This window comes from Vanessa atalanta, chromosome Z (genome assembly GCF_905147765.1).
Source record: "Vanessa atalanta chromosome Z, ilVanAtal1.2, whole genome shotgun sequence".
Classification (NCBI taxonomy): Eukaryota; Metazoa; Arthropoda; class Insecta; order Lepidoptera; family Nymphalidae; genus Vanessa; species Vanessa atalanta.
In genome coordinates, this window is record NC_061902.1 from 9788951 (window position 1) to 9910547 (window position 121597).

Consider the following 121597-nt stretch of genomic DNA (forward strand, 5'->3'; position numbering starts at 1 on the left):
GATTGATATTTCGGCACTTTTTTAAATACGTATATATAAAATGAAATTTGTTTTTTATTTTAATATAGGTATATTTTTATTATTTTACACTATATTTCATTTCTAACGATATCAAAATGTATGCACTGCTCGAGTTTGAAATCACCAAGAATATTTCAAAAATATTTATGGTACTGATACGCGCCCTAACTGTAAAATGCATGTATTATAAATGACACATATAAAAAGTATGATACTAAATAAACCAAGAACTTATTTAGGTAATATGATAATTAGGAAATGATGGCATTAAATGCATTTATGTTATGATTATTACAGGGTCCCAAACGGAGCCTCGTTGATTGACATCACAGGCATCAATAACGGTTCTGATGATGGTCCATTTCAAGACGGAAGATTCTGCGTGCTAATAACTATTCAAATAATTAGGTATGTTGTTTTCTTATTTATTTTGTGTCATTAATATTTTGGTATGTTCTCTTAAATATAAACTCATATAAAAATAGTATTCATTTAGATTTTAAAATTGCTTCGAAAGATTTAATTAATATGAGGAATAAAATGAACATCGAATCGATTTTTTATATCTTGGTTGGTGTTAAGATTAAAACAGTACTATAATCGGTTTCAATTGATTACAAATAAAGTTATCGCTTATTAAATTACATTAACCACGCGCTGATTTATTTCTCTTACTTGACGCCTGTCACTTGTTTTTATATATCATTATTGTTTTTAAAACAAAAAATGTGTTTTAAATTTATTATTTTTTGTTTCAGGTCAACAAATGGCCGTAAAGAGTTTTTTCATAATTTATCGTTAACTTCGACAATAGCAGATACATATTATTATAATGTAAGCTAAGGGTTTTAAATACTTTTAATAGATTCTATACTCCGAATAATTTAAAAACTTTATAAGCAATTTCTTCAAATATAGACCTAATATTATATTCATTCTAATATTAGCTTATGTAAGTCTTAAAGTGGTAAAACACTAAATGGTAACGGTCATAATATCAGTAGATTTGCTAAGATGAATAAGATATCTTTGTGTATATAAAAATAGAAGAAGTCTCATGATTTAATTAAAAAAAATGTATTTGAAATTTGGTATTACTTAAATCTGGTTTGTGTGCTTTCGCGAAATAACCCAATTTTAATAGATCGCTATTAAAATTATTTTATAAATAAAATAATTATAATTTTTTTGATAACATTAAGACTTGATTTGATATTGATTCATGAGGTTTCTTCTAGAGATATCTTAATATTATAAGTTTTTGCTTAGAGGTTTGATCTATGCAAGTTATAATATTATAATTATCTATCTTAAGATATAATAGATAGACAGATAGAAATTTTACTAGGATAATGTTTTAATAATGTTGTAAGATTATGATTTTCACTTATACACTCACTGCCTTTGTTTAATGAGTTACATTTTCCGTTATAAAATTAAACAAAAAATATATAAAATCTTTCTTTCATTATATATTATAATATTGGTATAACATAGTTACACTGTAAATTTGATATTAATGTACTGTAGCCATGTTAAATTCTATTAAATTTTGATATAATATTTAACAAGATACAATTACAATACAATCGTAAAAAAATGCTTGAAAATGATAGGATTTATTAAAAGAACATGTCATGATTTTAAAAACGTAAATGCCATTCTAACTTTATATTTTTCACTAAGCCGTAGTATTATTGAATATGCTTCACCTGCATGGAATCCAACTTATAAAATTCACATTAATCGCCTTGAAAGAATTCAAAAAGGATTTACAAAGTTTTTGGCATATAAAGATAGAAGCTGTCCATATCGCGCAGACTATATAATACACGACTGAAACACTTCAAACTTGCCACATTGGAGAAACGTAGGTGCAATCATGACTTAATGTTTCTGCATAAATTAATCCATGGTTCAATAGACTCGCAAAAATTACTTTCACAAATCTATATAAATGTCCCAAGAACGATTCCGCGTCACCCAATACAAAACACCTTCGCTATTCCTAGATTCCGTACAAATGTAGGAAAGTTTTCGCCTATTATCCGATATATGAGTCGTTACAATAATATCACTTCTCATGAGATTGATATATTTAGCCATAACAGCAATAGTTTTAAGAAAAAATTAGACTGTTTGCTCAATTTGTGTCAAGATTTTGTATTTTTTTAGTTTTTGCTTTTGTTTCTTTTAATTTGGAGTAATTTATTATTGTTTTGGTTTCCTTTTTGTTACTTCATATCTTTCATATTTTTGTTGTTATTTTAAAGATTTATTAATGTAAGAGTGTAATGTTTTGTTATTATTTTGTTATTTGATGTGTAAAATGTAAACGCCTGTAGTGGTGTATCACACCGTACAAGAATATATTTCTTACTTTTTCTTAAATATTTTGTGGATATGCCGATGGTGTTTCGAAAATTAATAAATAAATAAATAAATATATTTACAAAAATCATTTATAAGGTATTGCCAAGTGATTAAGCAAGTTAAACTCGTTTTTTACATTTTATGTCAATCCGTCTATTTGCAATTATTCGATTGGGAATAATAACAGCCTTTAAATACCCTTCTGTTAGGCTGAGGCCTGTCCATTTCGGAAAGCTTGGATCATTCCACCACGCCGCTCCAATGCGGGGTTGTGGATGTACATGTGAAAGAATTCCATTGGAATTACACAGATGCGGATTACCTTAAGATGTTTTCCTTCACCTCCAAGCACGAAACGAATTTTAACGCAAATTAAACACATGAAAATTAGATCAATCTCGGCTTCGGCTGGAAGTTTATGCCAAAATGATTAGCACTAACAATTATTCACGTGAAATCTGTTTCACATTATAACTAGTTCCTTATAAAAAAGTTATATTCGTTTAAAATACATGTTATGTATTTTAACATGTCACTGTCGCCGTTCAAGTTGAGAGTATATCACTTGTTTTGTTTGACGGATAGAAGAGTAGAAATATGCATCGTAGGAAACGTTAATTATATTCGTAAGGGGTTAGATTAGTGAAAGGTTAGAAATTGACAAAATGGAATGGTTTCATAATTATGTAAATTGCTAAGGCGATGTAACACTGATTGTAGCTAAGACTTTAATATTTTTTCGTAAGGACGCGTTTCAGAAGATTGTAAATAGATGTAAGTCTATGGGCAAGGTCTTAATTATACGGTATAGATTAAGAATATAAAAACTCATTAGTTATTATACTGTGGGAGACTCTTTGGGAAAAAAATATGTCATAACAAAAGTAGTTGTAAATATATATATAATTATATTATTATATTGCTATTAAGGATAGATCTATATTGTTATATCAGAACTTGCAAGCTTGCGAGATTTTTTTTTTAATCATAATTACAAAGTTATAATTTAATTTATTGTTATGTATTAAATTATTCATGTTAATCGATTTTTATTTATGGTTGAAACGAAATTAATTTTGATTATATTCTCTTGTAAATTATCCTTTTATCTGTAATTATTATTATACATTTAGTTATAAAAAATATTATTAATTTTCAGTCATATTTTTAAGTGAACTAATTCAACATAATTGTCTAACATTTATAATTAACATCGTAGCAATGATGTCAAAAAAACAAAAGTAGTTATTAATATAATATTTCTACGGTATAAGGTTAAATTTTTATTGAGGTGGTGTTTGTTAGTTTATTATTTAAATGTAGGTATCGTCTTATGTATTATTTGGACCGTGCTAAGAAGAAGTGCACCAACTTACACTTGAAGAGTTTCTAACATTTAAAAAAAGAAAACTAAAGTAATGTTATTAATAAAAAAAGTAATGAAATCTCTTTAACATAACATAATAGCTATATACATACATAATTTATCAGGATTACCTTCACAACGAAAGTGGTTATTTTAAATGTTAACAATTTTTATTGGTCCTTTTGATTTAATCTGGTTGGTACATTATTCAATGAAGTTATAGTTTATGCTATAATTTTGTAATACGACTTTAATATTCAGAATTACGATTCAACTTAGAATTGTTATAATTTCAAAATCATTTTTTACATTGTGTTTTTTAATATTTATACAAATAAACTTTATCAAGTGGTTAAATTATGAAAAAATCCAACGTACAACATAAGAAAGGTCGAGTACATTCTATAAATCCAATTATTGACTAGAATATTCACAACATAACAATTACGTCTCTCTATTTTGGTATGGGTATGGAGAAATGGGCCTGTTTCGACCACCCTCCAACCAACCTCCCTTGGATGCTGCCTACCTGATGCACCTACGCAAAACCAATAAAATCAATATACTGTAGTCAGCAATATATAAAGTCATAACATAACATTTTTTTCATTGCAACTGCTAATTTATAAAATTTATGAATACACTCTCATTGAATATAATGTTCGTAACATGTTCATAACAGGAATACTTCCTAAAAAGTAATACTAGAGTACATGTTATAAAATTGAAAATTCAATAATCTTTAAATATCTATATTTTTTAAATGTCACGTAAATAAATTAAATTTCTCAATTGTATTATTTGTAATAATAATAAAAATGACAATTTATAATGCAACGAATATTATTTATTAATTATTGTTTTATTTTATTTTTATATTAAACTAACAAGGTAACCGCATTTGATAACTAATCGAAGTAGGTAAATTGTCATATATAGTATGTAACGTAGTTACGTCAAATTATTTATATTCGTACAAACCAGTTCGGTATGTGTACCGTATGGAAATTATCATTATGGTGGTATATATTTATTAAAATAACTAGCGATCTAATAAAAGTTCTGGCCAGACTTCAAATGTTCAGATGTGCTACGTCCTTATACTCAACATTTTTAAGTACAATCTATTATAAGTAGTTATTGTATTTCTACCAGACTTTCCTTTTTAAATTAGATTAATAATGTAAATCATTTCATTTATGTTATATTAGTAAGTATGAGAATTTTAATTTTAGAATCAATATTATAGAATCGATATATTATGTATTTAGTTTAGTCGCATTCAATAAATGTATCAGTTTCGCAATATGAATTTTATTTATTAAATATTCCAAACTTAATTTGGTTAATTTCAAACCAATATCCACATTTACATTTCAAGAACATTGGTAATCCTTATCTTGTGTGTTCGTATCTAAAGTAGAAAGTATTGAGCAAATATTTTACGAACTACTTTAACGCCGGCACCATTCGCCATCTAAAAACCTATTTCATAAAAAATATTCGAGTTATTATGATATACTTATATCATTATAACTCGAATATTACCAATCTTATTTTTCTGCACATAATAATACGCGCAGTGCTGTATATTTATTGTTATGTATGTATATATATGTTGGTGACTCTTTTTAATTTTTTATTGAATTAAAATTAAAATAAAATATATGGTTGAACAGATAGAATTGACGAGCGCTTTGCTCTCGAACACAATTGTCCCAATAGAAATTCGATAAATACATTTAATCTAAAAGAGATACGATATTATTCTAAAGCTCAAATAAACATAATAAGGAAATGAATCATGATGCGCTTAGGTTGCACTAAAAAAAAATTTTTTACCTAAAAATAAATTTTTATTAAATATAATGTACATGGTACAACTAATCAAATATCAACGATTAAAGAATTAAACATATTTATTTCTAAATATATTTAGGCATATTTGTCAACTGCATTGTTGGATTCCAATAATATAGTTGTATTAATGCATGGAGACAGCTTGTCTCTGAACAAAAATAATCTAATTAAGGATATAAAATTATTATGTGAAATTCAAAATCAAAAGAAATGCAAATTTATAATTAGTACATTGACAGATGCACAGAATTTACATATTTATGACTTAAATGTATCTTTATACAATTTGACCCGACATTGTAGCAATGATTTTATGTTATTTGACATTAATAAATTCATATATAGATTTAAGTTGACAGAGGGTACTATGTACCTACCAATAAAATCGAGAAGACAAATTGGTAACCTAATTGCTCACAATATCAATAATTATTTTATGCCTAATGTTACCAAGGATCATATGCATAATAAAAATAACAATTTAATTTATATTAACACTGATAAAAGTAATTTAAATTGAATTTTAAGACAAAAGAGGTAGTCTCTGGCTCAAGTATTATTAATACTAATATTAATTTATCTAATAGTAATTTAACCTTGGATAAATTCCTTAATCTTAAAATTAGAAATAATCAAAACAATAATAATAGTAAACTTGTAAACCTGGTGCACCAAAACATTCAAGGAATGACAGGAAAAGATTTAGAAATTGAGTTATTCATAAACAGTAATGCCATTGATATTTTATGTATAACAGAACATTGGCTTGTAAATTATCAGTTTATGTTTAACTTCAGTGGTCACCAGATGGCTAGTATGTTCAATAGAAAAAAAGCTATACGTGGTGGCTCATTAATACTTATTAACAAAAATATAAAATTTAAAGAACGTAAGGATGTTGTGAGCCTTTCTATTGAGCAGACTATTGAAATAGCCTGTGCAGAGCTTGAGCATGTCATTGTTGTATGCGTATACAGACCTCCTAGCGGGTTATATGAAGCATTTGAGAAAATATTGGAAAGTGCATTATTGAAATTATCTGGATCAAGTAAATATATTTTTATTTGTGGTGACTTCAACATAAATTTATTAGAAAACTGTAGCATAAGTATTAGATTCAGATCATTATTATATTCATATAACCTCATTAACTTATTCTTAGAGCCAACTAGAATCACTGAATCCACTGGAACATGTATTGACAACATATTTACCAACTGTGTACCTAATCATAAATGTATTATAAATATGTTAAGTTCTGGTCATTGTGGACAGTTGGCTTCATTTAATTCGCAAATAAATAATAATGCTAAGGATTTAAAACAGACATTTGTTCCAATCAATTTGTATCGAATTGAGAAGTTCAGAAGTAATATCATGGCAAAGCTCTCATATTTACAATTAAATGATAATTCTAATGAGCTTTATAACAATTTTTTTAAATTAATTAAAACAGAATTTAATGCCATATTTACTTCCAAGACAGTCTATTCTAGGAATTTTCTTAAATTTAATGATTGGGCGACTGTCGGAATTCACAAGAGTAGGCAGAGGTTGTATGAACTTTATAGTGAAAGATCATACAACCGGTCTTTTTCATTTATCAGTTATGTTAGTGCCTACTCTAAACTATTCAAACGTGTATGTCATACAGCTAAATCATTGCATATAAAAAAAAAAATTATTGAGGCACCTGATAAAATTAAAATGACATGGAAAATTATTAATTGTGAAACTGGAAGAGTCAAAAATAACATCTCCGACTTTAGCTTATCTATTGACAACAATTTATTTTCCTCAGATCGGGATGTTGCAACTGTTTTTGAAAATTTTTTTGCTGACATTCCATTTTCGACAACTATCTCATTAAATTCCTCTCCTACCGTTGCTGAATCATTATTAAAAAACCATGTGGAAGAATGTAATATTAGCTTTAAATTTAATACAGTAAGTGTAAGTGATGTAATAAGTTCCTTCAGATCACTAGATATTAAGAAAACGGCCGATCTGTGGGGGATCTCTGTCAAGGTAGTCAATTCAATAATTGATGTAATCGCACCCTACCTTGTCACTATATTTAATAAATGTGTCCTTAGTGGCGTGTTTCCTGACCTCATGAAACATAGTAGAGTATTACCAATATTTAAATCAGGTAGTACATCAGACCCCAACAACTATAGGCCCATCTCTGTACTACCAACTCTTAGCAAGATCTTTGAAAAGTTATTACTAAATCAAATGCTAGTACATTTTAACAATAACAAGTTGCTACACAAGAAACAATTTGGATTTACAAGGGGTCGCTCGACAACTGACGCTGGTGTTGAGCTCGTTAAAAATATTTACAGGGCCTGGGAGGAGTCACAGGATGCCTTAGGGATATTTTGTGATTTATCTAAGGCCTTTGATTGTGTGCAACACGAAACTTTGGTCAGGAAGCTACGTCATTATGGAATTAGGGACACTGCACTCAGTCTTCTGATTTCGTATCTGAGCAATCGCATTCAGAGGGTTGATGTAAATGGAAAGAGATCTCCCGGGTCTCCAGTTACTGTGGGGGTCCCTCAAGGATCAATTCTTGGACCATTTCTCTTCCTTGTTTATATAAATGACCTGCCACATCTCCTAGGTGATAAACTCGAGATAGTATTGTTTGCTGATGATACTTCTTTAATTTTTAAAATAAAAAGACGTCTTTCGATATATGACGATGTGAACAATACTCTCTCTGAAATAGTAAATTGGTTTAGTGTTAATAATTTAAACTCAAACTCAAACTCAAATTCCTTTATTCAATATAGAAGTATTACACTTTCTTATTGATTGTCAAGTTAAACACTACCACCGGTTCGGAAAAGAAAACACCCTGACCTGAGAAGAACCGGCGAAAGAAACTCAGCGGGACTTTTTTTTTTTTTTTACGTCAAATTAATTATATACATAATTATATATGAGTAGAAACAGCCAGGAGGCGATCGTTTCATTCCCAAGGTGTGCTATCAAACATAAACTCACTAATTGTATAGTAACCTTTCGCACACAAGCGTTCCTTAACAATTTTTTTAAATTTCGCAACAGAAGCATTTTGAACGCTTTCTGGGATCCTGTTGTAGAAGCGTATACATTGCCCCACAAAAGAGTTACTGACTCTATGCAGTCGAGTAACAGGAGTAACAAGATTGTGTTTGTTCCTTGTACCAACGTTATGAGAATCACATTTTCTCATAAAAACATTAATATTTTTCCGTACATACAAAACATTACAGAATATATATTGAGAAGCAACAGTCAATATCTTAATTTCTTTAAATTTATACCTCAAAGATTCCTTGGCTCCCAGGTTATAGATTGCAAATTTAATGTTAAATAGTAAAAAGACTAAATGTATTAAATTCACTACTCCCAATGTAAGATGTGTCAAAACGAGTGTACGTTTAAACGGGGAAGCATTAGATGTTTTAGAATCAACAGAGTTCCTTGGTATGACAATAGACTCTAAGCTCCAATGGGGCCCCCATATAAATAAATTGGCGAATAGACTTAGCTCTGCAGCCTATGCGGTAAAAAAAATTAGACTTTTGACTGATGTGGATACGGCACGCCTTGTGTACTTCAGTTATTTCCATAGTATAATGTCGTATGGCATCCTACTCTGGGGTAATGCAGCTGACATTAATACTATTTTTGTACTGCAGAAGAGGGCTATTCGTGCAATTTATAACCTGGTCCCAAAAGATTCGTTAAAAGGTAAATTTAAAGAAATTAAAATAATGACTGTCGCTTCTCAATTTGTTTTTGATAATGTTATGTATGTACGCAAAAACATAAATGATTTTCCCAGAAATTGTGACGTACATTCTATTAACACTAGGAACAAGAATAAACTTGTTACTCCAAGTACCCGATTACACAGGGTTAGTAACTCTTTTTTGGGGCAATGTATACGTTTTTACAACAGGATCCCAGAAAACGTTCAAAATTATTCAATTATAAAATTCAAAAGAGTCGTTAAAGAGCGTTTGTGTGCTAAAGGATATTACAACACTAATGACTTTTTAGTTGACTGCACACCTTGGGAATGAAATGATCGCCTCCAGGCTGTTTCAAACAACTAAAATATACTTATCATTGTACCTACATGGAAAATGGTTAAAAAAAATAAAAAAAATATATCCCGCTGAGTTTCTTTCGCCGGTTCTTCTCAGGTCCGAGGTGCTAAATTCCGAACCGGTGGTAGATTTTTGACAATCAATAAGCAAGTGCAAACACTTCTATATTGAATAAAGATTTTTGACTTTGACTTTGACTTTGACTTTGTAGCATTTAACTCGATCATTGTACCGACTGGCATAAGGCAGTTTTCCATTAAGAATAACGAGCAAGAAACTCAAAGATTGCAACTTTTGTTAATATTTCTCTGTTGATTCCTTAGTATCACGTGCTTCGACATTTAAGCTATTTGTGAAACATTTAGCTGTTCTGAGTGCCTGCACTGGGATCACTAATGGTTCAAAAATCAGTGCTTTCTCAATTGGAAATAATTAATTGGTTTTATTAGAATAATATTAATTATCAAGTTCACTTCAAATTTGTAAGAACTCAGATGCTATGGGATAGGGGTCCTTATCCCTTCAAAAATTCCATCCTCTCAAGCATCAGATAACAACCGTTGTAGTACAACGAATTCTAGAATGTTACGATTTATTATTTAAAAAAAATTTACAGATTTTTTCCGTGGCAAAAATCAAATTTAAGTTGCAAATATAATATCCTCGTGTCCTTTTTTGCAATTATCCATAGTTTTATTAAAGGATATTTAATAAAACTATGAATCATTGGTGAATATTATTAATAATGCTTAATTTATCCAAAAGATCATAGAGTTAAGCTGTTACCAAAATATTTGCTGCCGTGAAAATATTATATTTAAATGTAATGAGTTGTAACTTTAAACATATTACTAGACGCTAGAATAGTTACAATTATTCAAATACGATTTAGATATCTGTTTTTAAATTTTTTCTTACTAAATAAATCAATGCGTTACAGTTAAAAGGAAATTTGGTATAGTTTTATTATTAAACTTCTCCTAGACGAATCTGTTAATTAATTGAACACGAAGATGTATTTCTTGTTCTCAGTCCGATGTGACGAATGCTGAGATCGAAGGCAAGGGCAAGTACCTAATAATGCCAATTCACTAACCTCGAGCTGCTAACGTCTATTTAACCTAACCAGGTACCAGCAAACCAGTCAATAGCTGTTAATAGCTACACGCGTTCTAACCACTGAGCTGAGGTGGCCCAGTGGTTAGAACGCGTGCATCTTAACCGATGATTTCGGGTTCAAACCCAGGCAGGCACCACTGAAATTTCATGTGCTTAATTTGTGTTTATAATTCATCTCGTGCTCGGCGGTGAAGGAAAACATCGTGAGGAAACCTGCATGTGTCTAATTTCAACGCAATTCTGCCACATGTGTATTCCGCCAACCCGCATTGGAGCAGCGTGGTGGAATATGCTCCAAACCTTTTCCTCAAAGGAGAGGAGGCCTTTATCCCAGCAGTGGGACATTTACGGGCTGCTAATGCATACTTATATTAGACCTCCTGAAAAATTTAGGTCCACCAAAGCTATGTAACGGTACCAGATTAAAAGTGATCAATTTGCAACGCAACAGAAGCAGAGATTTTAACAGGGTGTGGCGCAGGTGATTTTATGTTTATACCCCGGTTCCTCCTCATTCCAAAAAACTTTTCGTTTACTTTTAAGCGAGTCCAGTTTTATGGTGTATGCTTTTATCTCCGATGGCACTACGTGTAATATCTTGTAATGTACATAACGCAGTTAGATAAATATATCATATTTTTTTAATATTCCAAGATTAAATTATAAATTTTAAAGTTCGGTTGATTGTTGTTTAATTTTTATTAAATTTAATATATAGCATTGTTGGGCGAATTATTAAAGCCAATTTTTTTAGCCGTTTCGGATTTTATTATCAACAGACAAACAGAACATTTTTTTCATATAAACAAATAGTAAATGCATAAGTGCAATTCAGACATGCGCACACTTATCGGATTCTAGCTATCTGCTATGCCCGGGTAAAATCTAGGCATTGGAGCTCCTGCATCGGTGCTTTGATAACGTATATTTCACAATTATTGTGTCTGTTTGTTTTTAATTAGTATTAAAAGTTCTGACTCGTGAAAATGTTGTTATACTGTGATCCTGAGAACGGCTCGGAAACCGTATGTTTTGATTATATTTATTTATGTTTTTATTTCATAGATATCGGAATTAAATATTATTACAATAATTAATGTAATGTAATAATAAATTTATAAATATGAAGCGCTGCGAATAATTTCATGCTAGCCTATTTCATAAGATATTCAGATATAAGTTGCACATCATTGATGCGAATTTTTTATATATTTTTTTTATTTTGCTCATATATAAGGAAATAAAAAGGCTGCTAAGGTAGCTGAGCTAAACTTTTTAAGATATGTTATTGATTTCGTCCCACCTTTCCTTACCCCGAGGAAGGCGTGTCCGCGCAGTTTGAGGTAAGGGAAGGGGGAAAGCTCGCAGCTGCGCACTGAGCTGAAAATATTTTGTTCTCTCATTCCAATTGATTGATTTTATGCTTGACCTACGTTAACTGTAACTTGTCAGATTTGAAAGGTAAGGAAGTAAAAAACGACAAATTTTGTTATAGCCACCATATAATTACCACAAAACAATGAGCGACGAAAGTAAGCAGGAGGTCAGCATGCAACCAGATTCTAGCAGCGAGTCGACATCTGAAGACGAATCGGCTCCAACAGCTGACGCTTTACCCCAATATTATTATGGTAAGATAATATACTGGTACATTGACAAAATTTTCATCAACTATATTTCGATGAAAATGAACCACTATACTTATACTTTAAATGAATTATATTATTACTCAGATAAAGCCATTGCGGAGTCACTAGCGGAGAACATGTATAATCTAGCCGTGGAGTCGGACCAAGATGATGACTACGATGATTGTATGTAACTAACGCAAAAAAATATTACTATATTAATTCGTTCCTAACAATGTTGTAATTAAATTTAACTTTTACAGTGGATCCATCGTCCTCTTCTCGCCCACCACCGCAGCCGTTTGTTTTTAATAACTACGCAGAAGACGATTCTGAAGAATCTGATATCGATAACAAGATAAGCAAAATTGCGGGCTTGGAACATCTGGTATAGAACATTTGTAATTTATCGAGGCTATTTATAATTTAAATATGTTCAATTGTAATTTGAATACTTATTTAAAAAATAATCAACAGGTTGTGAACAGTCCTCTTTGGTACGCGCATGTAAAGCCGCACTTGACTAAACTGGAACGATTGCAGTTGTGGAACAACACTCCTTGGGTGAGGTTTCATTTACTAGCTAAATATAAATTTATAAAATAAATTTGCATCGATAAAATATATTATTAACAAATGTTTTTTTTTTTGCAGAAAGAAAAATTTTATTGGGATGACTCCGATGACGCTGATGATGATTACGTTGAACCTGCTCCTCCGCTATTTAAGTACTACATCGCATTCATTTAAAAAAAATGTATTTGAGCTATTTTTTGTTAATAGATATCATATAATTTTGGATTGTTTATAAGCCCTTTCAAGTGTAACTAATTGGAAGTAGGGCAATGCGAAATTAGAGTTTTATATACATATATGTGTAGATTATGTATTCTACGAAAAATAATATGGATTATACGTTTTTTTCAAATTAATTTCAAATCTTCTTAACATTATATCACGAGTATGGTATTTATGTTATACAAAAATGCCAAAAAAAATTCAGTTTTTATGTATATAAATATGTATAATTATATATTCGTAAAATCTTTGTGTTTATATAAATGGAAGAAGTCTCATATTCACATAAAGATCATCGGCGGCACTACAATAATGAAGAGCTAAATATTCATTTTATTTGAAGTTTAATATTAAAAATTAAACGATAAAAATATTAAGATGATTTTGCAAAATATTTTTAAATGATAAAAATTAATTTTAAAATCAGTAACCCTCGTAGTATTCAGCTGATTTCTGAAGTATGAGGTTTCTTCTAGAGATATCTCACAATATTAGTTTTTATCTTGTAACTCTGATTTGCAAGCATTTTACTATGTTCGGGTAAATCGTAGTCATGAAATTGTTTTATAGAAATAAGAAAAAGATAAAATATGCTCTCAAGAATATAAGGAATTTAATTCGGGAGATCAAATATTACAAATGTTTGCGTAGCGTATATATATGGAGCAACATAAGGAAATTAATATATTAAATATAAAATATAAAGATGGTACTGTGTAAATAAGAAATATATATAATCGTAAGGAATGAACTGCAATCATATAACTACACTATCTTTTAATTTTATATAAAACAAATATCGTTTAGATACCTTCCGCCTAAAACGTTTTTCTCTTATCTTTATTATATAATATGTGTATCGCACAATGGAACGAATATATATGACTTTCCAAACATTCCAGTCTGAAGAGCATAAACTAAGAGGCGGCATTAGAGAATTTCTGTCTCGTCTCGAATATTTTATGTGTAGCTTAGAAATAAATATACCGTGTTTATTTACTTCTCTCGTAGAATCATAAAGTTAATCAAACTATTATTAAGTAGTTTTAGAATAATGAAATGTATCTATGGACATCAATTATATTGGACTTCTAATAAAAATCATTTAAATTCTTGTTTTTTATTTTATGTGTATCGGAAAGGATAACAATTCGAAGAAGGAATAAATATAATCAAATCTTTTATATTTTTTTTACGTTTTCCATGCAATTCGATATTAGCCATATGCACACACACAAACTTTTCTTTATAATATATGGCACTCAAGTTATTCTTTTCGAATGTGTCTTCTTCTAAAAATTTGCCATTTACGTTAAAGTAAATCAAGTCCCATTACGAATATGTTATAGTTTCGTTAGTAAAAAAGGAAGACTTAACATCTTAGCGCCACGTGGGTGGGATAGTAATAATTATGTTTATACCATAGTTAGACAGCGGGATACTTATAGTTATACAATAGTTCGTTAGATATCTCCCCGGGCCAGAATATACCAAGTATCCATCAAAGACATCGAGTTTACGAGGATTTGGATTCTCTATGGCTTTTTCTTTCCTTCAGATGAGTTTTATTCGACGTGTCAGTTTTCGTGACAGCCATACAGGTCTTAGTTGCACAAAGGTAGCCTTGGCCTTCCCTTTTCTGCTACTTCTTTTTGCAGGTCAATCATCTATAATTGCAAATCTGCATATTTGTGTCTCGGGGCTTAGGAAAGTAGAACTATTTTATGCTCCATCACATGCCATTGTTGAAACGATATATTGCCACGGAAATGTGCGCTATTTGTTTTGACCAATGAGCGCGCATGATGCTACAGATGGTCGGCAGATATCAATCTATCAGCCGATTCTTTTTTTCTATAGATATAATTTTATATATTGTAAAAACAATTATAATTGATTTTACATAATTTAAGTGATATTTTTTTGAAATGTAAGTTGCTTTCCATGTCATTTTAGAAAACTTTACGCAATTGCTAAGCCTACATCGCTACAATAAATGAACCTTATAATTTGGTTGTAAAAAAAATATATTCGTATTTTTTTGCTTTTACTCCCTTTTCTCTTTCCATTTAAAGGAAAATGCCCATTTTTGGTGTAGTGTACACAGATCTATAATAACATATTAATTAGTATTAGATTTATATATATTATCTGTGTATTTATGCATCTGTCACCTCGAGTGACACACATCGCGAAAGCGCGGGAAAATATAAAAATGGGCGCGCGTTGGAGACGGTGTGTGTGCACAGCGAGCTGATGTTTTAATATACCTAATATTTATTTAATCTAATTCATAAATGGACCTTACATGTGAATATTACACTTGGTATTGGTTTTTCTCGTGCTCGTGAATAAAATAATACCATAGTTATGTTATTTATTTTTCAACAGGTCTGGCCATCGGGGGTGTATATCGACGGACTTTTAGTTTGAGATAAAAAATATCCTAATATTGATTGAATAAATCTCAGGACAATTACAATACGTCACATTAAGTATTTCAATTAGTTCCAAATTAGACAGACATAATAATCAATTTCCATCAATAATGTACATAATATTCATAAATTGTAACATATACTCATTGTATAATATGTTATAATTATATAATACAGGAAAAATGAAAGAAAATATGTTAAATCGAAATTTGTTTAAATCAGTCATTTACACTTTAATTAAAAGCATCTATTGACTCTCCTATTTTCATCTCATTGAAATTCTGAAGTTTAAAACCTTATGATAGAAATTGAGTAGCTTTTGCTATAACTATAAGTATAAATAATACTATTTACACCTGTACACAATTATTTTAAAGGTACTCGTCTCATCACCACCATTTATAAAAAAAATATGGGTTTCCATATTGATTACGTTATGTATAGAACTGTTGGCAGTGTGTCTATACGACTGCCCACGGTTTACTTGGAGTGCCTTCAATACCGTCTCGTCTAGGCAATCTTAGGATTGTTATTAGAAATGTTTCCAGTCTTCGCTCACTTCACATTATTGAACGAAATATATAATTATTTAACGTTCCTAATTATATTGGATATTATTCTTCTTTTATATTTTAGAATATAACTCGGTTAACATGTATTATATTATCTACCATATCCGTTTTTTTTTAAGATAAAAGAACGAGCATGTTTTAACTAAAGATAGGTGTAAAAACTATCAATGTACTTACTTAAAAAATCTCACATTAAAACATCTTATGACTTTTAATTATTATGTCAAATGACAACATGAAATTGCACATTTTTGCTTTGTAGGTCTTTTTGTAAGTATTATGCGTCGTAAATATAACTTACGATTATATGTGATGTTTCATATTAAAGTCATATCCTTCTACATCAAAAGCTGAATCTAGGCTTAAGAAAACTATTAAGTTTTTCTCATTTTGAACTAATTCTAGCAGTTATGTTTTTAAACACGCTTTTTTTTGGCGAAAGGAAATTTCAGACAGCCATAGCAATGTGTGTCTCTTGGAGGTGGGTCTATATCTCCTGATCTTCGTGGGTGATTCTGTGCATGCAATAATAGAGAGAAATGCAAGAAATAAACTCATTTATACACCAGAACAATGATACACTTTAGTCAGATGTTGTAAAGTTAACCTACCCTATTATAATATTATTATCGCTATAATTTTGAAGATGAAAGAACAATGCAATTGATTACTCAAAAAACATTTTCATCTCGAAGGAGAAAACAGAAAAATTTAGAGCAAAGTTATTATATCCCTATAACTGCGGTTAAATATAACGATTTATTAAATCTTTGTCATTTTTTATTTATAGTATTAAGTTACGAGGCTGAATAATTGTTATGTTATAAAATGTCTAAAGGTTGATTAGTGCGATGCATTTCATAAAGCTTATTTAAAAAATATGTTTATTTTTTCATAGCGTATGTACGACTCCTAATTTAAGTTATATAAAAAATCAGTACACGGTATAAGTTCTGTTTTTGATTAGTATAGGTCTTAACAAATAGATACGACCTTGTGAAAACAAGTATAAAGTTTGTCCATTTTTACTAAAATATGAACTTTTAATTCATTGCAGAAGCCTCTTCGTATTCTCACTTACAACCATAATTGTATTCCAAAATCAATCACAGACTATATTTGGCGGCTGAGTAATACAAAGATGAAAGTTAAAAAACTCTCCTGAAAAATCACAAAGGGTCTAGCAGACTTTTTACAAGGAAATTGCAATGACGTCTTTGGATGTAGTTTAACTTTTTAAATATTACTTCTTCAATCAAATTACTTGTACTCGAGATTTTAGATCTCTGCTTTCACTCATGGGAGTAACAGTAACCCAAACGTTTGCTTTTTTTTTCAGAAACTATGACGAATATTGAAATGAATCCAACGTGAAAAAATATACATCAATCAGCTCTATATTTAGCATTTTTATATATATTTTTGATTAATTTTTAGAAGTGTACGAAACAATATTTATTATTAGAGGGTGGGTTTTTATATGAACTATATACACCAACCAAAAAAATATTATATATTTATCAACAACATATTATAAAAACAAAAGTTTGCTTTTGGTCGAACACAATTTGAAAAAATATGGACAATAAATATGTCCAAAGACGTCAGTGCAATTTCCTTATAGTAAGTCTACTAGACACTTTAATCTTACGACCTAATGGATCGGATGGTGTCGTTATGGTTTTACTTTTGACAATTTCAAGCGGAATACTAATTATTCAGATCATGTTTAGTTCCTAAGATAACTTCAGAAACTGGGCGCTGATATAAAAATAAAATTTGCTTTAATATATTGGTTATATAATACAACCTTAAAAACAACTTAGGATTTGATACAACATAGGGCGCGGTTCCATACTTAAATGTGCATTGTCCTTTGTCATGTGTGCAATGTCAATTTAACTTCAAGTATTGCTACAGTTGTAGAAAATGAAAGCGTACAACAAACAACTATAGAGGTACAAGATTAAACTCAAAGCTTGTCGCAGAACACGAGCGTGAAATAACAGAATTTAATATGAAACCTTGACTATAATAATTATAAAATTTTTAATTAGCAGATAGCAGAACATATCACGAGTGAGATACGAACTGAATTCTTACAGAATCGCATTGTTAAGTGAATTATTAAAGCTAAACTTTTTAAAGCCGTTTCGGATTTGTTTGAATTAATGTACACATCAATACGTTTAATAATTATATATTGTTTTGGTACTAGAAACAGACACTTCAAAGTGATTAATTTGAATAGGTTAATAACATTTTTATAATCTGTATATTTATTTCATGTAAACAAAACATAAATACGTAAGTGCAATTCAGACATGCGCACTTATAGGAATCTAGCTATCTGCTGGGCCCGGGTAAAATCTAGGCATTGGAGCTCCTGCATCGGGGTTCTGATGACGTATATTTTACATCTATCGTGTCTGTTTGTTTTTAGATTCATGATATAAAAAAGTTTTAACCCGTGAAGATATTACTGAATTGTGATCCGGAGACCGGCTCAGGTACCGTATGTTTTTGTATATATAAGATTATATGGCTTATGACTGGATTAAATATTATTACCTATAATTAATTCAATACTTTAATAAATTTATAAATATGAACCGCTGCGAATAATTTGATGCTAGCTCTTATAGTTAGATATAAGTTGCATATCATTGATGCGAATTTTTTATATATTTTTATTATTTAGCTCATGCATAAGGAAATAAAAAAGGCTTCTAAGGTAGCTACACTTTTTACGAAATGTTATTGATTTCGTCCCACCTTTCCTACCCCGAGGGAGGCGTGTCCGCGCAGTTTGAGATAAGGGAAGGGGGAACCTCGCAGCTGCGCTGAAAATATTTTCTTCTCTCATTCCAATTGATTTATTTTATGCTTGACCTACGTTAACTGTAACTTATCAGATTTTAACAGGTAAGGAAGTAAAAAGCGACAAATTTGTTATAGTACCACAAAACAATGAGCGACGAAAATAAGCAGGAGGTCATACAACCAGATTCAAGCAGCGAGTCGGCATCTGAAGACGAGTCGGCTCCAACAGCTGACGCTTTACCCCAATATCACTATGGTAAGATAATATACTAGTACATCGACCACATTTTCATCAACTATATTTGGAAGATTCTATTAAACTTGAAATGAATTATATTATTACACAGATAAAGCCATTGCGGAGTCACTAGCAGAGAACATGTATAATCTAGCCGTGGAGTCGGACCAAGATGATGACGACGAGGATTGTATGTAACTAACGCAAAAAAATATTACTATACTAATTCGTTCCTAACAATGTCGTAATTAAATTTAACATTTACAGTGAATCCATCGCCCTCATCACGACCACCAAAACAGCCTTTTGTATTTGATAACTACGCAGAAGACGATTTTGAAGAATTTGATATCGATACTAAGATAAGCAAAATTGCAGGCTTGGAACACTTGGTATAGTATTTCCTTTGAAATATGTCGAGGCTATTTGTAATTTAAATATGTTGAATACTTATTTACAAAATAATCAACAGGTTGTAAACAGTCCTCTTTGGTACGCGCGTGTAAAGCCATACTTGACTGTGCCGGAACGAGAAATATTGTGGAACAGGACTCCTTGGGTGAGGTTTTATTAACTATCTAAATTAAAATTTATAAAATAAATTGACTTCGGTAAAATATATTTGCATTTTTTGTTTGTGCAGAAAGAAAAAATGTATTGGGATTGGGATGACTCCGAAGACTCTGATGCTGATTACGATGATGTTCCTCCTCCAATATTTAAGGACCAGTACTATATCGCATTTATTTAAAAGTTTTTGTTGTAGCTAATTTTGTTACGTAAAATTATGATTTTACTTCTTAATATACTATGGTATCTTGTAATTAAGTTTTAACATATTTTATAAACCCTTAAGTATTAACAGCTTGCAAGTAGGGTGATGCGAAATCGGAGTGTTATATATATTTAGATTTTACCTTCTAAGCAACATAGTATATGTTCTATTTCATATTATATATCACGTTTATAAAACGATGTAGTTCACATCGCACTTATTTAAATTTATATAAGCTATTTTCTATTAATGGATATCATATTATTTTGGATTGTTTATAAGCCCTTTCAAGTATATCTGTATCGGTTGCAAGTAGGGTAATGCAAAGTTGGAGTGTTATATACATTATATATGTGTAGATTATGTATTCTACGAAAAATAATATAGATTGTATTGTTTTTAAATTATTTATAAATCTTCTTAATATGATATCATGAGTATATACTCATGATATCATACAGTAATATAAAAGAATTTGTCATACAAACGTGCCCGAAAATTTTCAGTATTCATCTAATAAAAATATGCATAATTATATATTGGGCTTACGAAACCAGATACACAGTAATGATGGAATATATATATGAGTAGAGTATTCGGTAAGCAAGAGATGTCTTTGTGTTTATATAAATGGAAGAAGTCTCATATTCGCATAAAGATCATCGGCGGCACTACAATAATGAAGAGTTTAATATTCATTTTATTTAAAGTTTTATATTAAAATTTTAAAGGATAAAAATATAAATGTGATTTTGCAAAATATTTTTTATTGATAAAAATTCATTTTGAAATCAGTAAGCCTCGTAGTTGAATATTGACAGTGTCAGCTGATTTCATAATGAAGTATGAGATTTCTTCTAGAGATATCTCACAATATTAGTTTTTAGCTTGTTACTTTGATTTGCAAGCATTTTACTATGTTCGGGTAAATCGTAGTCATGAAATTGTTTTATAGAAATAAGAAAAAGATACTATGCTCTCAAGAATATAAGGAAGTGAATTCGGGAGATCAAATATTACAAATGTTTGCGTAGCGTATATATATAGAGCAACATAAGGAAATTAATATATTAAATATAAAATATAAAGATGGTACTGTGTAAATAAGAAATATATATAATCGTAAGGAATGAACTGCATTTATATAACTACACTATCTTTTAATTTTATATAAAACAAATATCGTTTACATATCTTCCGCCTAAAACGTTTTTCTATCTCTTATACTTACTTATCTATATTATATAATATGTGTATTGCACAATAGAACGAATATAAATAACCTTCAATAGAAATATTCAATATTGTAAACATCACGTGCTACTTCCTAAGCATTCCTGTCTGAAGAGCATAAACTAAAAGGCAGCATTAAAGAATTTCTGTCTCGTCTCGAATGTTTTATGTGTAGCTTAGAAATAGACAAAAATAAAGTTAATCAACATCTTATTATGTACGTAGTTTTAGAATACTGTAATGTACTTCATTACAGTTATAAGGATATCAATTATATTGGACTTCTAATAAAAAATTATTAAACTCTTGTTCTTTATTGAAATAAATATTGTGTATCGAATTCTAGGATAATAAATCTAATAATGAATAAAGATAGCCAAACCTGAGATATACGTTAGGACCGGATCTACCATAGGGCTTTTTGGGCTTCAGCCCAAGGCCCCGTGTATCAAGGCAAGGGTCTACCCAGGTCTACCAGCTAAGTCAAGTCAAAGTCAAAATTAGACGATAGTGCGAAAGAATTACCTAATTTTATTCAATTAAACAGATCGTATGGTTTGCAGCCCTGTGAATCCTGCAATTAATCAAACCCATTTATTTCAAGTGCACATTCAGGTGTGTCTTAGGTGTAGTATTATATTAGCCCAGGGCCCCCTAAGCTCACGGTCCGGCCCTGATCTACGTATTGCACTTGATTGTTTAATAGATCAGCTATGCACTACGAACACTTCTCGATGAATATTTATTGATAATGCTACACTAATCTACTTAACTACTTATATCTTCTTTTATCTTCATTTTATTTTTAATATTCTAAACGTTATTAAATATCATCTATTTATTTAATCTCTCGACCAATGATATTGCTACAATTCGATGGAATCGATTATACCGACCTATCAGATCTTAGTTGGCGTTTGAGTTAATTTTATTTAATGTGTCTTATTGTCAAAATATGGCATTTACATGAAAGTAAATCAAGTCAGTACCTTCACGAATGTATCAATTTTAGTAAAAAAGTAAAAGTAGTACATGAGATATTTCAAGCCAGATTATTCCGAGTCGAATACACGGTATATTCTGGCCTGGAATCGACTTTGGATTCACGAGGAGTTGGATTCTCCATGGCTTTGGTTATTCTTCAAATGTTTTTATTAAAGTAAATTGCACAATGAAGCATTTTTAAATCGTCATATTTAAACACTACCACCGTTTCGACAGTAGCCTCCAACAAGAAGAAACGGTAAGATACTCGTATTGTTGCTGTTTTCAAATAAACAGATATACAAAGCTATTATTGTCAATTAGAGTTCAAGCAGTCCCGTGATGGAACGCGAGCTTAAATCCAGGCTTTTTTTCTAAAAAGTATTTTTAATGAATAATAAGCTTTATTGATTAACTTAGTCTTAATAAACTTATCAAATTTGTTGAATGGTAAATTGATTATATTTTCCGAAATCTCATTATATATGCATATACCATCCCCAAAAAACGTTCTCTGTACCGTATGAAAACGGAAAGTAGGGGTTACAAGTTTATTGTCATTTCTTGTATAAATAGTATGCATCAGCATTTATGGTATAGTTTATATAATTTTTGTGAAGCACCCGTTTATACACATATTTCTTTCAATTTTTCGCGTAATGATGTCCTAGAACTAATATTGTAAATAGTTCGGATAGCTCTTATCTGCAAAATAAATACTATTTCCATATCTGCTGCTTTACACCATAACAACGTTCCATATGACATATTATGACTGAAAAATACTAAAATAAATTAGTTTAGCAGTACTTGTCTGTAAGTTTTCGAATTATTTTGATTGAATAAATGGAACTACTTAGTTTCCCTGCTAGAGCACGCAAATGGATACCTCACTGAAGCTTAGAGTCAAGAGTAATCTCTAGAAAGACCCTCGACTCAACAAACTCAAGTCTTTCATTATTGAAAATAACCGCAGAAGAATTTAACTTGACATTTGGCAGGGAAAATAAAATACATTTAATATTTTTTGCATTTTGAACTAAATTATTTATGTCAAACCAACCAAGAAACTGTGGCAGAGTACTCCTTACAAAGTCAGTTGTTCATCTTTCTGTCAAGATTAAAAACAAGGGATTTATCCTCTGCAAACAGTTTAATGTGACAAGTCTTATTAAAAAAATAAGGTAAGTCATTTACATATATTAAAAACAGCAGAGGTCCTAAAATGGAACCCTGTGGTACCATTTGTGCCTGAGCGCGATTTATTTTGCACCGTTAATAGCAACCTTCAAAACTCATTCCTGAAGGTAGGAGGAAATTAATTTTAATGCAGAACCCTTGATTCCATAATAATTAAGTTTTTCTAGAAGAATATCATATGCCTAACCCAATCGAAAGCTTTGATAAGTTACCAAAAACTCCAATAGCATTTTGTGACCTCTCCCACTCATCTTAAAAGTGCTCAATAAATGCTACACCCCCATCAATAGTCGAGAATACAATAGCTTGGTCAAGTTAAAGTATGACAACAATTTATTAAGCATGATTGTTTCCGGCAAAATAGAGATTGGTCTATAGTTGGTTGGGTCATTTTTATCACCGGATTTAAATAATGTTAATTTGAAGTCCAAAGGAACTTGGCTACTTTTTTTTGCAGGTCATTCATCTTTACTTTCTCAGGCCTTAGAGGTACATGCAAAGTAGAAGTATTGTATGCTCCATCGCATGTCATTATTAAAACGATATGTTTACATAACATATTATGAAAAAAAATAGAACATGTTAATAGAAGTAGGTATTAAAGATTCGCAATAACAATCGTTAGTAAATACTTGAATGCTTAGGGTATTTTTAAGCTTCTCATACGCTGTGTTTTATGGGCGTTTGTACACCATGCTTTGATTTAATTCACTAGTGGTCAAGACACTCATTATTTATTAAAATTATGAAATACAAGCACTGTTATACGTAAAATATTTTAATTTCTCATTTTCATGGTATGTGTCATTTGATAATGATATAATGTACGTTTAAATTATTGACTAATAAATATATCAACCAGTATCTGTTAAAAAAATTCCCGTTTCTTGTCCGAAAGAACATTTTTTTTGGTCATGATGATATGTCGATCATTGATGATTACGAAGAAGGTTTTGTTAATTATAAAACTAAAAGTGGATTCACACGAATGTTACAAAAATAGTTAGTTACATAGAAATGAAATAAACAACAAGGGTTTACTTTATTTTTATTAGAAATCCTTTGATGTTCTTTTATCTTTAATGTGATACATTTCAAAGTTCTAAATCTACTTAATATTATTTGGATTGTCTTTGAGATTTGACTAGAGATGTAAATAAACATGTTATGTCAATTTCTAAGCTACACATAAAACATTCGACTTACTACAACGACATTTATCAAACGAGACAGAAATTCTTAAATGCCGCCATTTTGTTGATGCTCTTTAGACTGGAATGTTTGACGTTTCAAAGTGCGCCATGTTTACAATATTGATTTCTACTATAAAACGCCATATGTATTAATTAGTTCCATTGTGCGGTACACAAAACATATAATATAGTTAAGAATGAGAGTTAGAAAAACGTTTTAGGCGGAAGATATCTAAACGATATTTGGTAATTTAAAATTAAAAAAAAAAAACGCATCAAAAATCTAAATTTTTAACATAGGTATATACTATTTATAAAACGGTTTATTAATATAGATAAGAATAAAATGTATAAATGTATAGATAGCGAAATTATATAATTATATTTGATTTCTTACGATTATATATATTTCTTATTTACAGACTACTTTGATAATATCATTTCGGATCATCCTCATATTTTAACGATTAATTATATTAATTTACTTAAGTTGATCGATATATTTTTCACCTTCCAAATTCGATTGCGTATATTCATGGGAGCATAATATATTTTTCTTACCACTATAAGAATGAATATAATATAACCATCAATACACTACGATATACCAATGCGAACATAATGATTTGCCTGCAAATCAAAATTATAAGCTAAAAACTCATATAATGAGATATCTCTAGAAGAAACCTCATATTTCATTGTGAAATCATCTGGCATTGTCACTATTTAACTACGAGGATTGATGATATTGATTTTACAATAACCTGTTATCGAGAACTTTTTTTTTAAATACGTCAATATTCTCGCTCCTTTAATTTCTAATATAAAATAATATAATAAATAAAATCAAGGCTTAACTGTTCATTATTGAAGTGCCACCGATGATTTTTATGTGAATATCAGATTTCTTCTATTATATATTCACAGAGACATCTCTCCCTTACCAAAAACTCTACTCATATTTTATTACCATCAATACTGTGTTTATCTGGTTTAATATTCCAGTATTTTTAATTTTATATATATATATATATATTCCATACTTGAAACATTAGACTTATTCTGATAAATACCATTGACACGTTTCATAAACGTGATATATAATATGAAATAGAACATATACTATGTTGCTTAGAAGGTAAAATCTAAATATATATAACACTCCAATTTCGCATCACCCTACTTGCAAGCTGTTAATACTTAAGGGTTTATAAAATATGTTAAAACTTAATTACAAGATACCATAGTATCTTAAAAAGTAAAATCATAATTTTACGTAACAAAATTAGCTACAACATAAACTTTTAAATAAATGCGATATAAAACTGGTCCTTAAATAGCGGAGGAGCAGCTTCGTCATCAGCATCATCAGCATCAGCATCAGCATCGTCGGAGTCATCCCAATAAAATTTTTCTTTCTGCAGAAAAAAAACATGGGTAAATAATATATATTATCGAAGCCAATTCATTATATAATTTTTTATTTAGATAGTAAATTAAAACTCACCCAAGGAGTCCTGTTCCACAACTTCTCTCGTTCCGGTACAGTCAAGTGTGGCTTTACATGCGCGTACCAAAGAGGACTGTTCACGACCTGTAATTTTTTTAATTAAATATAGCAACGTGTCAAAAAACAATATTTTTATAAATAGCTAGATAAATGCAAAACTATACCAAGTGTTCCAAGCCCGCAATTTTGCTTATCTTATGGTCGATATCAGATTCATCGAAATCATCTTCTGGATAGTCATTTAACATAAACGGCTGTCGTGGTGGTCGAGAAGAGGGCGATGGGATCACTGTAAAAGTTATTTTATTTAATAACGTAAAATGAATAAATTAATATACTAATAATAATGCGTCAGTTACATACAATCCTCGTAGTCGTCATCTTGGTCCGACTCCACGGCTAGATTATACATGTTCTCCGCTAGTGACTCCGCAATGGCTTTATCTGTGTTAAAAACATTTAATAGATGTTTAAATAAATATAATCTTTCAAAATACGTTACTAAAATGGTATTACCATAATAATATTTGCTGAGAGTGTCAGCTGGTGGAGCCGATTCGTCTTCAGACGACGACTCGCTGCTCGAATCTGGTTGCATGCTGACCTCCTGTTTACTTTCGTCGCTCATTGTTTTGCGACTCTACAACAAAATTTATTAGGTACTATTTATTTTCTCAACAGGTCAATCTGTTAAGTGAAATTAAACGTTCATACGAGCATAAAATCAATCAATTCAGAACAACAAATATTTCAATAGTAATGCGCAGCTGCAAACCTTCCCCCCTTCCCTTATCACAGAACTGGGTGGAAATTTCCAGGCGTCCTTTGTTATCCTCTCTCCACCCTCCTCGGGTCGAGGAAAGGAGGGACAAAATCAATATCCTCTATTTAAAATGTATATAGCTAAGCATACATAAGTAACTGAATTACGTATTTAGAAAAAAAATATCAGTAAGAATAAAACATTGGTCATTCACATGATCTGTCATAAAAAATATAAGAATTCGCTTAAATGTCATGAAACCTTATATATACAAAATACGCTAGCGCCAAGTTATTCGCAACATAAAATAATCATAAATTAAATCTGTACTGTATAATATATATTTATACTTTTATAATATACGCATTAAAAAAAAAAAAATCTTACCGTTTCCGAGTCAGTCTCCAGATCACAATATAGTAACATTTTCACGAATTAAAACTTCTTTATAGAATGAATTTACTGTCACCCACAATTAAAAGTGTAATACGTCAACACAGCCCCAATGCAGGACCTACAATGCCTGGTTTTTACCGGGTCATAAGTTTGCGCATGTCTGAATTGCACCTACGTATATTTTTATGAAATATTGATTTGTTGTAGTCCATCACAAATTAACATAGATTATAATATAATAATTTTAACTGTTAATTAATAAATGGTAGAGGAAACATGAAATATTATTTAACTTTTTTTTTTCTAAGTAGTAACCGCTCATTTGTCGAATTTCCACTGGAATATATTATAAGACCTTGATTAGAAAGATAGGAGAAATGAAGCTCAACTGGACTTTACCTTATCATTATTAAAATAAAATCAAAATACAAATTACAAAAAAGACTCTTAGATTTTAAACTTTGACAAAATGTCATTTGTCTTTTATTGATTTTGTATTTTAAATTATGTAACTGGATTTATTCATTGCATTTTGACATTAACTATTTCCCTGTTTTATTTAAATATTGAGAGGTAATATAATAATTTAAAAGAGGTATTACTATTATTTTACTTTTAATATTGAATAATTAAAAATATAATAATGTAAAAATCATTTGACTTAAAAATATATTTGTCGGAGATTGGAAAGCGGAACGTCAAATCCTAATCGATTTGGGCGTATTCGGATACGGTGGTGGGCAACACTGGGGATTGACAGCGAACGGTTGTCAAGGATTGATGTGAATATAAGCGCACGTATGGCCAACCTACATCCGACTCCGCCGGGTTTCCGACAAAAATATGATGGACGAAGAACTGAGAGAAGAAGATCATTTCTATTTTATTTTGTTTCTATTTTTTAAAGATATATAACACAATATTCCCACGAGTATTACATTCTTAAAACAAATATGTTTTGGTCAGAAATCAAAAACATCCTCTTTTAATTTCAGTTATTACAAACATGCACGCACCTTTTGCTAACGGAACTGACCAGTTAACAGTCTCAGTGGTATCAGAGTGGTTTTATGCATTCCACTCGGATCTTAAGTTCACCTTCATGTTACACAATGGAGGAGATGACATTTTTAAAATATATCTTTCTTGCGTTCTTAAGACAACACGCAAAACGACAATCAAATACATTTATAACCTTATCCACAGAACACTTTTTTTAAATTATTTTATAAGGTCCTAAAACAATATCGGAGACACTAGGGGGTCAAGTCGGTTTAGTGCCACTCGCCAGTTTGTGGAACCTATAGCTCAGCGAGCTCTTTGTTTCTCTCAAAACTCACCCCCGATGCTAGTATTAACGCGACGTCCTATAAGAACTCACCTTGAGGGAAAGTCTTAGCACCCTGATGGTGTCAAAGTCGATCCTGTCCCAAAGGTATCTCGACCGCTAACACGAGCAACAACAAACCGTCCCTAACTCATTAAATAAAATAAATAATACACACCTGCTCATTGGCCCGGAAGCTTTGGACAAGATTTCACAAATGAACATATCTGCAAACTGGATCAAACTGAAAACTAAAGAAACTGATTAGAATGTCCATTCTAGAATTTACAAAGACGGAGTAACCTTTGCGTAAATAAGACATGTATGGCAGTAAATAATGACACGTCGAAGAATACTGAAAATATTCGGGTGCAAAGTGTATATTTTTTTGTTATACGGGTGTAGCACGTAAAGAGTTAGCAAAGCGACCTCTCAGGTTTCAGCGAATACAAGTAAACTTAGATGAATCCTAGGTATTCCGGTCTGGACCGGTACTCTGGACTGAGAAGATAACTAAAGAACAGTAATTAGCAACGAAACACCAATCTAACTACAAATTAGGCCTCAAAGAATGCAGTACTGTACTGGTTCTGGTGTACTAGTTTCTTAAGTGGGTTGTTGTTGTTGAAAATTGTTGGTACTCTTGCGCCAACTAAGAAGTATTAAGTAAGTTACATATATATTAAATAAAAAACAAGGGCTTATTTGATTTTTATTTGAAGTCCAATATTGATGTCCTTATCACTATAATGTTATACATTTTAATTTTCTAAAACTACTTATTATAAATTAGGAAATAAATAAACATGGTATGTCTAACTCTAAGCAACACATAAGACATTCAATGTACTACAACGTCGTGTACCTAACGAGACAGAAGAGAACCGCTTAGCTGTTAAAGAGAAGTAGCGCATCATGTATACAATATTGAATGCTAGTATTGAAGTTCATATATATTCGTTCCATTGTGCGATACACATATTATATAATATACCTCAGAATGACAAATCCAACGTTTTAGATGGAAGAATTCTGAATAATATGAGAAAAGTTAAATTTAAAGAACGAACCAACAATAATATTAAACAGTAAGGAAAAACGAACAAAGTAAATTGTTTGAAATAAATTATAATAAAATTAAGAGATACAGAAAGTATATCATTATATTTTATTTTTTACGATTATACATATTTACAAACTACCTTGATTTCAGGTCATCCCCATATTTTTATAATAATAATATAAATTTACTTATGCTGCTTGTTATCTATATATTATGTAATCTTCCGAATTCGATTCCGCATGTTTGTGGGACAATATAGTATTTTTCTTATTTCTATAAAACAATTTCGTGACTACGATTTACCCGAACATAATAAAATGCTTGCAAATCAAAGTTATAAGCTAAAAACTCATATTATGAGATGTCTCTAGAAGAAACCTCATACTTCAGTGTAAAATCAGCTGGCACTGTCAATGTTCAAAAACGAATCTCTTATTTTAGAAACATATAATTTGCTACCAAGAAAAAAATTACTCAAAATAACATCAATATATTAGTATCTAACCGTTCATTTCTAATGTCAGATTTGAAATAACATAATAAATAAAATGAATGTTTATCTCTTCATTATTGTAGTGCCGCCGATGATTTTAATGTTAATACCAGATTTCTTCTATTATATATTCACAGAGACATCTCTCCCTTACCAAAAACTCTACTCATATATTATTACCATCATTACTGTGTTTATCTGGGTTTCCACGTCCAGTATTTATATCTTATTATATATATATTTTTTTATATATAAATAATATCAGATTTATCTGATAAGTTTCATTGACACGTTTCATATAATTTTATAATATTTACCAATCGAAAAATAAATAACACTCCAATTTCGCAACGCCCTCCTTACAAGTTGCTAAACTTAAGAGGATATAAAGATTGTTGAAACGAAAATACAAAATACTTTAAATTGAAAGAAAAACTTGATTATAACGCTTTAAATAACTGCGATATAGTACTGATCCTTAAAAAGCGGAGGAGCAGCTTCATCATCAGCGTCAGCGTCGTCGGAGTCATCCCAATAAAATTTTACTGCCTGCAAAGACCAAGTAAACATATTAATAATATATTTCATCAAAGCCCGTTACAGTAATGATATCCTTTTTTTTTTAATTAATTATTAATAGTAAATAAAACCTCACCCAAGGAGTTCTGTTCCACAATTCCTCTCGTTCTAGTTCAGTCAAGTGTGGCTTTACATGCGCGTACCAAAGAGGGCTGTTCACGACCTGTTGATTTTTTTTTTAATTAGTATTCATGATATTTCAACTATAAATAATCTCGTTAAATTACAAATGAAAAACTATACCAAGTGTTCCAACCCCGCAATTTTGCTTATCTTGTTATAGATATCTGATTCTTCGGAATCATCTTCGGAATAGCATTCAAACACAAACGGCTGTTTTGGTGGCCGAGAAGAGGGCGATGGATTCACTGTAAAAGTTAAATTTACTTATAATATTGTTAGGAATAAATTAATATAGAAATTAATATTTTTTGCGTTAATTACATACAATCATCGTAGTCGTCATCTTCGTCCGACTCCACTGATAGATTATACATGTTCTCCGCAAGTGACTCCGCAATGGCTTTATCTGCGTTAAAAATATTTAATAAATTGTTCGTTATCAAGAAAAAAAAATAATGCGCTCAAATAAAATCAATATATTAGTATCTACCCGTTCATAGTTATCATTCAAAGAACGTAAATAAAATAAAATTACCATAATAATATTGAGTGTCATCTGGTGGAGCCGATTCGTCTTCAGACGACGACTCGCTGCTCGAATCCGGTTGCATGCTGACCTCCTGTTTACTTTCGTCACTCGTCGTTTTGCGGTTCTACAATAACATTTATTACATTTTATTTTCTGAACAGGTCAAATACGTCATCAATACGTAGGTCAAGCATAAAATCAATCAACTCGGATTTCGTTGTCAAAATGGACGACAATAAATTAATATTAGTGCGCAGCTACATAAGTACCCCCCATCTCTTATCATGAAACTGCGCAGACTCGTCCGTGTGTCCTTTGCTAACCTCTCCCCGCTCTTAATTTATTGATCTACTTTCCTCACGCCCACGGAGTGGGGCAAGTAGTCAAAACTTATTTTTTTATGAATTATTTTTATTTTTATATATATCTTAACTTGGTTTTCGTAGGTATGAAATGTTTAATGATAATACATATGACGCACGCATTTTAAATATTTTTTATTAAAAAAAAATATATAACATTCGCATAAATGAAATTCAACCTTAGATCTATTTCATGAAATATACTGGCGCCAAGTTATTCGCAAATATAAATATTTACCAATGTATTATTATTTTTTTACATAAATGAGATTTATAATAGCAAGACAATTTACATAAAACAAATAAAAAAATACAAAAATATACATACTGTTCCCGAGCCGGTCTCTTGATCACAATATAATAACATTTTCACGATTCAAAACTTTATAACACCACGAATCTAAAAAATCAGACACAACAAATGTGGAATATACGTCATCTGAGCCCCGATGCAGGAGCTACAATGCCTAGATTTTACCCGGGCCCAACAAGCTGCTAGAATCCAATACATTGCGCATGTCTGAATTGCACTTACGTCTATTTATACGACTTTTTTATATTTTCATACATAAAATTACACTCATTTACATAATAAATCATAAACATAAATAAAGCTACTTCAATATAATATAATAAAAATAATATTTAGATTTTATTAGGTAATAGATTTTCATCACGGCTTCACACGGCTCGAATAATGGTGTACATATAAACTTTCTCATCTTAATAAATATAAATATATTGGCCCAACTAAAGGAGGTATAAGCTTCCGACATCTTGAACAATCGTTGTTATCTTTCATCCAATTTATCATACTCTTTATAAATTATACACATAGATCTAATGAATCACTTTGTCTTTTGTTTAAAATCGTAAGAAAAAAATATTGTGATGTAATTTTTATGTTTATCACATTCAGCCAGATAGGCAGATAGATATATTTGGGGTACTTTATTTCATTATTTTATTTTATTTTTTTCAAGTGTTATGGTACCATTTTTTGGTTTGGTTTTCCGGTTTAACGTAAAATATTAATCGCGTTTTTAATATACAAGCTAATAAAGGAAACAAATTTAACCCAACGTTCCACAGAATTTTGCTGATAATCGACACCTGAGCAATATTTGGGTATTAACATTGACAATTCCAAATGATCCGAACTCTAACCGATTGGCTTCATTTAATTCTATAAAAAATGTTGTAATGCATTTGCTGATATGCGATTTATAGTATGCGTTAACCTTTGTTATTCATTCACACTCATTTCTTACAATTATCATGAGCAGATGGAGGAAGGAAGATTCATATAACCTCAAGCTAAAGCTCAATGAAGTCATTTAACATGATGCTCATATACTGTAATGACTGACAGCTTTGATTAAGCAACGATTTGGCTGGCGTAAGAATTTTCGCGTCCGTCTCCAAATCAGGCACTTCTGTTGAGGGGAATTGCATTTTAAAACTTAACTAACTAGCCTGTAAAATAAAAAGATTTATATGTGCAACTTATTATGTATATTATGTTACATAAAAAAAAATATTTTCATAATTTTAACTTTTTAATAATTATCTAAAACGTCACAAAAGTGTAAAATCCCTTGAATCCGTGCCATTAACCCATTTTCTACTTTCCATATGTTGGTGTTGGTAACTCAGTACTTCTAACTGGCATTTTTTTTTATTTTGTAATGAAATAAATTACATTTATTTTAAGGATTCAGTGAAATTATTATTCTAATTAGTTTTTTTTAAACTAATATTTTCGTTGGTTTTGCATCATTTCAATAAAATACCTGTCATCCACTATTATAAAAGTTAGTATTTGTATGTAAATTGTTGGAGTTTTTATTATGACATTTATTTTGCCTTATAAGGCTTCTATTTCATTAAATAAATTTTCCCTAATTATTTATTTTATTTAAATATGGATATTATAATTCCTATTGATTTAGGGTATTTTTGGTAGTGATACTGGTCACACTCTCTAAACCTTTCAAAGTTTCAAGAACTTTCGAATTTCATTCTTTTTGCATTTTTATATCATCGGCTTAGCACCGAATCCAAACATCAAATTCGTATACTATAATGTAATGAATATATCGGTGATCTTACTTAATAGTTGAGTTTCTCAATTTGTGATTGATTAGTGCTTTAATAGCATATATCTTTCCAGAATAGAATAATAATGGAGTTTTGAAGTTTGATAAAAGTTTTTACAACATGTTTCTACTCACCTTAAAATATTGTAAGTCTTTAATTTGTGATCAATTGCCTTAGTTTGCAATACAGAAAATCGAAGCCATATTTTATTTGTGATTTACAGTAATTTTTGGCCCATTGGAATGATTCTCCGCAGTTGAAATCGTCATTTAAAGTAAGCAGGACTTTCCCGATAATGGTATTTACTTAATTATTGAATCCTATACAGGTTTCGCATTGCAGTAGGTTTTTTTATGCGCAACACATGTATTAGTAATTTTAAGCTGAAATATTAAGTGTGGACGGCTGCAGTTTCCTGTTTGAGTGTGTCCAGATACCTGCGGGTGCTACTCCAAGGATGGTATGCCTGTTCCCTTTAATATTAGGATTATCCACGTGTAACTGAGAATTTGGTGATGTACTCTTATATTTTTATAGTTTACACCGGCCTGGCGAACGATGTTCTAAATTTTTTAATTTAAAATGATTTATCGTCAGTGATGCCGAAATATTTTATTTAAATAAGATAAATTATTCTAATTTATAGAACATTGGTTTTTCAAACGTTCTTCTATCCCAAGTGACCTACGCTGAGTAAAGCTAGCATCATTTTTAAGTTATAGAATAACTCAAAAACTGTAACTAAATTTAGAAACTATAATATTAATTTAAACTCCGCCTCGGCCGACAAATGTTGAGAAGAACTTCAACAATACAACTATGCTGTATTTCTTTGTAACTAAAGTGCTTTAATTTAATTAAGTGTACCAAAATAGCGTATTGCTGTATCGAGATAGAATATTTAAAAAAATATATTTTCTTTTTTACTCCCGTACATCGACTCAGATGTTATTATGTTAGTAACGTATGTATGAAATAAACAACAAGAGTTTCTTTAATTTTATTAGATGTCCAATATTTAGTAAACTATAATATAATTAGGTCAATACATTTCAATGTTCTAAAACTACTTTATATCAAATTTATGAACTTTGTAATTCTACGAAAGAGGTAAACAAACATGGTCTGAATATTCTATCTAAGCTACATATAAAACATTCCACGTACTACATCGTCCTTTACCTAACGATACAGAAAATCTCTCCTGCCTCCATTTACCTGATGATCTTCGGTTTGGAATGTTCAAGATGTAGTGTGCCATGTTTACAATATTGAATACTGCTGTTAAAGGTCATTAATATTCGTTCCATTGTGCGATACACAAAATATATAATATACCTCAGAATGAGAGATACAACGTTTTATTCGGAAGGTTTCTGAATAATATGAGGAAATTTAAATAAAGAAATAACCATCAACAAAGAATATATTAAATAATAAAGAAAAATTAAGAGATACAGAAAGTAGTAGAGTAAAGTATATAATTATATTATATTTCTTACAATTATATATATTATTTATACACTAGGTGATATTATAATTTCTAATCATTTTCATATTTTGGCGATTAATTAGTTTAATATGTTGCTCGTTTTATATACGCTACGCATACAGTTGCTATATTTAATCATCCGAATTCGGTTTCGTATAGTCTTGGGAGCGTAATAAGTATTTCTTACCACTGTAACGAATACATAATACTCACCCGTGAATACAATCAACACTACGATTTACCTGAACATAATAAATTGCTTACAGATTAAAATCATAAACTAAAAATTCATACTGTGAGATATCTCTAAAAGAACCCTCGTACTTCGTTGTAAATCAGCGCGCACTGTCAATCACTTATTTTCAATCACTTACTTAGTATTTAATTACGAATCTCGTATATTATAAAAAAAAATACCATCAAAAAAAAAAAAAATAACATCAACATATTATTCTCTCCCCGTTCATTTCTAATGTCAAATTTAAATTAAAAAAAATAAAATGAAGGTTAAGCACTTCATTATTGTAGTGCCGCCGATGATTTTTATGTAAATATCTGACTTCTTCTATTATATATCCACAAAGACATCTCTCGCTTACCCAAAATTCTACTCATATTATGACCATCATTACTGTATTAATCTGGTTTTATATTCCAATATACGTTTATTTATTATCTTATATATTTTCCATACATGAAACATTCGAGTTATTCTGACAAGTTCCATTGAAACGTTTCATTATTTCATTACGATCATCAACAGTGTAAATTTATCATTCTCTATATTTTTAGTGTTAATTAAAAATTTTAATTAATGTATTACAATTATTTTGAGCTGTGAACGTGCAAGAGTCGTAATTCAATTGATGTCTAGATGTACTTATCTACCCACTATTTCGACAAACAATTGTTTTGATAATTCTCATTGACACGTTTCATAAACGTAATACAATATTAAAAATATTTCAAATTCATTTTGGGAAAATAGATTTTTTTTAGAAGACAAAATCTTAACATATATTTTATACATTGCGATTTCGCATCGTCCTTATTTTAAGCTCAACAATACTCGAATATAATAAAATAATATGATTTTAAAATTAAACAATATTAGCTAAACAATTTTTTTTAAAAAAGGCCGACAGAATCCTCGTCCTTAAATAACGGATGATCTGACATCGGACTATTGTCATCGGAGTCATCCCAAAACCATTTCAAAACCTGCAAAAACAAAGCAAAGATGCGATATATTATCGAATCTAATTTTAAAAAACATATCATTTCATTGAATTATATTTTAATGCCAAACAAAACCTCACCCAAGGAGTTTTTTTCCACAAATCTTCTCTTTCTCGTTCTGTCAAGAAATGTCTTATTTGTGCGTACCAAAGTGGATTATCTACGACCTGCAAATTTTTATAAAGCATTTAAAAATATTTAAGTAACAAATAGCCTCAATAATAATGGTCCTGATAAACGAAAAACAATACCAAGTTGTCATTGTTTTCAACCCCTATTTCTTGTATAATAACATTGTTTTCGGATTCAGAATCTTCGGAATCATCTTCTGTATCGTCACTTGAATCAAACGGCTGTGGGGATGTCTGACAAGAGTCTGATAGGCTACTGGATATTGCTGTAAAGATAATTTAATTCATTTACAAAATTATTGAGAATTCATTAATTTAATATATTATTTTTTGTGTTGGTGACATACATTCATCGTCGTCGTCATCTGGATCCGAATCCACAGATAGATTGTTCATATTTTCCCCAATGTCGTTATCTGTGTTAATTGCACAAAAATATTAATATTTTTTGAATAATAAATTATTTGAATTTTTATATGAAAATCATATTACAATAATAATATCGCATTATAGCGTCAGCTATTTGAGTCGATTCGTCATCTGACGACAACTCGCTGCCCGAATCCGGTTGCATGCTGACCTCCTGTATACTTTCGTCACTCATTGTTTTGCGGATCTACAACAAAACGTATCTATGTTTATTATTCAGGTAATGGCGGAATATTTTGCTATTATTGCGTTGTTGCATCCCTTCCCTTATCACAAAACTGCGCGGACATCTCCATATCCGCGCTTCCTTTGTTAACCTTTCCCCCGCTCCTACGGGTTGGAAAAAGGATCAATAACTTCTGTTAAAAATATTAACCTTAGCGACTAATTTTCATTTACTTGAAAAAAAAATGCATAAAAAACAGTGCGCATACAAAAATATTAAAAATATATTCGCGTAAATGAAATGTAACCTTATATTTATTTTCTGAAATACACTTGCGCAGCGGTAAATATATATTTTTTTTCGCTTCCAAATATTATTAAATTCAGACATCATATACCTTATAAATACTTACAGTCTCTTTCCTAGCTGGTTACTCGAACGGTTATTTCAACACTTCAACAAGTTAAAACTTCCTTATAAAGATGACTAAAAATCAGATTTAATTCATGTGGAATAAACGAAATAAAAGTTTCCATTTAGCAGCTACAATACCAAGATTTTACCCGGGCCGGGTACCGGCCGGTACTGCCGGGCACAGCCAGATTCAGATAAGTTTGCGCATGTCTGAATTGCACCTACGTGTAATCAATACCGTCGAGCCTGAAACGGTGTACTGCATCACAACAACGCAACTTTTTCTTTAAATTCTAATAGCCATTTTAAACCTAAACAATATTTTTTTATAACTGTTCTTGTTGAAAATTAACAGATTTTGAATTCTTTTTTTTTCGTTCGTATTTCACTCATGGTTTGTTTTAATTCATTTACTTTATACAATATCTAAAATAAGTTATAATCAAAATTTAGATATTTTAATTCACAGTAGAAAATTGTATATATATTTTTTTAAAACTAAAGGACATCGATTTTTTGTCTATATGCATGCATATGTAAAGAAAAATAATCTGTACACACTGATGTCATATTGTCAAAATCACTGAATTATGAAGTATAAGTGGCAACCGTCACATTAAAGGAAGGAAAAAAATATAAAGCTTCTAACATAACTTACACAATTATTTTTTTTCAATATTACTACACTGATGCACATTATTGAAATAAAAAATATTTAAATTATCACAAAACTCGATTATTTATTTTTTCTCATAATATTGTAATTAATATTATTGTTTCTTGATTGTTTTTGTCTGGCGTCTATAGTCTCCTCTGGCTATTAAGTTGGTAAACTTGTGCAATGTGTTGCTATGGATAGTTTCTAAAAATCCTTTGTATAAAATTAGGAAATTGTGATTGACAAAGAAATATTTGGTACTAGTGGCAGAATTATATGAAGCTTCATATAAAATACCTATTTACTTCTGTACCAATGCTCTTATACCTTGTTTACATAAACATATTATTATAACTATATAATTATTTTTTGGTAATAAATAAAAACGAGTATGGATTGGTCAAAGCTTTTATTTAAAATATGAATGATCTAAATGGACATCATTAGAAGAGAACAAATAATCAGTACTGGTATCAGATTCAGTATCCGAGCCATCGTTTACTTGTATAATATTTCATCGTCTACGTATTCATCTGTTTGGTAAAATTTATCTTTAATATGATGAACATGTTTACATTGTTTTGCCATTCCTCAGTACCAATTGATTGGAAAACTGCATCGGTCAGATTTACTGTATTTTCTGCTAATTTTTCAAGATGTGGAAGCAGCAATTTCACCTTCTTTAGTAATGGTGCTGATGGTTTTCTCAGACACACCTGAAATTTAAAAAGCCTTAGTTAATAAACCTACAATATTTAATTTACACTTATACATAATTTTTACCATTAATTTAACGATTTCACTTGTACGCACTTAAAAAATACTTTTACTACATATACTGTATGCCGTGGATGGAAAATGAATATTACAATGACTCATATTAGTACAAATCTATTCATTTGCAAAAATTTTAATTTTATGTAATAATCATTAATCTTAATCGTAATCAGTAATCTTATAACATTTAACTACTTTAGTGAAATGTTATAATTTAAGATTATTAGAGAATGATTTTTCAATATACGGGAATTGTTTAATAGCAGGTAACATTATTTTACATACCTGTCATTGCAGCTACCCGCTTAAAACGGAATTACAGGGCCTTTACTAGCTTTTCCTTTTCACAAAATTAACGCACATCTAGCACGATCTTTCTTCCCCTACTCTGAATTCTATTTGGCATGATTGAATGTAATTAATCTCAGAATTTTTCAATATAACTCTAAAGAATTAGACAGTCAGTAATGCCAACCTAACGCGCAGCCTGTTTGATAGATGTCAGAGGCAAAATAACTGTGAACGGACTGTAGTTGATCTCTGAATACTCTGTATACGTCAAGAATTAAAGAGATGACACATATCATTAATCGGATTAATGTTTTGAAGTGTTTAATGAAGATGAGTAGTAACTTTAATACAACGGTAGAAACACGTGATAATTAATTCAATCAAGATCAATTTAATTGATTAATTAAAGGTACCGAACACATAAATAAAATAAAAACAATAACAATTATAATTTAGTTTATTTATCATAATGTATTTCGTTATATTATATTGATCAAAAGGGGAGAAAATTAATTTCAGAAATTATTTCATATTTTAATATTAGATAATGGAAGAGATCGATAAGGTTGCCAAAATTGTACGCCTCTTTTATTTATGCTAGATTCCATGTTGTATTTATTAATTTCTCTGTGTGGTGTACAATAAAGTTTAAAAGTAAAGTAAAGTAGATAATCCGGAAACTTAAACAATTAAAAAATATATGATCAATTGAAACTTCATCTTTCATTTCATAATTTACAAATGGTTATCATTAGTTTTGCTAATTGAACTGAATAATCTCTAAAACGAAGCCGGCATTTTGTAGACGTGTACTTATTAGTAAATAAGTATACTTTGGCCCTACTATTCCATGCATTGGATACCTACGTTAGCATAAATATTCACAAACAAAACCAACAACCGAGAAATTAAAATTGTCAAAACGTTTTGTTTCATTATTGATTTCGTTATAAAGCATAGTAAATCAAAGGAAACAAACCTATTATCGTGTTGATACTTTATTTGTATTTATAATAATTGATTACTCTATTTCATAATATAAGAAAATTAAAAATAAATAGAAGTAAGACAAGTTTTGAGCATGACATTGTGTCGTAGTTCTAGTAAAACGAAACGTTCAAAAACTATTAGATAGGTTTGAGGGATAAAGTAATCTGTCATTGGTTAATACTCTTTCTGTGACCGTATATCGGTATCACTATCACTGTCTGCATCATAATCTATTATTATCAATAGAATTAATTCCATATCATTTTGATCACTGCACTACAATATTCCATAATTAATGGAAATTACTTTATTTTAGAAAAACTAACGCTATCGGCTTGTTTTGACAGATAAGCGAATGACGTTACTAGAGATAGTTGCGTTTATCCGAGATACTTGAAACTGTGTTTGAAATGCTTGTAAGCACGATTTGTGTGAGCGTTCCTATCTCTAGTAAGCTATCCGTCCTCCCGATGACAGATGGCTAGTTTTGATAGAAAATGTTAGCCTTTGATAGGTTATTGAAAGGAGAGTAAGGGAAAAAAACATCAGATTTGGCTATCTTTAATTCCTGAAATCAGGGATAGATAAGTTATGAAAAACGACCGTCAGATGGGTTATATTATCCAAGATAGTGTAAAGCACACTTTGTTCTATTAGAAATGTTTGCAATGTCGTTGGAATTGTAATATAATACAATGTTATCGGCATATTATACCATATACACTATTGATTGATTTATCAAGATTTCTTGTATTATAATATCCTATTTGACAGCTGTCGCTCTACTGAGAATATTTTAAGAATGCTTCAAATCGTTTTAACTTAAGTTATTTAAATCAATGTTATATTTTTCCGTTAAATATAAGCGACATCATCGGTAGTATTATATTTTTATTCCTTAAATTCGAAAACAAATTCAGGGAATTTTACTAGTTTTGTTCGATTTATAGCCGTTTTACGTCTTTTATTTATACAATTCACATAAACACACTATTATTATTGATATTTCTATCCATAATAATGTCCCCCATTTTTCCTTATCGATTTTAAATTATAATATCTAAAAATATGTACGTCATCTCCGAGCGGAATCGGCCTTTTTCCGCCATAAGCCTCCCCCCCCCCCCCCTTCTGCTATTTCCTTCTGAACTAAGAGGGTCTGATAGAAGGAGGTTACGGCCCTCTACGTCAGTTCCCTGCATAGCATAGAATCTGAAAAAGATCGAAGGGAGATGTACAGGAACTGCTTCTCCAAGCTCCACAAGGGGAACGCCTTAACCTAATGCTGGGCCGCAATGGTGCCACACCGTTTCCAAAACAACCGTGATTGGTAATGACCAACCAGGTAATGACCTGCGTACGTCGGAAGGGTGACTCGTCGCTTTCGTCTCATCCAGGCTTTGGAGGACGGCGGTAGGTTATATCTGGTTTTTACAGCGTTTTACATTTATATTGGTGGTGATAACCACTTACCATCAGGTGGCCAGATTGTATTAAAATATGAGTAACTTTAAATTAATGAAGGATAAATATACTAGGATAATCTGTAGTGAGGTAATTATGACGCAATAAGTTGACACCAATTAAATTCCTTTATTTTTATACTCATCATAGAACAAAACTTAATACTACTACTATATTACTAAATAATACATATTTAAATTTTTGCAGAACATAACAATTATAAGCTTAAGATTGTGAGCGTATCTTTTCAAGGAAAACCTGTTGCTTAGTTTTTTAATGAGGCAGAAATAACGACGGATATAAATACAATTATTATAGGAATAAGTATATAAAATGTTTTACAATTTCCATATTAACAAAATACATAACCAAACGTTTTCTTTTCAAATTTTTTATACAAAAGATAGATGTTTAAAAATAGTAGGTACTTAAAATTAGTTTGTCGAAAATTACAATATCAGAAGTTATAAAATAAATTAGTAAAAACAGACTTTTATACTTTTATAAAAACATATATTTTTTTCTTTCGTTATTTTTGTATTTCAAACGTTTTTTTTTATATCTTAAAAATATAAAATAAATATATCTGAAATATAAATTAGTTTCTTAGGATTAGCAAGGGTTTTGTTGTTATGCAAATTATATTCAATTAATTTATTAAGTCAAGTTACGTTAATTTCCTATGAGCCTACTATATCAGAATTCATATTAATCTCTGAAACTCATCATTATATTGTGGTAGATGATGATCAAATTTATTTGATAATCTTTACATTTTGAATGGTTATTTGAAGATTATAGGATTGGGTGTACCTCAATGCCTTTAGAAATATATGGCTCGACTAAGAACAATACCTGAAAAATAAGATGCTTAACTTGATAGTTTAAGAAGAGCAGATAATCCACGTTAGTGATCATCTCTGGTTATAGACATCGATATTTCTACTACGAGAACCCTTTAATAGGTAGAATTATTTGATATAATTTGAGTATAATTTAATAGACACAGATGAGTAAAATATTCGCTTTTAAATGCGTCAGCTTAACCAGTAGAATTGGAATCGTCTGGATGTTCATGGATGTGATACTCCAAATCCCAAATCAAATCATTGCTCTGTAAATAGATAAATTATTTTTTAAATAAATTATTATGTAAAGTGTTCACTTATTTCTTTAAAATACATACCTCTGCCACAAATGACACATATTTATATATGTCCAGATCAAAGACGGGCTTCGGCTTTTTCATGATAGGAGGCTTATTGGTGATCTATAAAATGCACAATATGTTAGTTAAAACCTAAATTATTATAACTATAAAAATGCAATTGTAAAAAAAGTGCTTAAAACATACAAGGTCATCCAAAACGGTCATCAAATCTTTGTAGTCGTCGTCATCGATCGGTTGGCCTTCGGCTTCTTCGTTTATCTCAAACGTAATCGTGGGAGATGGCGGTGAAGGCGGTGTCACTGTGAGATTTATTGGTGTGTTATAATCGAAAAACATTATTCCAATCAAGTAAAATATGTAAAAAATATAGAAATTTTTTAAATTGTTTATGTTCATACAATTAATTTCCTCCTCGGACTCCTCCATCTCCACATCCATTTCTTGCAATGCGTCCATTTGCCTGTCTGTAAGCAATTCATAAATAAAAAGTAATTATAAAAGTAATATTATTCATGTGTTTTATTTTTGTAATATAAAAATATTTACTGTAGTAGGCTTTCAGGTACTTGGTAGCATTCTTCACTTCTTGTTCGGTGAACTAAAAAATAAAATAAAATGTGTTTTAAAATTCTTATATATATTTTATAAATATACTTAGGATGTTAAAGTATTTTGTAATTTTTTTTAAGACTTACACTTCCGCTTTTGCCTTTCGATGTCCCCTCGTTATCGTCCGAATATTGGGGCTCGCCCAGAACGATCTTATATTTCGTCTGATATACGAGATGCATCGTTATCGATTTCTTCGTTGTTTTTAAACTAAAAAATATTTTATATTATATTATAATCCTAGAAAGCATTTTTGTATTTCCCATTTTATAGAAATCAATAACTTGTGATGATAGTTGGGAGGAGGCAAGCCAGCCGTTGTATCGGAAATGCGCGGACACCTCCTCACCCACTCAATGCATTCGGGTGGAGGGGGTGGGGTGAGAGGTAAGAGGTGGGGGGGATATCGGATATTATATTGATTAAATGGATATTGAATAAAAAATTCGTCAAATTGTGCATAAATAATGATATTGTCATAGAATACAATATAAACAATATAAACAAAAACAAAATTAACATAATATGGATGTCGCTCAACATTAAACATTTAAATATATGTATTTATATATTTACATATTATTCCAAATATCAAATGCAATCAGCTCAAATTTATTATAATAAAGTCTTATCAATAACATTCACATTGCCAAAATATATATATATATATATATATATATATAAATATATATTATAAATGACTATATAATTATTCATAGATATTATTAGTTACTTACGATTGCCGAAAACTGCAGACGAAACACTCACCTGACTGGCTGTCCCGCTAGTACACGTTGATAAGGATGAGCTAATATGCAATTGTATCTTTAATATGCACTTTATACCGAACAGACGTGATTCTAGTACCGGTGCAGAGAGCTGAATGCCTAGATTTTCGCCGGGTGGAGCTAGATTCAGGTAAACGCGCATGTCTAGTTTGTCTGAGAGCGGAATTGAGATACAAATGGAAGTGATTTACGGGTTGAAACGAGCGAGGTAGATGATTTAAAAATAAACATGCACTGGGGTACATTTTCCTGGGAATTTGAGGGTGGCTGGGTGTCCATGTTCGAGATCAATACCGCCATTTAGGTCATAGGTTAAATGATAAAGGTTACTTGTTGACGCATATTCCGCCTACGCCCTGATGCTGGGAAATGAGTGTTAAATATAAAGAACCAGGACTGCAGTCCGCCAAGCAAACTTAAGCTCTAATGGCGGTTTAATATTATTAGTATTAGAAATTTCCCTAATACTTATAATAATGATTTTTAATTATACAAAAAAAAAAAAATGTTTTTTGTAAAATTAAAAATCAATGACTCGTAAATATACCACTACTGGAAAAGGTCTCTGATCTCGTGGCAGAAAAAGCTATAACCTCCGAAAGGGTTAGCAGGAAATTTGAACTAATCTACCACGTTTCTATAGTGCGGTTCGGTAGATGTACTATATGTAAATTGGAAGAATTTCATCAGAAACATGCAAATTTTCAAGGCGTTAAGCACGAGGTTCACAATAAATACAATTTAAATTAAAAAAAAAGACGCTGTTGTCTACAGTTGTAATAATCCATCATGCCTCACAACGATTGAAAGATCTTAAGCAGTAAAACTATAATACTGGCTGTGTTTTTGGAATCCCTAGGTTGGAATACATCTTGACAATTTATTCAAATTTTTCCTACGTATTAACTATTTGAGCCGAGATCGCCTAGTGGTTAGAACAAGTGCATCTTAACCGATGATTTCAGGATCAAACCCAGACGAGCACCACTGAATTTTCATGTGCTTAATTTGTGTTTAACATTCATCTCGTCCTCGGCGGCGAAGGAAAACATCGTAAGGAAACCAGCTTATGTCTAATTTCAACAAAATTCTGCCACATGTGTATTCCACTAACCCGCATTGGAGCAGCGTGGTGGAATATGCTCCAATAACTTCTCCTTAAAGGGAGAGGAGGCCTTAGCCCAGCAGTGGGATATTTAAAGGCTGTTAATGTAATTGACCATTTACGTACATCTTTCTGGTACGCAAAATCTTGTGCTGATAGTGAAGATGACACGTAGGAGACGAATCAAAAACTTGAAATCTAATTGGAGTAAAATTAAATTTAAATATATGTCAAGTTAAGTTAGTTATAACTTGACATATATTTAAATTTAATTTTACGCCTGCACCATGTTAACACTAATCACTATGTTAATAGTGATTATGATAATAGCAAACGTAGCATTACTAATAATTGAATAAAACCTTATTAGTAGTAGGCTCAATCAATTTAATCGAACATCAAGTATTCTATTTCTTGCTCAAAAGCTTTCTTTATCTATACGCATTTAAATCCAGACAAATGTAAAAAAAATATAATTAATTTATGTCCCACAATAAAGGTTTTATATATCAAATAATGCTACTGATATTAACTCTGAATAGATTGGAACAATCGCAAATAGAAAGCGGAACAGAGTATATGTTATTGTTTTTTTTTTTTTTTGTTTGTTTCCTGCCATGCCTTACAAACCTTGGGGAATTTGGTAACTAAGACGTTATGCTCCTTGTGCGTGCGTCACTCACCCGTCAAACCGAAACGCAACAATGATTAAGATTTCTGTTGGGCGGTAAATAATTTGAGCCTTCCCACCATGTAAAATTAAAAGTATACATTTAATTAATCGAAATATAAACCTTTACTGTCGATAAATTTTCGGTATTTCATTGGGAGTTAATTGTATCCTCTGTTGTAGAAATCACAATGAAAATCAATGAACTGTTCGTACGAGTCACTATTGTAAATAGATATCTTTTCAAAAGGACTGCTTGAGGTGTGACTCGGGAATCCATAATCCACAACAATTACACATCAGAAGTTATGATACATGTATTATAGGAATTCTCATATGGATAATAGCGATATATAGACTATAGGATAGGGTGAATACCAACCGGCCCAGCCTAGGAATCCCCCTATAATCATTACATAAGGAAAACAACTGGCAATAGTTATAATTGCACCTGGTGTCATTTTCAATCAGACTGGATCTAAATAAATATGTTATTTAATTATTATATATTCATTATATTAAAATTATATGTAAAAATGGTATTTTCATCAATCCGGTCGATCAATTCAATACATTCCTATTTCTTTTCAATATAAACAATTGATTTCACATAGAATATTTGCATCTATTAAACATGAATTTTCAGAGGTAGGTGAATAAAGAGATATTATTAGTAGTGCATAAAAAATGGTAATTTTACATATTGGGCACTTTGGCAGGCATATACTTTTATAAGATAAACTATGATGCATTTCAAGTAGAGTTCTTCTAAATAACCTTACTAGATTACATTGAATGTATGACATTTAATATCCCTGTACTTTTCGTTATCTCACAAGTATAAAAATTGTTATTATATAAATATTATAAATAAGCAAAAAATAGGACATAAAATTATTATTATTATTAATAACCCACAAGTGTCTTGCGGTCACTATTTTACGTTCTGCTACTCACAAAACCTAAAGTATTGATTTTTATAAAAAAACATTTTATCTATTCTACCCGAGTTTCGCGAATTCAAATACACAATTAAAACATTTTTAACGTGAATAGTTTAGTATTAATTTCTCATTATGCACAATGGTCACTTATCAATCCATAAGTGTCCAACGGACACAATAATATTTATATTGTTGAATAATTTGAAGTACACTATAGTCCCCCAGTTTATGTGAAACGTACTTTCACAGTAAAAGAAACGTTACTTTTGACATTTATTTTACAAGCATTGATGCTTGCAAAATCCTTGGCACAAAATAGTCTCAAAATATTATAACTCAAAATAGTATATGTGTAACTGTAACTATGTGCAAAAATTAGGCCTTTATACCTCCTATTTTTCAACCCAACAGAACACGTGACCTTGAATCTAATATCTTTGGTTTTCCTAAAAATATGATATTGGTATCATTGGTATGTACCAAAGAAAACCCGTGCTGTTATTTTCTTGTCTACGGTGCATCATACTAAATAAATAGATGTGAACAATATGAATAAATCTGAAATAAAATTGTATTATAACTCCACCTAGGAAGGTGTTGATGCACTTGATCAAATGGTTCATGATTATACAGTTCGGCGTAAAACAAACAGATGACCTGTTGCATTTTTTTGACGTTATAGGGATTTCATCTCTAATTATATAGATAACATTGTATCCTACTTGGAACCAACGTAAAAAGAACATCCAGAAGTCGCAACTGAGTTAGTGACACCTAATATATAGAGACGAAACAAAAAAGGGCTGACGAGTTATCACTTAGCAAGTATCCAAGAGAGTAAGTAGTAGGATCTTACTACACAACGAGCTGCTCAATCTGACCCTACTGCAAAAAAGAAGAAACGTTGTCAAATTTCCCTTCAAAAATATCCAGAACATCTTAGCAGTGTTGCGATATATGCAATCGTAACGTGTAGGCAGAACACTCTATAAAAGATTTTTGTAATATCTGTTCTGAAAAAAAAAATAAACAAATAGATTAAATAGTAAATATGTAAGATACAATTAAAAACTTTTCTAAAATTCACACTCTTTTCTTTCAAATGACACTGGTCAGTTACCTTACAATAGCATACTGAGTAGTTAATGGTTAATTGATTTACCACATTTTTAAGTACTTACTATAGTTTATAGTAAGCAAATGTTTTATTAGTTTTTTAATTGTAATTATAAATATGTTCAATATAATTTAAAATGTAGTATTTAATGGAGCGTATACTTTAACAATCTGTATATGACATTAAAAATTTGTCGACAAAAAACGAAAAGACATTTTTCTGACCCGACCCGGGATTTGAACCCAAAATCTATGGCTTTATCCATTAGACTAAAGAATCAATCGAAATATTATATATTATATCGTCATTCTGTAAATATGCATTTTATTTATTCTTATATGCTACATCTTATGCGAAGCGAGGTATTGCGGTTTGTGTGCTGACAAAAGTTGAACTCGTGATGTCCAGCAACAATAAGCCCCACTGAAAGTAGAATCATTATTATAAACACAAATAGTCTATTATTAGTTGAAGAGAAAATGAATATTTAAAGGAAAGCCTACGTATCGGTCCTTAAGGGGAAAATTAGAATAGAGAACAACTACCCACTAAACTAACCATTTAACGGACCATTTAATAAAAATGCGCATAGGGCATGTGTCACAATATATTTACAACAATATTATGTATATTCACAGTAGCATTCATCACTTTGATAAAATCAGTGATAATCATTGTATGTGCACAAGAAGTAAGGATAAGCTTAGAACGCCAAGTTTCAGACTCCGCAAAGTCAATAAATCATTCTTGGGGCAAGGTATCCGCTTCTATAATAAAATTCCTCTGATATTTTTAATTTTGCCGTTTCATAGATTCAAGTCAATTGTAAAAAATACATTGGTTTATTCGATACAAGATTATATTGATGATAAAAAGGCGTGGAGTTAATGCCTGATGACTTCCAGGCAGGAGACATAACATACATATATCATTGTATTTAACTAACATTACTGTATTTTTAGATGTTGAAAAAGAGTAACTACTGAGTTTCTTGCCGGTTCTTCTCGGTAGAATCTAATTTCCGAACCGGTGGTAGCTTTACTTTAAATAGTTTGTTAAATGACGATTCAAAAGTGCTTGTAAGAGCCTACTTGATTAAAGTATATTTTGATTTGATTTGATTCGAAACGGATACTTTTCACGTCATTCCCAGGCCGAGTTTCTGCTCAGCACCATCACTAACCATTTAATAATTTTTTTTCGAAAACACTTGCCTTCTAAATTTTGGAAACATGTGAGTTTTCTTTATTTTATTTTTTTACCTTCAAGGTAACCTTTAAATACAGGAAAATCCTTTAAATCGACTTTTGTGTTAGAAATTTCTAGGTGTGAGGCATAAAATTATATAAGCTTTCTTTTCCGCGTTCGCGTTGGTCAATCATAGTTCCTATCAAATTTCATCAAATCCAAATTTCATAGTTTGGCTATGAAAGAGCAACAGAAAACCGAGTGTTTTCGACTTTTGTGTATATTTTATGAATAAAATATATTTTGGAGTAAGAATAATGAAAGATGACATTGATTCCATTTATTTAAGTTTACATAAAATATATAAGTAAGAACTGTAACACAGTATAACATAGTATTTAAAAACAATCAATATAAAAAATAAACAAGGTAAATATTATCTAATAATGTTAGTAACAGAACTGCTTAAAACTATATCAGCTACAGATAAAAAAGAGTCAACTTTATTTAAAACAAATTGTAACTGAATCTAATAAAGTCATTTATTATAAACCAACTAACAAATGATTCATAAACAATTCGAATTCTTACTTCTTAAACATCTATAATAATCATTATATTAAAATTGAAGTGTAACTTCTGAACTACTACTACACTACTCGTAGTTAACGGCTATAAACTAAACTACATACACCGAGATGAGAGATTAAAATCTAAAGGTCACTCTTCAGAGATGATTATGACACACCCACACACACACAGCGATGATCACACGAATGTACTTATTATTGACGTAAATCGTAGGGTTGGCCTTGTTTTTTGTTATCATAATCATCTTAGAAGTTTCGTGCGTACTGAAGCGTCGACATCGAGCTAAGCCGGAAACGCCTATGGAAATTATACTACAAGCTGATTCAAAAAATTGATGTAATAAAACATCGATGTAATATTTAAACAAAGTTAGTGATAGAAACAGTTTTGCTAAAACAGATATAACGAAGTGATTTAAGTTAAACTATCGTTTCTAAGTTAATACAAAATATTAGAGCCCATTAAAACAAGATAGAGATGACCGCAATTGTGCAGTGAAACCAAAATGAAATAAAAGCAAGAAAGAAAACTGGCTCTCCCTTTACTCTGTTACCCGATGCTTAAAGCATCTGCTTAGAACAGGTTTTACCAGGAGGGTGGTACTAACCCAGGCGGACTCGAGCGAGCCCTACCACCTATGATGATCGTCAGCAAATTCTACACCGCACGGACCAAGGAACCTTCTTAAATCTGTCCCAATATTTACCAGAAGCCCATAAATTATATAATAATAAGAAAGACTAACTTGACAAATATTCAGCCTCGTCAGACAGTGTGCTAATCAGCCCATTTGTCTAACACTTATATAGAAAAAATATATTCATACTGTCTCCTCCGTTATATATAACAAATTACATAATAAAAATTATATATATTAAATCACAGCTTACATTGGCGTCAAATAATATTATAGATAATATTAATTGTTATTTTTAAATTGTTGTGAAACCTTCAAATTCACTCCTTGTAATGTTTTTTTTTAACAAAAATGCCTTAAAAATTTTCTGTTCGACATTATGATTCCGCACATTATTTATCTAACTTATTTAAATATAACTAATTATATTCTAAATCTATATTGGGTAGCTTTGGTTGTAAACTAACGCGACAGAAACTACGTAGTGCCGTAGCATACGCCAATGCTTCTCGAAACGTAAGCTACGATGATCTACAGAATAATTGAAGAGTTGCGCTCTTGGACTATTTCGTTTTAAGCAAGAAGTATTACCGGTGTACTACATTTAATCCCTCCAGGCCAATGTTAAGAGAAATAAAACTTTGGATCTTGTCGCGTATGTATGCGTGTAGTTGAACTTTGCTTGTGCGTTTATTGTACTTTATACAGCTTGAATTTAGTTATAAAATATTATGAAAGTATTTAAAATCATCGACCTTTTCTTATAACCAGTAACTACAACTACAATAATATGGCCTATAATTAATAAGTACCAAGTAGGTACTAACTAACTTTCATTTGATCTAAAAAAATATACATTTTTCTCCTTAACAAATAACATTATAAAATCTTATTTACAAAATAACGAATTATTTATTAAGAATATTTTGATTTAGTAGATGTAGTACATTTCGGAATTGTGCAATTATAATGTATTGAACAGAAAAATAAATATATTATTAATACATTTTTAAGAGATCTCATATTGTGTCTAAAAATTTGGAAGAAATGTCTAAGTTTATTCAACCATTTTCGTCTCAATTAACGGAATAAAAATATTAAAAAAAAAATACATTGATTACAAATTCTTATATAAAATGAAGTTACTTTTTCCTCCTACGATTAAAAAACTACTGCAGTATAAGGACACATAAGGACCAATTATATAAATTCATAATAAAAAAATACAAATAAACAAATTAATAACTTTAAAAATATTTAGTATTAGTAATAAACGCGAGAAAAAATTAAATTAATTTTAATTTATAAATAATTCAATTAAAAATCATTATATTAATTTTAAATGCAAATAAGTACAATTTTATTTTTGAATAATTGTATACTTAAACGTCGTTCGATTTATAAATTTTCTGTTGTAATAAAAAAAATAATAATTAATCATTGTATTCAGAATGAAAGTAATAAAATATAAATTATACTATAGACCTAATCTATCATCTAATTAACTACGTATGTACACACTACTCGTTTTTGCCTCATGAGTGACTTAGTTAATAACCGATAAACAATTTCAATAAAAAACCAAATATTAGTCTAATCTTATCGTTAGATGCATTAGCAGTATTTAAAGTGTTGGGATGGACCAGTTCTTAGAACAACTGAATTTCAGCTGAAGGCTGCGCTTTTAAATCCGAGAGCATACAATTTTGTTTTGTTATAAATTTGGTGTTCGGCGTTGAAGGAAAACATCACGAGGTAACCTTGTTATGGATGAAGGATCTGTCACTTATGTCAATTATTTGCTAATATAGAGGAGGCCTTAGCCCAAAAGTGTTACAGTACGCAAAATTTATATATAACTTTTTGATCCGACTTTCCTCTTTTTTAACGAAATTGATAAATTTTATTAATTCGTCATAGCTTTGCCAAATAAGTAATATACTCAGGGCGTATAAGTATACCCTCTTTGAAATATCAACAACATAATAATCTAATATATAAGATCAAATAAATAAATAAAGAATAATTATTTATCTGCCCAATTTAAACACTGCCAATGAGCTCCTTATATTAATGTATATCTAAATTGAAACATACCGAGTTATACCAACAACATGTGGATTATACATTCTTTTCTAATAGAATTTTATACAAGAAAATGAACCAACAGGTAGTAAGTGGTGACTAATGGTGGTGGAAAGGAATATTAACTATCGTTACGTGCTAACTTTTATTTGTTTCGTTTGTATCGAATTGTCGAAGTGATTTGTATATTGGAAGAAAAAATATTTGGAAAAAGTTTATTATTTTTTCGTCAGCATTAGTTAAGCTTATAATACAAACAGATGTGATTAAATTGGGAAATGGAGTAGCTCTATTCTTCGCTCCCGTAACCATATGCGAATGCAATGCCAATTATGATATACCTACAAAATGTTGTATCCTATATGCTATATACAATAACACACCAAACATTATTTTAATAGAAATACACGATACCAAATTGTGTGTATGTGTATTTTTTTGGTGATCAGATATCTTTAAGTGTGATCAAAATACTACTTCCAATGTATATTCATATAAACTCGGTACATTCTCTTACAATATGTTCTTATATGTTTAGTTGATTTACTTTCTATTAAAACATTATAAAGGCAAACTATAATTTTAAGCCGTATATTATCTCTAGAAGAAACTTGGAACTTCATATTTTTAAAATATTAGAGAATGTTTTTCGATTTCAAATGTTCTTTCTTTTCTATGCAAGCCAAATTGATCTATCAAGTGTCCATGAGAACAGTTTCAGGTTGCGGTTTATTGTAATATTATGTAAACAGATCCAACGATTGCCATACGAGAGTAACAAGCTTCTTCTACCATATATATTTACAGAGATATATTTTCCTTATCAAAAATCTACTAATTTTTTTTGAGCAATTCATGGGATTAGACAATTTTTTATCCCCTAATCTCATGAACAGATAGTTTTATTTTAATTTATAATCTTAAGGTAATCATAATGTCGAACGGATCATTAAAATTGAATATGATTCAAATTGTTATTATTAAAATATTACTTTATTACAAATTTTTATTTTTTTTTCGAAAATCACTCAATTTAACTTTCTTTTGATATGCCTAAACTGTAAAAAAAATCAATATTTTTTTTAAGAGCCTATACATTGAAAGCTTCCAACGATTCTAAGTTTTTATCAACTTACGTCTAAGTAAAAATAATTTAAAAAAATACAAAATATATAAATTTATATATGTATATAAAATTAATATGTGCTTGGAGGATCGGAAATCCTTAAGGTGCAGGAGCTGCATCGACTTCTGAGGAATTGAAAGATTCTTCACTCAGAAATTCATCGGATTCCCAGGTCCAGTTTTGAACCTGTAATTGATTGCACCGAATTAAAATCACTTCAAGTTTCAAAATTTTATTGTAAAATTATTAACAATGTAAAAATACTTACATTTGACAATATAGTCTCATATTTAAACATATCGAGATCAAGATAGTCGACAACTCGAGTTGCATCACAGCTTAAGTTGGACTGAGACCTTATCTGCAAATTAAATAACAATATCTATTATTTATTTCAACGTATAAATAAACAAATATATTTAAAAAAATCTAATAGTCATATACTATATACTAGTAGTATGTCACATACCATGTTATCCAAAACATTAACTAGATCGTGAATGTCCTCAGCGAATGGGTCGTCTTGTGAATCTGAACTTGCTTGCGATGGCGCCGGTGACCCTGAAAAATTAAATCATGTACATTTAGCTTTGCGTACTAAAGGAATAAAACTAATCACTTCTTAATTGATTGCATAACTTGGGAATGAGATCATCGCGTTCAGGCTTTACAATATGTAATTGTTAATATAAAATAGATACATACAATCCTCTTCTTCATCATCGTCACCCTTCTCCGACTCTGGTGGCAGTTGAAGCAAATGCTCCACCTCAGACCATTCCCTTCCTGTATCATAATTTGAAATGTTATTTTTATGTTAGCGAGCAACATGACATGTGTATACATATGAGTGTTTTTAAGTTTACTCACCATGATAGAACTTTATGATGTTGAAGGGTTCGTTTTCATCTGTTTCCGGCAGTCTATTTTCAGGTAGATTGTTTCGGGCCTGTCAAAAATATTCTGTAACTATCTTGTGATTGACAAATTTGTTACATAATTATCTAAATTTACGTTTTGTTTTAAAAAAATTATACAATTCATTATATATATAGTGTACGCACCAAGATGTTGGCATCGTCGTTGCGTTCAATTATGGGACTACGATTCGGAAATCGCCTCGCACGTTCCTGATTATGGTCATCACCACCAGGTGGCATTTTTTGTACGTTTAAGAATCTCATGTTTCTCTTTTTTTGCTGTAGTCACTCGAATCTTCCTTACTAAAACGGAGTCATCATTATCATGGTGTGATATTGTTATTATTAAATTCAATTATATTATTTAGTTCCAAAAATTACGAGCGCACAGATAACTAAAGAGATTAAATGTATCTACATATATAGAAAAGAACAAGCAGCATCAATGAAATCAGTAGAAACACACGGCTAGCAAAAATAAACATCTGCCTACACATAGATAAATAAGATCGCACAGCTAGAAACACTGTATAAAAGTACCTACACATAAACGCGTAAGGGCGCACACCCAGTCTTAGAGCACTAGCATTAATTAATACGAGCGCACTGGCAATATTATATGTTTGCACTTAGATATAAATTATATTATGACAGGCGCACAGCTACGAATATAGTATACATAAATATTTCTTCATATAGATAGTTTAGCTTAGCCTGCGCAGAATTAAACTGCGCAGATTGAACTGCGCAGGTACCTCCTCTTAGCTTAGGAACAAAGAGGTAACACATAAATCAATACAATTTCATCGTCTTCTTTAAAAACACTATATTAATTTTTATCTTTATCCCTTAACCCTAATTTATCATTATGAAGTTAACTAATTGAAGATAATGTTATCATTTATAATATAAAAAATATAATTACGCAATACATAATACATACAAATATAAGAAAAAAAAAATAGTGTTACAATTCGCGCATTCCATAAAAAAATAAGTATACAATAGTACAATACAAGAATATGGAGCTAAATAAGAAAAATAACACTTACCGTTTCCACAATAATCACCAAAATTGTTATTGTTTTCACGGAAAAATTATAATATGCAATAATTTTATTAATTCTCACAATTTTTTTTGAGATTTTGTCACACGTCTCCGTTGTGTCAACGCTGGAGGTAGAATGCCTAGATTTTCCGGGCGTAGCTAGATCCAGGTGCGCATGTCTGACCTGAAGCCTCTCAAAGATTCGATCAATACCAATCTCTAGAAGCATCCATTGTTCCGCGAAATATGCATTTATAAGTCTATATTATTAATTTTATGATTCTTTTAACACTTCTTAATTTAATATATATTTAATAAATATTTGGTTTCACTCATAATAATAAGTAACTCATGCCCTTTATTTTTATTTTTTTAAGATACAACTTAAACTGGTCACCCCGACGTCGTTGGCTAATATCATTCCAAATATCTAAACCATCACACTTATCAAATAAATCAAAATATTTGAAAAGTATATATAAAATAAAAATAAGTTCAGTTTTAAATATAAAAGATAAAGAATATACGTGAGTTTTGTCTGAAATGTTAAAAAATAATGTTACGAAGAAGATTTTTTTTTTTCTGTTTATGACAATGTTTAGACAAAATTAAAAGCAATAAAAATTGAATTTTGTAATTTTATTTTATTTTATTTTCTGTAGGACAACCAACAGTAGATACAATATCACATGAAAAAACAAAATATACTTCAAAATTTTCTTGGAAAATGTTCTACTATTTTCATGTAGTTTCACTAATATTAAAAATATAAATTAAACATAATCTATCATTAGAAATAAGATTTATAATACACATTTCTAACTATTATGTAGCAAATAATAATCAATAAACCCAATAAAATATACCATAAAATTAGAAATGAGCACAAATAGAATTCTTTATTTTTCGATTGAACTGTGAGCGGCTATCGTGACATATATCTAAAGCTTTTACTTAACTACTAATGTGTAACAATAATAACAATGATAACCTCGATATGACGGATTTTTTTTACTAATTGCGTTCTAACCGTAACTTGGTATAAATGTGAAAGACGTTTATAATTAGAATCTTGATAAAAGTTCCGGACGATCAATATTATTGTCAAATAAATTAAATAAAAACTTTATTGACATTATTTTTCGTCTATTCTCCAGACTTTTTATATTAAATAAATTGCATCTTCCATTATAAGATTTCATTTTTATTTATTCTAAATCTATATGACCGTTGACGAAGGAAAACAGGAGCATACTAGAACGAGGCTTAGTGATTTATTTGCTAAATCAAGTATTTTATGTACATGTAGGTTGAAATACAATTTACTATGCAATATGATGCCTAAGTAACGATTCCTGTTAATTTCCTTTAATCCTTTTTTATATAATATTTGGATGGTATAAGTTTCTTTTTCCGAGTTAATTTTATGTGATAACAATTGTTAATATTCAGGACCATTTTATTCATATCATACCATTCAATTAATTTGCTTAGATTTTCTTATAATAAAACAACATCAGTAAATTGTTTAATTAGTCTAGTTAATTTTAGATCATCAGCGTATAAGCTCACGTAACAGTCCTTAAATATTGTTACAATATCATTAATAAATTTATTTAAAAACAATGGACCAAAATTAGATCCTTGTGAGACTCCCGAGGAAGCAACAAATGGCTTAGAGTAGTGTTCATGGATTACTTAAACTAGAGATTCTTTATTCTTTAGAGATTCCATTAAATAAGTTCAAACTATATACGAATTACTGAGATACTATTCTCGTAATAGACCAGCCATTATAGACATTTGGAAATGCAAATGAACCGAGAAATTTGATATTTGGTTATGTTGAAAAAAGGGTTGAATTTTGTTTTTTTGAGACAACTCGGCTCGACAATTTCAAGTTAAGCTTTTCTTAGACTCTCCGTCAACATATCCAATAATAAATAATAATAGTTTATTGCCGTTTCTTCTCGTTAGAGGCTGCTTTCCGAAACGGTGGTAGTATTTTAATATCAACGACTCAAAAATGCTTCATTGTGAAGTTTACTTGAATAAAATTGATTTGATTTGATTTCATTTGATTCGCATTCTCGGTCCTTTTGCATTTCTCAGCCTGTTTTTCGTATATAATGACTGGACTATTCTATATTAAAGAGAATTATAAAATTTAATAATGAAAAATTTAATAATGACAAAAACACAGTACATTGATTATAAGTTTTTATCTACTTAATAAAATTTTATTATGACTGACTGTCGTACAACGCAAGACCTAACAGGTGGGTCTATCGAGAAGAAAATTTGCATAGAAATTTCTCATGGAACGTATTCGATACTTTCTTTTCAAAATCAATCCCCTAAGGAGATTATGATTTGTATTTTAGGGGATGAATGAATTGTATGAATGTTTGTCACTTTTGAAAGTTATAAATATGGAAATTAGTATGTAAGCCTCTGTTAATGACTAAAAGACAGATTTTAAGACGCTTCTGGAAATTTATCAACCAAAAAGGTGAAGTTGAAGATAAAAATTTCTAAAGAAGTTTGCCTTTTTTAATAGTTGAAATATGGAAATCGATATTTAGGTTTTTTTAAAAGCTTTTATTTAACTTGCAGTGTAAATATGTACGTGTGCTTGCAACTCAATTTAGGAGCAGATATCTTTAACCAATTGAATAAAAATTTTGTATACACTTTCAGTTTGGATGACAATGCATTGTTAACTGCTTAAAGTCATTCTTAAGCCCACATGACGGCATACCCAAGATGACGGACCCATTATTTTTAATGCACTCCTACAATATGTCCTACACTCGTAATTTAATATGGCCGACTTACTTCAAGCTTGAAAATCAATTTTGAAGCAGATATCTTTAATTTATTGAGCTGAAATTTTGGATACACTTATATACTGGATAACAAGGCATGGTTTACTGTGCGACGCGATTTTAAATCCTGCATGGCGAAATTCACCAAAGATGGTAAATAATTTTTTTTACAATATGGGTTCCTACAATATGGGTTTCAAATGAACGGACTTACTGAGAATACTAATGCGAGTTTAATTACTTAAAAGTAAAAAATAAATGAAAAGAAAAAGACCTTTTCAAAAACAAAATTTTATTTAAATGCAATAAAACGAAAAAAAGCACTTCTATTGCTAACTTATAACGTCACAATTAATGTTAATTCGGCCTCACATGGTCTCACTGCTCTTACCTCTGGGCGGGTACTCCCTAGTACCAGTTCCTACCATATGGCCGTATCCAACGTAGAGCAGCTTGAATTATCTACACGATAAAGCCCTTTCCGATCTGCTCGATCCTTTGGTTTTGCGCAGAGATGTTGGATCACTCTACATCTTCTACCGAATTTTTCGGGGAATGTTCCGAGGAATTGTTTGGATTAATCCCGGCTGCTGAATTTCACCTTCGGACATCTCGTCAAAATTCTAAGTTTCACCCGCACCACCTAGATGTCTGATAATCCTAAAGAAATAAAATGAGATACTTAATCTTTCTCATTTTTCCAATGTTTTAATGACAGATGGAGTTGCCCAGTAACTTTATAAGATACTGGAAGACGGACGAACAGATAATGCACATGATATACTAGTATATTTATATACTGGTCACAAAAAATTTTAAGCTTTCCTTATATCGATGTTGCATCGGTCGGTCCACCTTTGTCTTTTTTGAATAAAATGTTTATTTATATTTGAAGAATATATTTTTCTCTAAAACTCAAGGTTCAAGATCATACATATAATCAGTTTTTTTTACAAATTTACTATTTTTATTTTTTCATTAATAGCCTATAAATTTCCTACTGCTGGACTAAGGCCTCCTCTCCCTTTGAGGAGAAGATTTGGAGCATATTCCACCACGCTGCTCCAATGCGGGTTGGTAGAATACACATGTGGCAGAATTTCGTTGAAATTAGATACATGCAGGTTTCCTCACGATGTTTTCCTTCACCGCCGAGCACGAGATGAATTATAAACACAAATTAAGCACATGAAAATTCAGTGGTGCCTGCCTATGTTTGAGCCCGAGATCATCGGTTGAGATGCAGGCGTTCTAACCGCTGGGCCATCTCGGGTCTCTTTTTTATAAATTGTGATAAGTTAAATTATGTCGTTTTATCAATTATCGGTACATCACACAAATATTACATTCATTTAAAGACCGCACCCTTTGCTGCCATGTTTTAATTTATTGATTCAATAAGCTACGCATGCGCAAAGCTAACAGTTTCTAGCTTACACTGAGACTGGAAATCTAGACATTCTAGTACTTGTTCAACACTCAGACTATCAACACGTTTCATTGGACAGTTATTTAAATTTTTCATAAATTATTAGTTCTTAAAATAAAAGTGCTTGAAATCCTAGTTTCCTTTACATTTAATTTGGAATGTGTGTAAAAACAACAAATTAGAAGGCAGTTGTTTTAAAAATTGTAAGTGCATTTTTATATGAATTAAAAAAAAAAATTTGATTGCCTATTCAAAGGTCTGATCCATGGGTACACAGATTTTAAATGTCAAATTTATGTGATGCAGCTGGGCAACTTAGTGCGATTTATTAATGCTGTTATTGATTTCAGGTTTTGCCCTCCCCCTCCTTTAGTCTAATATAAGGAGGGGGAGGGGCGTGAAGCTGCGCATTTGATGCACTCGGCGAACGGAGTAGACAATGATGATTTTTGAAGGTATTTTATAATTGTTTACACCTTTTAATATTCAAATACTATAGTTATGTTTTAAGATTTAACTTGCATAACACTTTAATAGATCAAAATTTATTAAGTAGTCAGAGTAATTTTTAAGACAGAATATAAAACATTTAAAATTGAATAAATTATAAATACTTACTTATAGTCCTTCATTTTCCTACAAAAGCATTACATGGCGTTGCGTTTAAAAAAGCATATTTAATTAATTTCAGGCATCCCCCTTCCCTTTCCGTAAGTCTACGATAAGGAGGGCGTGGCCTGTGGGACGGTGCATTTGCTGCACGGAGGTTACGCGTATCAAATATTACGAACGGTTTTTGCAGGTATTTATTTTCATTTTAATTTACTAATATGGCAAAATGTTTAATACATTAATTTAACTAAGTTAATTTCTATTTATATATTATTATTTCTCTTTCTAGGTCCTCGGTGCTTGAGTCTTCAGCACCTGACCGACGGTTCTGTGCGCGTTGGAAGTTTCACTTGAAGCTTCAGAGACTTTTAAACTAGTATAATACGCGCCATCTAAAGAGACTGGTCCGAAGTTAGCCTCTCTACTATATAACCTTTAAAATATAATAATCAACTAATTTCTGACCGGCCAACTTAGATCGCCCGTATTGTAATTAAGATAAATTTAATGTTGCTTTGTTAAATATGTTCATGTATCTAACAAAACAACCTGTTATTACTACTGTAAGTTACTATTATATATAGTTCAGGGCGGGGACGTATTCACTTGACGATTCCCAGACCTTGACTCTAGTATTATACGTACAAGTTATCAAGAAATGTTTGAAATCGACACATTTAAGCCACTAAACATCAAACATAAATATTGTAATTAAGGTTAACTTAATGTTAGTTGGCCCCAAGCTATTACTGCATGTTACTAATGTATGCGGTATTACTAAGGATTTCCCTGCGCGTAGTAATGTAAGCAATAGCGAAGGTATGCCCTCGATTTCTTCGCTACTATTGAATGCAACGTATGTTGCAATTAAAACATTAAGTCACTAAACATCAACGTTAAATATTGTAAGGTTCATTTAATGTTGGTTTGTTAAATATAGCCAAATATTTAACAAAACAACCATCATTAACTCTCGCCGTAAGTTACTAACTAACCTAGTATTGTAATCGGTAGGTATGGTATGCCCTTCGGTAGGTAATTTAAGGACAAAAAAAATTAAAAAACTGAATAAAATGTAACAAATGTTGTTTTATTTAATTTCACATAAATCTTAAAACTAACTGCTGCATTTTTTAATTTAATTTGACTAACATAGAATTTCTGATAGTTCAAACTATGAGCTACAATTTTTACACAAATAATTTGCAATATGCTTAAAAAGTATTCTAGATCTGTAGTCTGTAATATGCCTACACATACTTTTAATTTTGGCATAATGCTTGATTAGTCTCATTTCGTTACATTCATTAGTTTCATGATACCTATTATATATTTTGGCTAACGTTATAGACGTTTAAACTGTTTTCAATATATACACATATGTAATTATGTTCAACTCTCGATAGACCAACTGTTTATTCAATTTTTAATTTTGAAGATCGAGACGCACTATGTTTACAGTAATATTACATTCGGTATTTTTTTAAATATAGGCAGATTATCATGTGGGCCACCTCACTTAAAAGTGTGTGTGCGAGTGCAGGAGCGTGACTTTAGTAAATCTTTTTTCAACGTTGCTAATCGCTAGCAATCAAAATTTGAGTTTAATTTAAATATGTATAACAATTATAAACATTATTATATGTCGTAAGCCAATCATACTTTATGACTTCATCAACGTGATGCTAAAAGATATGTTGATATCGTTACAATCCACAATGCAAAAAGTTCAGCAGTGGGAAATTTACAGGCTGTTGATGTGTGTTAATGTGCAATTGGTATGTTACTGAGTAATCTGACTTTAAAACCGAACCCCTTAGAATATCGTTCTATTACAATAAAAAAACCCTAAAATACATCTTAGCTAAAGCTATTTAAAAACTGACACCACTTAAATGTCTATATTGTTCTTGGATTTACATGTAAAATATAAATTCCAATTTTCAAAGCATTTACATTTTGTTCTCCTTAATAAGGCTACAATAAAATGCAATATAGGTATGTGCGCTTGTCAAACTTATTTTTTGGATGTGGCAAAGTTTCAGACATTGACAGTTAGACGATCAAAAGGCTCTCTTTATAAAGTAGGTACAAAATAAAACACTGCGTAACAAACGACAATCTTAAAGAGTTTTTTATATTAACTACTATTTCAATCGCTAGAACATACTAATAATAATATTTTTTTTAGCAATTTTAGTGTTCAAATGTGGTTAATTGTGAACGCTCCTTTAGTATATTGATTGAGCTAAACCTACGCATGCGTATAGCTATCTATTTCTAGGTTCCAATGGACCTGGGAGCCCAGACATTTTAGTGCTTGTTTCGTCACTGTTTACACGTTTATTTGAATATTATTTTTTTAAATATTTAATATTACATTAGAGTTTAGTTTTAAAAGTAACTATATTATAGTTTTTAGTTAATTTCATTAAAAACGTGTATAAAAGCAATAACTTCGGTAGCAGCTCTTTTTTAAATCGTGAGTGATATATTACATAGTTTTATGACATCGTGAACATGTTTATCTTCATTAAAAAAAATCTTTTTTAGGTATAGCACTCCCCCCCCCCCCTCCTTAAGTCTGAAGTAAGGAGGGGGAGGGTTGTGAAGCCGCGCAGCTGCTGCACACGGCGGAGATGGCGCAACAGATACTTCTGACGCTATTAGAAGGTATAAACTTATAATGTTACTTTTTCTTACTTAAAACTTTCTTTTCAAAATCTAAGTTATCGATCACAATAAAAAAATAGCAACAAATTTTAATATCATATTACTATAACTATAAACGTGTTGTATTCTATTAACATGTTACCTTTTCTTTTTAAGGTACTGGTGCCTGCTTCTTCGGCTCCGGGTGGATTGAAATAGAATTTTAACTTAATTCGACAGACTTTTAAGATAGTATAATACGCGCAATCTAAAAAGATTGGTTTGAAATTAGACTGTCCAAGATGGTACTAATTTCTGAACGGCCAACCCAGACGTGCGCGTATTTAATTTAAGTTAAATTTAAGGCAAGAAATTTAGAAATGTCATTGCTTTCTTCGATAATATTTGCACAAGTATAGACAAAATAAAAAAATAAAAATGTTACTGTGTTTCATTTTTAATTTAAATTAGTTTTTTTTTATTTACTGATCCTTTTTTCAGTTTAATTTTATTAAAATATAATTTCTGATAATGTATGATAAAAAATTATATCGATCAAAAAGAAAATTTTACAGAAAAGCGTTTTTAAAATTCAAAAATTTCAAATCGTGACTCCCGGTCATCCAAGGATTCAATATTGACAAAAGAGTTTTAATCTATTTCTAGCTTATATTAAATTTTTAATTTTGTTTCCAAATTCATTATTCATGTTTTATAGCAGACATAATAGCACTATGTTTTATTTTAAAAAAAAACATTAAGGCTGTTTCCAATACATATGTATATATTCAAGGGAATTTGAAAAATCTAGCATGTGTAACTACGTGAATTCGTGTTTATTCTTAGGTATTTTAACTAATTACAGATTAAAATATTTATTTAGAAGCTCAATATTAGCTCACACTTAGTTCGGGCTCGTAATTCTCATCCCTCAAAATAGTGCAGTCAATGAGGGAATTCTGGATGGTCATTGAAGAATCTATTCTAGAATATATTCTGGAATCATTGGATTCTAGAACAAGTGCCGACAAAGTTTGCCAACTAAAGCTGAGACTGGCGTCAAACCCACGAGATCACGCAGTATATAGCAGTTATAGAGTTCCGGGCTATACTAACGGCCATCTGTAAGGTCCACTTAGCCACCTGAGAAGATCATGCAGACCAACGAGGCAACGAAAGCCGCTGGAGGTAGAATTCAAAAAAGCTGGGGCAGCCTAATACGACAACGACATATTCCAAGTCATCAAGGGGAAAATATCGAGGTCGTGTATGGTTGCCTATAGCGCTGCGAGAGAATTCGTGGGCCAAGTCAAAAAAGAGGAGTGGTAAGACAAATGCCTCAAGTTCTTCACGCTGGCAAGAGACCCAGTGGTGGTACTGGCCAGATGCACAAGAATAATGCTAGACAATCAGATACTTGAGATGGCAAAGTCCATCTCAGTTGGTCCGGGCATCGACGCATCTCTCATGGGCTGGAAACTGCCACAGATATTGTGAATAAATGGGGTACCAGGATATGGAAAGACGACTCACATAGTCAGAAACTTCGATTTAGACAACGAAGTAGTAGTCACCGCCACACTCGAAGCCGTCAAAGACCGGAAAGACCACCTAACGCACCGATTTGTTGAAAAAGTCAAATCAAGGTTACTAACTATGGCTTGCGTTAAGTAAATGGGCACGAAGTATAACCAAGTTAAGGACGATAAAACCTTCATGAACCACTTCGGAACCATAGTAATGGTAGCATACTGTCCGGAGTTATTGAGGTGGTCCTCATCGAAGACATTAATCACAAGACACACCAATATCTGTGTCTACTAAACGGACGATGATGACGACGCTATCAGCAAATTCATCAGCCGAGCGGTGGGTGTCAGCGACGACTATCTATCTATCAGGAACTATAGAACTCTTCTGCATGGTAGCAGAACTCACATTTAAGTTTGATCTGCTGAACAATGATCTGCTAAGTTCACACACATCTGTGAGCCCATGGACATTGTTTAATTAATAAATAAATAAATAAACTTTTTTTTGCAGTTTAGTTTTCAGGATAACTCAGAGAAAACTTTTTTACCATTTAACAAATACTTAGTAAATATTCCTAAAATAAAACTTATCAGGTAACCACTTCAGATTTTTATATTAACTGGTATGATATCTAAAAAGAGCATAAAATTGAACTAGTTTGGCTTGTCGGGCGATTTACTTGTGTAGAAAAACAAATAAATTAAATAATTTGATGTGAACAATTAAAAATATTAAATTTTTCTAACTAAGTAAATACGAGTACTTAAATCTTGCGACAAGTTTTTATATCATTTAGATGGTGTCAAATGCGAAATTACATTATAAGTTAGAAATTACGCTAAACGTGATAAAAGTGATAAATTATAGTATGATAATACTATTTTAATAATCGTAACTTTGCTTTTTATTTTTCCGCTAAAAATATTTTTCGTGTCTCCTGAAAATTTAATTTCCTGGCACTTATAAGATTATGGTTTGGCACCCCTCAAATGTATTTTTAACCGAATTCAAAAAGGAGGAGGTTATCAATTCGTCTGTATTTTTTGTTTGTTATACAAAATCATTTAGCTAATAGGTCTGGATATTTTCTATTGCTGGACTTAAGCCTTCTCTTATCTCAGGGAAAATGTTTTGGTACTTATTGCCCCAAGTGAGGATTGCAGGTTTCTTATACTTACTTACTTACTTACTTACTTACTTACTTTACTTCGCGTGTTTTCCCTTTTCTTTACAATTCGTTAAAAAAAAAAACAAAAAAAAAAAAATTGCAACCCATATCCTTCGGCTGAGAGACTGTCAATTTACCACCTTGAATCCTATAGAATATATTTTTTTAAATGCAGTCGTTATCGAATAATTATTATGAAATAATGAATGCAGATAACTTACCAAATCTAGGACCTAATGCTGAGTGTTCACCGCCGCTCACAGACATTGGGGCTGTCAGAAATAAGTTTTTCCTTTTTTAAGTTAAATAGATTTCAAGCTAACTTATTTTATTGGCTTAACCATTTTATTTTTTGTATTCTGGCAAAATATTTACTTAATATTAAGGAGCAGCAGCAATTCTTTTGCAAGCTCTCCATCCTCGAAGGACGTGGTTCGATACTGACTTTTTATTTTTTGATTGAAGTAATTATATATTTGATCCTATAACTATTTGTCCGTAAGTTAACCGTTTAACCTGTTCAAAGTAGTATATTGATTTTTTTTTTAAAAAAGTAAGTATTTATTAAGCCACTTCTACGAGCTCACAGTTGCTCGTGCCTTTTTTAACTTTATGTTTTTATTTATTTCTAGCAGTTTACGATTACTTGGATTACTGCAGATCTTCGCTAGTGTTGGAGATTGCCGTCCATCTTGAATGATGGCCAAGAATTACTTATATATTTTATTGTATTGTACTAATATATGTATGATTATATATGATCATGAGATCATATATATAAATAGAATATTATGACGCTTTAATATGTGATTATAATATATGCATTTTCGCTTTCAACCAATGTGTAAGTATACACACACAATTTACACATATTTGAATATACATTTATTTATATATAGTTAAAAAATCATTTAATTAAAAATTGCAATTAATTCAATAAGGTCATTAAGAATCAGTGGCTTTGCACACTTTTCCACTTTTTTAAATGATAACAAAATCTTGATCGCGAGCAAAAATTGTATGTTCCTTTACGGGAAATTTATGACTAATTTCCAAAAATAATTCTTTTTTAATTAAAACGAAGAACATACCAAGTACTTGATTCTTATATAGTATGTCCTATTTCACTAAAATTAAATACATCTTGTAAAGACAAGAAGCGATATAGTTGGAACGGTTTTGCCCAAGTTTCATTCTAAAGAAAGACGGTTCCTTCGACCTCCAAATAAATTCCCATATTGACAAGCTGACGACTTTTATACATCTGTATACGAATTAATGTTAGGAGGTACACCTATTACTGAGGATCAAAATGAACCACCCGAACGTCTGAATTATGGCTTCTAGAGTCCGCTCCATCTTTATTCATCACTTTTCTGCCCATATCATCTTGCTTGCGATGAAATTCCAAAATTCGCTTTGCAGGTTTTTTATTTTTTCAGTTGGAGCAATATCTATTTCGATTTTAGAAGTAACATGTCGGGAATAACAACTCAAGGAAGCTTGAATGAACGATTAAACTTAGCAAAAAAATTTTAATAAGCTGGTTTAGATACTGGGGCCTTAGGGATCCAAGACGATGCTTTTTTTAAAAATCCTTCATATAGTTTGAGCTGGTATTGACTTTATGTACTCAATAATCTTTTATTACCGTTTTGGCTCACGTCTTTGTCATTGAGAGCTTATTTGGACCTTAAAACGTTAAGGCATGCAGTCACAATTATGAATCATGATAGCTTAAGTAACCCTTATACTGTATTGTACAAGTGAACGCCTCTACGTAAAACGTTCTATTGCAATAATTCGTATTTGAGTTTGTTGGGCACTTAAAATGGCACCCCTCATTTCTAAGGTGTTTGCAATTAAGCAAATAATGCGATATGTGATTGAATTAAACAATAACATATGCTTCAAATATGTTCTAAATATGAATTATGAGTTTTCTTTGTTCTTTATTACCGACATAAATCACTACATAGCTGACGCTGATATATTGATTTAATGCGTTTTGCGTAGGTGTTGCAGGTGGACAACGCCCTATGGAGGTTGGCGGAGGATGGTGAAAGCGGACTCTGCCTCCATACCCCTAACTAAATAGGTAGATGCAGTGGGGAATAATAGGACACTAAAATCAATATCTGCATTTGTAGTATGTACTCGATCATTCTATGCAATTATACATAAGTTCTTCTCCCTCTCGCGAGCTTGGGGAGGTGCGCGCTGTGATACACGCAGAATAAATAAAAGCAATCAGCATGTAACTAGGGAGAATATCTAGGTACACTAGACAGGGGGTCCGAGGACCGCTGTATTGATTTATTTAAAATCTGAGAGAGGTCATTCGCGGAAGGGCAGGGCGTGGCATTTTCTACAGCCTTAACAAAGGATTGTGTATTCATGATAAGAGACATTATTCATACATAAAAGTAGGATTGATGTCAAGATAAGTTTAATGTTAATTTGTTGACTTCTATTTGCACGGATTATATTTAAAAGTCAATGTATAATTTGAACATATGGTTGAAGATCATATCATTCTCTTTTATGATTTGACTAAGGTTGGTTTAGTTATCGCGCATTGTTACTTTTAAGGTATAGCATAAGCAAGTGGTAGGAATTATTAACAGTGATAATTTACTTGGTGGTAGGGCTTTGTACAAGCCTGGTCTGGTTAGGTACCACTCCCTTATTAGATATTTTAACGGCAAACAGCAATACTTAGTATTGTTCTATTCCGATTTGATGGGTGCGTACGCCGGTGTAAATCAGCCACAAATAACATCTTAGTTCCCAATTTTGTTGGCGCATTGGCGATGTAAGATTTAAGAAAGATGTAATGGTTAATATTTCTAATAAGGCCAATGTCTATGGGCAGTAGGTACCACTAACCCTGGGATAGTCCATATGACCATCAGAATAGCTGTACTAACAAAAAAACTTTTGAAAAAAAGAAAGGCTTGTGTTAAGTAAGTATTCAGTAAACAATGTCTAAAAAAATATCAATGCAAATATTAATTAGTCAATCTAAGTCATAGTCTAAGTGGGATGTAAGGGGGCGCAAACTACACCTTAGCGCCCCAAGCCAACCTCACCTGCTTGTGGTGCATCCTACCGACGAGCAAACGAGGATCTGGCGACCGACTGATTGCAGTATAAGCATGAAACAAAAAATTAAAAAAAAATTGGCGTAGCTAAATACCACAGGCCGGTAACGGGCAGCAGCGTCACCGGTGCAAGTAGCTGCGATCGCAAATCCGCCTGCCCAGCGTGGCGATTATTTGCAATACCTCCAAATGCTGAACACATGTAAGTCACGGCCCACAGTTCCCGGCGGTCTCGCTATTCCTCGTCATGGTGGCGACAATGGTAACGGCGGGACGGGGGGTGCTAAGAATCACCGGGCAAAGGGAGACCACCACAACCGACTAACGACGTACAACAAACGCATGCTACGGCTTGACTCGAATCTATCGCCCAAGATAGAATAAACCAAGAGATCAGCAACCTCGTACGACACGACCTCCGGTGCTCCAATACTCTTACGATTGAAAGAGCCATCGAGCAGAATTGGGGTTTAAGGTCTTCGTAGAATATCTTGGAAGGATCCACCTGACGAAGTTGACCACAGCAAGTGCAGAAGTGGCTTCTTCCAAGCCGGCAGTTCTTTTGTAAGTAGACGACTTCTACGGTCGATTATACGCATCGGAAGCATCTCGACCTGATCCCGAAAATTAGGATCCCAGAGCTACATTAACACGCCATTTCACCGAAGATCTGCCAGAAGTCACTATTGGAAAAATCGAGATTGCTCTTAAATAGCTTAAAATGGAAAATCCCCTGGAGAGGACGGCGTTACAACAGAGCTATTGGAAGCAGGAGGTAAACCAGTACTGAGGAGCTCCAGAAGCTTTTTAACTCTGTCCTCTTCGAAGGGAGAACTCCGGAGGCGTGGAATCGGAGTGTGGTCGTCCTGTTCTTCAAAAAGGTAGACAAAACCCTGCTGAAGAACTATCGACCCATATTCCTACTGAGCCACGTTTATAAGGTGTTTTCAAGAGTGATCACGAAACGTCTTGCGCGAAGATTCGACGAATTCCAACCCCCGGAACAGGCCGGGTTTCGGAGCGGATACGGCACCATAGACCACATCTACACAGTGCGGCAGATTATACAAAAGTCGCATGAGAATAACCGGCCCCTGTATCTTGCATTCGTGAACTATGAGAAGGCTTATAACTCGGTTGAAATCTGGGCTATTCTTGAGTCCCTACAAGTTGATTGGCGATACGTCCAAGTGATGAGATGTCTCTACAAAGTCGCCACCACGACCGTCCAAGTACAGAATCAGCAAACAAATCCCATACGATTGCATCGAGGAGTGAGACAAGGAGACGTTATTTCCCCCAAATTGTTCACTAATGGAATGGAGGATATGCGTTTAGGTAGAAACAACTTTGAAGAATTTGGCTGGGTTGGGCAACATTTGGGAAGTTTCATCGAATCTTCACATCGTCGATCCCACAGTGCCATAAGACGAAAGTCTTCAACCAGTGCGTCCTACCCGTCATGACATACGGAGCCGAAACGTGGACACTCACGACAAACTTAAAGTCAGTGTGCTATAGAAAGGGTTATTCTCGGCGTTTCTCTAAGGGATCGCATTAAAAATGAGGTGATCCATCAGAGAACCAAAGTCATCGATTTAGTCCGCCTAAGTAGTAAGCTGAAGTATCAGTGGACCGGCCATATTTGTCGTAGAACCGATAACCGTTGGGGAAAATATGTTCTAGAGTGGAGACCGTGTCTCGGCAAACGTAGTTTAGGACGTCCTCAGGCACGGTGGAGTGACGATTTGCGCAAGACGGCTGGCAGGAGCTGGATGTGAGTTGCTGAAGAAAGACCACAGTTGGGTTCATTTGGAGAGGCCTATGTCCAACAGTGGACGAATAAGGGCTGATGATGAAGTCATACTTTCGAGTATGTATTTTTCAAAATCAGTGAGAAAATGCCTGTCTATTTATTTGGTATTCTAGAAGAACTTTTTTTATTCATTCTATCAGGAGTCTTCAGATGTTTTGATGTATGAAAATCTGCTACACGTGCTTCTCAAGAGGGACCAAGAGGAGATATAATGTCACTTAATTTTATAATTTATACAATTAAAAAATAATAATAAAAATATACCATAATATATTAGTTAATTATTAAATTGTTATTTTTCATCAAATGTCACCTGTAATCTTATAGCATATAAGGTACCTGAAACACGTAAGGCCCAGTGCCTGATAAATCCCACGTTTTAAATATCCTACACTACAAAGTCAAACGGATTGGGCTATCATCGTTGAGTGTCTAACCTTGAATGGCCTGAGTGAACATTGCCCATGACTGAAGCGAACCTGTCGGAACTTACAGTCGAAAGAAAGTGCGTGCGATTTCTAGTAGGCGCTTATTAAATTTCGACGTACAAAAACTTAGTGAATCTTTATTCTAATAATATAGAGTGGTTTATTCGCTTGTTATACATGATGTTATCAAAATTTAAGTTTAAAATTAAAATTTTATATCTATTTTTTTGTGTAAAGTTACTACCCTAGCCTAATAAGGCCCATCAGAAATCGACCTGGACCTTATTATGATTATCTAATGCTATAAGTTCTTTTAATTTTTTTATTTCCGTACAATTATGGAACCAGACGAAGAATAAGCACCTAAACCAAAGCAAAATTGTGCGAAATGGTTCGAGCACCAGATCAGCTGTAAGGGCTGTATAACGAAATATACTTTCCCAAAGAGAAACTGCTAGAAGATATAACATACTACCACTTAAAATTGACTCAATGGAAAGGAAATAAGGTCGAGCGGCCACCTTAACACCTTTAAGAAGAAGATTTAGAGGGTAGAATAATACGCTTGGCTTAAGTGGGAAACCTAAGCTCGAAAGCAATCACGTGTTTTTGTAAAAAAAAAACAACATCGCTTCAGTGGTACCACTTCGAAAGATGAAAGAAAATGGTTGAAACTTTTTCTAAAAGGGCTAAATCTAAATCTTCAAATAATCCGACGAAAAGCCAAAATGGTGACCCCATTAAGGACCTAAAAGTGAATAAATAAATAAAATATTGTCATTTATTATTTCTTTCATTCATATTGAAAATAGACAGGAATGCCTGTACAATATGAATGGAAAGAGTTGCCGTATATTTTTCATCACGAACGAGCCGTGTTACCGAAAAAGGAATAAAAATACTGCATCAAATAGCTAACGAACTGCAGAAAGCGTCACAGTAGTCGGCTGTGTAAATGCTGTAGGGAATGCTATTCCACCGATGATTTTGTTCAGAGGCAAAAGAATGAAACCTGAATTTACTGATCATTTACCAGCATGATCATTGGTCAAAATGACTGCAAAGGGATACAACACACTTTTATTAATTTCATTGAATTAATAAATAATATTTATTTAATAATTTTTAATTTGGTTAAAAACAAAATTTTAGGAAAGTGTCTTCCGATGTTTGTTGGTGCAGCGGGCCATCTCGATTACAGTGTAGTAGAAGTAGCTGTAAAAAATGATATAGCACTGTATTGCCTTTCGTCGAATATGACACACGAAATCCAAACCATGGATAATCGGTAGATCGTTCTTTTGAGCACCACTGGGATCAAGAACTGTTAAGTTTTATTTTAAAAAATACAGAAAGAAAACTAAATAAATCAAGTTTCAACATGTACTTGTCGGAAGTGTGGCCAAAATACATGACATATGATAATATCGTAAATGGATTCAAAGCTACCGGTCATTATCCATTTGACCCCAAAGTTATACTTGAAGAGGCGTTTGTCCTATCTGCATTTACAGAGTTACCTATTCCAGCAAGCAGTGACAATTTTATAGACATATATTACCCAGATTACTGGTTTAAATGTAAACACAGGCTCTGAATTTGACTCAGGCTCCGATAATATCCCATTACCTATATTAAGAACCAGTGCTGTTACTCCTACCCTAAGCTAACTAAATACGGAAGAGCAGAGCAGTCTTATGAAGAAATACCTTCTGTCGATTCCTCAATATATCAGTCGCTAAAATTAACACATCTGCTCCCCGTAATAAACCATCAAATTATAGTAACCAAACATTTATATGCAACAGGAAATTAAGTACATCTTCTACTAGGCCAAAAGGAACACCAAATACCTCCAAAGGTAGAGGTCAGAAATCTGGATTGACTAGAAAGAATCAGCAGTAATTAACTGTGACTTGGTATTGTCATGCTTGCAGAGAAGATAAGATTGCCTGGTTCCACGAGATATGTGTCCACACACCTTACCTTGATGTCGATGTTGATGATTTCGACTGCCCTGTATACTGCATTACCAACTAACGTATGGCTTGGTTTATTTTTACTTTAAATTTAATAGAATTGTTAGGATTTTAAGAGTAATTACTGAAGAGTTTATTACATTTAAGTAAATGTCAAGACTGATTCCCATGAGTAGATTCATATTTAAGTTACTATTTTATATGAAATTTTGTTTGTTGCTTAGATTTTTTAATTGTTATGTTTCGTCTCTAAAATAAGAATAACAGAGGTAGATAAGGCAACTTATTTAGAGTAGCTTTAAAAAATTGAGTTCTTTCGTTTCCTTCGAAGTTTAAGAACGCCTGCTATAAATGTATATATAACGGGACGAGATTACTTTGATTGTGGATTTGGATAATTAATGAATAGTTAGCAATAATGTTTGATGGCTGATTTACTTTTAAGAGCGGGTCACCCCGAATGGAGTTGCAAGTGTCATGGCAACGCGAGTCGTTATGTTTTGACAAGCGATTCGAATGCGATGGTGGCTTGCAAACCCATTTGCTCTTAATCGAGATGAATTATTGTAATCTTTTGATATTATTGTATTGTACGATTATTGAATCAATTAATACAGTGATTAGACGATATTAAATACGTTTTATTTTGTGAATATCTCCATTGCACGCCCACATAATCTACCAAATGTCGGATCAATCCCCGAACCCAACTGTTCGGCATCCTGCTCCACCGACATATATATTTTTTAGTTTTATTTTTAACTTACAATTTATTTTGTATTAAGACTTGATTCCAAAGAAAATACTGAATATTAATGTTAAGATAAACATAATTCTTTCATAGGCCCTAGCCTTTTCATGGAACAGTGGTCAAAAAAAGACACGAAAGTCTCCTTAAAAAAAGCTTTTAGTTAATAGAAAATATATTTTTACTGAAACAAAATTATGTTTAATACATTGATTATTAAATAAATAATTAAACAAACATTTATTTTTTTATTTAATAATTCATAGTGGTTTTTTTTGTACTGAAAAACAAATAAGGTAGAATTACATGGGTCACGTACCTTATATCACAAATAGATATTTCCAGGTTCTGGATTTATCGATTGAAAAGTTCAGACATGCGCAAGTCTATCTGGACCTAACGGGGCCTGGAAATCTAGGCATTCTAGCCTCGGCGGTCAGTCTATAATCACGTGTGTTGTGCAATTGAGATTGATGATCCAGTAGAATCAGTGAAACTTTGTAATATTTTAATTTACAAGTGTGTGCGTATCATTCATTTGGATTTCGTAAGTATTTAAAAATATGTATTATTTGTATTTTACTAAATATGCTCTAAGGCGAATGTGATCAAATATTTGTGTAAATGAATAATAATAATCATTATTATAATAATAAATAAAAATATTAATAAAGTAATTTTTACGAATTTTTACTAGTAAATTTTTACTTAAAAGCGAGCGATACTTTATTTTTAGTTTTTTTTTCTTTATTAACATGGATTTGAAGTGAGCTTAATATAATTTATTAAAATAATGCCAATTTAAAAATCACAATAATGATGTATAATTTTATTTTGCTGAGCCGATTTATTGCCCATGCGATTGATGCTTTGATATTTATGAAAGTGTACACCCCCACCCTTCTCCCTATGGGAGGAAGTGGGGTATGCGCAGTTGCAATGCAAAGGAGAGGGGCGAATATTTTGTTCCCATGTATACGTTGATGTATAAATGTGATTTTAATTCGATGCGAGACGCATGTGAAATTCTACTAGTTCGAATCCATGTTTATTCCGTATAACAGATCCATGTTGATAAAGGAACGTACTTTGCTCAATTCATTTATTTTTATTTAAGGTAGTTTTTTATGTTATGAGAAATTACTGCTGGTGCTTAGTTCTAATGCGGCGAAATAAATCTTAACGCAATAGATTTTGATTATTTTATCAGTCGCTTTAGTTGTGTGAGTTTACAATTTACTTATCCGTTTATTAAAGCAGTTTCATTTTAATATTTCCGTCGCAAACAATTAAAGAATATTTATATTTCTTTTTAGGTTACGAGATGTATTGACAAGTTCGTAAACAACGCGTTCGTTGGAAATAAATTCTTAATTAATAAAATGTCAACATCGACGAGCATCTGCTTAACCCTCCGCATATCAGCATTTGCGAAGCCTTGGTACATGCATTCAGTTTTTTGATAGCAAAATAACATTGATTGAGTGCTCAACGAGTAAGAAATAAATATTTGTTTTTACGTCCAGATCTCCACTTTGAGCGATGATGATGACGACGATTTGCTGTTTTTCTCGCAACGACGCTTAAAGAAGAAAAGATTCGGTAAATATATTTCAAATTAGTAGCAAAAATTTAATAAATAATATAAGAAACTAAAGTTGCATACTAAACTTTCAGTGGAAACGTCGGACGCTGCCAAACCAGAGACAGCAGAAGCGGACAGAGAGGGTATATATCAAAATATATAATTATAAACTTACATTAAACATTTTCTGTAATCAAATTAGATGTTATATTACAAAAAATCTTTTCAGTATTCTTCCAACAAGCGCCGCGGCAACGAGATGAAGAGGATGGATGCATTTATTGGTATGATTACTACAATGATGAGGTATGTAATTAGCATATATACTAATGATTAATTATATAAGGCTTTTTGTTTAGATTCCTCTCATCTGCGTATTTTCTACAATAGTTTATATTTTTCAGCTCGAAGAGGTCTGTGAACCATCTGAAGACTACGCTAATGCTAAGCGCATGGCTCTAAGAAAGATAGGTTATTAATACCGACTCTAATGTCTTCTGGAATTTTTACGTAATAAACTGAATATTAAAATTGATATTGGTATTTTATTATATTTATAAATTTTATAAATCTATGTAAATTGTAAATGATCGAATAAAGTGTGATGTAACTGTAAAAAACATTTTTTAGTTTCCTCCAGAACTTCACTAACGCTCGATAAAAGTGTTAAATATTATGAAATGGATGATACGGACGAGGTAATTACATCGAAATATACGCTAATGACATGAATTTCATGAGATTTTTTGTTACTTACCTGCTACGACTTTCCTTATCTGCTAAGAATCTACTTTCTATAATATTAATAATTATGTTTTACAGGCTATGGATTTGTTGTGTAAATCCGAAGAATTAATTAATATTAATAAACACAACGCTGCAATGCATATGAGTAAAGGTAAATTTTATCGGCGAGATTCAAGTAACCTTAAAGGCTACTTGAATCCCCTTAAAGGCTACTCGAATCTCCCAAATTCTGTTTCTGTTATTTATAAATTTTATTTTATTATTATATGTTAGACGTAAAAATACATATATAAATAATTGTATGGAGTCGAATGAGATATAATATTTTTTCAGATTTCTCGGCACAAGTCCTGGCAGATTTTGAAGAGCAGGCAGCGTTTCCTGTAGACCAGTCACCTGCAGCAGCTCCCGAAGATATGCCAGCGGTCGATGCATATTTTAATTGGATTGAGCACTACTTCGGTCATTTTTTGATTAAAAGAGATGAGGCTGCAAATGAGGTAATTATTATCGATTAATTTGTCTTATCTGAACAGTCATCTGAATTATAGAAGTTATGAATACACCTTGTACAATCTTGTCAACCATAACTCTCAGTAACAGTGTTGACTTTATTCCGCTTATAATGTTTTTGTTTTATTAAAATGTAAGAATCACACATTGCTACCAATGGAATAATATTAAGAAATTAGTTAAACTAAATTTAATATGAGTAGATTTATTGCTAAGTACAAGATGTCTCAGTAATACAATGTTAGAAGCAGTTTGATGTTTTCATCCTACGAAATTTGTCTCATTACAAGAATATTTTTCGAAATTTCATTTCGATAAATATTTTAAGACATTTCGACAAAAGCAAACCGTATGGGTGGTGCTAGTGATGGAGGAACAGGCTGCTTCTGGAGATATCTCAGAGGTTTTAAATATGATTACATGTAGTAGAGTAGTGTCATTTTATTATCTTCGAATAAGATTAGTAAAACATAAGGGTTTTGAGTCGTGTGCGGGTCATCGTGTATGGTAAATTTTATCTCACTTTATATAGAAGACGCTCCTTTATTGAAATATAATGAATATTATAATTGAATTTAATTATTAAATAACATGTTAGTTAATAAAATTATAATAATATAATCTTATTTAAAGAATTGTCATAATAATTATGTCATTTTTGCATGACATAACATGGTATGACAATTCTTTATGTACGATACATACTCAAGGTAAAAATTATTGATGTATATTATTACTCTAAGGATTGATAAGTTAACACAGATAAATGAGATATAAACGGATAGCTGTAAATATTTAGCTCACTAACTAGCGATAAGATTATATAAGATTCTGATTTGTTTAATAAAACTCTAACCCTTCCCATTTGTTATGTATATTAAATATAAGTGAATTTTCCAAAGACGGCTTGGTAAACATGAGTTATTTACTAACTCTTTCAGTTGGTACCGATTTAGAACATTGTCGTGTAACAAAAGTGAGAGTGAGAAAATATTCCCAATACAAACCAAAAGCATTGTCACTTTAAACCCTAAAAATACGTTAATATTTTCCGCATATCTTCATCATTACCTTTGTTAGACTTCGAGACACTTGTATAATGTAGTATAGTTAGTATTTAATCAACTTCTTTTGACATCTCGATGTTTTAACATATCAATGTGGTTGATGCTTATATTATTAGTATTAATAAGATATTTATTCAAATGTTAATAAATGTTACATATAGGGGGCAAACGCAGAGTGCCGCATCAGGTTTTTCGATAAGTTAAGATTTTAATCTTAACTTTAGATTGACATTTACATCTTAATATTAAGATTTACCGCTTAACTTTGATTATAAAGTAGTTTTTTGTTAAGGACAACATTTACTATTATACAAGTAGATTAATTAATATTTAAGGAATTTTATTCAAATTATAATCATCTAAATGTATCTTAATGTCGTTCATCTCATTGTCTAGTAATATAATTCCAATATAAATGTTTACATGTGTAATAAATATATTGAATGTCTATGTTTTTCAGTCCCTTTCGAAACTTTTCTTTGGATTACTATAAGTATTTTTAAACGGGATATTTACCATGTTTTTTATTTTTATTTGGTGGAGCTCGTGAACAAGACATTCTACGAATGTAATGTAATAATGTCGAAATATCGAACTCCACCAAATAAAAATAAAAAACATGGTAAATATCTCGTTTTATAATACTTATGGTAATAAAAATAAACATTAAAAAACAAAAAAAAAAATTAAAAAAAATTATAATGAATAAAAATAAAAATAAAAAAATAATAAATTTAAATAACCATGTTAATAAAAAAAAAATCGTTGAATTTTAAAAATATCTGCTCTAAGCCTACGAGCATTGCAAAATATTAACAATAAAAATTTAATAATATTCTAAAGGTTGTTTTTATTTTTACCTACATTCAACAGTTTCAGTGACGAGAAAAGTAAACTACATGTAGAAACGCATTGTTAAATTATTGTCAGTACAAATTTAAAAACCATTTAAAATAAATTTGTCTTTTCGTATGCACATATTAATTCTTGTTCGAATCCAAAGTTTTAGCGATTCATTCTATTAAACTGAATCTCAGTGGAGTATTGATTTTGCTTCTGCTTTGCTTGACTTCGATTATACGCGCGAAATATATTAGATGAATGATTTAACTTTAATAATTTTTTGCATTTGCGAAAAATCAATTGCCATTGCGATAAAAGAAAAAAATAATTCAAATAGGTATTCAAAGATAACTTTATCACTCATTATATTGATATTGCCATTGATTTGATGAGAGTCGACTTATGAATAGCATCACGAAAACAGACAGGCCTTCAAGACAAGAGAGGGAGAGGAAGCCGTAGCCGAGCAATGTAACATTCACCGGCTGTTACTTTACTTTAAGCAGACAGGCTACTCAAATACTTGCATTTTCAATTATATATACATCAAAAACCAATTTTTGAGATATTTTAGAAAATCAACTAACAACAAAACTAGAAGATAGTTTGCATGAAACAACTGGATAAAATTTTAACTCCTCTATTTTATTATACCTGCATTTTATTCCTTAGTGTTTTTACAGAGAAACACACATACTAGCCATAATACGAACGAAGCAAATCTTAAATAGTAATTATTTAAGATTTGCTTCGTTCGTATTATGGCTAGTAGTTTATTTTACAAAAAAAATTTGGAAAAAACTGAAAATAAATCTAAATAGATATGAGCAGATATCTCGAAAACTACAATAAAAAAGCGGGAGATACAGGGGGGTCCAATCGATAGATATTAGTGTCCCCAAACCACAGGCCTCCGCTGGTACAGGTTTCCTGGGACACTCTGTATATCAAATGTTACTCATGCGTTTTGTTAAAATAACTTTCCTAGTTTTATTTTATTGTTGCAAACATGAAATTTGATAGCACATTTATGATGTCTTCAGCGACTATAATGGACCACCTAACGTTGAGCCAGTGATGGCAATCAGGTAGCAATAGATGGCGCTAATTGAAAATGTCACTTTCCTGAATCGCGCTGTCTAGATATTCGCTGCTGGGTATAATATATAGTGTGGAATAATAACACCCTCAGGACAAACGTTACCCTCGAGCCCAGCGCTCAACTTAGGTATAGTAACTTAAGGCCAACAGCACTACATCAATCACGTGACGCTTTAGAAGCCCTTAGAGTCAACATCATTACATATTTCGAACAAATCTGCTACCTATTACCTAATTCAAATTCAATAACATAGATTGAAAACATTATCCGAGTTTCATTCGCATAAGTATGTAATACAGCACGCCATGCCGTTAGAAAAATTACAAAGCAATATTAAGATAAGAGCTTAAATATTTTTTCAATAATTCGCAAATTAATTGTTTATGATTGTGGTTAAAGACGCACTATTGAATTGTCTTAGATCAATTAAATTGTCTAGTGCAGCGATTACTTAGATATCAGTTCAATTAAATGAAACAACATTTGTTACATTTTATTTAGTTTTTTAATTTTTTTTGTCCTTAAATTAACTACCGAAGGGCATACCATACCTACCGATTACAATACTAGGTTAGTTAGTAACTTACGGCGAGAGTTAATGGTGGTTGTTTTGTTAAATATTTGGCTATATTTAACAAACCAACATTAAATGAACCTTACAATATTTAATGGTTTAATTGCAACATACGTTGCATTTAATAGTAGCGAAGAAATCGAGGGCATACCTTCGCTATTGCTTACATTACTACGCGCAGGGAAATCCTTAGTAATACCGCATACATTAGTAACATGCAGTAATAGCTTGGGGCCAACTAACATTAAGTTAACCTTAATTACAATATCTATGTTTGATGTTTAGTGGCTTAAATGTGTCGATTTCAAACATTTCTTGATAACTTGTACGTATAATACTAGAGTCAAGGTCTGGGAATCGTCAAGTGAATACGTCCCCGCCCTGAACTATATATAATAGTAACTTACAGTAGTAATAACCGGTTGTTTTGTTAGATACATGAACATATTTAACAAAGCAACATTAAATTTATCTTAATTACAATACGGGCGATCTAAGTCGGCCGGTCAGAAATTAGTTGATTATTATATTTTAAAGGTTATATAGTAGAGAGGCTAACTTCAGACCAGTCTCTTTAGATGGCGCGTATTATACTAGTTTAAAAGTCTCTGAAGCTTCAAGTGAAACTTCCAACGCGCACAGAACCGCCCGTCAGGAGCTGAAGAATCAAGCACCGAGGACCTAGAAAGACAAAAAGTAATCCATTATTACACGATGGTTCAATTTTATACACTGAAATATTTATCTTCATTATAAATAGAAATATAAGTAATAAAATACCTTCTAAAATGTCACAAGTAGGCATTTGTTAGGTACTTGTGGCGCGTTCTCCATCGAGCTCTACAGCTGCTCAGTTATATACTCCCTCCCCCTCCTTAATTCATCTTAAAGGAGGGGGAGGAGTAGCCCTGCAATATAAAATAATTAAATATATACATATTTTTTATGAACCCTCGACTTAAAATGTGGTCTTAGTTCGACTAAAATTATTTTTATTGATCAAATATTATCGAGACTAACTTCAGCCAGCCTTTTCAGATTGCGCGTAATGCACTAAGTTCAAAGTCTCTGAATGGAGAACATTCAACGCGCACGGCACCATCCGGTGCTGAAGAAGCAGCATCGAGGTCCTAAAATGAAAAAATATCTACTAAAATGCCTTTATAAATTATAATAATAGTATTATAGCAATTTACAAAAAGTCACGAGATAATTTTTTTTCAATAATTTGTTCATTAAAATAATGAAAAAATTTAAATACTTCATACCGTTGTACGCAATAACCGTTGTTCGTTCACCAGATACCACCGCGTCCAACAGATGCGCACCTTGCACCCCTCCCCCTCCTCACATGACTGAAGGAGGGGGAGGGTAAAACTGAAATCAAAAATAATTTTAAAAATACTGATAAATATAAACCTAGTAACATGTAATACTAAACATATTTAACAACTTATTCCAATTTTGGCAAATTTTGGCACGAGGGAATTGGAATGCGCGCCCTTGAGTGTTACACAAATATTTACACGATACTAAATTTTTTATTCTTTACATAATGACTAATATGATTTTATATGATTTCTATTGTCGATCTAGGTAAGGAAATATTAACATATTTCTTAAAGCGCCAATATCAGGCGGTAATGACCACATACCATCAGATTTCCCATTTGACTCTACATTTTTACATATTTTATATAAAAAAGTATATTTATGTATGTCAATGAATGTAACAAGTTCGATCACTTATAAAGCGTCATATTAATGAACACAAAGCGGAAACTAACGAATACAAAATAAATTACATGAAATATATTTTTGACAAAAAATGTACAATAAAGATATTCAATGAAAAATGACACTTACAGTTTTTAAAAGGACTGCTACTGAAGTAATTACCTTTTTCACTTACTTAATTAATTAAACGAAAAACTATTAATTAAAGATTTAGTTACTTTTCAAAATAAATGCCTATTAACTGTGTAATATTGAAAAATAATATATCAAATATACGTATTAATAGGCTCGAATCAAGTACAAGAGTGCCTGGATTCCCGGAGTCTGGATTTAGTTAGAGGCTGGCTTGCGCGTGCGTAACTTTATTACAATCAATACATTCAAGCAAAGCAGCGTCCAGAAACTACGAAGGTAAAACTAAAATGACGCCAGGTCCGAATCTATACAAAATAACTGACCGAAAAAGAAAAGAGCTGAAATTATGCAATTTTCTTTTGAATATAATACATTAATAATATTTTTATTATAAAAACAAAAATAAAAACGTTTTCTTGCCAAAAAGTACAATTAAATTTTAAGCCTTTTTTATTTCCTTTTTTATATTTTTTTTGAACGCTATCAGTAATTTTGGTGACGTCATATTGAAACATAAATATATATATAATAGTACATATGATCGTACATAAACAACAGTTGTGTATGTACGACTGGCACTCATTCAACTTTAACAGCTATAAATATTTGGTGTTTTTTGGGAAAATAATGAATTATAATTGCTATCGTTGGTGTGTAATGTACAAATACTAGCAATAAAACTCCAGAAAAGTTCTTTATCAAAGTGCCAGACGATATTGAAATGACAGTTTTGCCTATCTGACGCCACATCATGGCGGCTCGTGTTTTGGGTCTCGTACAGACTATAAATTACGACTTTTAATTTTAATATAATAAAATAATAATGCGCTTTTTTGACGCAAAATTAAAATATTTAAGTATATACCTACATATATTTTAATTTTGATCAAAATTCATAATTTCTTTTCACGGTCGAATTTCAATATAATAATTACATATATAAATATATTATATAGTATTGTAGTAATATTTAACTTCCTTGTTTTATATTATTTTTATAACAAATGTCATATGACACTATTAATAACTATGTGCTTTTATTATGTAGGATAAAACCATCTATACGAGGTGTTATCTTATTACCAGTGGCGTAGCTATCGTAGGGCCAGGTGGTGCAGTGCACCAGGGGAGCTCTGGGGGCCCTCTAACCTAAGCTACGAAAAGAGCTTTGAATAGAGATGAAGTATGGATTTAATTTACTAACGATATGTTCAACTCACTGTATCCTGTATCCTATTCTTATTACTATCTATAATTTTGAATGCCAATATACGTTAAAGAGGGGGCCCGATTCTTTTTCTATGCACCGGGGCCCTAACCCACCTAGCTACGACACTGCTTATTACAAGTATAAATCATTTGTCTGTATCTTACTACAGATTATTTAGGATTTCCTTTCATTAATTATACCTACTTAATACTCACTTATAAATATTTTTGTGTTTTTTAAGTCACTTATTAACATTTGATATATATTCTCTTTTCGAAAATCTGTGTAAACGGCAAAACTACTAAGTTAACCAGTATACTAGTAGAACAAATCTTGGTAATTGATTCTGACGTATTACAGGCTCGTCTGGGTAGTTACCAACCACTCATCAAATATTCTACTACGCAACAACAATATTTAGTACTGTTGTGTTTCCATTCAAAGGTTGAATAAGTCAGTTTAATACAGGTACAAAGGAGATTTAAATCTTAGATTTTTGGATAACAACTGACATACCCCATTTTTCTGAAGTAAGTGTTCCTTTAAACACAAAAATAGCTCTGCGCTTTATAATTAAACCTTATTTCCAAAAGGGCGGGAAGTGAGGAAAAACAAAGTCAGAAATACACCTTTATTTAAAAGAATAAACTTAAACGATTTATAACACATCAAAGACAGTAAGTATTACAATGGATAGCTTAGCAAATACATATATCTACTGTAGATATTTTATATAGAACAAATGTAACATGTCGCCAACTCAAAAACTTATATCTGGTATGTGTTTAGATGAATGTTTACAACAATTTAAAACGATGTATTTCAATATGTAATGTAAATCCTTCCACAAAATGATTCTCGAATACTAGAACTACTATAAGTTATGCACCTTATAACATATTGATTATATATCTATTTCATCATCTCCGTGAGCTTCCCTGACAATACATGGGTCATACCCAACCGCGCACGTCGAACGATCTGACGGACCGTAGATATAACTATAAGTTGGATTATTATATTTAAATAACAGCCTACGGAACAAACTACAAGCCGCTATTAATACAACAACACGAGCATTAATATCGAAGAACGAGAATAATAAAGAACAGATTAATTGGATTAGATAAAGAACTTAAAGAAGAAGACAGAGATATACCGCTCTTAAAAGAGCTGATGAGGTGAAGGAGGAAAAAAAAGTTGCGAAAAGGAAATAAGAAAAATGCTCTCCTTATACTCTATTGCATAACTATAATGCATCTATTCTCAACTGGTTATTCCCAGGGGGGTTGTTACCCCAGTCGGGCCGAGTGAGCCCTACAACCTTAAATATTCCTATGTTGTACAATGCTTCATAGGACGACAAAGTGATACACCTTAAAATTTAATGTATCTAATTAATTTGCATGCTTTTGTGAATCTTATAATTAACCATACTTAATTAGCTTTATATTATAATAACGTGTACATTGGCATATTGATACAGTTGAGTAAACATATACAAACTACATTAATGTTAACACTAATAGTACATTTCTTTTTTTTTTGAATTTAAATAAATCAAGTTAGACTACGTATAATAGATTACTAAGATGAAATGCGTGTAGTTTATCCTAGCATATTATTTATCAAGTTTGTAATTAAAGACATATTTAATAAATTAATTTATTTGATAAATATTAAATCATTAAGCTTTCCTAACAATAGTTCAATCGATGTACATATGTGTGCGTGTTTACTGCGTAGTCTACCCTGTGGGCCGATATAATATGCGCAAGCGCCGATTATAAATATTTTTCAAAAACAATATGTGTTTTATAGTTGTTATTTACCAAAATCTTTATATCAAAATCACTATAAATATCTATAAAAATTTAAACAGGATTTATAACCTGAATTTCATCTTTACTTAAGTAATTTTAAATTTATCTTTAAATATAAAACATATTTAATAAATATACTATATTATAACAAAATTATACAAATATATAAAAAATATTTAATAATATAAATATATATTAAATTGTCGTTATGTATTACTTATCATGGTTATATAAACATATATCCTATCAACTTAAAATGTAAACGTTAATTTAATAATTTTATCCAAATCTTAATAAATAAACCATATTAACAAACCAGTCAACAGAGTTGAGCAATATACATATTATAATTAATAAGTAAAAGATAAGACATATTATAATTGAATTTCTGTACGTTACCTAAGATTCACGTGAGTAGAGATTCACAGCTTATTCGATAAATATATCCTTATTCAGGTTTCTTTTTGTAAACTTTAATACTCCGTTTATACAGGTATTAGAACCCTGCATTTTTTTTTTAAATTTTTTAGTGCCTATCCTACAAATATGTAATTAGTTTTTTTAGCACGTTCATATTATAATGAAGCATTGTCACAAAACCTTATAGCAAACCGAATATTAAGAAACAAGGAAAATAAAAATCAAACAGCGTCCTCTCTACATCAGAAAGAACACTAATAAGTTTAATAAACTTTGCAAATCAAATATCAAAATAAATAACCAAAACAATGAATTTAACTCATGAAATATAAATAATTTTAAATAACATAGATGTTATGTTATACAAATAATGAAAAAAAAAATTACATTTCTTCATTTATATAATTTTAAGAAAATGAATATACTGTGGGATCTTTATAACCCAAACATAATAGAATTTGAAAATTATGTTTTTTTAAATATAAGTTTACTTAAATTTTAAAACTGAACTTTAAAATACCAATTAAAATTGTATCAACAAATCATACGTAAGCATACGTAGTTTACAAAACAATAAATATATCTTCTGACGTCATATAAAATAACATAACTTTGAATTTGTGTTTGTCTCAGTTTGTCATACTTGATTTGAATAAAATAAATTTACAATTTTGTTAATAGAAATGCGTTAAAAAATCTAATCTAAAAATAATACATTTATGTGATGCATAAAAAATATTAAAATGATCTTAAGCACCGAATATTTAATTTGGTTCATCAAGATAGTCTTCTCCGGCAGGTTCCTTCGGATCGGCATCTTTAAAATTCTTTTGACGGTCTTCATGATCCGGCACAGGCGTCTAGAAAACGAGTACATTATATTCGCATTTTTAAGCGACTTTAAAAAGGTTTAAGGTTATCAGTTCGACATGTATGTATGTAACATTGTTAGAATTGAATTATATTTGAGTATGATGATCAATTTATTCATATTTTTAATTGCGTATAGTAAACATTGACATTTAAGACTGTACCTTTGACGTAACGCTATCCTTGCATGTTTGAGGAGATTGTTCCAGCTTATCCTGCGTAGCTTTGCCGGCTGCGGGAGAGGCGATTATAGATATCACCTGTAGAATATAATTTATGATCAACATTTATGTTTAGAACTAATAATAATATAGATCTGTGGACAGACAATATATCTACCAAACAACAAAAACAAAACGACTAAAAAGGATACATGAAATATTTATTAATTTAACAGAACAAAAAATATTAAATACATTGTTTTATCTCTAAGCAATTTTAATTTTATTAGATTTCTAATTATATGTAAAGAGAAGGTTAACTGTAATCAAACATACTTTATATTCAGTTTGTTCTGCATGATGAAAATGAAATAAATAAATATAAAGAAAACCTACATTTAATTCTGATTCCTCATACAAAGAAAGGAAATAAATGAGACATACCGTGGCGTCTACGGCGGCAAACAGCTTTTTAAGTTTTGATAAGCCTTCGTTTATTTCATCCTGCTGTGGTGGCTCATCGTCCTCTGGGAACACTGCAAATATAGAATTAAGTCATTTTACTTGTTTCATTTATTGTTTATAGATATTCAGAATCGCTAGAACATGCTATGTAAAGATAAACAATGACGCCATATTCTTCTTCTCTTTCAAAAATGTGGAAATTTTTTGAAACACTTTTGTAAAGTACATTAGAAAATCAATTAAAAAATATCTGAATATAAATCAACTTAACCAGGATTTCTCATTATTAGATACCATAGAATATGTATGCATTTGTCCACTATCAATATTCCTTCTTTTTATTTAAGTTAATAATACTGTTAACATATCTTCTAAAGTGACTGATTGGTTTCAGTGATACGGTAACGTGTACATAGTAATTATCGTAACGGAGACTGGTATTTGCTCAGCGCTAGCTAGTATTCTATAATGTGCCGTCTCCTATATCACTAGCCACATTTCTCATCTCTACCGATGGTATGTAGACGATTTCCAAACATTACAAACCCATCTTAGCAAGGTCTCAGACAATATTGTTTAATAAACAGGAATCTAGTTTGCATAATTCAATGAAGAAAATCATACGGCTTTAAGCTGAATTCTACTAAAACAAAGGTTATATGTAGCCAGAGCCTTTTACGGATTTCCCAAAAAAAATACCACCAGTTTATTAATTTGATAAAACAACGAGAATTCTTCGCATTTGGCTTTGATGAGGATCATTCTTGGATTCCTCAAATAGATAATAAATATTCTCTGCCATAGGCTAACTAAGAAGGCTGAGTAACTTTCTACCCATTCTAACTAAATTTAAGCTAGCACAATCTCTCTTTTATCCATTATCGACTATGCTGCACTTGTTTTGCGGGCTCGAGGACTCGGAGGAAATTTTATTATCTCCGTTCATTTAAACTGTTCTTCTTTTTATTCCAAGTCTTTAGCCTCTAGCTATAAGACGCGCTCAGTCACTAGGCGGTTTTAAAAGTATGATTAAATATTATTATTGGTCATTTTTATGTTTCTAAGTAACCGTTATCATTGTTAAAATATTGTCGCGTTATTATAATGTTTACATTTATTTTATCATAAATACATATATATGTATACATTTATTTAATGTCATAGTATATATTAAAATTATTGCACCCTTTCCCAAATAGATATTTTACAAACAGCCGTCTGCCCAAAGATTGCCTCGAATTGTTTGGTCATTAGCGATAAGACCACCTGTTACGTATAAATTGGTCTTAGTATTTCTGTGCAAAAAGACTATATAAATAAATTATACTTTTATATACATACATTCCTCATCGAGATCCTTGTCCATGATTTCCTTTTTACCGGAGTTTCCTGAAACAATCATACGATTTTATATTTTAAACTTGATTTCTAATAATAATTTAATTATTATGAGTGACCGTGGTTCGGCGGCGTCTCGGGCAAAATGGCGGTCTGTGTTACGATGACAAATTAATATCAAATAATAAGATAAAAGCTGCAGAATAGTGCGCTTTAAAGATGAAATAATGTTGATCTAATACTTTAGTCGTTAGGAGTTAGATCAGATAAAATGAATTGAATATATATAATTGCTTTACTGTTGATACTAAGTTACAATGGTCCGTCTTTTATGCGCAGTAAGGTGTCGCGCTGCAAAATAGGCCTAGCGAAGAAAAAATTTTAAGATTTGATAACAATTTATTCGTCTAAATATGTGTAGGCGTTTAAAATAATAGTAAAAAAAAACTCGCATACATACGTAAAAATCACCTCTTTTGGATAGTCGAAGCAGTAGTAAAAATAATGACCGTTGTTTCTCAACATTTTTTGCAATATTTAAAAAAAAAATAAAAATAGTAATTTTCATTACGATTAATTATGATGAACATATAACTAATTCAGCTTGTCATGAAATTTTGCCATCATGGAATTTGGACGTTTACCCATTACTTTCATAAAGACAAATTATTTAAGTTATTCAAAGCAGCAATAGTGCTAGTATGGAGATTGTTGGACTACCAAACAAAATTTCGATCCACGGCACAAACTTCTAATTTTTCGAACCTATGTCTTGCCTTCAACCAGCACTGCATGACTTCCCTCTTTCAACAATAACAAGAAACCTGTTCCCAGCAGTGCTAATAATGATTACGTAGGATATTTTAATATCGTTCCATCAAATTAACTTTTTTTCTTTATGTATAATTTTTATATAACAAAGAACTGAATATTTATGATGGTTCAATTTTTAATCCTTTCAAACAGCATACTAATATACATGGTGTAGATGTAAGTTAGTATTTCTTTTCAGAATTGGAATTAGTTTTTTTCTATAAGCATCACGATGTAAGTGTATTGCTTTTATTTATAAAGGAAATACACATCTTGATACTTACATTTTAAATGTATAGATATAAATTTAAACGCCATTCGGTCAAGTACTCAGGAGTTTTTCTTACGCTTTATGTCTTTGTTTAGATTTTATTTCGACAGCGATGAGGAGACATCGAGAAAAACTCATGAGCCGGAAGAAATTCTGACATGTCACAGGTATGTCTCCTGCAGGAGAGTTTCCTGTGGATATTTTTTTTTTTTAATAATTATGACATATATATTATTTTTATTTTCATTTTACCTTGTAATAAAAATAAATTAAAAATAATATTTATGTATATAATATTTATTAATAGAAATGTCTACTTACGATTATTTAAGCGACTGCTTAATTAATTATCATTCACATTATAATTTAAAAACAAATTAAACTATAATTTCATTAGAATCGAGCACTTATTTATACAAATAATACAAAACAAATTCAAAACAAGCACTAGGACGTCTACATTCCCGGCCTCGGGGTAAGCTAGAAACAGATAGGTTTGCGCGTGCTTATATTTATTTCAATCAATACAGTGCAATATGAAAACATCAACAAACTACGACGTTCAAACACCCGATTGGCGCGAGATTCAAAACAGATAAGATATTTGTTGCAGGTAATTAAATTAACATAAATAAGATAAATACTAGTTCCATTATCAACATTTTTTTGTATATCTGCAACGAAATAAAAATAGTGTTAGCGAGATTTAATCGAAACGATTTAAGTAGAGTAAAATAGCTCCGTCGGATAGTGACAATGAATGTAGCTGATTTGAATAGAAGAACGGCTAATGAATTATGCAAAAGGTTTCAAATGACACGAATATAATAATAGAATGTGGTTCAAATAAATTAGTACATATTGTTTTGTAATGAACTTTAACTAAATATGGGTATTGTTTATTTATTTTCTTTCAGAATACAACAGCACGTTCACCGAATTTATGAATATGTAAATACTGATATAAAAATAGAAACCATATTTACATGAAACATAACAAAAAAAATGCAACAAGTCAAATAAGGTCATTGACCTCTTACTTATTGAACTATGTGGATCCAGAGTTTTTTATTCAAGATGCAGCGATTAAGCAACAATAACTCGTACGATAGATATTACTGATGAAGTTTAGACAAAAGTATTTTATGACTTGAAGTTGTCCATGAAGAGGTTTCTTTTTGAATATTCTAAATTATTGTTTTAAACCTAGATATCATCAGGTTGTTCTGTAGAACCCGGGTTCCACTATATTTTAACATTAAACAGACCAATATATTTATAAATTATGTTGAAACATTTTATATATATTATCCTTACTATTCCTTATGTGGATTATAAATCTAGCTTTACTTTAGGATAGTTTTCCTCGGTGAGTTTCAAATATCTTCTTGTGGAATAGCTGATACATGTAATGAGATACACATTTATCTTTTTAGACAAGAGTAATTAAAGGAGGATCGTTTTTATTTATTAATCGAAAAAAAAAAATGTACACTCGTAAGATTTTTATTTATTAATTTTTAGTCATCATGAGTAGTTTTTCAGAAATGTCTACTAACACCTCATAACTTTGGCTGGACTCTGAAATTAAGAAACTTACAAATATTTACAATTTACATTGCTTAATACATAAAACGGGAGGTAATTTTATAATTTCTGTACCAGGGGTGGACGAGGCGCTTTATCGATTTATTTAGGTGAAGGCCATCCCCTTCTCCTGAGATATTACCGAAACATAACTCACAATTCCAACGTGAAAAAGATAAAACATATTTTATCTCAACAATTTTCATATTTGATGAATCATAGTTGACAAACACTCTTTACACCTAAATTTAAATACTTAAACGAAAATGAAAAATATAGGCGTTGGAGTTTTAGTGATGTAAGATTGCCGTAATAACTTTATCGATATAAATGTAATATTACGTGATGGTATTATTTTAATTGAACTTGATTTTTATTAAAAACCTTTCTGTTTACAATTTCATCATACTAAGGTACCATAAATTAAATAATTAATCTGAAATTTTAAAATAGTTTTTTACCGTACACTTACGTACGTAACGTACACTGCTAGTTCGAGTATACAATTATTAAAATTTGGAAAGCCATGCGTTTTTTTTAATATTACACGTTCGAAATATTCAAACCAACCCTATTTAATATAAATATATACTTATTAATAAATAGTTTATAAAATAGCAAAGTTTTTTTTTTATAATTTAGCTTTCTATTCATTGCTCGATACAAGAATTGCTGTCTCTATGCAGTCGAGTAAGAGTTATAACAAGATTGTGATTGTTCCTTGTTAATCCTTCTCATCCCTTATTATTTTTTGCTATTGTTATAATTTTACAAAAACAATAAATACATAAAACTTAATTCCTAACAACCTGGTAAAGACTTTTGCATACTATGGTCTGCGAAAGTACTCAACATGTATTATGTTACATGTAGAGTACACGTTTTTTGCATTGTAAAAAGAATAACTACTGATTTGCTTGCCGGTTCTCCTCAGTAGAATCTACATTACGATCCGGAATTAGTTTTATATTAAAATTCATAATTTAAAGTATATTTACTTTATGAAACCAACACCGACTGGAATAAATTCTGGAAGTATCATAAATTAATCAGATCATATAATTAAAATGGCTCAGAATTATTGTTGTACGAAACAGATATCTATAGATGTGTTAGTGCAAGCTATAGAATTTTTGTGAAGGGGTGTTTATTCGATGTAACAATCGCATTCATTTTCTTTTTATAATATCATAGCTGCTCCGCGTGGTGGCAACCGCGTTGAACATTCTTGTTCTGCGTCCTTGGACGTAGTATGATGTTATCATGTTATATAATAACATCATACTCAAGATTTGGTCTATCCAATGTTAAAATATTTTTCAAATCCGAATTGTAGTTCTTGAGATAAGCGCCGGCAAATAAAAAATAACTTTTTATATTAATTATATTAGATATGTGAAGACAAAGATCATATCATTAGTAAGCTTAGCTTAGTTTAGCACACGTTGGTAAACTCGCAACACGACAAGAGCAACGCATTGGTTGGCTGGTACACCAAACTAATTTAGTCTTTCATTTTCTTTCTAGAGTAATCAGCTTTCCTTATCGGAGCGTATCTGACCCAAATATAGATTTACAGGAAACCTAAAGGTTATTAACCTGACCAGTTATAAAACATATTATAATATGTTTTTTATTTTGAATCTTTAAATCTGAAATATAATATATCAATAGTAAGTTAGATTATATAAGTTAAATAAAACTACATAAATATTATATAACATTTAAGTTTATTATCTTCGCTTTTTTGCAAACATTACGTTAGAAAAAATGTATATAACTGTAAATCAATTTATACATATAAAAATTCGGCTTCCGTGTGTTCTCGCTTGGATTACTGGAAAAGTGGTCGATCGATTGACCTGAGATTTTACATTTCAATTCGAGCGTATTCTTACAGTAAAGTAAAACCCGTCACCGTTTTTCACTAACGCACATAACTTATTGATATTAATTAAGTCATATCTGATAAACTACTACAATTAATGATGCGTTATTTGAACTTGAGACCAAGAATACTATACACAGAGGCGGGCTTACACATTTTTTAACTTTTTATTCTCGTATGGACGAATTTTTATACTTTTCAATTAAATATATTCAAACTCAAATTATACTGTCGAAATATTAACAAAAGCTATTCAGCACATTTAATATGTTTGCTATTTTTAAAATGTAAGGGATGTAGTAAAAACGTCGGAAATATGCAGTAACCCGGGGGCTAATTCTAATCCGATTCTCTTTCCGTGCCTACTCATATACATACATATTTGGACGTATAATTATCATTAATTTACCTTTCAATCAGTCACTGTTTACATATTTTTGCAAATATAACATTCACATTTATATGGTTACATCTGGTGTACTAATGACTTGTTAATATAAACCTATCCCTCTTTTAATTATATACCCAACTTTTTTCATCTCATCTCATTCTCAACTCCGCTGCGCGCGACGACCCCAGTTCACACCGACTGGTTTACAATGAATATTTCTTTGTTTGATGCCACAGCGAATCGTCTCTATGGTAGCTGAAATGGTATTTAATATAATATTTTAAAATAATTTCGATTTGGATTCGTGATTTTATCGAATTAGGAACCGTCAACGCTTTTCAAGACAAGCGTAGTTTTAAAGTTTAAATACATTTTGCTTTAAAAACTCTTTCGAATAGTCATGGATCTTTCATATCATAATATATATGACAAAATTTAATACAAAGAGATTGTAGTGATTCGCACCAACCGTTAACTACAGATTGCGACAATATCTCGGGGGACGTTCTTCAAACCTTATCAAATCAAATCAAATCAAAATATACTTTATTCAGGTAGGCTTTTACAAGCACTTTTGAATAGTCATTTATCAAACTATTTAAAGTAAAGCTACCACCGGTTCGGAATGTAGATTCTACCGAGAAGAACCGGCAAGAAAATCAGTAGTTACTCTTTTTCAACGTCTAAAAATATAGTCATGTTAGTTAAATACAATTAATTATATATGTATGTTATGTCTCCTTATTTTATAACGCAATTTAATGAATATATCACGTTGGTCTATGATCGAGGCGGTAACTACAGCTGATTATGTGGCAAGAGATTGAACTGTTATTATCAGTAAATCCATTTACTTTGGAAAATTGTGCAGGAACAGCTCTAGCTGCGGTAGTTATACGCTAGCTTTCGGTCAATTAAACACAAAAATACGGATCAAAGTCCAAATTTCAATCATCCATAGCTGAAAATTGGCAGATGCCCAAAGGTCAAGCCTGAGTTATAATAATGAAGTTCAATTACTGATTCTCTTACCTGTTACGTGGATGGAATCCAATGAGTGTTCTAAACTTTCCTTCACGTTACTGTATTACTATAACCGCTCCGCTCAGTAACGCCCTGCAACATTTAGTCGTGATTCTGGTACTATTGACTAATGGAAGACATCTGTATGCTGACATCATCTTAATGTATATATCTATAAAATTAGATAAATATAGTATTACTGAAAACAATTTTTTTTGTACTGCAAATATTTCTTACATATTTCGGAGATAATTCATCAGGCTGGTGAAAATTAGGACTACAAGTAGCATTATAAATGTCATCGAATTTCCTGTTTTGAATTGGTATAAAATAGATCAGACCCATCATCCAAGGAGTAAATCAAGCTGCAGTATGGATAGACTTAGCGAGAAAACTGCAACAATCTACTCTTAAAGTTAAGGCAGTAAATTTCTAATCTATAAAAACAAAAATTGTACTCGTGCAATAATAATAGAAACGATCAACATTTATCAATGAACACATGCATACATTCACCACCACTCCAAAGATCCTGATGATGATTGAAATGATATTTTCAACTCCAGGAAACTACTCAACTAAAATGAAAACAATAAATTTCTAGTTTATAAAATAAATTCATTCTGCAACATAAAATATACTAATTCAATAATAATAAAAATTACCAATAACTAATTACATTTATATATAAGGTTACTTACAATAAAATTATTGTTTCCACTGCAGATAATTATTCCACCAGGTGTACATCACTGTAAATAACCTTATAAACATGCCTACATAACTCGAAAATTGCAAAATAATGCCTTTATGAATAATATTATGTTATCAGTATAAAGTTATTATATTAATTTGTATAAAACATTGAATATTCTAAAATTTTTAATATATGTCAAAATATCTACTAATAAAACACTAAAATACAAAGACCATTATCTATCTGACAGATTTAAATTTGGTGGTTTAACAATGGTTGAAATATGTAATAAAGAAAACAGGTTGATGCAAATTATGACAGTTTGAACGAATTGAAAGCACAGAACACTTACTCGATTGAAAGGTCTATTGAGCACGCTGGGTGACCAACATAAAAATAAAACTCCTGTCCTCTCCTGGAGTTTATTATTTAGAAAATCTCACAAATAGGTAATTTTACAGTGTTACACGTTCTTTAAATTCTATGATTTTTAAATCACGATTACCTGTCAGTCAGTCTTCGAAGTTTGAGGTTTTTAAACTTGGCGATTCTCTTGCTCAGTCTTTAGATTGTATTACATGTAAATTTGGTTTTTAAACTACAACAAATGCCGAAAATATAATAGACATACCACAACACAAGGAAAAAAACAGAAAACTTATTACTCCTGTTATTTGACTGCACAAAGCCTGGGGACCATGTTTACGATTTTAGAACATGATTTAGGTAATCTGTCTCTATTGCTAAATTTAAAAGAACAGTAAGGGGAATAAGTTCATGGTTTATTATAATATACACCCTTTGGGAATTATTAAGCTGTTATTTTCTTTATCGTAGTAAAAATGTAAATACATAATTAGACAAAAAAAAAGACTACGGATTTCTTACGGTGGTTCCTTTCAAGTCAGGGTATCTTCTTTTCATGACCTGTAATATTTATTAATTTCATAAAATAAATTTACTTGCGCTTGAGAGGAATCCATAATGCGAATTTACATAGACAGCTTTGCTTTGTGAAATGTTTATGTTCACTAATAATCATGGCCACTTTGATTATGTACATCATTTGTTTTTTATGTAGACCTTTTCTATCATGATAACAGTACTCTGGTACTGTTATCATGATAGAAAAGGTTTCACTGCAGAGAGTGAAATCTTTTATTTTATAAACTTGTTGGATCCTAAAAGTATTCCGGACGATTGTTTTGAAAACTTGAATCTATCTTTCGTGGTATTGGAATCAACGGAGATTCGGACAAAATAATCTTCTCGAGATTTGGGCATGCCGTAAGAAATTAATATTAATTATTTAATTATTTACGTACGTCGCTTATAACTCAGTCCACTTAAATTGACAAGTGCAACAGTTAGTTTTAAGATTTAAGTGAAATTAAATGAAACAGCATTTGTTACATTTTATTTAGTTTTTTATTTTTTTTTGTCCTTAAATTACCTACCGAAGGGCATACCATACCTACCGATTACAATACTAGGTTAGTTAGTAACTTACGGTGAGAGTAAATGGTGGTTGTTTTGTTAAATATTTGGCTATATTTAACAAACCAACATTAAATGAACCTTACAATATTTAATGGTTTAATTGCAACATACGTTGCATTCAATAGTAGCGAAGAAATCGAGGGCATACCTTCGCTATTGCTTACATTACTACGCGCAGGGAAATCCTTAGTAATACCGCATACATTAGTAACATGCAGTAATAGCTTGGGGCCAACTAACATTAAGTTAACCTTAATTACAATATTTATGTTTGATGTTTAGTGGCTTAAATGTGTCGATTTCAAACATTTCTTGATAACTTGTACGTATAATACTAAAGTCAAGGTCTGGGAATCGTCAAGTGAATACGTCCCCGCCCTGAACTATATATAATAGTAACTTACAGTAGTAATAACCGGTTGTTTTGTTAGATACATGAACATATCTAACAAAGCAACATTAAATTTATCTTAATTACAATACGGGCGATCTAAGTCGGCCGGTCAGAAATTAGTTGATTATTATATTTTAAAGGTTATATAGTAGAGAGGCTAACTTCAGACCAGTCTCTTTAGATGGCGCGTATTATACTGGTTTCTCTGAAGATTCAAGTGAAAACTTCTAATGCTCGCAGAAGTCGCAGAACTGACCGGTGCTGAAGAATCCGGCACCAAATACCTTGAAAGAGAAAAGATAAAACTTTATTAACAAGTTGAATATTTTTTTTTTTGCATTTAATTGAAAGAAATAAACACATTCAGTACCTTTAAAAAAGTTTCAAGTACTTATTGTTGGGTACTTTTTACGACATCTTAGTCGCGTTCTGCAGCTGCTGAGATTTAGACACAACCCCTTTAAGTCAGATGATAATAACACGAGGGGCAGAGGTAAACCTGAAATGCATAATAATTTATAAAAATATCTTTTCTTCCGACATCTGACAACGTAATCCGAGCCCTTATTTGGAGGATCAGAATTTTTTATTTTTGACTAGGTTTTACCGGTTCTGCCGGTTCATTACGAGTTCATGCCTACCCATGCTTCTTCTGAGCGTTTACCGAGGACATTGGGTTATAAATTATTGTTTTAATAAAACACGTAACTTATGTCTACTAAAATTATTTTCATATTTTCTTTCATAGCTTAAAATACCTTTTAAAATCGTCAGGAGCATTCATTGTGCTGCCAACTGCTTCAGTCAGGTAAGAAGAAGTCCTTACCAGACTGAAGGAGGGGTAGGTTAAACCTGGAATCAATAATATTTTTAAAATACTTTAAATTGTACACTAAAAAAACTAAACTAATTATCAAAATTGTCTTTGAACTTTTCCTAAAAACAAATTAACATGAAAATCCTTTGGTTTCTAAATAATGATTTTATGATTATTACATTAAGTTTGACCTCTATTTCTAATTGTCATATTATTATATTTATACCTTATGAAATCGTCAGGAGCATTCATTGTTCTGCCATCTGCTGGTACTGCTACGCAGAACTGCGCAGCTTAACACCCCTCCCCCTCCTTACCTGACTGAAGGAGGGGGAGGGTAAGCCTGAAATTAATAATATTTTTAAAATACTGTTAATTTTATACAAAAAAAAAAAAACTAAACTAACATTAAATTTTTCTTTGAACTTTTCCTAAAAACAAATTAACAAGAAAATCCTTTACTTTCTAAATCATGATTACATGATTATTACAAGTTTGACCACTTTTACTAAGTATCATATTATTATATTTATTTATGAATTATATTTAAATTTTATTTTGACAAAAATACTATTTAAAACATTTCAACAAAAACGTATACTTACGATTTCTTAAAGAACCGCTTTAGACGTTTTTGCAGTTATACACGTTCTAAATAAAAGAGGTGAAAAATTAAGATTTATTACTTTCTAAACTAACATTAAAAAATATAATAAATCCAAATAAACATGTTAATAGTATCGAAACAAGCACAAGAATGACTGGATTCCCGGATTCAGCTAAAAATTGTTAGCTTTGCCCATGCGTAGCTTATTTCAATCGATACATTGAAACAGGAAAGCGTCCAGAAACTACGACGTAAAGGCATGGATACATTTAAAGACGGCTAATTTGTGTTGCATTAAACATTTTTTGTCGTAATCGATAACGAAATTCAAAAAATGTAATAAAAAATATATAGTACATATAAGTTTAAAATACTTATAACTAACTTTATTAGGGTGACTATGTTTTTGAAATTTAATATTTAAAAAATATTAAATATTAATGAATCAAAATATTATGTTAGAAATGAAAAAAATATCAAGCAACGTTGCTGATGATGATGTGGGGTTTCTATTTGATTCACCCGTCATATGTGTTATGTGTTCATTTAAATGATAAACTTATAACATTTCGCTCAAAATAAATGATTATGTAATGGAAATTAATAAGCAAACCACGTGTTTTCATGATTATCCCTTTTTGCCCCAAACCTACCGATCACAAAACCAAGAGAGACGGTTCTATATAAAAAAAACCGATATTATGTGCCTTCCGGAAAACACAGCATTGCTGCGAAGAAGTTTTATACTTACTTTAATCTGTGGTCAATTGTTACTTTAGACAACTTAGCTCACCTGAATATCGCTAGGTGGCGTTAGGTAACCAGCAAGTGCGCGGGAACCGCCGCCATTTCCCTTCATAGCGTTGTATACTTTCACCGAGTGGCCGAAATTGTACAGTGACTCAGTTACAATGAACAATTCATGCATCTTGTGAAATTTTATAAAAAAAATAAATAAAATAACTAACCACTTGGTTTCGAAATCATTACACATTGTGTATTTTCGAACTTTGAGTTGATTTCTTTTCAAATTATGGATCGCACTCCAACTTAACCGCGGAGGTTGGTGATTCGCATGTACCTATTTCGGATGGTGTTTCTATAGAAATAAATCAATGTTACCAGGATAACGATACCTCGAATTAAGCAGTTCAAGCGACGAGGACGAAATTGAGGGTATTCCCGGGAAAAAACATCGGCTGGACTCCCAGGTAACGGTCGATCCGAGAATGGACGCGTTATATGACCAGGTCAGTTTTCTCACAAATTTAATAATGCATCCACAGTGTGGACGCCGCCATATTCCTTCATAGTCTTCACCAGGAATTTTTTTCTGCAATGCTGTTTGTTTTCCTCTCGGCACATAATATCGATTTTATATTTATGTAAAACCTTTATATTGATGTACCTTCCGGCAAATATACAAGATTGCTGTGAAGAAGAGTTTGTTATCAGTTTGTTATACTGGTGAAGTATGTATTGTTTTAGACACAATGCTATGATTGAATTGATAACATCGTATCTCTAGCTATTCCAATTTTTGTGTTAGAGTTAGGACCAATTTCTGGAAATTCATTTTCGAACCCAACAATTCAAAGTGTCTTACGGCTTCCGCAGCCTGAAGATTTAACAAAGTTCGGTCTTGGTGCATCAGAAGGAAGATAGACTAGTACTCGACAATCTTTCGCACGCAGAGTCTCCGCAATCCGGCTGTGATGTGGGTGTGTGATGAAAGAGAAAATTTGCGGAACAGAAGCTAGACCGAAAGACAGACAGGAGTAAGTCCGGTAAATATCCATGGAAAATCAAATGAAAGTGTTTTGTTTTTACATATTTGTTTAGTTCCCATAGATAGAATATCGGGTGCATCGATCCATCGCTTTTCTTCCAGAGATTTTTTTTTCGAAATGAATCTCGGAATTTTGCTCCGACTTCTTCCGTGAATTACTTGAGTCATGGCAGGTGAAGTTTTTGTTGCATACTGGTCCATTATAGTTCTTGTAAGACAAACAAGGGACGGTTTTCTGAATGGGTATTCCCATGATTGTCATCACGATTAATTTGTTTGCCTCCAAAGCCTGCCATTTGGCTTTGAACTGTAAGTACAAGGCGACATTGAATGGTTATGTGAGATGGTCATTTTTTATCTCTGTTACGAAATGTAAAGTTTTTTCGTTTGCCTGTTGTTGTCAGTCTTGCTTTTGTATTTTTGTTTTTTTTTTTATGATTTGTTATCTGAACTTTGATAATAATTGACCCTGGTGGAATTATAACTTCGAGATTTTGAGGGTTCATTGAGCTTCCTATTTAGATTGCATTTATCTTTTGGTTTGAATGCTTGTGATTGTAATTATGACAACCAGTATTGTGGGCCTCCGAGGGACAGAAGCTCTATTTTGTCAAAAAGAGATTCATCGCTGGATGGAATCTTATAAAGAGCAAATTGTTCACTTATTAGGTATTTCTGATATGAGTCGAGAACGTCTAATCTCTACATATTCCGCTCACTTGCCACAAACGATTTATAGCGTGCGTTCCGAACTTTTGTAGGAGGCGATGGTGTAACTCTTTAAGTTGTTTTAACCTCAACTCTTCGACGGGTTTCATGCATTTTTTCTCGTCAAACTCTGTATTGTAATTTCCTAGTTCGATAGTTTTTGTTGGCACCGAAGGGTTGGTTAAAAACGAACTATCATTTTTAACTTGGCCTGAGTTCACGTGACTACTGAATTTGTTGCTATCAGTTCCACATTATTGATGCATTATTACATTTATGAGAAATCCTGGTCATATAAGGCGTCGATTCTCGAATCGACCGTTATTTTTTTATTTACGTTATGTTTTTTTTCTGTAAAAACACCATCCTATATCGGCACATGCGAGTCACTTAGTTAATTTTTTTTATATATACATTTATAAAATTTTTCAATGTATGTACATGAATTGTTTATTGTAACTAAATCACTTTAGAAATAACTTTGCGAATTTCGACAATTTGGCGAAAGTACACATAGCTATGAAGGAAAACAGCGTCGGTTCCCGCGCTATTGCTGGTTAACTAATGCCACCTAGTGACATTCAGGTGAACTAAGTTGTCTAAGGTATAAATCGACTACAGATTAAATTAAGTATACAATTGGTTCTTCACAATATAATGCTGTGTGTTTTCCGGAAGGCACAACAATAAACTGTGATTACATTTTAGAAAATATAATAGTAATTAATTTATATTTCGAACCAATTATCATTTATGTTTACTGGAATCGAATGTTTATTTTAGTAATAGATTTATTACTGAACTTCATTTTTCACTATCTGTGCAAAAATAATGTATTTGGCGGGCTTTTACAAAAAAAACCACACGTATGGCAATAAAAATGGCGTTTACTATTAGTGTTACTTCATGTGGTAAAGTATTGATAAAATAATAAAATCTTCTCACGTTGTTTTAATGATTGAAGATTTCGGTAATTGTGACTTTTTTAATCGTTATTAAAATAAATAATTAATGTAACTGAGTGAATTTAAAGTAATGAGATTTTCTTACATGAAGCCTTGATATAAAACTGTGTGTGTTAATTTAATAAGAATAAGGTCAGTGGTATTTATTTAATATATAAGTAGGTACGCGTGCTATATAGTTGTAGTATTTTCTGAAATTCAAAATAACATTTAATTCAATCATTCATTCAAAACGTTGATTCTCCAAATTCGAAGCGTTAAATTGCATAGATTTAATTATTCTTTAACTATGACAAATCTTTTTTGAAAAATTATTCTATTGAAGGGCACTTTTTTTAATAAGCCAATTTTCAAAATCATAAGTGTACCAAGGATTTTCGAGCTGATTACAATTCTGTCATATAATTGAAAAATATAAGCCGCCGGTCACAAAATTCGATTTTTAGAAAATACCACTTTTATTTTTTGTAAATTTTAGTTTGAATTCCACGAACAAAAATAAAAATATAGAAAAAACCGTATTAGAAATGGTAGTATATAAAAAAATATTCTACAAATCCTTAGTAGTAACTACAGATTATGTATAAATTATACTGTAACTGTTAAAAGGTTTTAATTCGTACCGGCTGAATTTGCGCGTCAGCAGTTTATCAAGTAACATTATAGTAAGTCTTTTTTCACGAATATGTCACGCCTTTTTATATAGCATATTGTATTGGTTAACCACCCTCTGAAGCTTAAAAAGATAAATTAAACATCTATCAAACATCCGTTGCTTAAGATGCAGCCTTCGAGAACTTGAAAGAGAAACGATAATTTATTAATAAAACATGGTATTTCATCAAACATAACAAATTGTATTTTTTTGTTAATTATTTCTTAAAATTTGTATATTTAACAAGTATAAAACATATTTTTTTAAATATTGTAGTGTACAAGAATTTGTTATGCCATCTGTCGTCAGGTGCAGGAACTGAGCATGTATTTATCTTCCCTTAATTACATAGGAGAGGGTTAAACCTGAAATTAATTATAATTATTATAATTAACAAAATTGAGACTTTTTTAAATGCCTTTTACTGATTTTCATATTTATTGATTATGTAAAAGATTAAAATAGTCATTAATGCTAAAAAATCAAATTGTATTTAGATAAATTAAAAAAGTCAACCTATAAAAACAAAGCTTAAATTTTATGCTTCTGCTTATCTGTTTATCCACGATTAGCTACGAAACAGATTTTAATAAATTGTTTTGTTTTAGGATGCATATCAAATTCCCGTTCATCCTATTTAAAGTTTTATCAATTTAAAGTGTCGTATAGATCTATTAGAAGGCGAACACGTTGAATTATTCTCGGCGTGTATTAGTATGAATTAATGTCGCTCGGGCTTACAAGATATCTTAGGATACGTAAGACGACTAAGAAAAGTATGAATCAGATAATATGGGTTCAGTTTATTTTATTAAAAAACATTATTTTTAATGTGTAAATTAAATTAATAAATCAAGATTATTGAAAATCCACGAGATGGGAAAATCTTACTTATCTCTGTTAATTTATTTACGTATTAGTTAGATGACCAACAATATTATCGGAAATATTATATTAAATATATATAATAAATATATATATATATATATATTGGATGTTAGGTAAAATGTAGTCCTTTTATGAAATGTTTCATGGTTCATGTGTGTAACTATCGATTTTGGTGGTAACAATTACTAGATGGTAGGCCTTTGGGCAGGCTCGTCTGGATAGGTATCACCAACTCATCTGATATCCTTTCACCAAACAGGTATACTTTGTATTGTTGTATTCTAGTTTAACGGGTGATTGAGCCAGTGTAACAACAGGCACAAGCGACATAACATCTTAGTTCCGAAGGTTGTAGGCGCATTACTGATGTAAGGTATCTTTAATAATTTTTAAATGTCTATAAGCGGTGGTAATCACTCACCACCAAGTGGCTCGTAGTCCGTTCTGATTTTCCATATCACAAGTGCTTTAGCTACTTACATTGGAATCAGAGTAATGTATGTGATGTTGCCCAATATATATAATTTTACATTTCACTTTAAAATTGCTGATTTCACATTATATATATATACCTTAGTACTTCTGAAATGGTGGGTAATGAGAAAACTAAGTCATAAACACACATTTATTAAGTAGAAAAAACTTCAAACATTTATCCAAAGTATAAAGTAGTAGAAAGTATTATAAAAGTCACCTTGGCAAACATAATATCCAGGGAAGATATTTAAAATTAAACAAATAGAACATGTATCTAACTCACAAACACATAACTAACATATTATTAAAGATTTTTTAAAAACAATTGTAAAAATTTAAAGGATATAGTAGAGTAGTATTTGAATTTAAATAACTTAAATAAATATATTAATATTACAAATGCGAAAGTAACTCTGTTTGTCTGTCGGTTGCTCTTTCACGATCAAATCACTTAACAGAATTTGATAGCATTTGGTATGAGGTAGGCTTTAACTCTAAGGAAGGACATAGACTACTTTTTATGACTAATACCTGACGATCGACCATTAGAACGCGAGGGAAGCCGCAGTCGACCACTAGTAACACCTAAACAGTAAACATCGAGAGTATACAGAATACACATAGACATCAATTTAGAAGATTTAAGCGTCACTTCTATAACTTTTCCAAGACGTTTGAACCTTACTTCCGTTCACAAAAATATTCTAGAATCCCAGATTAATACGAGTCGTTTCTTAGTTACATCTTCATCCCATCTCGACTGTAAATGACTCAGTCAAAATTTGAGTAACACACAACTGAGCACGTCGAACAAAGCTGACGCGGCACAGAGGTAACTATAAATTGGATTAATTATATTGAAAGATTAGCCTACCGAACAAACTACAAGCCGACTGTAAACATGAATACTGGGACATCGAAACGACGTTAAAGTTCGAAGAATGGCAAGACAGAATAAAGAACAGGTTAAAATGTACCTTATATTGAGGTTGAAGAAGACATTCCAATAAGTCACAAAAGATGAGAAGGAAGAAAGGAAGTTTTAAGGGGTTTGGGAGGTTTTAAGGTTTTAAGAGGTAAAACGTACGAAAAGGAAGTATGAAAACTGGCTCTCATTTCACTCTGTCACAAGACTCTAAGGAGTCTTTTCTCAGACAGGTTTTTCCGGGAGGGTGGTACTACCCCAGGCGGGCCGAGCGAACCCTACCACCTTAAATATGTATTTATCCTAAAATAATGGCAATGCAAAGAAATCAACTTATAAATTTTATGCATTTTTGAATCATATAAGTAATTAACCATTTATTACTAATTAATTGTATATAAATAGTTTATAAACTACCTTATACATAGTTGATTAACTATATGAACACTATCTTGATCTGCAATAGTGTTTTTTCCTAATTCAAGCTAAACTATACATGTAGCTTACTCATGTTAGATTACTATGATTAAATGCGTGTTCTTTATTCTATCCTACTATTTAGCAACTTTACAATTGAATGGCGAAATAAAAAAAAAATAATGATGACAAAAAATAATTTTACTAACAATATTCCAATCGATGTTTATGTGCGTGTTTACCGTGAGCTCTACCCTGTGGGGCGATATATGCGCAAGCGCCGATACTAAAAAGTTTTTTCTTTTTTCAAAAATAATATAAAATGTTTTATCGCCGTTAGGTACCAAAAACATTATATCAAAATTACTATAAATACCTAGTTATAAATATTTATAAAAATTATAACAGGAATTATAACCTGACTTTAATATACCCTAACGTTAGTTATTTTTATTTTTTCTGTAGACCAGACTACTTTTTAAAAATTATTTAAACCTAAAATTTATTAATATATAAATTAATTATTATATAATATTAATACTAGTCAAGTTTTATATTACTCATTTTATGTAAACACATAATGATGTTATCAATTTGGAACTGCAAAGTTGACTTATTGATTTTAATCGAATTCAATATTTAAAACAATATTAATAAACAAGTAAATAATGTTAAATAATATAAATAAATATATATACACATTTGTATAATTGGTTAGTATAACACCGTCCACATGTCACATTCAATAAAATATTACCATTGATATTTTGAAATTTGATTATGTTTTACGTACAATTATACCCTTAATTAGTTCACCAAATAACCCTAATATAGTATTATTTTCGTATATTTTAATACTCCGTAAATTAGGTATAGGACCCTGTCCCTAAATTCAATTTTATTATAATTGAATCCTATAATAATTTTTTTCCATAAAAAGTAATTTTTTTGAGTACCTACTTATTTATACTATAATTTTATTTAGTAGATTTATAGTATAATACAAATCAATTTCTTAATAATTAATCTTAATTATTAAGAATTTAAGGACTTCAAAAAATTTAACATTTCAAAAAATGCGTATAATTATTATAAAATGGTTACGCTTGAACAAAGAACAAACTAGGCTGATATGTTGGTCAAATTGATTGCCCTAGCTTGCTGTCTGATTTTTCTCTGTATGTTCCTTCCTTTAGACTGCGAAACAAACAACTACAATGTATCTAAATCAATCATAAACGAAGCTGGAAATTCTTTTATAATTAAGAGCAAATTAAAATTACAAATCTTGTGACACAAAGTTTCTAAACTAAATAATTCATATATTCCATAAAACGAAACATATTTTGTATATATAGTTCTTATTCTAACCAATTAAGTTATTTAACCTAACCTTATTTAGAAAAATAACACAGAACATACGAGAAAATTAGTAAGCTATAACTAAAATTTTAAAAAATCTCGTACTTAATGACCAAATAAAAATTCACATATTAGAATAAAAATTATTATATACACATAATGTTAATTTTAATTAATGAGTAGATGAAAGTGTATTCAAAATTTTATCGATTCGAAAACCTCAATAAAGAAAAATATTTGCGTTAATATTTTATAAAGAAGTATAAAAATGTATTTTTATGAGAGATGCTATTATTATCCTATCAAGTCTATTCTATGAATCTGTTTACGAAGATATCTTTTCTCTTATTCGAACTATTATTTTATTTTCTGAGCTTTTCCATTGACCTAAAAATACTTTGTCATAAAAACATACGATAAAACAATTTTATAGTACTAAGTTAATCACATTATTTTAATTAAACACGAATAAAGTAAAATAAAAAAATAGAAAAAAGAATATACAACTAAAAAAGGCTATGAAATAAAATTTCTAAACAATTCATACATTCCATAAAAAAATCATATTAAAAAATATAATGTCCCTGAAAAAACATAATAAAATGTAATCATTCTAATTCTACCTATTTTACTTAATCTTATCTTATTTTGGGAAAATAAAGCATTTCTGTTACTAATCATAACATAAAATAAGTAAATTTCGAATATAATTACAAACTAAAGTTATATAATATCATTAATTCACAGATTATAATTAAAAGTATATATAAAGTATGTATATAATTAATAAATAATTAACTCATACGTTAATAATACCCATATATATATTGATTTTAAGCAAGTATAATTAAAAAAAAAACAAACATTTTAGGACGTCATTGATAAAAAAATATCGGTATCAACGCACTATCAAATAAAAAAAAATGATGTAAGATCTAAATATGGTTTAAAATATTAAGTGTCTTTTATTAATAATTTAGAACAAAGACATATTTTACTTAACCAAATTGTACATTTTATTTCAATGATGTAAAACAACCTTTACTTTTTTTTTACTTTTTAATATCCTGTTAATATTAAAATTACATTGTAATACTAAAACATCTGAATTTTTAAAAAGATTTGTCTAAATGGTAACTATTCCCACAATTTTCCTCGGTATTTGGTAATTACTTCGAAATAAACATACATACATCTTTAAAATAATGACCGAAACATCTATGTAACGATCATATGTGAGACAGTAATTTTGAGTTTATATCGATAAAAATATTGTTGATTGATTTTTATACCAAATAAACGTACAATTTTCTTAACCTAAATACGGTATAACGAATAAATAATAATTTTTGCTTAAAACCGAATGTTTAATCTGGTTGATCAAAGTCGTCTTCTTCTGTAGGCTCCTTCGAATCAGCATCTTTAAGTGACTTAATATAGTCTTCATATTCCCTCACAGACTCGACTAGCTGGAAAAATAAATACACAAATATTAGCTTTTAATATATTATTCATTCGATTTAATAGAAATTATATTTTTAAAAGCGTACCCTTGTCATAACACTATCTTTGCATGTTTGGAGAGTGAGTTCCAAGTTTTCCGGCGTCTCTTTGCCGGTTTCTGGAGTGACCATTATGGATTTCACCTGTAAAGTACACATGTTTGAACTTAACTTTACACAAATTTGAGTAATGTATTAAATAATTAATTTAAATAAATGTAACATACTATGGCGTCTATGGCGATGAACAACTTCTTGAGTTTATTTAGGCACTCGTTTATTTCATCCTGCTCCGGCGGCTGAGTGTCCTCTGGGAACACTGCAATAATTAAATATACCATTGAACTTATGGAATCGTATTTCACTATTATTTAATAACACCGTAGGTCATAGATACCTACATTGTTCCTCGCTATGATCCTTATCCATTATGTAATTTTTACTGGAGTTCCCTGCAACAATCATATGTTTGTATTGTATTGTAATCGTAGATTTGATTTATTTACAATTATTTATAAGAACGCGATTCAATCGAGATGCAACTCATGATATCTGGGTTCAATTGCACATTGAGTCAAAACCCAAATTAATCACAATAACACTTCATGGTTATTGTGTTTAATTCGGGTTTACAGTTTATTTCGAAATAAGTGACGAGGGAAAATAATGTTAGAAATCACCAGAGACCTACAGAAAATCTGATCATATTCATCGGCCTGCACATGAGAGCTTTGTCAATTAATATATGTCTTCTTATTTCAGTCATTCTTTGCAAAATATGCACCCAAAACTCCCTAATTTCATCCCTTTTTTCTATTAGTAAAAATCCTATCGAAATTCTTTGAGTAGTTTAGAAGTAGTAAGCGGAGATACAGACAGATACAGAAGGCAACGTTGTTTATTACTAATTAAAGATTTTTGTATAACAATATAATATTCGCTATGCATCAAAAAATTCGCCATATTAATATTTTTATTAATTACATAAAAAAATATTTACATTGAGGACTTCAATAAGTATGTTGGATCAGAGTTAGAAAGCCTCAATATAAATTAGATTATTTTAGATTGGTAGCAACATTAAAGCAGTATTCATAACAATTCCAATTAGTTTATGTGAAATTAACACGTGAAACTAACAATTTATACCGCTATTTAAGCATATTGTGCGCACGTGAGATTTGCCATAAGTAAAGTTTACACGGAGAAACAGTGCAGAAAACCAAAATTTATTGATAATATGTATTATAAATATTTAATAAAGTGTACATACTCATAGTATACGTTCATACTGCCAACGATGTTTTAAGTTTGACAGCTTGACTTGTTATAATTATTGCCTTTGATAACGCAAAATTCTTTTACATTTATGAACGGCTTTTAGAATTACAGTCGACTAGACAACAGCCAATGGACACCCTCTTGTTATTATTAATTAGCATCCATAAGTTACACATAAGGAATTTTAAGGACGACGACATATATGTGTATCTTAAGCGAAAATAAAATGCGCGCGCAAGCTGCAAAATGTGCATAGCGCACGCCACTGCAAGGATTTCCGATTGCACCCGCTCTTGCTTACCTCCGTTAGTTGGAAGAGGTAGGATGGCTACCGATAGTAATTCAATATATCTGTTACGACTATTGACTAAGATTTTTTTTAATCAACGGAAAATTGTCTCCAGGTCCATATACGCACAGCTTTAGGTCACAAGTGGAATAAATTAACTTCACAAGCTTTGTCAAAAAATTCTAGAATTAAACATTCAATAATTAAACTAAAATAATATATGAAAATTACAACACAAACATAAAATCTTAAAAGCAGAACAAAATTATTTTCCAAAATATTATATTAATGATTTTTATTTACAAATAATTAGAAACATTATACATAAGATACTTACTCTGTATCTACACTTAACACTTCACCTCACACTAAGTTAATATCCAAGTCAATTTAAATATAAATCACTCGATGCAATTACTTCAAAAGTCGGTACACAAAATATGTCCTCACAACATGAATGCAGAAAATGCAATGCCTAGATTTTTACCGGGTCCAGCGAGCTAGACCCAGATCAGCTATCTGCGCATGTTTATTCTAGAATCAATACACAATAAAGTTGGATATTGGTGTGGGAATAGGGAGAAGTAGGGATGTAGGTGTGTCTACCCGCACCCTCTTTAGTGACATTTATATGTGTTAATAGCATTATGTATAATTTTTTGAGCTCATGAGAACGATTCGAAAATGAAACGAATATTCAAACGAAACATAAGACCTAATTATTGCATCGATTTTCTAAAGATGAGATTGTCTAATTATTTACCTAATACAAAATCATAAATCTGCCGAACGTCAAATAAGTGAGGCTCACCATGATAGATATCGAACATTATTTCATATCCTATTATAAATGTTTTAAAAATTGTATAATAATTCAAAGTCTAACACAAACACAACCTAAATATAAAAAGATCTTTAAATTACTATAAAATAACATAACTTGGTTCCATTTCATATTTCCTATTTTTATACAATTTGAAGAAACACCGGTCGTATTAAATAGCAAGTTAACCCGGAAAACGAATACATTAAATCATGAGAGGTGAAAAATCTATCTAAACGTCAAATTGACGATAGAGCTATTTGTTAAGAGGTAATCTTATCTAAACTTAAAAACAATGCCATTTAATCAAAGTATCCACTTTTTTCAAATAAATTTGTGCATATATAGCCTCGTGGTTTTCTCAATCAAAGACCTACTGTTATGCGATAACTTTCATTGTCTGAAAGTATCCTTAAAATTTAGATTGTTTAGTTGTTTAGTAATTAAGTATTTTTTTGTTAAATAGCTATAAAATATACTTGGAAATCAATTAACCAAAAGTTTATGGTTTGTATTGCAACTTCCCTTCCATATGCATCGTTCACATTTTTAACGACTCTGATTTAACTGATTTGGATTTCAAAATTCAAAAAACAAAGTTTTTTTTGTTTTGTTTGATCTGCCCTTGGAAGGACAATTGTTAATTTCCTTAAGGCAAAGCCACCGAATGGGAAAAGATACTTAGGTCCAAAAATATTCATCTAGACATAGCTCTAGATTTTTTTGTATATAAAGCTATATGTATAGAAAGCTATATATATATATAAGTCTATTTATGTTTCCGTTTAACATTTAGCCACCTAAAAGCATTGCATGATTTTTAAAAAGTGTATATTAGACATCATTTAAATGCCAATTCTCTATCATAAAAATCATTTTAAAAAACGCCATTGCACTAATAACTTTGGTAGACTGTGTAAAACACGTTTCAAAAAATATATGAACAAATCGATCATTATTTATAGATCGTTCAATAATCAAAATTGAATCATCAACAAGATCAACTACTTGAAATTCATCAAACACTAAAGATAAGTAATTAGTCTAATTCATGACATAATACCCAACGAAAAAGCTGTCATTTTGCATACTTGAAAATAAAGGATCACCTTAGTTCAAAGTCGGAGTGTTCTTATTAGCATCAATAATTATAAGTCCTAGAATTGCAGGTGCCAAATACCTCGCTAGACTTGCGCATGTCCGACCTATAACTAAATGAAATCGATGAAAACCGACGCTGCCCACCTGGATAAAATATCGAAGGTCATGATAGCGGTGACGGTGATGTATCTAGCTAGGCTAGGATTATTTATCGTATACATAAAGTTTAAGACACACTTAGTTCTTAACTGGATGTATGTCAGTAACGCAATGTATTAAAGATTATTTTTTTGGTTATCTACTAAAGAAATATCTATAAATATAATAAAATGTTTTGATGCATTTTTATGAAGTTTTGCTTTACTGTAATAATAGTGGTTTTTATAAAAATATTTTTAAGCTAATAATCGCTAATGTCAAAACTAGATTATAGGTAAATGAAAATAATTATTCATTTTTAATCTTAACAACAGTAGTAATAGTAATACATAAATAATAAAAAATCGTGATTTTTCGTACCCAGAAAGTCAATGTTTTTACTTGCAATTTTTCATTATAAACTATCAACTGGATTCGCACATATAAAATTAAGTCATAGGTTAGCAATTTGCGTTTTACCCGCTCCTAAGAGTAGATTGTTTTCTTTACTTACGTTAAATAGTAAACGACTTCCATAGCAGGAGATGTAGAGGAAATTTCATAGCAAATTGATTATTATATAAGTAATTCTAGTAAGCTGTTCTATAATTAACTGAATCAATGGTTTTGCGATGTGGCTTTTAATCTTACCCATTTGTGAATATAATGACAAGTTAGTTATGATAGTTTCCGACCTAAGCTTCGGTTTGGGCTTCGGCATCCTTCGGCCAAAAAATGTTCGATCTAATATTCTTCAAAGTTTCTAATAATCAACGAAATAAAAATCGTTGCGCGAGAGCGCACTGGTAGAGGTCACACTTAGGGTCATATTGAGTCGCGCACGTCAAGCGCCATCGCCAGTAGTCCATCAAAATAAAACGTTTGTTTTTTAAAGTTCGTTCGCGCTAAGTTACGTTGCCTAATATTTTATTTAAAAGTTCTTGAGAAGGCTTAATACAAATAACCTGTAACGAACATCCCTTAATGTGATCGAATGAAGTTAAATGATTGTAACTGGCAAGAACTGATTAATATTTATAATTACTTTGTAATAATTATTTTAATTTGTATTTTGCTCAATTTTATAGAAGATGAATTTTGAATTTTTTGCTTTATAACAGCAATATTTAGTTTTGTTATGTTCCGGATTGAGGGATTAATGAGCCAGTTTTACTAGGGGCACAAGGGATGTAACATCTTAGCCTCCTAGGTTGGTAGGGCATGGGCTATGTAAGGATTGAGTGACTTGTAAGGAAAGTCGGTTAACAAAAAGAGGCAGAAAACTTAAAGTATTTAAATTTCGCCTATTTATATATAGAAGTAAATAAACATGATGGGAACGTTAATTTCCACACTGATGAGATTAAAACCTTTATTATACCCAAAAACATATACACTAATTTATAAATAAAAAAAAAATAACATATTTATATTATTTCTTTTAGTCATCATATGACATAATTTTTTTTACATTTTTTATTTTATATTTTTTTAAATAAAATCATCTATTAAAATAAATATTATATAAATATATTTGAATAACAATACAATAAAGGTATCTTTAATTATGATTAACTATGGTCACCAAGTAACTAGGATGACTAGATAGTACACATCGAATACAGACATATATATAATAATTCTTGATTAACAGTCACGTTCTGAAAAGCACTTCGTTTAAGGATTAAAAACAGAAACATAGATTCACTTAGTAAAATATTAAAACAGCATCTCATGTCGCTATAGAACGTTTGAATTGAGCTAAAAGATGCGCTTTTAATTTTATCTTAATACACATATACTTTATTATTCAATCAATTAGTGTTTTTGCATTTAGATAATAATCTAGAATTTAGGTAAATACTCTTCAGAATCTGACCATTAATTTGATTTAATATTTAGTCTAACATTGATTTGAATGAATACATTTAGATTTAAATTCAAACTACACTACACTACACGGGTACCTAGAATACTAACACCGATAAACATTAGTAATTCAGATGGTTAGTAAATTGCACAAGGTTTCAATTGAAAGATGATTGTCACTAATTTAAATTTGCCAGAAAGAAATACAATACATTGGCACATATTTTGTGTCCGACCAAAACGGTTTTGGCTTGAGCTAAAATTGACAGAGGTTATGGCCTAAGTAAAAGGTTTGTATTAAAAACGAAAATAAACAAACTGTCACCATATTACGATAGAATACGATTTAGATAAAATTGTAATATATTTTTATAAGAAATTTTATTTTTCATGTTCTAATTAGCTATATAGTTTTGTAAAGACATTTTTAAAAAAATTCAATGTTATTTATACAATATAAATATTATATATAAATATATAAATATTGTAGATTTTTTTTTCACAAAAATATTTTTTTTTCAGTTGAGTCCTTGATTTTTTTAACTTCCTGAGTAGATAAATAAGTAGATGGTTATTAGAGCGAAGATGTTCCTCGAAAACTTTCCGATCTTTACGAGTTATTCTTGAACACAAAAATTACATCTTCATACCTCTTAGTAACTGTAAAATAAAATGATATAAAAATTCATATGTATTTGTTCATTTGGACGCGTAAAGTTAGATGTGTACACATTATACTATACCTTAAACAAATTTTTGTTATAGTCCTGTTCATCGTCTTTTTGTGTGTCTTGCGGTGTATCTTGCGGTGTATCTTGCGGTGTATCTTGCGGTGTATCTTGCTGTGTATCTTGCAGTGTATCTTGTGGTGTATCAGGCGGTGTATCTTGCGGTGTATCTGGCGGTGTATCTTGCGGTGTGGCTTGATAAGTGTCTTGCAATGTTGCTCGTGGTGTATAAAGCATCCTGTCAAGCGATGTGCCTAGCGGTGTATCTTGCGCTGTGTCCTGCTCTGTCTCTGGTTCAGACTCGGTTGGAGCCGTAGGTGTTCGCTTACTTAGCTGTAAAACATTGCTAATATTATAAGCTATCTATGTATCTTAATATTTACGCGACATAGATCATAATATATGCCATACTATATCGTCCAATTCTTTGAATAATTTGCGAATATTTTCAGTTGCAACTTTTGGGTCCAAGCCATCTCTTATTTCAAACGGAATGGGGCAATCTGAAGTAGGTCCTGAAATATTAATAATACTTTTTACTTATTATTTTATTATATATATGCCGTAAAATATTCAATTACTTCAATATTAAAAATAGAGTAATAACTATGGTTTTTACTTGGAGCCTCGTATTCTGGATCTCGTACCCAATAGCCATAGGGGCGTAAGAAATAAGATTTCCCCGACGTCAGAAACGGCTTTGGTACCTATAACACCATAAATATATAAACAATATAATATTTACTTCGAACGTATTTTATTTACTAAATACAACTTTATAATAAATTGAATTTGTTACCTTTGCGACTCCACTTATATATTTGTATCGATGAAAATGGGTAGCCAGATAATATTGCCTATTTCGCAAAATATCAGCTTGAGTTTTTATCGGCTTAATCTTAAACAAAATACATAATAAATTATCTCATAATCAATTAATACAAAATGAGTAATACCAAACATACTATTTCTTCCAGAGTTTTGAATATACAGAGAATTCTATGTAAATCTGCTGGATCGTCAATGCCCATTTCAGAGAAAGGTGTCTCAGATGATGACGATGACGCTGACGATGACGCAAAATTTGGGTCTGAAATTGTAATTACATATTTAGTCTACTTATATTTTAGTTAAAAATTATTTATATATAAGTACGTGTATATACCGTTCGGATTTTCAGGCTCCATCTTCAACGCCTTATTTGATAGCTTACCCTGAAAGTAGTCCATAACTATCAACATGTTTATTCTTGATTAGGATAACGTACCTAATTAATTTGTGTGTTAAAATACAAAAGTATACAATAGGGCCCTGAGGTATATTTTGTTTAACGTTTTATATATTTAGTATGTTTGCTACGGCATGTCACATTGTAGTAGTATTGATGGTAAATAAGGAACAAAATAATTCAAATGTTACATAGAAGTTTAATTTTGCAATGCAATATTTTTTTGTTTTTCCATTCTTTGCTTAGATATAAAGACTATCTGGTTTGTTGCTACTTCTGTAAAATTATGTTCTGTATATTTGAAGCATTACCATATAACCGGACTTGTTTTACAGGGGATGGTTTTTCAGCATGAATGAACCTTGTTCTTATGGATATCTGATGGCATCAATTTCATTGCGGGTTTGAACAAACTCACCAAATTGTTATTTACGTGTAAGAGTACCTATTGGTTCGAAATTATGGTTCTTCTTAGCGTGGTATGTGTTCCACAATGTGCATCGATTTCATCTCTATCATTACCGATGAAGTGCATTTGAAGTAATTTCTGATCACTGTGTTAGGATAGGAGAGAACCGGATTTTTGATATATTGGTCCTTTGATTTTTGACTATTGACATAAATTCAGCAAACACAATTTCCGCAACAAATGACAATGCACCAATTTCAAAGCAAAAGTTATATTTCTTGATGTTCGATAGAAAATCCTTCGAATCCGCGGAAGATCCAGTAGGTAGAGTTCACAACGGCTGGTGTTGCTTCAATAATTCCGCCAGCATTAAAACGATGGTAACATGATTTTAAGAAAGTAGCTGGTCCAGAGTAAATACACAAAGGAAAGGACAGAATCAAGTAGTCTTAAGATAATAAAAGGCCTTTATTAAAATACAAGCTGGAATGATTGAAGAATGTGAAGAAAACAATTATTTCCAAGTGTATGTACATATATTAGCTTAAAAACTTCTTTTTCTTAAATGAAAATTTTAATAATTTTGTTATATAGGTTGTAAAACATTGCTGTTCTGCTTAACCTGAATAACAAATTATAAAGGCTTATTCAATTTTTATTATATCATTATGTAAATAAATCTTTTGTACGTATGTAACTGAAACCCCTCCTAAACAGTAGCTGATTTTGATGAATTTTTTGGGGGTATTTAAGTCCTTAGATGGTTAAAATTGGACTTGTTAGGTGGTGCTGCGATTAGGAAGTAAATAAAAGTCTTTGTTCTCCCGGACGAGGCTAGCTGGTATATTTAGACATCTATATATTTATTTTATTTAAATAACTTAGTCCATATTCTTATTATACTCACGATAGTTAAAATCTGACTGCCACCAAACGTGAAAATAGATAACTGTTATTTATTAAGCGCAGGTATATTAATTTTCACTTTTACAATTTTTAGTAGGGTTTCGTGTGTGCGTCACCGTACTGTAAAACGAGCAATGCCTAGATTTTCCCGGGCATCAAGCTAGATCCAGGCCGTCTCTCTGCGCATGTCTAACTTTCAATCAATAGACGAATGATCAAAACTACTATAAAGTTCTAGAATTGTCCATTGTTTGAAATATGCATATTAAAATACATTTTCCTCAAATTTTTAGCAATGATTAATAATAATAGATTGTGGTCCAATTTCGATCATAGACACAAATTAACTAACCAGTAGTATAAGTACTGTCTGGCTTCTTAAAATACTCATATACATAAATTTTTATAACAATCTGGTACTATTAATATTAGTTTGTGTGTTTGTCTAGGCAGACGTCATTGCTTAACTTAAAATTAAAGCAAAAATCGTTATTCAATATAGAAGCATAACACCTGGTTCTTGATTGGCATACTAACGGTGGCTACAAAATAAATTAGCCAAAATATTATGTATATCTATTATTCCATAAAATAATATTAATTATTTTGTACAGACAAAACAGCAAACAGGTTAAGAATATAACACCAAGCTTCCATCTCTGCAACTTCAAATTGCGCTTTCTAATTCCTTAATTGATTCTGATGGATGCAGACTGATGAGCCTGCAAATCCGCAGTGACCGGAAAGAGTTCAGTCGGCAGACCACCGACTGTAAAGAAAGCCAACTTCCAGACTCCGGGTTTCTACTGAGAATTAATTGATAAATAAACCCAATGAACGAGGCAAAGAAAAGACCTAGATCGATCCAAAGTCGGTAGCAGGAGTCACCATTGCCAGAGGTTATTATATTACATAATACAGTTAAAAAAATAAATAAAGAGATAACTGACAATATAAATAATACTGATTGTAAAATTAAGTTTTATTTTTATTTTATAGGGGGCAAACGAGCCGGAGAGCCTCCTGCTCGTTTGGACCTGATGGACTTGATGGAAAGTGATTGCCACTGCCCATGAACATCTGCAACACGGGGGGGCATGCAGATGCGTTGCTGGCCTAAAGGCCACGAATGAGTACGCTCTTTTGTTGAAGGTTCCTAGTCGTTTCAATGGCTTGATCGTTGATAATTCCGAATCGTTGATAGGCCGAATTTGCGCCTTGTATAGTCTTAGGCGTTGGGAAGACGTGAAATACTGTCTGGCCTTGCTGAGCACCCCGAGCTTTTTTGATGGCAGTTTGGCTTTACCTTCCAATTGACCGCGAAACTGAACGAGGCTCGAAACATCACCGCCAAGTATTCCGATACTGGCTGTGGCGCCTATCGGAGTGTTCTCAAAACAAAGAGATCCGACAAATGTTAGTTTTAGCGGTTAACGTACTTCAAACAAACTCGCAAACTTACATCTTTTTGGGGTTGATGTGGACTAGGTTTTGCCGGCCCCAGTGCGAGACTTTATTTAACGAGGACTCGATTCCGGACACAAGTTTGTTCCGATTCATCGACGTTTTCCCGAAAAATATTAGCACGGCCGGTGTATAAGGTATCTAGAGTACTGTCGTCTGCATAGCAGTGAAAGTTCTTTGTTTTGCAACAAGTCATTGATATGCAGAAGAAACAGAGTGGACGATAGAACGCGGCCTTGTTCCCCAGCACCAGAATTGACGAATTTTAAGTCAGAGCATGCACCGTTAACCACAACCTTGATGCTCCGATCTGCCTTAAAGCTGGTGATCCAAGGAAGTCCATAGGAAAGAAGCTTCGAAAGAAGCACTTTGTGCCACACGCGATCGAAGGCTTTCGCTATGTCAGACTGGCTAATGCATCCCCCTTGCTCTCAACTGCTTCCGCCCAGCTATGAGTAAGGTAAACTAGAAGATCACCGGCTGAGCGACCCCGACGGAATCCGTACTGGCGGTCGCTTATCAGCTGATACTTCTCTAGATACCGCAGGAGCTGGCAATTTATAATGGACTCCATTACCTTGGAGAACAAGGAGGTGATGACTATAGACCTATAATTAGAAGGATCTGAGTGGTTGTGCTTTTTAGGGATCGGATGCCCCGAATGCTTCCAGGAATTCGGGACAACGCCCAATGCATAGGATTGCCGAAAAATACGCATTAAGACCGGCGCCAACTCGGGAGGTCAGACCAGTCAGGAAGGGTGAACAAGTCCGTAGCACGCTTGGAAGAATGCCGTCGGATCCACTCGACTTATGAATATCCAAGGAAAGAAGTGCTTTACGAACTGCACTTGCACTGCTGGAATTTAACCTCCGGCATCGTGGTATTACACCGCGGAATTGTTGGTGATGGTTTTCCTCGGTTATCCAGAGTCGATATCGACGCAAAGAGAGAGCCTAAAAGATCAGCTTTCTTCTTCGCGGTACCGGCCAATGATTCACCGTCCCAGTGCAGAGATGGGAAAAAAGGCCGACAGAAATTCCCTTAGACAGCCTTAGCAAGAGACCAGAAAGCGCGTGTTCCTGAAGGGAGGCGCACTAGTCTCGCCAATCCGAGGAATTGAATTCGAAGAACTGGCGAGAGTCTTCGGCTTAGCAATCACGTTTTTGAAGGACCTAGAGGCAAAGTTATATTACTTTTTGAGAGCGCTAGTATTTACATCACGAGACGCCGATTCGTAAGCTCAGTCTTGGTAGCATTCCCATTTTCGGCGGAAGCTATTTTATAGAAACGACCATACCAGGACTGGGACTTGCCACCGATGGGGACCGCAGAATAGGGAATGAACAGTTCCATACCCTGAAGCACACATCGGCGACAGAGTCAGCAACAACGCATGGATCATCCGGCGAGAAACAAACCTGTCCCTATGGGTAAGATGCAAAGAAGGATCGCATTCAAAGAAGGATCGACGATAACCTGGTAGCCATCCAGATGGGAAGTTAGCAGAAGGTCCAACATTGAAGGTGTATGATCATCCACTTCCGCTATTCGCGTTGGCGAGGTGACCAGTTGTTTCAAATCATATACTTTATATTAAAGTCGGCAAGAATTATGATCTCTGCGGTTGGGATCTGCTGCAGCACGGATTCTGTATTTTTACGTGCTCAACAAGTCGGTTAGTTTCGGTATTACCGCTATGGGACCTATAAAGGCACGCGTAGATTCGCGGTTGGTCGTCGCAGTCTACACGCAGCCAGATAATCGATAGGTAAGGGACCTAACCTAACCTAACCTACCCAAGGCTACCGAGGCGTCGAGAGCAGATATCATCTCTGTCTTAAACGCACACCCAAGCTCGTGGTATAAAGGAATGTTCCAATTTGTACCCTGGGTAGATAAGAAAAGTGATATCGGCAGAAGAGGATATCTGGGTCTCGTTAAGAAAGAGCAAAACCAGCTTCGCCGTCTCAAGGTGAAAGTGAGCGGCGTTCAAATTGGAGTTGAGTCCCCTTCTGTTGAAGAAGTCCACAGCGAGGGTGGTAGTTGTAGCCTTATGATGCCTGCTCCGCTTGCCCCGAACAGTGGCGAGCGCAAAATTGACCCACATTCCCCGAGAGAATTTGGAGGGCAGCCTGGACATCTGCCCTGCTCAGGTGGTGTATGTCCTGAGCAGGTTGCCCAAAGAGGGATTCTCCACCGCAATCGCTGATGATACTATCTCTAATCTTATCAAATTCTGCACAACTATCATGTTTTGGGGGGAGGAAGATCGGGCCTCCGGGAGTCTCACATACCGAACGAAACACGGTAGCATAGCTACCACATTACGCCGATTTTAAGAGAGAGAGTGGTACTTCCCCGGGCGTGCTGGCTTATTCAGCTGAAACCCGAAGGTATGCAGCGTGGCACTACCACTAGTAAGCAAACCATTAAATCGAATATGTTTAAATATTCACTAAAATAGCAAATATTTTTTAATTCATTCCAAATTATCTTAGAAAACAACAATATTTTTAGAATTTAAGATCACTTAATCCGATTAATTATTCAATTTCAAGCTAAAATATTAAAAGACATTACCAAGAACGAGCTAACTTATTTTATACCGCTGGGTAACTGAAATTTTACAGAATCAAATCTTATTAAACAAACTAACAAAGCTGAAACAGTGTTACCGTAAAGTTATGACCTTTTTTCAAGGTCATAGTCATTTTCAAGTTTTCACGAAATTGAATGTCAAAGGATCAGTCTACTTGGGAAAATCTTTAAT

At 31.3% G+C, this 121597-nt stretch overlaps 10 protein-coding genes and 7 long non-coding RNA genes across 20 annotated transcripts in view; 6 read left to right on the plus strand and 11 right to left on the minus strand.

The window, feature by feature from the left end:
* Nucleotides 1-1172, plus strand: part of LOC125076284 — a 1890-nt gene extending 718 nt beyond the window's left edge. Inside the window, exons 3-4 of the long non-coding RNA XR_007120302.1 lie at nt 319-429; nt 780-1172. This is a non-coding gene — a long non-coding RNA (uncharacterized LOC125076284). The remainder of the gene's footprint in view (nt 1-318; nt 430-779) is intronic.
* A 10555-nt stretch (nt 1173-11727) lies between these two features.
* LOC125076266 lies at nt 11728-14350 on the plus strand. Its single transcript, XM_047688364.1, has 6 exons — nt 11728-11873; nt 12344-12479; nt 12582-12662; nt 12740-12864; nt 12954-13040; nt 13131-14350. The coding sequence occupies exons 1-6, from the start codon at nt 11835-11837 to the stop codon at nt 13224-13226; spliced, it is 564 nt and encodes a 187-aa protein (XP_047544320.1). The 5' UTR covers nt 11728-11834; the 3' UTR covers nt 13227-14350.
* Nucleotides 14351-18669: 4319 nt separating this feature from the next.
* LOC125076270 lies at nt 18670-20485 on the plus strand. 2 transcript variants are annotated; one of them, XM_047688373.1, is made up of 6 exons: nt 18670-18794; nt 19243-19363; nt 19455-19535; nt 19613-19737; nt 19818-19904; nt 19989-20485. In XM_047688373.1, exons 2-6 carry the CDS (start codon nt 19255-19257, stop codon nt 20094-20096), a joined length of 510 nt encoding a protein of 169 aa, XP_047544329.1. In that variant the 5' UTR covers nt 18670-18794; nt 19243-19254; the 3' UTR covers nt 20097-20485. The 2 variants fall into 2 exon arrangements, with proteins under 2 accessions (XP_047544329.1, XP_047544328.1); XM_047688372.1 differs by lacking the exon at nt 18670-18794 and having other exon boundaries at nt 19171-19363.
* A 4616-nt stretch (nt 20486-25101) lies between these two features.
* LOC125076264 lies at nt 25102-27507 on the minus strand. Its single transcript, XM_047688361.1, has 6 exons — nt 27391-27507; nt 26757-26880; nt 26604-26684; nt 26405-26529; nt 26238-26324; nt 25102-26148 (listed from the first exon to the last, which is right to left on the minus strand). The coding sequence occupies exons 1-6, from the start codon at nt 27427-27429 to the stop codon at nt 26035-26037; spliced, it is 570 nt and encodes a 189-aa protein (XP_047544317.1). The 5' UTR covers nt 27430-27507; the 3' UTR covers nt 25102-26034.
* Nucleotides 27508-29425: 1918 nt separating this feature from the next.
* Nucleotides 29426-32330, minus strand: LOC125076268. The gene is made up of 6 exons (XM_047688366.1): nt 32204-32330; nt 31520-31637; nt 31310-31390; nt 31105-31229; nt 30938-31024; nt 29426-30831 (listed from the first exon to the last, which is right to left on the minus strand). Exons 1-6 carry the CDS (start codon nt 32240-32242, stop codon nt 30733-30735), a joined length of 549 nt encoding a protein of 182 aa, XP_047544322.1. The 5' UTR covers nt 32243-32330; the 3' UTR covers nt 29426-30732.
* A 2672-nt stretch (nt 32331-35002) lies between these two features.
* On the minus strand, nt 35003-38034 carry LOC125076271. The gene is made up of 6 exons (XM_047688374.1): nt 37845-38034; nt 37330-37453; nt 37185-37253; nt 36958-37103; nt 36787-36873; nt 35003-36688 (listed from the first exon to the last, which is right to left on the minus strand). Exons 2-6 carry the CDS (start codon nt 37439-37441, stop codon nt 36596-36598), a joined length of 507 nt encoding a protein of 168 aa, XP_047544330.1. The 5' UTR covers nt 37442-37453; nt 37845-38034; the 3' UTR covers nt 35003-36595.
* A 4123-nt stretch (nt 38035-42157) lies between these two features.
* Nucleotides 42158-44700, minus strand: LOC125076272. 2 transcript variants are annotated; one of them, XM_047688376.1, is made up of 7 exons: nt 44544-44698; nt 43893-44016; nt 43744-43795; nt 43596-43661; nt 43381-43496; nt 43213-43296; nt 42158-43140 (listed from the first exon to the last, which is right to left on the minus strand). In XM_047688376.1, exons 2-7 carry the CDS (start codon nt 43986-43988, stop codon nt 43069-43071), a joined length of 486 nt encoding a protein of 161 aa, XP_047544332.1. In that variant the 5' UTR covers nt 43989-44016; nt 44544-44698; the 3' UTR covers nt 42158-43068. The 2 variants fall into 2 exon arrangements, with proteins under 2 accessions (XP_047544332.1, XP_047544331.1); XM_047688375.1 differs by having other exon boundaries at nt 42159-43140; nt 44575-44700.
* A 9250-nt stretch (nt 44701-53950) lies between these two features.
* On the minus strand, nt 53951-56144 carry LOC125076267. The gene is made up of 7 exons (XM_047688365.1): nt 56030-56144; nt 55122-55280; nt 54928-55006; nt 54763-54843; nt 54527-54618; nt 54326-54418; nt 53951-54243 (listed from the first exon to the last, which is right to left on the minus strand). The coding sequence occupies exons 2-7, from the start codon at nt 55239-55241 to the stop codon at nt 54157-54159; spliced, it is 552 nt and encodes a 183-aa protein (XP_047544321.1). The 5' UTR covers nt 55242-55280; nt 56030-56144; the 3' UTR covers nt 53951-54156.
* Nucleotides 56145-60439: 4295 nt separating this feature from the next.
* LOC125076281 lies at nt 60440-61971 on the plus strand. The gene is made up of 4 exons (XR_007120299.1): nt 60440-60485; nt 60633-60737; nt 60974-61084; nt 61184-61971. It is a non-coding gene; the product is annotated as an uncharacterized LOC125076281 (long non-coding RNA).
* A 1241-nt stretch (nt 61972-63212) lies between these two features.
* Nucleotides 63213-63988, plus strand: LOC125076282. Its single transcript, XR_007120300.1, has 3 exons — nt 63213-63376; nt 63448-63567; nt 63724-63988. It is a non-coding gene; the product is annotated as an uncharacterized LOC125076282 (long non-coding RNA).
* A 10757-nt stretch (nt 63989-74745) lies between these two features.
* On the plus strand, nt 74746-76432 carry LOC125076288. 2 transcript variants are annotated; one of them, XR_007120306.1, is made up of 6 exons: nt 74746-74869; nt 75639-75763; nt 75849-75924; nt 76000-76050; nt 76137-76213; nt 76312-76432. It is a non-coding gene; the product is annotated as an uncharacterized LOC125076288 (long non-coding RNA). The 2 variants fall into 2 exon arrangements; XR_007120305.1 differs by having other exon boundaries at nt 76137-76432.
* A 4255-nt stretch (nt 76433-80687) lies between these two features.
* Nucleotides 80688-82767, minus strand: LOC125076280. The gene is made up of 5 exons (XR_007120298.1): nt 82620-82767; nt 82022-82130; nt 81774-81883; nt 81534-81661; nt 80688-81434 (listed from the first exon to the last, which is right to left on the minus strand). It is a non-coding gene; the product is annotated as an uncharacterized LOC125076280 (long non-coding RNA).
* Nucleotides 82768-86828: 4061 nt separating this feature from the next.
* LOC125076279 lies at nt 86829-90365 on the minus strand. Its single transcript, XM_047688383.1, has 5 exons — nt 90318-90365; nt 88916-88963; nt 87554-87645; nt 87113-87208; nt 86829-86938 (listed from the first exon to the last, which is right to left on the minus strand). Exons 2-5 carry the CDS (start codon nt 88938-88940, stop codon nt 86843-86845), a joined length of 309 nt encoding a protein of 102 aa, XP_047544339.1. The 5' UTR covers nt 88941-88963; nt 90318-90365; the 3' UTR covers nt 86829-86842.
* A 2964-nt stretch (nt 90366-93329) lies between these two features.
* LOC125076291 lies at nt 93330-95676 on the minus strand. Its single transcript, XR_007120310.1, has 3 exons — nt 95587-95676; nt 94895-94978; nt 93330-94117 (listed from the first exon to the last, which is right to left on the minus strand). It is a non-coding gene; the product is annotated as an uncharacterized LOC125076291 (long non-coding RNA).
* A 1335-nt stretch (nt 95677-97011) lies between these two features.
* On the minus strand, nt 97012-99088 carry LOC125076283. The gene is made up of 5 exons (XR_007120301.1): nt 98899-99088; nt 98520-98636; nt 98235-98328; nt 97847-97975; nt 97012-97760 (listed from the first exon to the last, which is right to left on the minus strand). It is a non-coding gene; the product is annotated as an uncharacterized LOC125076283 (long non-coding RNA).
* A 9113-nt stretch (nt 99089-108201) lies between these two features.
* On the minus strand, nt 108202-110609 carry LOC125076278. Its single transcript, XM_047688382.1, has 5 exons — nt 110496-110609; nt 108990-109040; nt 108816-108907; nt 108637-108732; nt 108202-108555 (listed from the first exon to the last, which is right to left on the minus strand). The coding sequence occupies exons 2-5, from the start codon at nt 109015-109017 to the stop codon at nt 108454-108456; spliced, it is 318 nt and encodes a 105-aa protein (XP_047544338.1). The 5' UTR covers nt 109018-109040; nt 110496-110609; the 3' UTR covers nt 108202-108453.
* Nucleotides 110610-114610: 4001 nt separating this feature from the next.
* On the minus strand, nt 114611-117475 carry LOC125076258. The gene is made up of 8 exons (XM_047688350.1): nt 117362-117475; nt 115983-116031; nt 115783-115907; nt 115617-115715; nt 115437-115524; nt 115229-115332; nt 114833-115150; nt 114611-114749 (listed from the first exon to the last, which is right to left on the minus strand). The coding sequence occupies exons 2-8, from the start codon at nt 116002-116004 to the stop codon at nt 114726-114728; spliced, it is 780 nt and encodes a 259-aa protein (XP_047544306.1). The 5' UTR covers nt 116005-116031; nt 117362-117475; the 3' UTR covers nt 114611-114725.
* Nucleotides 117476-121597: the final 4122 nt, after the last annotated feature.

What these genes read in the sequence shown, in the direction of transcription:
- LOC125076266 (XM_047688364.1), top strand. Translation starts at nt 11,835, where the DNA reads ATGTTGTTATACTGTGATCCTGAGAACGGCTCGGAAACC. An exon ending in TTTACCCCAATATTATTATG is followed by an intron (nt 12,480 to 12,581) that starts GTAAGATAATAT and finishes ATTATTACTCAG; the next exon opens with ATAAAGCCATTGCGGAGTCA. An exon ending in AGATGATGACTACGATGATT is followed by an intron (nt 12,663 to 12,739) that starts GTATGTAACTAA and finishes TAACTTTTACAG; the next exon opens with TGGATCCATCGTCCTCTTCT.
- LOC125076270 (XM_047688373.1), top strand. Translation starts at nt 19,255, where the DNA reads ATGAGCGACGAAAATAAGCAGGAGGTCATACAACCAGATTCAAGCAGC. An exon ending in AGATGATGACGACGAGGATT is followed by an intron (nt 19,536 to 19,612) that starts GTATGTAACTAA and finishes TAACATTTACAG; the next exon opens with TGAATCCATCGCCCTCATCA. An exon ending in TTGCAGGCTTGGAACACTTG is followed by an intron (nt 19,738 to 19,817) that starts GTATAGTATTTC and finishes AATAATCAACAG; the next exon opens with GTTGTAAACAGTCCTCTTTG.
- LOC125076264 (XM_047688361.1), bottom strand. Translation starts at nt 27,429, where the DNA reads ATGTTACTATATTGTGATCTGGAGACTGACTCGGAAACG. An exon ending in TTGCGGGCTTGGAACACTTG is followed by an intron (nt 26,325 to 26,404) that starts GTATAGTTTTGC and finishes AAAAAATTACAG; the next exon opens with GTCGTGAACAGTCCTCTTTG. An exon ending in TGTGGAACAGGACTCCTTGG is followed by an intron (nt 26,149 to 26,237) that starts GTGAGTTTTAAT and finishes TTTTTTCTGCAG; the next exon opens with AAAGAAAAATTTTATTGGGA.
- LOC125076268 (XM_047688366.1), bottom strand. Translation starts at nt 32,242, where the DNA reads ATGTTATTATATTGTGATCAAGAGACCGGCTCGGGAACA. An exon ending in AAGAGACCGGCTCGGGAACA is followed by an intron (nt 31,638 to 32,203) that starts GTATGTATATTT and finishes ATGTTATTGTAG; the next exon opens with AACCGCAAAACGACGAGTGA. An exon ending in TGACACTCAATATTATTATG is followed by an intron (nt 31,391 to 31,519) that starts GTAATTTTATTT and finishes TTTTTAACGCAG; the next exon opens with ATAAAGCCATTGCGGAGTCA.
- LOC125076271 (XM_047688374.1), bottom strand. Translation starts at nt 37,441, where the DNA reads ATGAGTGACGAAAGTATACAGGAGGTCAGCATGCAACCGGATTCGGGC. An exon ending in TTGAAAACAATGACAACTTG is followed by an intron (nt 36,874 to 36,957) that starts GTATTGTTTTTC and finishes AAAAATTTGCAG; the next exon opens with GTCGTAGATAATCCACTTTG. An exon ending in TGTGGAAAAAAACTCCTTGG is followed by an intron (nt 36,689 to 36,786) that starts GTGAGGTTTTGT and finishes TTGTTTTTGCAG; the next exon opens with GTTTTGAAATGGTTTTGGGA.
- LOC125076272 (XM_047688376.1), bottom strand. Translation starts at nt 43,988, where the DNA reads ATGCATCTCGTATATCAGACGAAATATAAGATCGTTCTGGGCGAGCCC. An exon ending in CGAAAGGCAAAAGCGGAAGT is followed by an intron (nt 43,796 to 43,892) that starts GTAAGTCTTAAA and finishes TTTATTTTTTAG; the next exon opens with TTCACCGAACAAGAAGTGAA. An exon ending in GTCCGAGGAGGAAATTAATT is followed by an intron (nt 43,497 to 43,595) that starts GTATGAACATAA and finishes TAAATCTCACAG; the next exon opens with TGACACCGCCTTCACCGCCA.
- LOC125076267 (XM_047688365.1), bottom strand. Translation starts at nt 55,241, where the DNA reads ATGAGATTCTTAAACGTACAAAAAATGCCACCTGGTGGTGATGACCAT. An exon ending in CATCATAAAGTTCTATCATG is followed by an intron (nt 54,844 to 54,927) that starts GTGAGTAAACTT and finishes ATTATGATACAG; the next exon opens with GAAGGGAATGGTCTGAGGTG. An exon ending in ATGAGACTATATTGTCAAAT is followed by an intron (nt 54,244 to 54,325) that starts GTAAGTATTTTT and finishes AATCAATTACAG; the next exon opens with GTTCAAAACTGGACCTGGGA.
- LOC125076279 (XM_047688383.1), bottom strand. Translation starts at nt 88,940, where the DNA reads ATGGACAAGGATCTCGATGAGGAAT. An exon ending in CAAGGATCTCGATGAGGAAT is followed by an intron (nt 87,646 to 88,915) that starts GTATGTATATAA and finishes CTATATTTGCAG; the next exon opens with TGTTCCCAGAGGACGATGAG. An exon ending in AGGATAGCGTTACGTCAAAG is followed by an intron (nt 86,939 to 87,112) that starts GTACAGTCTTAA and finishes CTCGTTTTCTAG; the next exon opens with ACGCCTGTGCCGGATCATGA.
- LOC125076278 (XM_047688382.1), bottom strand. Translation starts at nt 109,017, where the DNA reads ATGGATAAGGATCATAGCGAGGAACAAT. An exon ending in TCATCGCCATAGACGCCATA is followed by an intron (nt 108,733 to 108,815) that starts GTATGTTACATT and finishes TGTACTTTACAG; the next exon opens with GTGAAATCCATAATGGTCAC. An exon ending in AAGATAGTGTTATGACAAGG is followed by an intron (nt 108,556 to 108,636) that starts GTACGCTTTTAA and finishes TTATTTTTCCAG; the next exon opens with CTAGTCGAGTCTGTGAGGGA.
- LOC125076258 (XM_047688350.1), bottom strand. Translation starts at nt 116,004, where the DNA reads ATGGAGCCTGAAAATCCGAACG. An exon ending in TCCAGAATACGAGGCTCCAA is followed by an intron (nt 115,333 to 115,436) that starts GTAAAAACCATA and finishes TTAATATTTCAG; the next exon opens with GACCTACTTCAGATTGCCCC. An exon ending in TCAAAGAATTGGACGATATA is followed by an intron (nt 115,151 to 115,228) that starts GTATGGCATATA and finishes AATGTTTTACAG; the next exon opens with CTAAGTAAGCGAACACCTAC.